The 144179-nt window shown below is 47.1% G+C and overlaps 1 long non-coding RNA gene across 1 annotated transcript; it reads left to right on the top strand.

Annotated features, from left to right (window-relative positions):
• The first annotated feature begins 34410 nt into the window (after nucleotides 1-34410).
• Nucleotides 34411-109581, top strand: LOC134965440 (uncharacterized). The gene is made up of 3 exons (XR_010188361.1): nucleotides 34411-35224; nucleotides 92452-92621; nucleotides 109044-109581. It is a non-coding gene; the product is annotated as an uncharacterized LOC134965440 (long non-coding RNA).
• The last annotated feature ends 34598 nt before the right edge of the window (nucleotides 109582-144179 follow it).

The raw sequence follows: 144179 nt of genomic DNA, 5'->3' as shown, positions 1-144179 counted from the left end.
TGCTCCAGTCTTCGGCACGCGGTGGCTGAATGCCGAAAGTGGCCCGCAATTCTTCGGGCCACCGACAGCATCTCTTGCACGCCCCTGTCGTTTTTTAAATAATTCTGCACCACCAAATTCAATGTATGTGCAAAACATGGGACGTGCTGGAATTTGCCCAGATGTAATGCACGCACAATATTGCTGGCGTTGTCCGATGTCACAAATCCCCAGGAGAGTCCAATTGGGGTAAGCCATTCTGCGATGATGTTCCTCAGTTTCCGTAAGAGGTTGTCAGCTGTGTGCCTCTTCTGGAAAGCGGTGATACAAAGCGTAGCCTGCCTAGGAACGATTTGGCGTTTGCGAGATGCTGCTACTGGTGCCGCCACTGCTGTTCTTGCTGCGGGAGGCAATACATCTACCCAGTGGGCTGTCACAGTCATATAGTCCTGAGTCTGCCCTGCTCCACTTGTCCACATGTCCGTGGTTAAGTGGACATTGGGTACAACTGCATTTTTTAGGACACTGGTGACTCTTTTTCTGACGTCTGTGTACATTTTCGGTATCGCCTGCCTAGAGAAATAGAACCTAGATGGTATTTGGTACCGGGGACACAGTACCTCAAACAAGTCTCTAGTTGCCTGTGAATTAACGGGGGATACCGAAACCACGTTTCTCACCACCCAGGCTGACAAGACCTGAGTTATCCGCTTTGCAGCAGGATGACTGCTGTGATATTTCATCTTCCTCGCAAAGGACTGTTGGACAGTCAATTGCTTACTGGAAGTAGTGCAAGTGGTCTTCCGACTTCCCCTCTGGGATGACGATCGACTCCCAGTAGCAACAACAGCAGCGCCAGCAGCAGTAGGCGTTACACTCAAGGATGCATCGGAGGAATCCCAGGCAGGAGAGGACTCGTCAGACTTGCCAGTGACATGGCCTGCAGGACTATTGGCTTTCCTGTGTGAGGTGGAAATTGACACTGAGGGAGTTGGTGGTGTGGTTTGCAGGAGCTTGGTTACAAGAGGAAGGGATTTAGTGGTCAGTGGACTGCTTCCGCTGTCATCCAAAGTTTTTGAACTTGTCACTGACTTCTGATGAATGCGGACCAGGTGACGTATAAGGGAGGATGTTCCTAGGTGGTTAACGTCCTTACCCCTACTTATTATAGCTTGACAAAGGCAACACACGGCTTGACACCTGTTGTCCGCATTTGTGTTGAAATAATTCCACACCGAAGAGGTGATTTTTTTTTGTATTTTGACCAGGCATGTCAATGGCCATATTCGTCCCACGGACAACAGGTGTCTCCCCGGGTGCCTGACTTAAACAAACCACCTCACCATCAGAATCCTCCTTGTCAATTTCCTCCCCAGCGCCAGCAACACCCATATCCTCATCCTTGTGTACTTCAACAGTGACATCTTCAATTTGACTATCAGGAACTGGACTGCGGGTGCTCCTTCCAGCACTTGTAGGGGGCGTGCAAATGGTGGAAGGCGCAAGCTCTTCCCGTCCAGTGTTGGGAAGGTCAGGCATCGCAACCGACACAATTGGACTCTCCTTGGGGATTTGTGATTTAGAAGAACGCACAGTTCTTTGCTGTGCTTTTGCCAGCTTAAGTCTTTTCATTTTTCTAGCGAGAGGATGAGTGCTTCCATCCTCATGTGAATCTGAACCACTAGCCATGAACATAGGCCATGGCCTCAGCCGTTCCTTGCCACTCCGTTTCGTAAATGGCATATTGGCAAGTTTACGCTTCTCATCAGACGCTTTCAATTTTGATTTTTGGGTCATTTTACTGAACTTTTATTTTTTGGATTTTACATGCTCTCTACTATGACATTGGGCATCGGCCTTGGCAGACGACGTTGATGGCATTTCATCGTCTCGGCCATGACTAGTGGCAGCAGCTTCAGCACGAGGTGGAAGTGGATCTTGATCTTTCCCTATTTTAACCTCCACATTTTTGTTCTCCATTTTTTAATGTGTGGAATTATATGCCAGTATCAAAAGCAATGGCCTACTACTATATATACTGCGCACAACTGAAATGAACCACAGGTATGGATGGACAGTATACTTGACGACACAGAGGTAGGTAGAGCAGTGGCCTTCCGTACCGTACTGCTATATATACTGGTGGTCACTGTCAGCAAACTGCAAAACTAAAATGCACCACAGGTATAGAATCTAGATGAATAGTATACTTGACGACACAGAGGTAGGTAGAGCAGTGGCCTTCCGTACCATACTGCTATATATACTGGTGGTCACTGTCAGCAAAACTCTGCACTGTACTCCTCCTATATAATACTGCTGGTCCCCAGTCCCCACAATAAAGCAGTGTGAGCACAGATATATGCAGCACACTGAGCACAGATATGGAGTGTTTTTCAGGCAGACAACGTATACTGGTGGTCACTGTCAGCAAAACTCTGCACTGTACTCCTCCTATATAATACTGCTGGTCCCCAGTCCCCACAATAAAGCAGTGTGAGCACAGATATATGCAGCACACTGAGCACAGATATGGAGTGTTTTTCAGGCAGACAACGTATACTGGTGGTCACTGTCAGCAAAACTCTGCACTGTACTCCTCCTATATAATATACTGGTGTTCCCCAGTCCCCACAATAAAGCAGTGTGAGCACAGATATATGCAGCACACTGAGCACAGATATGGAGTGTTTTTCAGGCAGACAACGTATACTGGTGGTCACTGTCAGCAAAACTCTGCACTGTACTCCTCCTATATAATATACTGGTGTTCCCCAGTCCCCACAATAAAGCAGTGTGAGCAGAGATATATGCAGCACACTGAGCACAGATATGGAGTGTTTTTCAGGCAGACAACGTATACTGGTGGTCACTGTCAGCAAAACTCTGCACTGTACTCCTCCTATATAATACAGCTGCTCCCCAGTCCCCACAATTAAGCAATAAGCACAAATATTTGCATCAACATTATTAAACGGAGAGGACGCCAGCCACGTCCTCTCCCTAACATTTCTTATGCATGAGTGAAAATGGCAGCGACGCGCGGCAGCTTATATAGAATCCGAATCTCGCGAGAATCCGACAGTGGGATGATGACGTTCGGGCGCGCTCGGGTTAACCGAGCCATACGGGAGAATCCAAATATGCCTCGGACCCGTGTAAAATGGGTGAAGTTCGGGGGGGTACGGTTTCCGAGGAACCGAACCCGCTCATCACTAGTTTAAAGTATTCCTTCTGTTATCAATGTTGCTGTTCCAAGGCTTTTAGGTACACAACATTTTTTTTGTCTTCCCACCTCCATTTCTGTCAGTTATTTCAGGTCATTGCCTTATTATTATTATTATTATTATTATTATTAATAATAATAATAATAATAATAATAATATCATTGTTTATTTGGCGCCACAAGGGTTCCGCAGCACCTAGCAAAGTAAATAAATAAAACAGGAAAGCAATACACAAGGTGGAAAGCTGCTCAATCAGATTGTAATGTCACTCAGGTGCTAAAAGGGGAGGGGTAATTCTGTGTAGGAAAAAAACTGTGTTCCCTAATGCACACCGAGTGAATAATATTACTATATAATAATAGTCAGATAATACGGAGATCTTAGTTGCGTATATCTGCAGATATAGGGTTAAGCCCCCAGGCCGATCGACAAGGCTTCTCCGTCACTGGGGGTCCCTAATACTAGGTATGGGCCTGGGGTGCAGGACCCCACAATGTCGGCACAGGCCGGCCACCCCAGGTCAGCACACAGGTGAAAATTAATAGGGGTTAATAAGAAGCACAGAAGTGCTATGTAAGTGGTGTGATTAAAATAATATATACAAAGTGATAGGAAAAATAATAAGTGTTAATAAAGTGTTAGGGTGTGCCGACCTGCAGCAGCCCACCCATACCGACACAGGGGCCACTGCACCCCACACCCACCCCATAAAATAATTACATATATATATCTGGGTTAAATTCCCAGTGTAAGGCCACATGGTAATGGCACCTACAGCATCTGAGAGCCAGCTTACCTGGGGATACCCCTGGCTTCCCCTATGGCACTACTAGAGTCAGCAATCCCTCCTAATGCTGACCCATTTGTGCCTCTCTATATACAATACACAAGGTGGAAAGCTGCTCAATCAGATTGTAATGTCACTCAGGTGCTAAAAGGGGAGGGGTAATTCTGTGTAGGAAAAAAACTGTGTTCCCTAATGCACACCGAGTGAATAATATTACTATATAATAATAGTCAGATAATACGGAGATCTTAGTTGCGTATATCTGCAGATATAGGGTTAAGCCCCCAGGCCGATCGACAAGGCTTCTCCGTCACTGGGGGTCCCTAATACTAGGTATGGGCCTGGGGTGCAGGACCCCACAATGTCGGCACAGGCCGGCCACCCCAGGTCAGCACACAGGTGAAAATTAATAGGGGTTAATAAGAAGCACAGAAGTGCTATGTAAGTGGTGTGATTAAAATAATATATACAAAGTGATAGGAAAAATAAGTGTTAATAAAGTGTTAGGGTGTGCCGACCTGCAGCAGCCCACCCATACCGACACAGGGGCCACTGTGGGTGTGGGGTGCAGTGGCCCCTGTGTCGGTATGGGTGGGCTGCTGCAGGTCGGCACACCCTAACACTTTATTAACACTTATTATTTTTCCTATCACTTTGTATATATTATTTTAATCACACCACTTACATAGCACTTCTGTGCTTCTTATTAACCCCTATTAATTTTCACCTGTGTGCTGACCTGGGGTGGCCGGCCTGTGCCGACATTGTGGGGTCCTGCACCCCAGGCCCATACCTAGTATTAGGGACCCCCAGTGACGGAGAAGCCTTGTCGATCGGCCTGGGGGCTTAACCCTATATCTGCAGATATACGCAACTAAGATCTCCGTATTATCTGACTATTATTATATAGTAATATTATTCACTCGGTGTGCATTAGGGAACACAGTTTTTTTCCTACACAGAATTACCCCTCCCCTTTTAGCACCTGAGTGACATTACAATCTGATTGAGCAGCTTTCCACCTTGTGTATTGTATATAGAGAGGCACAAATGGGTCAGCATTAGGAGGGATTGCTGACTCTAGTAGTGCCATAGGGGAAGCCAGGGGTATCCCCAGGTAAGCTGGCTCTCAGATGCTGTAGGTGCCATTACCATGTGGCCTTACACTGGGAATTTAACCCAGATATATATATGTAATTATTTATGGGGTGGGTGTGGGGTGCAGTGGCCCCTGTGTCGGTATGGGTGGGCTGCTGCAGGTCGGCACACCCTAACACTTTATTAACACTTATTATTTTTCCTATCACTTTGTATATATTATTTTAATCACACCACTTACATAGCACTTCTGTGCTTCTTATTAACCCCTATTAATTTTCACCTGTGTGCTGACCTGGGGTGGCCGGCCTGTGCCGACATTGTGGGGTCCTGCACCCCAGGCCCATACCTAGTATTAGGGACCCCCAGTGACGGAGAAGCCTTGTCGATCGGCCTGGGGGCTTAACCCTATATCTGCAGATATACGCAACTAAGATCTCCGTATTATCTGACTATTATTATATAGTAATATTATTCACTCGGTGTGCATTAGGGAACACAGTTTTTTTCCTACACAGAATTACCCCTCCCCTTTTAGCACCTGAGTGACATTACAATCTGATTGAGCAGCTTTCCACCTTGTGTATTGTATATAGAGAGGCACAAATGGGTCAGCATTAGGAGGGATTGCTGACTCTAGTAGTGCCATAGGGGAAGCCAGGGGTATCCCCAGGTAAGCTGGCTCTCAGATGCTGTAGGTGCCATTACCATGTGGCCTTACACTGGGAATTTAACCCAGATATATATATGTAATTATTTATGGGGTGGGTGTGGGGTGCAGTGGCCCCTGTGTCGGTATGGGTGGGCTGCTGCAGGTCGGCACACCCTAATACTTTATTAACACTTATTATTTTTCCTATCACTTTGTATATATTATTTTAATCACACCACTTACATAGCACTTCTGTGCTTCTTATTAACCCCTATTAATTTTCACCTGTGTGCTGACCTGGGGTGGCCGGCCTGTGCCGACATTGTGGGGTCCTGCACCCCAGGCCCATACCTAGTATTAGGGACCCCCAGTGACGGAGAAGCCTTGTCGATCGGCCTGGGGGCTTAACCCTATATCTGCAGATATACGCAACTAAGATCTCCGTATTATCTGACTATTATTATATAGTAATATTATTCACTCGGTGTGCATTAGGGAACACAGTTTTTTTCCTACACAAAACAGGAAAGCAATGACTTACAGTACAAGATAATCTAGGACAACTACATGGTATATAAACATTTCTGCACCGGGGACAGGACACTGAAATAATCCTCATGTTGGCAGAAACTGAGGGTTATGTGCCGTAGTAGGGAGTATGGAGTAGAAAATAGACTAAGGGGTCTATTTACTAAGCATTGGATGGAGATAAAGTGGATAGAGATAAAGTACCAGCCAATCAGCTCCTAACTGCCATGTCACAGGCTGTGTTTGAAAAGTGACAGTTATTAGCTGGATGGTTGGGACTTTATCTCCATCCGCTTTATCTCCACTCAGGGCTTAGTAAATAGATCCCTAAGAGAGGGAAAAGCATATGAGGGGAGAGGGCCCTACTTGTGAGAGCTTACATTCTGAAGGGAAGGGGCAGACAGACAGAGGTGACACATATGTGGTAGAAATGAGCATGGAACAGAAGGTTAGGATGAGAGATGGTTGGTTTTGATGAAGAACTGGTTCTTAAGAGGCCGTTTGGAGTTTTTTTGGAGGGGTGAAGAGTCTGGTAGGGAGAGGTAGAGAATTCCAGAGGCAGGGAGCAACACAAGCAAAATCTGGAGGCAGGTATGGGAGAACAGCATATATTTGAGGAGCGAAGAGGGCAGGTAGGAGCGTAAAGGAAGATAAGGTCAGATATGTAAATGATAGAGGGATGTGTGAGGTCTTTGTGAGTGTAAGAAGCTTGAATTAAGTTTCAGAAGATGACCCAGGCAGCTGCATTGATAGATTGAAGTGGAGGAAGGCCAGATAGGAGGAGATTACAGTAGTCCATTCTGGAGATGATCAGTGAGTGGATGAGGGTCTTAGTAGCATCTAGTGTGGGAAAGGGTCTGATCTTGGAAGTATTTTTGAGATGAAAATGGCAGAACTGCAAGAGGTACTGAATCTGTGGTTTGAAGGAGAGGGAGGAATCAAGGATAACTGCAAGACAGCGCACTTGGGAGATAGTTGCGCCATCAATAGATAAAGACATTGTGGGAATTGAGATTATGTGGCAGGGTGGAAAGATGATCAGCTCAGTCTTAGACATGTTAAGTTTAAGACATCCAAGAAGAGATAGTAAAGAGACAGGAGTGAGGAGAGAGGGGGAGAGGTTAGGAGAGGAAAGGTGGATATGAGTATCGTCAGCATAGAAATGATATTGGAAGTCAAAAGAGCGAATGAGCTTACCTAAAGAGGATGTATAGAGAGAGACTAGGATAGGTCCAAGAACAGAACCCAGGGGGGTCACCTACTGTTAGGGGAAGTGCGGGGGTAGAGTCATGAGAGGTAGTAGGTCAGTCAGGAGGGGATGCAGTCAGTTTACCTCCAATCAAAATCCCGACACCAATTGACCGATGGTCAAAATCCCGACAAGGTCAAAATCCCGACATGGACAAAATACCGACATTTAAAATACCGACAAGGTCAAAATACCGACATGTAAAATGCCGACAGGTCAAAATACTGACATGAGTTTTTCAAGATTTTTTTCATTGAAACCGACTTGTTCATACTTTACCATCCCAGTGGACCTGGAGGGGGAATATAATAGTGTGCCGAGCGCAGCGAGGCACCGTGCCCGAAGCATGGCGAGCGCAGCAAGCCATGCGAGGGGACGCGGTACACTTTATATGGTGTCCATGTTGACTTATGTCGACATACACACAAAAAACAACAAAAACGCATGTCTGTATTTTGACCTGTCGGCATTTTACATGTTGGTATTTTGACCTTGTCGGTATTTTAAATGTCGGTATTTTGTCCATGTCGGGATTTTGACCTTGTCGGGATTTTGACCATCGGTCAATTGGTGTCGGGATTTTGAACGTCTGGATTTTGATTGGAGGTATTTCATACCGATCCCGTCAGGAGAGGGCAGTATCATGGAGACCAATGGAGGAAAGGATTTGCAGTAGGAGAGGGTGGTCCACAGAGTCAAAAGCAGCAGAGAGGTCAAGTAGAAAAAGCAGAGAGTAGTGTCCCTTGGATCAGTGGCGTCACAGGGTGGGTACGGGGGGGTGTCCCGCACCCGGGTGTTCCCCTTTGAGGGGTGACACCAAAGTGCTGACTCCTGCTCAGTGGCAGGAGCTGGGTGCTGCACTATATCATAATGTGCTGCAACCTGGCTCCTGTCACAGTGCAGAAGCCAGCACTGCAGATGCACCAGTCTCCGGTAGAAGCCCGCATCCCCCAGAACCACGATGTGGCATGTGGCGAAAACAGGGGTCAGGGCGCTTAGCCATGCCCCCTGCTGCAAAGCCATGCCATGTTGTGAAGCCACACCCTTTTTTTTGCCCACGCCGGGTGTTTTTCAAGTAAGTGATGCCTCTGCCTTGGATTTGGCAGCATGGAGGCCATTGCAAACTTTCATGAGGGCAATTTCAGTGGAGTGGAGAGGGCGGAAGCCAGACTGAAATGGGTCAAGCAGGGAATGGGAGGAAAGAAAGGCAATTAGGCAGTTGTAAACAATAAGCTCATGGAGTTTTAGAGGCAAAAGGGAGGAGAGCGATGAGTCGATAGTTGGAGAGAGTGTTAGGATCAAGGGTAGGTTTTTTAAGAATAGGAGAGACAAGGGCATGCTTGATCTGTGAGGGGGAATATTAGTTGCTGGAGCAACAAAGTCAAGAGCAGAAATAAGGGATGCATTGTATAGGGAAGTAGCTTGTTCAGGAGAGAAAGAGAATAGGATAGAGAAGTGAGTCAAGCAATTTAGTTTGAAATGAAACAAAAGTGTAAATAATATCAGTGGTGCAGCTGTGTCTATGTCTATGCTAAATCCACAACTGTGATCGAGCTTGTGACTGTGGAGATGCTGCAACAACAGGGAGCTGTGTAGCTCTCTGTATACAGAAGGTCCGGGGAGAGCTGCTGACTGTGCATGCTCAGCCACAGCAGCTCCCTCCGTCCTCACAGTGACCGATCTGCTCTCAGCCCCTGGAGGTATATAAAGGGGATCCAATCAATTTGCCGGCTGTCGGGATTCTGGCGTCGGCACCCTGACCATCAATGCCGGCAGCCAGAATACCGGCGCACAGGGGCTATTTACACTCGTCGTATGTATGTGCATGTTTGTGTATGTATGTATCTACATAAGTAGATAGAGAATATCTACTTACATACATACACGCCCACAGAAACCCCCCCCCCCCCCTCATCCCAGCATTTGCTCCTGAATATGGGTGCAGAAAGTGTTTTTCTCATACGTCCTAGAGGATGCTGGGGACGCTTCAAGAACCATGGAGTATAGACGGGATCTGCAGGAGACATGGGCACTTCAAGACTTTTAAGGGGTGTGAACTGGCTCCTCCCTCTATGCCCCTCCTCCAGACCCCAGTTTAGAATATGTGCCCAGTGAGACTGGATGCACACTGAGGAGCTCTCCTGAGTTTCTCTGAAAAAAGACTTTTGTTAGGTTTATTATTTTCAGGGAGACCTGCTGGCAACAGGCTCCCTGCATCGTGGGACTGAGGGGAGAGAAGCAGACCTACTTCTGTGAGTTTCAAGGCTCTGCTTCTTAGGCTACAGGACACCATTAGCTCCTGAGGGTCTGAACGCTAGGTACGCCTAGATGCTCGTTCCCGGAGCCCGCCTTCACCTCCCTTACAGAGCCAGAAGTCAGAAGATGGGTGAGTAGAAGAAGATCAGAAGACTTCAGTGAAGGTTGACTGTGTTAGAAATGAGAGGATGTGAGTGTGTGCAATTAAGCAATGGGAATTCACACAGGACATTTAAGTATATAAAGGCAAAATTGCATTGGCATACCTCCCAACATGACCCTCTCCAGGAGGGACACAAGGCTCTGCTTCTGGATTTTTCTCTTAATTTAAGATTGCTGCCACCTGTGTTGAACAGGTTAGTGGATAACGAATATGTTTCAGCACAGGTGATGGCAATCATAAATTAAGAGGGAAGTCCAGAGGCAGAGCATTGTGTCCCTCCTGGAGAGGGTCATGTTGGGAGGTATGCATTGGTACAGCTGTGCATTCAAAAAACCGATGAACAAATAAAGGCAATTACAGGTGAAGTGGAAAGTTTTGCAATGTCCAAAACAGGGAGTTCAGCGCTTAATATTCAGGTAAAACAAGCAGGAGGTGAATGATGTGAAGAGTAAGTGAACTCACATGTGTTTTTTAAAAGCTGCTCTTCAGATTTCCTTGTTTTTTATAGAATGGCCTCCTTTGGTTTCCTTTTGTTTAAAGTGTATTTGTTGATCCTTATCGCTTATGCGATTCTTACTGCATTTCCCCGATGGCGGGTCCTGTGCACGCACAGGACACTTTCTTTGCAGGGATGCGAATGCCTCTGAGTGATTGACAGGCAGAGGCATTCACGGGGAAGGATGGTGGAAGAGGGGCTGGCACTGCCGGAAACAGGTTGTGCTGCCCCCCATTTTCTGGGACTGGCAAGGCCAAGGACTGCCTTGGAAGTCGCAGTTTCCTTGGCCTTGCATGCTGCTTTGTGATCGCAAGCCTGAGCTAGCTCAGGCTTACTCAGCCTGCCATCGCAGATGAACATCATGACCAATGGTTGCGATGTTCATCCCATATGCGATTGCATCGCAAATACACGAAGGAGGTGCTGTGCAATTACTCCTGCATTTGCATTGCTAAGGATCGCAAAACTGTTGCACATAGCTTTGCAATTGCAATCCTTAGTGAATTAGGCCCGCAAAGCAGACCTTATTTTATTGTGAATGTTGGGATTAGTTTGAAGTTCGATTGTTGTCCTTCTATTTCACTTCGGTTTAACGCTGCTAAACAATTTGTATCTGTGTTCTTAGTACTATCTGCAAGTTACAGCTGCTACAGCCTAGAAAATTACATTTATACAGAAATACAGGCATGTGTGCACACTAATTAATGACAACCCCACATTGGCTATCTTTGGCTTGGCTTAAGTAAACAGGCAGGACCCACCCTACATACAGGACTAGATATCAATCATGCCACAGACTGGAGAGAGTGTAGCAGTGTATATGGCAATTGACCTATAATCAAATATCATAGTGCACTTAGGATTGAAACCTATAAAATTCGAATTTATTTAGTCTGACAATGAAATCAATCCAAGAGACTGCGGGCAGACAGGGATGGACGGCGGGGGAACGGTTGCATGAGTGGCATGGGCCTTCCCCTCTATGGGAGTAATTCAGACCTGTTTGCTCGCTAGGGTTTTTTTGCAGTCCTGCGTTCGCATAGTTGCCACCTACAGGGGAGTGTATTTTTGCTTTGCAAATGTGCGAACGCATGTGTAGTAGAGCTGTACAAACAGATTTTGTGCAGTCTCTGAGTAGCCCAGGACTTACTCAGCCGCTGCGAACACTTCAGCCTGTCTGGGACCGGAATTGACGTCAGGACCCCTCCCTGCAAATGCATGGACACGTCTGCGTTTTTCCAAACATCCCCAGAAAACGGTCAGTTGCCACCCACAAATGCCTTCTTCCTGTCAATCTCCTTGCGATCGCCCGTGCAAATGGTTTCTTCACACAAACCCATCGCTGAGCGGCGATCTGCTTTGTACTCGTGCAACGCACCTGTGCATTGCGGTGCATACGCATGCGCAGTTTAGACCTGATCGCCCGCTGTACGAAAACGCAGCCTATCGATCAGGTCTGAATTACCCCCTATGTTAGAGAGGCTGGGCCCAGGACAGCTGTGCCCACAGTACCCCCTGATGGCGGGTCTGCGTGAATGTATAGCCGTACTCACTGTTACACTGCTTGGATATCAGATGGAGTGGAACTTGTAGCGGACTGGGTGTAGACAGCTCACTAGCCGGTGACTGTCTCCTTGGATCAAGGTAGGGGTGCAGGGTTCTGGAATAGCTGTTTTAGCAGGGTGAACTTGCGGACCTCAGGAACTAAGCGGAGGATGTCCATCCTCCACCATGTCGCTCATACACGGTGAACAAGATGGCGCTGTGCATGCGCAGATACACTATCAGCAGCCATCTTGGTAAGGGAATGAAGCATCCCTTGAGGAGCCATATTGTTGGAGACTGTTGGAGACATACTCCACTTAACAAATATATGACTGTATACAGTATATAATATAAACACTCATCACATTAGTATGAGCATAACCATAAGGCATTTGCATTTTATAGTACATAAATCATACTGCCAATAGTCAAGTTTATACCATGTGGCATGATCAATCGATTAGAGATTTACTTGAGCTAAATAGGGTATACTCAGGCATGTCAACCGAGAATGTTTGTGCGTGTACTGTTTGATCAACAGAATAAGAATAGATATTTATAACTGCATCCAGTATGCCAAACAAGAGTAATATAGTTCATTGACAATAAAAATTATCACAGACTTTGGGCGGGATGTAGTGAAATCAGAGTTCAGCTAAACCATGCCTTGTAAATGATTGCCCTTTTAATAAAATATCTGAGTTTGGCCGGCAGCCCACACGTACATTACCTCCCTGCCATGATCTGGAGATTCTCAAGTACACAGATAAACTATTTAGTCCTAGAAAACAAACTTGAATATAAAATTTGAACTGCATCTGCAAATTCAGTGCAATGCACTCAAAAAATGTTGGCATGGTTTGTAAAACATCTTTTATTTTTCAATAATTAATGGTAGATATTTTTTTTTACACATTGTCCATTTTAACACTGGTTGACTCTTTTATCAGTAATTAAACTTTTTTCTTGCATGGGAAAATGTCAGCTCTATTCAACCGAAAAGGTTCACAGTAAGGCAGATTTATAGAGCCTTGTCTAGGAGGTATTTGTGTGTATTGAATGCATGATACCGTAAGCTTAAAAGGTTCTGTGACCATTGTAACACAGACTAGTGATGGGGATAATACTTGGGAATGCAATTGAGCTAGGGATAAAGAGTAATTGTCTTTTGTCATTTTTACAAGGAGGATTTAATTGAGGCAAAGGTATCAGCTGTGAGGGAAATTCCAAAGATATTTCGCCAGCTATGTGATATTGCCCTAGAGAATTTCCAGACAAAGCATATCTGACAGATCCTCGGTGGTTCATGCTCCTCCACAGTCTTATGGAGTGGGATCTATGAAGTGCTTAGTGGAGTAAGGAATTCCTGGCATCTTTCAGAGATATTTAATGCACACCTAATAGCAGAGCTTATCACAGATCTTCACGTTGCACTGCACAGGCCTAATTATATTTCGAGGCATCATTCTTGCTCATAGAGGTCTGAAAGAGATCAAGATCAAAAAAAAAAAAAGAGTAACGTATAATGTGTAAAACAGACTAGTGCTTCCTTATTCCAAAATATATTAACACTATCAAAACAACAGAGGACATTTCCTTTTAATTTAGTTGTATCCAGTGGCGTCACAAGGGGGGTGCGGCCCGCTCCCGGGTGTCACCCGCCGAGGGGTGACACCAAAATGCCGGCTCCTGCAGAGTGACAGAAGCCGAGTGCTGCACTGTTATATTATGTGCAGCACTCGGCTCCTGTCACTTTGTAGGAGCCAGCACTGCAGGGACAGCACCTCCCGAGAGTCAGCCCTCACCTCCCACACCCCCCAGTGAAAAAAAAAACGGGTGTCGGGATGTGAAGCCCCGCCCCTCCGCAAAGCCCCACCCCCTTTGCGTGCCTGCAATGGTTTAAAAACGGGTTCCGCCCGAGAAGCCCCGCCCCTCTATTTAAGCCCCGCCCCCTTTATCCTCACTGCCGCACCGGGTGTCACAGAGGTGAGTGACGCCTCTGGTTGTATCAGTACCATATTAGGGATGTAATTCTGGCTACTATTGCAGCTGGTTCAACACTCATGCACAGTAAAAATATACACGGTCGGGTCACAGTATTATGACCACCTCCTACATTTGACGTTGGCAGCGTGTAGCCCATGAAGTATGTCATGTGTTCTGCACTGGCTTAGTGGGTATATAAGGTGTGCAATAGGCCTTCTGCACACATAGCACTCATTACTGTCATGGGTAAAGGGGGCGATTTACCAGAGTTGCAAAAAGGGATGATTATTGGCTTTTGAGACAAGGGTGGCGGCATTTCTAAAAACGTCAGTTTGTGAGCTGTTCACGTGCTGCTGTGGTGAAGGTGTATTGTGACTGGACAAATGGCACCATTGCGAATAACCGACGTGGAAACGTCGGAGCATCACGTGCCATTGATGTGAGAGGTGAACGTCGGCTACAAAGGTGCGTGAGGGCCGACCGACACGCTACAGTGGAGCAGCTCACCGTCAAAATGAAGCTGGGGGCTACCACATGTGTGTCTACAATTACAGTTCAGTATCTTGCTTATGGGGCGGTTACTTTGGCTATTAGCTGGTGGTCATAATAACGTGACTCAACCGTGTAATCCTGTATGTATACAGATACGTCCACAAAAACCTTTGCTAAAATCGTGCCATATAGCCATGTTGCCTTGCCACAGACTTTGCCGCTTAATGTATCTGCCAGAGAGTTTTTCATAAAATATGCGTCTTATTCGCATTGCTAAAGCGACAAAGGTGCAATGCAGGGGTGCACTAACTACTGGCACTTCATGTAATTCTGTCTGCGACTCAGGGCCTGATTGAGAGACGGACGCAGTGTTGATATTTATGTAGTTGATAATTTTTTTTATTGCTACTGTGCAAGAGCTAAAAGTCCTGGTGGAAACCCTTACTGTACACGTACAAACCCAAGTGTCTGATGGCATTACTGTACACGTACAAACCCAGGTGTCTGATGGCATTACTGTACACGTACAAACCCAAGTGTCTGATGGCATTACTGTACACGTACAAACCCAAGTGTCTGATGGCATTACTGTACACGTACAAACCCAGGTGTCTGATGGCATTACTGTACACGTACAAACCCAGGTGTCTGATGGCATTACTGTACACGTACAAACCCAAGTGTCTGATGGCATTACTGTACACGTACAAACCCAAGTGTCTGATGGCATTACTGTACACGTACAAACCCAAGTGTCTGATGGCATTACTGTACACGTACAAACCCAAGTGTCTGATGGCATTACTGTACACGTACAAACCCAGGTGTCTGATGGCATTACTGTACACGTACAAACCCAAGTGTCTGATGGCATTACTGTACACGTACAAACCCAAGTGTCTGATGGCATTACTGTACACGTACAAACCCAAGTGTCTGATGGCATTACTGTACACGTACAAACCCAAGTGTCTGATGGCATTACTGTACACGTACAAACCCAAGTGTCTGATGGCATTACTGTACACGTACAAACCCAAGTGTCTGATGGCATTACTGTACACGTACAAACCCAAGTGTCTGATGGCATTACTGTACACGTACAAACCCAAGTGTCTGATGGCATTACTGTACACGTACAAACCCAAGTGTCTGATGGCATTACTGTACACGTACAAACCCAAGTGTCTGATGGCATTACTGTACACGTACAAACCCAAGTGTCTGATGGCATTACTGTACACGTACAAACCCAAGTGTCTGATGGCATTACTGTACACGTACAAACCCAAGTGTCTGATGGCATTACTGTACACGTACAAACCCAAGTGTCTGATGGCATTACTGTACACGTACAAACCCAAGTGTCTGATGGCATTACTGTACACGTACAAACCCAAGTGTCTGATGGCATTACTGTACACGTACAAACCCAAGTGTCTGATGGCATTACTGTACACGTACAAACCCAAGTGTCTGATGGCATTACTGTACACGTACAAACCCAAGTGTCTGATGGCATTACTGTACACGTACAAACCCAAGTGTCTGATGGCATTTGTAATTGAGTATGGCATCACTAACATTTGAAAAGAGGTTTGCGATCCCTGGGCACCTCAGGGTGGAAACTGGGAGATGACTTGAAGTGAATGCAAAAAGGGGCGTTTCATGAGTGTGTTATATGCGTGTACTACACATGTGTCTGGGAATGCTACTGCGTTCCCAATCGCAAATCCACTGCTTCAGAGGCCATGTTTAGTAGGATTTGGGGAGAGTAGCTAGAGTAGATCCTAGGCTACCACAAATGTCAATGGTGCAACCGATGTTCATTGATGTTGGAATGTTTACAATTGCCATCGTAATTGCACAGACCACAGAGCCTGAAAGTGGCAGTTTCAGCACTTATATACTGCACATCACACAGTGGACCAGCGGCGGCTGATGCCCCTGGCTGCAGCGCCATCCAAAGTGTGCAGAGTGGAGCTGACCAGGACATATGAACATACATGTGAAGTTGTTTGTAACATATGTCCTGGCTTCCTTGCCCGGGGATCTACCGCCGCCGCAGAAGCACTGAACTCACTGCGCAGCCTGTCAATTGTCATTTAGCCCATAACCGAGACATCGCTGCAGTGGACTACAAAGTAAAGGCGGAGATTAGTATTTACATATCACGGCTGCATTAGCAACCATCTCTGAATCAGGATTCATCATCACTAATCTATGTATAAAGGCAAAAGACAGATGTTCGTTTGGAGCGTCAGCACCATGCCTCCTTTCCCATGTCATTATGCTTAATCTGCAACTTTATACCAATTCCTTTGTGACAAATGTAGTAATACAATGGGGTAAATTTAGACACTCAATCATGGGCAGCGATTTGTAACTTATTTGCACTGTAACCTCATATATATTCACTCATAGTGCACCAGACACACTGGGGTAAATTTACTAAGGTGGGAGTTTTTTTAGAACTAGTGATGTTTCCCATAGCAACCAATCAGATTCTGGGCCAGATGCATCATCGTTTGGAAAGTGATCAAAATTGCATAGTGAAAAAGTACCAGCCAATCACCTCCTAACTGTCATTTTTCAAACTCAGCCTGTGACATGGCAGTTAGGCCCTGATTGGCTGGCACTTTTTCTTTCTCCATTTTATCACTCTCCAAGCGATGATGCATCTAGCCCTCTATCTATTATCTTCTAGAAGCAGCTATATAAATGTTAAGTAGAATCTGATTGGTTGCTATGAGCAACATCACTAGTTCTAAAAAAAACTCCCACCTTAGTAAATTTACCCCAGTGTGTCTGGTGCACTATGAGTGAATATATATGAGGTTACAGTGCAAATAAGTTACAAAACGCTGCCCATGATTGAGTGTCTAAGTCGCACCAAGCACCCCACGCCATATGACTCGTTAAGTGAATAAGAACACATCTCTAGTAAAAACATAAACACTAAAAGCAGGCACTATTCATTCTCAGCTATTTTAATCTGCTATATTATTAAATGTTTGAAATATAGCAGATAATTCCACAGGACCAAAATTATTATGCATGAGACTATGTGAATGATTTCTGTATATTCCTAGTTGTATGTGTAATTAGTACATGTCTAGATTACCTGGATGATTTGGTAACTTTAAGTAGTGGAGCGTCTGGCTACTGACTCGCTTCAGAAAGCAAAGAGTTAAGCGCTTTTTCTTATGGGAACTCCACCCAGTCACTGCATTGGAAGTCCAACAGTAAGTACGGCTGCGCAGACTGGTCTTTAACTCTTTAATAAGCAGACACTCAGACCCAGACGCCGATATTTGTGCAAATGTATACCCTTCAACATCTCTGAGGTAAAATCCGGTACAGAAAATAAAAAGGGGCGTGGCCATGAGAAAAGTGGACGTGTCCCTGCACCATTGCCATAGAAACCAATAGTGGGGTGTGAATGGTACCGGTACAGACAATGAAAGGGGGCATGGCCATTAAGAAAATGGGGCGTGTCCCCGCAGCAGTGCCATAGAATACTATAGTGGGCTGTGAATGGTTGAGGTCCGGACAGATTCTAAACCTATTGGCCATACATGGTGATTGGTGAGTAGACACTGCAGACAGCCACAGAGTGGGGAGGAGCTGACTGTCAGTAACTGCACCGTTGTGGGAGTCCATGTTCCCGCAGCGCTTCTAAGTAATCCAGAAGCACGGCTCCGAGGCCCAGTACAAACACCAGAAACCGGTACCATCGGTACAGGGGTTTTTAGCCGGTACAGACCTTTAAAAAACTGTATTGTACCAGCTAAATCGGTACAGTTGGAGGCACTGCAAATGGTTGATGTTTTATGACTGCACAGCATCTAAGTAGCTAAGAAGTTGCACAGTGCATGTGTTCCACGGTCTACACACACATACCCACAGTGGTGATCAGTAGAGATGAGCGCCGGAAATTTTTCGGGTTTTGTGTTTTGGTTTTGGGTTCGGTTCCGCGGCCGTGTTTTGGGTTCGACCGCGTTTTGGCAAAACCTAACCGAATTTTTTTTGTCGGATTCGGGTGTGTTTTGGATTCGGGTGTTTTTTTCCAAAAAAACAGCTTAAATCATAGAATTTGGGGGTCATTTTGATCCCAAAGTATTATTAACCTCAAAAACCATCATTTCCACTCATTTTCAGTCTATTCTGAATACCTCACACCTCACAATATTATTTTTAGTCCTAAAATTTGCACCGAGGTCGCTGGATGACTAAGCTAAGCGACCCTAGTGGCCGACACAAACACCTGGCCCATCTAGGAGTGGCACTGCAGTGTCACGCAGGATGTCCCTTCCAAAAAACCCTCCCCAAACAGCACATGACGCAAAGAAAAAAAGAGGCGCAATGAGGTAGCTGTGTGAGTAAGATAAGCGACCCTAGTGGCCGACACAAACACCGGGCCCATCTAGGAGTGGCACTGCAGTGTCACGCAGGATGTCCCTTCCAAAAAACCCTCCCCAAACAGCACATGACGCAAAGAAAAAAAGAGGCGCAATGAGGTAGCTGTGTGAGTAAGATAAGCGACCCTAGTGGCCGACACAAACACCGGGCCCATCTAGGAGTGTCACTGCAGTGTCACGCAGGATGTCCCTTCCAAAAAACCCTCCCCAAACAGCACATGACGCAAAGAAAAAAAGAGGCGCAATGAGGTAGCTGTGTGAGTAAGATAAGCGACCCTAGTGGCCGACACAAACACCGGGCCCATCTAGGAGTGGCACTGCAGTGTCACGCAGGATGTCCCTTCCAAAAAACCCTCCCCAAACAGCACATGACGCAAAGAAAAAAAGAGGCGCAATGAGGTAGCTGTGTGAGTAAGATAAGCGACCCTAGTGGCCGACACAAACACCGGGCCCATCTAGGAGTGTCACTGCAGTGTCACGCAGGATGTCCCTTCCAAAAAACCCTCCCCAAACAGCACATGACGCAAAGAAAAAAAGAGGCGCAATGAGGTAGCTGTGTGAGTAAGATAAGCGACCCTAGTGGCCGACACAAACACCGGGCCCATCTAGGAGTGTCACTGCAGTGTCACGCAGGATGTCCCTTCCAAAAAACCCTCCCCAAACAGCACATGACGCAAAGAAAAAAAGAGGCGCAATGAGGTAGCTGTGTGAGTAAGATAAGCGACCCTAGTGGCCGACACAAACACCGGGCCCATCTAGGAGTGTCACTGCAGTGTCACGCAGGATGTCCCTTCCAAAAAACCCTCCCCAAACAGCACATGACGCAAAGAAAAAAAGAGGCGCAATGAGGTAGCTGTGTGAGTAAGATAAGCGACCCTAGTGGCCGACACAAACACCGGGCCCATCTAGGAGTGGCACTGCAGTGTCACGCAGGATGTCCCTTCCAAAAAACCCTCCCCAAACAGCACATGACGCAAAGAAAAAAAGAGGCGCAATGAGGTAGCTGTGTGAGTAAGATAAGCGACCCTAGTGGCCGACACAAACACCGGGCCCATCTAGGAGTGTCACTGCAGTGTCACGCAGGATGTCCCTTCCAAAAAACCCTCCCCAAACAGCACATGACGCAAAGAAAAAAAGAGGCGCAATGAGGTAGCTGTGTGAATAAGATAAGCGACCCTAGTGGCCGACACAAACACCGGGCCAATCTAGGAGTGTCACTGCAGTGTCACGCAGGATGTCCCTTCCAAAAAACCCTCCCCAAACAGCACATGACGCACAGAAAAAAAGAGGCGCAATGAGGTAGCTGTGTGAGTAAGATAAGCGACCCTAGTGGCCGACACAAACACCGGGTCCATCTAGGAGTGTCACTGCAGTGTCACGCAGGATGTCCCTTCCAAAAAACCCTCCCCAAACAGCACATGACGCAAAGAAAAAAAGAGGCGCAATGAGGTAGCTGTGTGAGTAAGATAAGCGACCCTAGTGGCCGACACAAACACCGGGCCCATCTAGGAGTGTCACTGCAGTGTCACGCAGGATGTCCCTTCCAAAAAACCCTCCCCAAACAGCACATGACGCAAAGAAAAAAAGAGGCGCAATGAGGTAGCTGTGTGAGTAAGATAAGCGACCCTAGTGGCCGACACAAACACCGGGCCCATCTAGGAGTGTCACTGCAGTGTCACGCAGGATGTCCCTTCCAAAAAACCCTCCCCAAACAGCACATGACGCAAAGAAAAATTAAAGAAAAAAGAGGTGCAAGATGGAATTGTCCTTGGGCCCTCCCACCCACCCTTATGTTGTATAAACAGGACATGCACACTTTAACCAACCCATCATTTCAGTGACAGGGTCTGCCACACGACTGTGACTGATATGACGGGTTGGTTTGGACCCCCACCAAAAAAGAAGCAATTAATCTCTCCTTGCACAAACTGGCTCTACAGAGGCAAGATGTCCACCTCATCATCATCCTCCGATATATCACCGTGTACATCCCCCTCCTCACAGATTATCAATTCGTCCCCACTGGAATCCACCATCTCAGCTCCCTGTGTACTTTGTGGAGGCAATTGCTGCTGGTCAATGTCTCCGCGGAGGAATTGATTATAATTCATTTTAATGAACATCATCTTCTCCACATTTTCTGGATGTAACCTCGTACGCCGATTGCTGACAAGGTGAGCGGCGGCACTAAACACTCTTTCGGAGTACACACTTGTGGGAGGGCAACTTAGGTAGAATAAAGCCAGTTTGTGCAAGGGCCTCCAAATTGCCTCTTTTTCCTGCCAGTATAAGTACGGACTGTGTGACGTGCCTACTTGGATGCGGTCACTCATATAATCCTCCACCATTCTTTCAATGTTGAGAGAATCATATGCAGTGACAGTAGACGACATGTCCGTAATCGTTGTCAGGTCCTTCAGTCCAGACCAGATGTCAGCATCAGCAGTCGCTCCAGACTGCCCTGCATCACCGCCAGCGGGTGGGCTCGGAATTCTGAGCCTTTTCCTCGCACCCCCAGTTGCGGGAGAATGTGAAGGAGGAGATGTTGACAGGTCGCGTTCCGCTTGACTTGACAATTTTCTCACCAGCAGGTCTTTCAACCCCAGCAGACTTGTATCTGCCGGAAAGAGAGATCCAAGGTAGGCTTTAAATCTAGGATCGAGCACGGTGGCCAAAATGTAGTGCTCTGATTTCAACAGATTGACCACCCGTGAATCCTTGTTAAGCGAATTAAGGGCTCCATCCACAAGTCCCACATGCCTAGCGGAATCGCTCCGTGTTAGCTCCTCCTTCAATGTCTCCAGCTTCTTCTGCAAAAGCCTGATGAGGGGAATGACCTGACTCAGGCTGGCAGTGTCTGAACTGACTTCACGTGTGGCAAGTTCAAAGGGCATCAGAACCTTGCACAACGTTGAAATCATTCTCCACTGCGCTTGAGACAGGTGCATTCCACCTCCTATATCGTGCTCAATTGTATAGGCTTGAATGGCCTTTTGCTGCTCCAACCTCTGAAGCATATAGAGGGTTGAATTCCACCTCGTTACCACTTCTTGCTTCAGATGATGGCAGGGCAGGTTCAGTAGTTTTTGGTGGTGCTCCAGTCTTCTGTACGTGGTGCCTGTACGCCGAAAGTGTCCCGCAATTCTTCTGGCCACCGACAGCATCTCTTGCACGCCCCTGTCGTTTTTTAAAAATTTCTGCACCACCAAATTCAAGGTATGTGCAAAACATGGGACGTGCTGGAATTTGCCCATATTTAATGCACACACAATATTGCTGGCGTTGTCCGATGCCACAAATCCACAGGAGAGTCCAATTGGGGTAAGCCATTCCGCGATGATCTTCCTCAGTTGCCGTAAGAGGTTTTCAGGTGTGTGCGTATTCTGGAAAGCGGTGATACAAAGCGTAGCCTGCCTAGGAAAGAGTTGGTGTTTGCGAGATGCTGCTACTGGTGCCGCCGCTGCTGTTCTTGCGGCGGGAGTCCATACATCTACCCAGTGGGCTGTCACAGTCATATAGTCCTGACCCTGCCCTGCTCCACTTGTCCACATGTCCGTGGTTAAGTGGACATTGGGTACAACTGCATTTTTTAGGACACTGGTGAGTCTTTTTCTGACGTCCGTGTACATTCTCGGTATCGCCTGCCTAGAGAAGTGGAACCTAGATGGTATTTGGTAACGGGGGCACACTGCCTCAATAAATTGGCTAGTTCCCTGTGAACTAACGGCGGATACCGGACGCACGTCTAACACCAACATAGTTGTCAAGGCCTCAGTTATCCGCTTTGCAGCAGGATGACTGCTGTGATATTTCATCTTCCTCGCAAAGGACTGTTGAACAGTCAATTGCTTACTGGAAGTAGTACAAGTGGGCTTACGACTTCCCCTCTGGGATGACCATCGACTCCCAGCAGCAACAACAGCAGCGCCAGCAGCAGTAGGCGTTACACGCAAGGATGCATCGGAGGAATCCCAGGCAGGAGAGGACTCGTCAGAATTGCCAGTGACATGGCCTGCAGGACTATTGGCATTCCTGGGGAAGGAGGAAATTGACACTGAGGGAGTTGTTGGGGTGGTTTGCGTGAGCTTGGTTACAAGAGGAAGGGATTTACTGGTCAGTGGACTGCTTCCACTGTCGCCCAAAGTTTTTGAACTTGTCACTGACTTATTATGAATGCGCTGCAGGTGACGTATAAGGGAGGATGTTCCGAGGTGGTTGACGTCCTTACCCCTACTTATTACAGCTTGACAAAGGCAACACACGGCTTGACACCTGTTGTCCGCTTTTCTGTTGAAATACCTCCACACTGAAGAGCTGATTTTTTTGGTATTTTCACCAGGCATGTCAACGGCCATATTCCTCCCACGGACAACAGGTGTCTCCCCGGGTGCCTGACTTAAACAAACCACCTCACCATCAGAATCCTCCTGGTCAATTTCCTCCCCAGCGCCAGGAACACCCATATCCTCCTCATCCTGGTGTACTTCAACACTGACATCTTCAATCTGACTATCAGGAACTGGACTGCGGGTGCTCCTTCCAGCACTTGCAGGGGGCGTGCAAATGGTGGAAGGCGCATGCTCTTCACGTCCAGTGTTGGGAAGGTCAGGCATCGCAACCGACACAATTGGACTCTCCTTGTGGATTTGGGATTTCGAAGAACGCACAGTTCTTTGCGGTGCTTTTGCCAGCTTGAGGCTTTTCAGTTTTCTAGCGAGAGGCTGAGTGCTTCCATCCTCATGTGAAGCTGAACCACTAGCCATGAACATAGGCCAGGGCCTCAGCCGTTCCTTGCCACTCCGTGTGGTAAATGGCATATTGGCAAGTTTACGCTTCTCCTCCGACAATTTTATTTTAGGTTTTGGAGTCCTTTTTTTACTGATATTTGGTGTTTTGGATTTGACATGCTCTGTACTATGACATTGGGCATCGGCCTTGGCAGACGACGTTGCTGGCATTTCATCGTCTCGGCCATGACTAGTGGCAGCAGCTTCAGCACGAGGTGGAAGTGGATCTTGATCTTTCCCTAATTTTGGAACCTCAACATTTTTGTTCTCCATATTTTAATAGGCACAACTAAAAGGCACCTCAGGTAAACAATGGAGATGGATGGATACTAGTATACAATTATGGATGGACTGCCGAGTGCCGACACAGAGGTAGCTACAGCCGTGGACTACCGTACTGTACTGTGTCTGCTGCTAATATAGACTGGTTGATAATGAGATGTAGTATGTATAAAGAAGAAAGAAAAAAAAAACACGGGTAGGTGGTATACAATTATGGATGGACTGCCGAGTGCCGACACAGAGGTAGCTACAGCCGTGGACTACCGTACTGTACTGTGTCTGCTGCTAATATAGACTGGATGATAATGAGATGTAGTATGTATAAAGAAGAAAGAAAAAAAAAACCACGGGTAGGTGGTATACAATTATGGATGGACTGCCGAGTGCCGACACAGAGGTAGCTACAGCCGTGGACTACTGTACTGTACTGTGTCTGCTGCTAATATAGACTGGTTGATAATGAGATGTAGTATGTATAAAGAAGAAAGAAAAAAAAAACCACGGGTAGGTGGTATACAATTATGGATGGACTGCCGAGTGCCGACACAGAGGTAGCTACAGCCGTGGACTACCGTACTGTACTGTGTCTGCTGCTAATATAGACTGGATGATAATGAGATGTAGTATGTATAAAGAAGAAAGAAAAAAAAAAACACGGGTAGGTGGTATACAATTATGGATGGACTGCCGAGTGCCGACACAGAGGTAGCTACAGCCGTGGACTACCGTACTGTACTGTGTCTGCTGCTAATATAGACTGGTTGATAATGAGATGTAGTATGTATAAAGAAGAAAGAAAAAAAAAACCACGGGTAGGTGGTATACAATTATGGATGGACTGCCGAGTGCCGACACAGAGGTAGCTACAGCCGTGGACTACCATACTGTACTGTGTCTGCTGCTAATATAGACTGGATGATAATGAGATGTAGTATGTATGTATAAAGAAGAAAGAAAAAAAAAACACGGGTAGGTGGTATACAATTATGGATGGACTGCCGAGTGCCGACACAGAGGTAGCTACAGCCGTGAACTACCGTACTGTGTCTGCTGCTAATATAGACTGGTTGATAATGAGATGTAGTATGTATAAAGAAGAAAGAAAAAAAAAACCACGGGTAGGTGGTATACAATTATGGATGGACTGCCGAGTGCCGACACAGAGGTAGCTACAGCCGTGGACTACCGTACTGTACTGTGTCTGCTGCTAATATAGACTGGATGATAATGAGATGTAGTATGTATAAAGAAGAAAGAAAAAAAAAACCACGGGTAGGTGGTATACAATTATGGATGGACTGCCGAGTGCCGACACAGAGGTAGCTACAGCCGTGGACTACCGTACTGTACTGTGTCTGCTGCTAATATAGACTGGATGATAATGAGATGTAGTATGTATAAAGAAGAAAGAAAAAAAAAACCACGGGTAGGTGGTATACAATTATGGATGGACTGCCGAGTGCCGACACAGAGGTAGCTACAGCCGTGGACTACCGTACTGTACTGTGTCTGCTGCTAATATAGACTGGATGATAATGAGATGTAGTATGTATAAAGAAGAAAGAAAAAAAAAACCACGGGTAGGTGGTATACAATTATGGATGGACTGCCGAGTGCCGACACAGAGGTAGCTACAGCCGTGAACTACCGTACTGTGTCTGCTGCTAGTATAGACTGGATGATAAATAATGATATAAAAAATATATATATTTCACTACTGCAGCCGGACAGGTATATATTATATAATGACGGACCTGCTGGACACTGTCTGTCAGCAGAATGAGTTTTTTAATTTTTATAGAATAAAAAAACACCACACAAGTCACACGACGAGTGTACTTTTTCAGGCAGACATTCAATCACAATATACTATACTGGTGGTCAGTGTGGTCAGGTCACTGGTCACAGTGGTCAGTGGTCAGTCACACTGGCAGTGGCACTCTGGCAGCAAAAGTGTGCACTGTTTAATATGTACTCCTGGCTCCTGCTATAACCTATAACTGCTCCCCAGTCTCCCCCACAATTAAGCTGTGTGAGCACAGTCAGATATTATACATAGATGATGCAGCACACTGGGCTGAGCACAGATATGGTATGTGAGTGTGACTGAGTCACTGTGTATCGTTTTTTTCAGGCAGAGAACAAGAACAGAACGGATTATTAAATAATAATAAATTATAAAACTGCACTGGTGGTCAGGTCACTGGTCAGTGGTCATCAGTCACTAGTATAACTCCTCCTAAGCTCCAGTAAGTAAATGAAGTGTCTCACTCTCACTCTCCTATCTATTTTAATTTCTAAACGGAGAGGACGCCAGCCACGTCCTCTCCCTATCAATCTCAATGCACGTGTGAAAATGGCCGCGACGCGCGGCTCCTTATATAGAATCCGAGTCTCGCGATAGAATCCGAGCCTCGCGAGAATCCGACAGCGTGATGATGACGTTCAGGCGCGCTCGGGTTAACCGAGCAAGGCGGGAAGATCCGAGTCGCTCGGACCCGTGTAAAAAAACATGAAGTTCGGGCGGGTTCGGATTCAGAGAAACCGAACCCGCTCATCTCTAGTGATCAGTGGCGGCTCCAGTGATGGGGTTGCATTGTAGTCCAGAATTCAATTGCCACCAACTACGAGTCCGTCCCGGCCAGCGATTGTTTTGTTCATATGTTTGTAAATCCAGTCATAAGGACACAGATACATGTGAGTTCACTGCTGTGCTGTTTTATTCCATCACCAACTCCAGGCACACTGCCACTGGACCACCCACTTCCCAGCATCCCCTTGGTCCCAGGGACCATCACTGAAGATTCAGGCTTACACATATTAGTAAGGGAGTGTCTACAAATATTAAGCATTCTAATACACTAACATCACATCCTCTTTTCTTTAAAGATAAGCCCTGTACGCTTCAATGCAACAATTAACAACGTCATATTAAGAACATCATCTAACACGTTTCAATGAATCTCTCAGGTCTGCGTATTTCCCTTTTGTTTCTTTCATACACAGTCTGTGTTTCATCGACCATGTTGGACCTTTCTAGAATCGTGGATTGTTCACCATTATCAGGATCATCATACATGTCAGATGAAGGGTATTCTTCAGTCATGTTGTCTTCATTATGGTTAGGTTGAGATCTTAAATCCACCCGATTTCTTCTTACTTCCGTTCCACGCTCTGTACGTATAGTATAAGACCTTGGTGCTACTTGTGCTTGCACAATACCTTTCTGCACCCAAATACCTTTCTTGTGATCTCTGAGATGGACTTGGTCACCCGATTTAAGATCAGATAAGCTTTTTGCTCGCCTGTCATGGAACAGTTTCTGTTTCGCCTGTTGACGTTCCTTAGTCTGACCAACGCTATGTTATGTGTATTTAGCAGTTCATCATGTATCGGGAGATTTGCTCTAATCCTCCTTCCCATCAGCATTTGTGCAGGAGAAAGTCCATTCTGTAAAGGTGTACTGCGGTAGATTAAAAGACTTTTGTAGAAATCTTCTTTACCTTCTTGAGCTTTTTTCATGAGACTCTTTACAGTTTTTACTGAACTTTCCACCAACCCAGTTGAGCGTGGATAGTGGGGACTTGACGTAGTATGGACAAATTCCCACTCATCAGCAAATTGTCGAAATTCAGCACTGGAAAACTGAGGACCATTGTCAGTGAACACTTCCATAGGAACACCATGCCTTGCAAAATTGACTTCATGCAATTGATTACGGCTTTACTAGTAGTTGTATGTAGTGTTTTCACCTCAGGGTAGTTAGAGTAATAATCAGTCACGACAGTGTACGTTTTCCCATTACAATCAAACAAATCTGCGCCAACTTTCTGGTACGGTCTCTCTGGCACTGCGTGAGAACTCAGTGGCTCGACTTGTTGTTTCGGTCTATACGTAAGACATAATTCACATGTAGCTGTAGTCTGTGCTATGTCTTGGTTCATTCTTGGCCAATACATAACTTCACGTGCTCTCCGCTTACATTTTTCTTCTCCTAAGTGGCCTTCATGTATCTTGCACAGCCTAGTTTTTCTTAGTCGTGCAGGTATGACAAACCTATTGCCTTTGTAAATAATACCATTGACAACTGTAAGGTCACTGCGGTACATCCAATAATCATGGATAGACAGCGGGCACGCATGTTTTTCTGCTGGCCAACCTTTCAGAATGATATCTTTCAACACTTTCATTGTGTCATCTGTCTCAGTTTCTTTCCTAATCTGTTCTTGTCTTGCAAGAGACACTGGTAGAGAAGCTACAATCAAATTAACATAGGCTTCTATCTCTTCATCCATCAGACTTTTGGAACCTTCACTTTTGTCCACAGCTTGAGAAAGTGTATCAGCAATGTACATGTATTTGCCGGGACAGTACAGCAAGTGTACATCATATTTCTGTAGTCTGATAAGCATTCGTTGAATTCTCATGGGACAGTCATGTAATGATTTAGTCATGATACCTACCAATGGCTTGTGGTCAGTTTCCACTGTAAATGTTTGACCATACACAAACTGATGAAATCGCTCACATGCATATGTGATCGCTAGAAGTTCTTTTTCTATCTGAGCATACCTTGTTTCAGCACTTGTCAGTGCTCTTGATGCATAGATTACTGGTTGCCATGTATTCTCATGTTCTTGTAACAGCACTGAGCCTAGGCCAAATTGCGAAGCATCTGCTGAAATTCTTATTCTTTTCGCAGGATCAAAGAATTTTAGCACTGGTTGCTCTGTAATGATCTGTTTCAAGTTTTGCCAACTTTCTTCTTGTTCATGTGACCACATCCACTTGTTATCTTTGTCCAACAACCATCTAAGAGAGGCTGTTCGTTCAGAGAGTTGAGAAATAAACTTTCCTAAGTAAGTAATCATTCCTAGGAATCTTCTGACGTCGTCTTTGTTGTTAGGACGTTCCATGTTCACTATGGCTGATATTTTCCTTGGGTCTGGTTTTACACCTTGATCCGAGACCACGTCGCCCATAAAGGTAAGTATATTCACGCCGAATTCACATTTGTCCTTGTTTAGCTTTAGATTCACTTTCTTGACAAGTTCCATTACTTGTCTCAATCTAGAATCGTGTTCTTCCTTTGTAGATCCCCAGACAATAATGTCATCCATCATTGTTTTAACACCTGGAATATGTTCAAAAGTCATGTGTATCTTTTTGTGATATACTTCTGGAGCAGACAATATTCCATATGGTAGTCGAAGAAATCTGTATCGACCTTCTGGTTTATTAAATGTACAAATCTTTGAGCTGCCCTCATCTAGCTTAATTTGCCAGAATCCTGAAGATGCGTCCAATTTACTGAACCATTTTGCTCCCGCAAATTGCGACATGATTTCATCTCTGGTTGGTAGTTTGAAATGTTCTCGTTTAATAGCTTTGTTTAAATCTTTGGGGTCTAGACATATTCTGAGTTGTCCATTTTTCTTTTCAACAATTACTAAGGAGCTTACCCATTCAGTAGGCTCATCAACTTTCTGTATCACACCCAAGGCTTCCATGCGATTTAACTCTTGTTTCAGTTTTTCTTTCAGCGCAAACGGCACTTTTCTACAGGGGTGTATCACTGAAGAAACTTGCGTGTCTATATTTATTTTATGCTCTCCAGGCAAACAACCTAGACCTTCAAACAAGTCTCTGTATTCTGTAAACATCGATGTGCAGTCATCTTTTACTTGTGATGTCACCATAAAAACTTTCTTTAGCAAGCTTAGTTTCTCACAGGAACTTAATCCTAGAATCGGTTGCACATTTTTATCCACAATCAGTAGAGATGTTTTAAACTGTTGTCCCTTATATTTCAGTGTCACTAAGCATGTACCTTTCACAGGAATTTCCTCCCCAGTGTACCCTGTAACTTTCACTTTGGCTGGATGAATTTTAGGTTTTACTCTAAAAGTCTTATAGTTTTGAAACAATATTAAATTCACCTGCTCGCTAGCATCAAGCTTAAAGGGAATGACAATCTCGTTCACAGTTAAAGGGACAATCCATTCTTTCTTATCTGCACTGCAAAGTTCAATGCAATCCACAAAGAATTCCTCTGTTTGTTTAACAGCATGCACTTTGGTTGTTTCACTTTTCATTTTACAGCATTTGGCAAAGTGATTAAGTCTCCCACATTTCATGCAGGTTTTACCATAAGCAGGGCACATTTTAGGATTGTGAGCATTTCCACATCTACTACACATTTCCTTATTGGACTGTGGCTTAGACTGCTTCATTCTTGAGAATGGAGGTTTGCTTGGCTCTGTTTTCTGCACTACATGGACAGCACCATCAGCGTCCTTGTGTAACTTTTTGGCTTGAAATCTAGTTATTTCTGGAGATCTACACATAGTCACTGCCTATTCTAATGTTAGGTCTTGCTCTCTCAGCAGTCTCTCTCTGAGTCCATTATCAGGTATTCCACAGACAATACGATCTCTAATCAGTGAATCATTTAAATCACCAAACTCACAGGTTTTACTGAGTGATTGCAGTTCTGTAAAGGGGGGTACACACGGAGCGATAATCTAAGCAATCTGACTAGATTGCTTAGATTTTCAGCAAGATCGCTCCGTGTGTAGCCCTAACAGCGATAGTGATGCGCAGCCCCGCGCATCGCTATCGCTGGTGTTAGATTCGCGCTGTGCTGAGCGGCGGGAGAGATGCGTGCTGAGCGGTACGCTCAGCACACATCTCTCCCGCATCGGCCCATCTATATGGGCCTTTACATACTGATCAAATTCATCTCCAGACTTCTGATCACATGTGAAAAACTTATATCTTTCATATGTCACATTTTTCCTTGGCACAAAGTAATCTTCAAACTTTTGCATTATAGAAGATAGCACCATATTCTGCCCCTCAGCTAACTGAAAACTATTATAAATGTCCAGCACATCCTCTCCTATCACATGGAGGAAAATGGATGCCTTAGTTTTGTCAGCCTCTGTATCAGCTCCACATGCAGCAAGATATATATTAAACCTTTGCTTAAATCTTTTCAATTTTCAGACAAGTTACCAGACATCAGCATGCCGGTTGGAGGAGCTAGTTTATCCATGGTTACTCACTGTTTGAAGAGAGGAGCACACGGCAGGCTTTGCAGACACTGAGTATCACAGCCTTACAGACTGCTGCAGGATTCTTCATACTCTGAGAGCACTAGCAGTCCAAGTTAAACTTCTTCTGACACCATGTTTTGTTCATATGTTTGTAAATCCAGTCATAAGGACACAGAGACATGTGAGTTCACTGCTGTGCTGTTTTATTCCATCACCAACTCCAGGCACACTGCCACTGGACCACCAACTTCCCAGCATCCCCCTGGTCCCAGGAACCATCCCTGAAGATTCAGGCTTACATATATTAGTAAGGGAGTGTCTACAAATATTAAGCATTCTAATACACTAACATCACAGCGATGTTTGGCAGAGTTTGAGAGGCTGGCTATTCAAATGCATGGGGATCTAGGGGTAACTGTACTAAAGTGGGAGTTTTTTTTAGAACTGGTAATGTTGCCCATAGCAACCAATCATATTCTATTATCTTCTAGAAACAGCTAGATAAATGTTAAGAATAATCTGATTGGTTGCTATGAGCAACATCACCAGTTCTAAAAAAAAAAATCCCACCTTAGTAAATTTACCCCGCAGTGTCTAATGGGTGTATTATGGGAGAAACACGGAGCAAAGCAAAAAAGAGCAAGTAACTCTTCACCTAGACAAAACCATGTTGCACTGCAGGTGGGGCAGATGTGAAATGTGCAGAGAGCTTTAGATGTGAGAGGGATGTGTCCAAACGCACAACTAAATTGCAGTGTAAAAATAAAGCAGTCTAGCATTTGTTGGCAACATGCAAAAGCAGCCTGTATTTACCCTGCATGCAGAAATAATAAATGTATTTACACTCCTTGCAGTACAACATGTGTGGTACCCCCAAAGTATTTGGTATCCCACTAAAAATAGGGATATATTACAATTACATACAGTGGCGTAAGCTCATCTCAGATGCCCAGGAGGCAATTTAAAGTTTGTTGCCCCCCCTTCCCTCCCCCCTGAAAAAAAACAACTAAAAGATAATATGCCTATACTGGGCCACTTTACGACACTCCCCCCAGCCCCCCCTCCCCCCTCTCTATACCACCACAGGACCCCATATTATTGTATATATAACCACATATAGGTCTCACCCCTAACTCAGATCCCTCCCTCATACACCCCTCCCTAATATAGTTTTTCATACAGACCCCCTACACACAGCTATCCCTTCCTCACACATTCGGCCTACACATACACAGCTCTCCCGATTCACTGAGTTTTCCTCAAACACATAAAGCGCACCACCATGAATCAGAAACTCCACCCCCCCCACACACACACACATTGCTGTCCCTAACTCACACAGAACCCCCTCGTACACACAGCTCTCCACCCTCACAGATCCCTGCACATGTTTGTCCCTTCCTCACACAGCCCCTCCCCCCACACAGCACACCATCTTCACACGGATGCCCCTCTCCCTCACACAGATCCCCCCCCCACACACACACAGCTCTCCTCCTCCCTCACACAGATCCTCCCCACACACACACACATAGCTCTCCACCCCCCCTCACACAGATCCCCCCACACTGACATACAACTCTCCCCCCTCCCTCACACAAATCCCTCCCACACTCACACACAGCTCCCTCCCTCACACAGATCCCCCCACACTCACACACAGCTCTCCTTCCACCCTCACACAGAACCCCCCCCCCCACACTCACACACAGCTCTCCCTCCACCCTCATACAGATCCCCCCAACACTCACACACAGGTCTCCCGCCTCCCTCACACAGATGCCCCCACAGACACAGCTCTCCCCCCACACTCTGCTCTCTTTCCTCACACAGATTCCCCCCACATAGCTGGTTTCCTCACACAAACACAGACACGGCCCCTCCTCCCTCCCTCAGTTCCCCTCCCTCCCTCAGTTCCCCTCCCCTCAAACACACGCAGTATACCACCCTCGCTCAGATCCCCCTCACACACATCCCCAGACACACTTCTTCCCCTCTACCCAACAGCTTCCCTCCCCTCCTTCTTGACACTGACCTCACTTCCACCGCTGGGAAGATCGGTTGCATACCCTCCAACATTTTACACACAAAAATCGGTACAAATTAGAAAAAGGGGCGTGGTCACGGGTAAAGGGGGCGTGGTCACGCCCCTTTTCCTATACTTTCAATGCAAGTTTGGAGAGCCAAAAATAGGTACAGACCATGAAAAAAAGGTACTGTACCTATTAAAAAGGTACAGTTGGAGGGTATGCGGTTGATGATCCTAAAGCACACAACTTGATCAGTGTCTCCATACTAGCAGCGTAGTGTGGGCATAGCGGGAGCTGTGAGTGCCGCTCTGCCTACACCATGCCCCCTGTATGGAGGTACTGACCACTCAAAAAGCTTCAGGCTACACAGGCGACCCGCCCCCTGCATCTTCCCCCTGGACATGGACAGCTGTACGGTATGGGTACTGTGGGCTTATGCTGCAGACTCATTCTGCAGATAATCTATCCCCGACACCAGAGCAATAATAATAATAATAATTTTATTTATATAGCGCTCCTTCTCCAAACAGGACTCAAGGCGCTTAGGAGGAGGTGCCCCTTTAGGGCTGGCGCAAAGCGGCAGCTGATTCCATTGTCTCCATGTCAGGCAGCCTACCGTACTCCTGCATTGTCCCCATTCATTCTGTTATTCCATATCTGCTGTATAGCAACTCTGTCATCCAGTGATGCTGCCATGGCTACATATTATATTATACCTCTTGGGCTGCCTATGGCGGGCCACTTCTACAAAATTTTACAGGGCCACTTTTAGTTCCCAATCCACCCCTGAATATATATTAAACCTATGCTGATAAAATGTAAAACCCCTCCCACAGGATAGAAGTGAGATGGCCCAGCCAGCAAAGACTCTAATAATGGACTGTGAGCTTGCGCAAGAGGCGCTCCCATGTAGATGGGGGTTTGCGGGGGCGTTTTAACAGAGGAGGGGGCCCGTGTGCAGGCTCCGGGTGGGCCCCTTCCTCTTAGCGACACAGTAGATGCTGGTATTATGCCAGAGTCTACTGCGCATGCATGGACTCCGGAAACATGGCGCCTTCCATGTTCTGGAGTCTAAATCTCTACTGCGCTTGCGCAGCAGACATTTTGGTGTCAATTTTTGCACCACGACTGCAGCTCCGATGCGGGACTCCGGAAAGGTAAGTAATAAAAACATGGGTGCAATGTGTGCAGTGTGGGCTCCCCTGGACCCACGGGCCCATGTGCACCCACACATTGCACCCATTATAGAAATGCCAATGGAGATTCTGCCTGTGCTGTGTGTGGAGAGGGGCAGCTGACAGTTACAGCAGCGCATGCAGTCAGTGGGTCATGTGACTGCAGTGTATAAATAGGAGCCCAGCACTGACAGTTGGAAGACTCCTGAGCTAACTGTCTGAGAGGGCAGAGCTGCACTAGTGGGAAGTCCAGAGGCAGCAGCCCCAGGGAGCATACCTGCTCAGTACAGATTACCTGAGCCCCTGTTGCTACCGACAGCCAGTCAAGGAAATAGAGTGCTGCCTCACAGGACCAGTAGGTGCGGCTTTACAGAGAAGCGACAGCCCCACACTCTGCTTCCCTGTGCATGACAGGTCATCAAAGTGGATCCAGGGAGGCGGCTATGCTAGTGAGCGAACCCTGAAGCTGAGACACACACTGATATAGGGTTCGGCTTCCACTCCTTACCTCTCTGGGGAAACAAGAGGAACAGATAACCCCAAGTCACACCAAACTGGGTATCCAGACCCGGTGACAGGGGGGTCAAAGGAGACAGCCATTCCGGGACCCAAGGTTTAGAGGGGCCCCAATGCTCAGAGGGGCACAAATACTGGGCAGCAACGCCTCAATCTGAGCTACATGCTGGCCATCCGGCATTACACAGCTAGCCCCAACAAAATAAACAATGAAGCCAGGTAATCCCTCCACAGTGACCTCCTCCTCATCGACCCCCAGCAACCTCATACCTGCGGAGTATGCGCCATGGTAGCGAATTACGGCACTATCATTGCTTCAGAAGATGCAACAATTTGCCAGCTCTGGCTCTTCAGTCCTACTCCGTGCCTGCTGCTGCAGCTATGGAAGAGCAAGAGGAGAGACCATGCTAGCAGCGTCACCTGGCTGGAAGCAGAATAATCTGCCTGCTCAGCTGATTGCAGACACCTTACCCACCCCTAAGGCAGCCGATTGTGTAGTAAGTGTACATTTACTTTCATTTTATTGTGATTTAATTATTTACACACACAAATATATATATATGTGTATTGACCACCCACTGCCTTTAAGTTAAGTTTTGAATTCCTATCCTTTTATTACTTTTGTATTGTTTTATATGGAACAATTTTCTTGTATTTTAAAACCCCCTTTTTTTGAAACTGTTTTTACTCTCATATATATTAAAAATTATTTTTAATCATTTTATAACATCTTTTGGCGTTTTTAAAACATGTAAAAACACTGTTTTTTTAAGCCGCACTTGTCGCCTCTATCCCTATCCCCCCATTTCATATATATATATATATATATATATATATAAATAACAGTCATAGAGGGAGCACTCTCAGGCTTTATAAACATGTAGACGTCATTTATTGTGATATACTCAACAGAGTCCAAGAATTGTTTTGAAGCATCTCTCACTTCTTGGATTCTGCTGAGTATATCACAATAAATGATGTCTTTATGTTTATAAAGCCTGGAGAGTGCCCCCTCTATGACTGTTTTCTATCATTTTAATACCATGGGGTATATTTACAAAGATTCGTGTTTTTGCCGTTTTGAAGGGTGTTACTTTGAACTGGAATCGTAACGGGTGCATTTTACTGCAACTTTTTGAATCCTGATACGATCATTCACTAAGCAGCCGACTTTTCCCAATTCGTATTTTCCGATGTCGATGTGATTCGTAATGTTAGGCAGTGTTTTACGGGAGTGATGAGTAAAACACTGCCTGACAAAACACAAGGAATCCCGGCCGGATCTGTGACTAGTTGGGTATGTAATGCCAGGGCCGCAGGGACCAGTATAAAAGTGTCCCCCGGCTGTGGCATTATGTACCTGGCTAGTGGAGCCTGGTGCTGGTTTCAAAAATATGGGGGACCCCTACGCTTTTTGTCCCCTGTATTTTTGGAACCAGGACCAGGCGCAGAGCCCGGTGCTGGGTGATGAAATATGGGGGAACCCCTGTCATTTTTTGCCCCATATTTTGACAACCAGGACCGGCTCAAAGAGCCCGAGGCTGGTTATGCTTAGGAGGGGGGACCCCACACAATTTTTTTTTATGTTTTAACACTAAACAGACCCTTTCCCAAAGATAACCATGCACAGATCTCACAGATCCGTGCATGGTTATCCAAACTCGACTGGAAAAAGCAGGTCTATTTTTCTTTGCTGCTTTTTTTTAACGAATCGAAAAAAATCGGAAAAAAACAGACCCGCACTTGAGCACTGTGGGGGGAAGATCTGGCACTTGGGGCATATACCTGGCACTGTGGGGGGCAGATCTGGCACTTGGGGCATATACCTGGCACTGTGGGGGGCAGATCTGGCACTGGGGGCATATACCTGGCACTGTGGGGGCAGATCTGGCACTGGGGGCATATACCTGGCACTGTGGGGGCAGATCTGGTACTGGGGGCATATACCTGGCACTGTGGGGGCAGATCTGGCACTGGGGGCATATACCTGGCACTGTGGGGGGAAGATCTGGCACTGGGGGCATATACCTGGCACTGTGGGGGCAGATCTGGCACTGGGGGCATATACCTGGCTCTGTGGGGGCAGATCTGGCACTGGGGGTATATACCTGGCACTGTGGGGGCAGATCTGGCACTGGGGGCATATACCTGGCACTGTGGGGGGAAGATCTGGCACTGGAGGCATATACCTGGCACTGTGGGGGCAGATCTGGCACTGGGGGCATATACCTGGCACTGTGGGGGCAGATCTGGCACTGGGGGCATATACCTGGCACTGTGGGGGCAGATCTGGCACTGGGGGCATATACATGGCACTGTGGGGGGAAGATCTGGCACTGGAGGCATATACCTGGCACTGTGGGGGAATATCTGGCACTGGGGGCATATACCTGGCACTGTGGGGGGAATATTTGGCACTGGGGTGAGCAGGCACTGAGAGGGCATATGTGGCACTGTGGGGGAATATTTGGCACTGGGGGGAGCAGGCACTGAGGGGGCATATGTGGCACTGGGGGGGGGGGGGTATATGTGGCACTGGGGGCATGTACCTGGCACTGTGGGGGAATATCTGGCACTAGGGGCATATACCTGGCACTGTGGGGGAATATCTGGCACTGGGGGCATATGTGGCACTGGGAGCATGGCCCTAGCAACAAGCACTACCCCCTAGCAACGAGCATGACACCCAGTGCATGAAACCCCTGGCAACGAGCATGACACCCTGAGCATGAAAACCCCTGGCACCGTGCATGGAACCAAGAGCATGAAACCCCTGGCAACGAGCAGGTAATTTAAAAGTAATTAGAAGCCTTACTGTAGAACTTAATGTGTAATGGGCATTACGGTGTGTGTCATAATGTATCAGGCATTACGGTGTGTTGTATACTATATCACGGGCATTGTGGTATGTGGTATAATGTCTCAGGATCATTGTGGTGTGTGTCATACTGTGTCACAGACATTGTATGTGCTATAATGTAACAGGGGCATTGCAGTGTGTAGCATAATGTATAACGGGCATTGCGATTCCTGTCATAATGTGTCACAGGCATTACGGTGTGTGGCATAATGTGTCTGGGGCATTACAGTGTGTGCATATTGTGTCATGTGCATTATTGTGTGTGGAATAATGTCTAAGGGCCATTGCAGTATGTGGAATAATGTATACTGGGCATTACTATAAGGAGGAAAAATGACAAATAATGTAAGGGGCATGAATCAGGATTATTTTTCTTTCCTGTGGTGGCCAACGTCTGGGCGTGCAGGTTGCAAAACTGGGGTATAAGGTAGTCTTTTCCTGCAATGCCACGCCCTCCACGCAAAGCCACGCCCATTTTGACAAAGCCACACCCCCTTTTTGCCGGCACGCGCCTGCGGCGCGCACATTTTCCTACCTTTGCTAGTGCCAATTACGGGGGGTATGGGGGGGGGGGGGGGGGGGGGCGCCAAAGGATTTTTTGGCTTTGGGGAGAAAAATTTCTAGTTACGCCACTGACCACAGCACATAGTATTTGTCATTGTGCGCCATCTACTGGATTGACGTGTAAACTGAATCTTCATGAGGCAATATAACCTGCCCGATTAGTGATTGATATATTGAATTTTCATGCAAAATAGAACTTGTATATCTATATATATATAGCTATGCCTTTTTATATGCATACATATATAACTCTGCGTTTGGGGTGTGCAATATATGTATATATTGTGTATAAATATATACATATTGGGGCCAATAATCGACCCAATCCACACTGCGATAATTGACTACATCACATGATGTATCAATTATCGCATGCAGGAACAGAGCTTGCGAGAAAGCTCTGTCCCTGCCAGGGGTTAAAGTGGGCTGGAACGGGACGAAACTGCTTTCCTGTAACTTGTATTTAGAGGCAGAACGTGTTTTGCCTCCTCCGGCCCACTTTGCCCGGCCACAGTCCGCAAATACAGGGAACCTGATTAATGAGAGACTTGTCAGGCTTCTGCTGCCCCACTTCCGCTGCCCGCCCATAACATCTTTCTACTCAGTTGCGGCGGTCACAATCTCATGCTAGTGAGCCTGTCACACTCAGCAGGCACTGCCCATCCACCTTGCCCTGCTCTGCTCATGATTGCCGGAATCAGATAATGAAGAGGAAGCTCAGGCTGGCTTCCAGGCTTCCCTATGACTGTGCTGCCCACCGGCGCCACAGGCTCCCATGATCAATAAGTGTGGTGGTGGGTGGGCAGAGATAAAGAGGAAATGATTGACTTGGCTGGCTGGCCCCGCTTCCTCCAGCAGTCCCTCTCCTCTGGCGGCTCGGGCGAGAAAGACGAAGTTATTGTGCGCCTGTGTCCGTGTGATGTCAGAAAAGGAGCCATCCTGAGAGAGTACCCGTGCGGATGCTTAGGTAAGGGACAGGAGAGATCATCACCAGAACCTAACTTCTGGTTACTGCAAGTGTTCTCATGCTGGTGTAAATTGCTTATGGAGTTACTTTTCAGGTTAGAGTTTTCTGGTTAAGCATGTTTGACATACTGTGACTGTCTGACTAACCGAACTATACACATAGGTGCTGCTGATATCCCGCTTCCACTGTACCCCACCCCCCTCTGTATGTAATTTCCCTACTCCATCTTTCCCTTATATGTGAACATCCAGTAACCACTGTATCCCTCATCCAGGTGTTCTGGAACAGTGCAGGACTGCGTTCTGTCACTGGACTACTTGTGTCTGCCCGCCTTGCCCAGGCACAGCAGCATCAATCAGTGGTTCCCAACTGCTGTGCCACCAGCATTTTTCTGATGTGGAGCCAGAAATGCACTGCCCACTGCTGGCATCACTGGGACTTGGCAGCATTGGTACTGGCATGACTCATACTGTAGGTCATGCATGCCATGTCACCCTCCCATCCTCCTGCCTGCATACGCCAGCCATGCGCTGCTCCCTGCTGCTCCTCACAGCTCCTTCCTTACTACTTGTTTATAGGTAGAGAAATAGAAAAGTCACTTTGAAATCTACTGATACTGGTAGGGGGGGCATTGTATTTTTATTTATTTGCTGTTGGGGGCATTATGTGTATAAGCGGCACTACTACTTTGGGCATTATGTGTATAAGCGGCACTACTACTTTGGGCATTATGTGTATAAGTGGCGCCACTGTGTGGCGTAATGTGTATAAGGGATACTAATGTGTATGGTAACGTGAATAAGAGGTACTACTTTGTGTCGTAACGTAACTAATTGGCAATACTATGAGGTATAATATGAATCGCGGCACTTTGTGCTGTGTAATGTGAATTAGTTGGGGTACCGTGTGGCATAATTTTAATTAGGGGAACTATTGTGTGGCCAAAACCCTTCTTTATGAGACCACACCCCTTTTTTGCGGTGCACGCCTTTGGCATGCCCAGTTTCTTTAGACAGTATGAGAAGTAGGGCACATAGTTATAGTTTGCAGGGGCACACCAAACACCATAGCACCAGCTCTGGCTTGGCCTCATGGGGGTGGGAGTAGGTGGTAGGGGAAATGAGATCCACCACCTCTCCAGGACCACTTTAAGCACTGGTCTCTGCGATGCCACTCCACAGCCAAATTGGGGTATTTTGGTATGTGCTGCGTCGACTCACACTCCTGGGTGCTGCACGGCGGCTGTGATAGACACAGTGCTGCCAATACCTGGGATAACCAGCCAGCACATATATTAATTAGAGATGAGCGCCTGAAATTTTTCGGGTTTTGTGTTTTGGTTTTGGGTTCGGTTCCGCGGCCGTGTTTTGGGTTCGAACGCGTTTTGGCAAAACCTCACCGAATTATTTTTGTCGGATTCGGGTGTGTTTTGGATTCGGGTGTTTTTTTCCAAAAACACTAAAAAACAGCTTAAATCATAGAATTTGGGGGTCATTTTGATCCCAAAGTATTATTAACCTCAAAAACCATAATTTACACTCATTTTCAGTCTATTCTGAATACCTCACACCTCACAATATTATTTTTAGTCCTAAAATTTGCACCGAGGTCGCTGTGTGAGTAAGATAAGCGACCCTAGTGGCCGACACAAACACCGGGCCCATCTAGGAGTGGCACTGCAGTGTCACGCAGGATGTCCCTTCCAAAAAACCCTCCCCAAACAGCACATGACGCAAAGAAAAAAAGAGGCGCAATGAGGTAGCTGTGTGAGTAAGATTAGCGACCCTAGTGGCCGACACAAACACCGGGCCCATCTAGGAGTGGCACTGCAGTGTCACGCAGGACGGCCCTTCCAAAAAACCCTCCCCAAACAGCACATGACGCAAAGAAAAAAAGAGGCGCAATGAGGTAGCTGTGTGAGTAAGATTAGCGACCCTAGTGGCCGACACAAACACCGGGCCCATCTAGGAGTGGCACTGCAGTGTCACGCAGGATGGCCCTTCCAAAAAACCCTCCCCAAACAGCACATGACGCAAAGAAAAAAAGAGGCGCAATGAGGTAGCTGACTGTGTGAGTAAGATTAGCGACCCTAGTGGCCGACACAAACATCGGGCCCATCTAGGAGTGGCACTGCAGTGTCACGCAGGATGTCCCTTCCAAAAAACCCTCCCCAAACAGCACATGACGCAAAGAAAAAAAGAGGCGCAATGAGGTAGCTGTGTGAGTAAGATTAGCGACCCTAGTGGCCGACACAAACACCGGGCACATCTAGGAGTGGCACTGCAGTGTCACGCAGGATGTCCCTTCCAAAAAACCCTCCCCAAACAGCACATGACGCAAAGAAAAAAAGAGGCGCAATGAGGTAGCTGTGTGAGTAAGATTAGCGACCCTAGTGGCCGACACAAACACCGGGCCCATCTAGGAGTGGCACTGCAGTGTCACGCAGGATGTCCCTTCCAAAAAACCCTCCCCAATCAGCACATGAAAAGAAAGAGATCACAAAACGGAGACCGTTTGTGATAACCCGGCGCTGTAATAGTGTAAATAGTTATATATTTGAGATGTTTCAGCAGCTAAGCATAAACAACTTGCCAGGTTGCAACGTTAAAATCTAGAGAGAAAAAAAGGAGGGGAGTATGCTTTGCGCTTGAAACAATATATCAAAAATTAGATGTGCAGTCGGACAAAGAAGATAGACTCAGTACAACTTCAAAATGATAATAAAAAAACACTTTTATGGTATCAATTAAAGCAGGGTATGCCACATATAGAATGAATTAAAATAATGACAGTTTTACAATTTGTTAGATAAACTAAACTGAAAATAAAAATAAACATAAGAATAAAAATAAAACAGTTAAATGATTATATTCAAATGGTGATAATAAAAAAATCACAACACTGGCGTCCCAGTGTATTATTTTGGGTTTGTAATTCCCGCAGGGATAATTGACAGTCTCACAGTCTCAGATATTAATATAGTTCTTTAAAGGAAAGGTGCAATCTGTAATTAATGCTCCCGTGCTGGTTCCTGCGTTAGTGTAGAAACAGGGTCCTCATTAGATGAAATACACGAGGAGTAATAATGTGTGCTTTATTTCCTGTTATAATTACAGCTGGTAGTTGCCGTCTTTCCCGGTAAGGTTTTGTTAATTATAAATATAGCAGCAATGTTCAATTTAGATGGATTTAGCCGCCGTGAACAAACTACTGGGAACAGGTGTTAGGCCCCACAGCGGGGGTCACACAGAACTCACCCGACCAGTGTTTGTACAGCCGTGCGTCTCCTAGCAACGGAGACTTCCTCAAGACGGATGAGGAAGTCTCCGTTGCTAGGAGACGAAACGCGTTGACGCCCACTCTCGATACACTTCTCACTTGGTGATACCCGCCGAAAGGACTCAGTCCGCAGCTCAGCATAACCGTGACAGCTTCGGTCACAGCTTTTTGCCGCACGCTGGATTCATCATTGCCGCACGGCTGTACAAACACTGGTCGGGTGAGTTCTGTGTGACCCCCGCTGTGGGGCCTAACACCTGTTCCCAGTAGTTTGTTCACGGCGGCTAAATCCATCTAAATTGAACATTGCTGCTATATTTATAATTAACAAAACCTTACCGGGAAAGACGGCAACTACCAGCTGTAATTATAACAGGAAATAAAGCACACATTATTACTCCTCGTGTATTTCATCTAATGAGGACCCTGTTTCTACACTAACGCAGGAACCAGCACGGGAGCATTAATTACAGATTGCACCTTTCCTTTAAAGAACTATATTAATATCTGAGACTGTGAGACTGTCAATTATCCCTGCGGGAATTACAAACCCAAAATAATACACTGGGACGCCAGTGTTGTGATTTTTTTATTATCACCATTTGAATATAATCATTTAACTGTTTTATTTTTATTCTTATGTTTATTTTTATTTTCAGTTTAGTTTATCTAACAAATTGTAAAACTGTCATTATTTTAATTCATTCTATATGTGGCATACCCTGCTTTAATTGATACCATAAAAGTGTTTTTTTATTATCATTTTGAAGTTGTACTGAGTCTATCTTCTTTGTCCGACTGCACATCTAATTTTTGATATATTGTTTCAAGCGCAAAGCATACTCCCCTCCAATCAGCACATGATGCAAAGAAAAAGAAAAGAAAAAAGAGGTGCAAGATGGAATTATCCTTGGGCCCTCCCACCCACCCTTATGTTGTATAAACAAAACAGGACATGCACACTTTAACCAACCCATCATTTCAGTGACAGGGTCTGCCACACGACTGTGACTGATATGACGGGTTGGTTTGGACCCCCCCCAAAAAAGAAGCAATTAATCTCTCCTTGCACAAACTGGCTCTACAGAGGCAAGATGTCCACCTCATCTTCACCCTCCGATATATCACCGTGTACATCCCCCTCCTCACAGATTATCAATTCGTCCCCACTGGAATCCACCATCTCAGCTCCCTGTGTACTTTGTGGAGGCAATTGCTGCTGGTCAATGTCTCCGCGGAGGAATTGATTATAATTCATTTTAATGAACATCATCTTCTCCACATTTTCTGGATGTAACCTCGTACGCCGATTGCTGACAAGGTGAGCGGCGGCACTAAACACTCTTTCGGAGTACACACTTGTGGGAGGGCAACTTAGGTAGAATAAAGCCAGTTTGTGCAAGGGCCTCCAAATTGCCTCTTTTTCCTGCCAGTATAAGTACGGACTGTGTGACGTGCCTACTTGGATGCGGTCACTCATATAATCCTCCACCATTCTATCAATGTTGAGAGAATCATATGCAGTGACAGTAGACGACATGTCCGTAATCGTTGTCAGGTCCTTCAGTCCGGACCAGATGTCAGCATCAGCAGTCGCTCCAGACTGCCCTGCATCACCGCCAGCGGGTGGGCTCGGAATTCTGAGCCTTTTCCTCGCACCCCCAGTTGCGGGAGAATGTGAAGGAGGAGATGTTGACAGGTCGCGTTCCGCTTGACTTGACAATTTTGTCACCAGCAGGTCTTTCAACCCCAGCAGACCTGTGTCTGCCGGAAAGAGAGATCCAAGGTAGGCTTTAAATCTAGGATCGAGCACGGTGGCCAAAATGTAGTGCTCTGATTTCAACAGATTGACCACCCGTGAATCCTTGTTAAGCGAATTAAGGGCTGCATCCACAAGTCCCACATGCCTAGCGGAATCGCTCCGTGTTAGCTCCTCCTTCAATGCCTCCAGCTTCTTCTGCAAAAGCCTGATGAGGGGAATGACCTGACTCAGGCTGGCAGTGTCTGAACTGACTTCACGTGTGGCAAGTTCAAAGGGCATCAGAACCTTGCACAACGTTGAAATCATTCTCCACTGCACTTGAGACAGGTGCATTCCACCTACTATATCGTGCTCAATTGTATAGGCTTGAATGGCCTTTTGCTGCTCCTCCAACCTCTGAAGCATATAGAGGGTTGAATTCCACCTCGTTACCACTTCTTGCTTCAGATGATGGCAGGGCAGGTTCAGTAGTTTTTGGTGGTGCTCCAGTTTTCTGTACGTGGTGCCTGTACGCCGAAAGTGTCCCGCAATTCTTCTGGCCACCGACAGCATCTCTTGCACGCCCCTGTCGTTTTTAAAAAAATTCTGCACCACCAAATTCAAGGTATGTGCAAAACATGGGACGTGCTGGAATTGGCCCAGATTTAATGCACACACAATATTGCTGGCGTTGTCCGATGCCACAAATCCACAGGAGAGTCCAATTGGGGTAAGCCATTCCGCGATGATCTTCCTCAGTTGCCGTAAGAGGTTTTCAGCTGTGTGCGTATTCTGGAAAGCGGTGATACAAAGCGTAGCCTGCCTAGGAAAGAGTTGGCGTTTGCGAGATGCTGCTACTGGTGCCGCCGCTGCTGTTCTTGCGGCGGGAGTCCATACATCTACCCAGTGGGCTGTCACAGTCATATAGTCCTGACCCTGCCCTGCTCCACTTGTCCACATGTCCGTGGTTAAGTGGACATTGGGTACAGCTGCATTTTTTAGGACACTGGTGACTCTTTTTCTGAGGTCTGTGTACATTTTCGGTATCGCCTGCCTAGAGAAATGGAACCTAGATGGTATTTGGTACCGGGGACACAGTACCTCCAACAAGTCTCTAGTTGGCTCTGCAGTAATGATGGATACCGGAACCACGTTTCTCACCACCCAGGATGCCAAGGCCTCAGTTATCCGCTTTGCAGTAGGATGACTGCTGTGATATTTCATCTTCCTCGCAAAGGACTGTTGAACAGTCAATTGCTTACTGGAAGTAGTACAAGTGGGCTTACGACTTCCCCTCTGGGATGACCATCGACTCCCAGCGGCAACAACAGCAGCGCCAGCAGCAGTAGGCGTTACACGCAAGGATGCATCGGAGGAATCCCAGGCAGGAGAGGACTCGTCAGAATTGCCAGTGACATGGCCTGCAGGACTATTGGCATTCCTGGGGAAGGAGGAAATTGACACTGAGGGAGTTGGTGGGGTGGTTTGCGTGAGCTTGGTTACAAGAGGAAGGGATTTACTGGTCAGTGGACTGCTTCCGCTGTCACCCAAAGTTTTTGAACTTGTCACTGACTTATTATGAATGCGCTGCAGGTGACGTATAAGGGAGGATGTTCCGAGGTGGTTAACGTCCTTACCCCTACTTATTACAGCTTGACAAAGGGAACACACGGCTTGACACCTGTTGTCTGCATTTCTGGTGAAATACCTCCACACCGAACTGACCGAAGAGCTGATTTTTTTGGTATTTTCACCTGGCATGTCAACGGCCATATTCCTCCCACGGACAACAGGGGTCTCCCCGGGTGCCTGACTTAAACAAACCACCTCACCATCAGAATCCTCCTGGTCAATTTCCTCCCCAGCGCCAGCAACACCCATATCCTCCTCATCCTGGTGTACTTCAACACTGACATCTTCAATCTGACTATCAGGAACTGGACTGCGGGTGCTCCTTCCAGCACTTGCAGGGGGCGTGCAAATGGTGGAAGGCGCATGCTCTTCACGTCCAGTGTTGGGAAGGTCAGGCATCGCAACCGACACAATTGGACTCTCCTTGTGGATTTGGGATTTCGAAGAATGCACAGTTCTTTGCTGTGCTGCTTTTGCCAGCTTGAGTCTTTTCATTTTTCTAGCGAGAGGCTGAGTGCTTCCATCCTCATGTGAAGCTGAACCACTAGCCATGAACATAGGCCAGGGCCTCAGCCGTTCCTTGCCACTCCGTGTGGTAAATGGCATATTGGCAAGTTTACGCTTCTCCTCCGACAATTTTATTTTAGGTTTTGGAGTCCTTTTTTTACTGATATTTGGTGTTTTGGATTTGACATGCTCTGTACTATGACATTGGGCATCGGCCTTGGCAGACGACGTTGCTGGCATTTCATCGTCTCGGCCATGACTAGTGGCAGCAGCTTCAGCACGAGGTGGAAGTGGATCTTGATCTTTCCCTAATTTTGGAACCTCAACATTTTTGTTCTCCATATTTTAATAGGCACAACTAAAAGGCACCTCAGGTAAACAATGGAGATGGATGGATTGGATACTAGTATACAATTATGGACGGGCTGCCGAGTGCCGACACAGAGGTAGCCACAGCCGTGAACTACCGCACTGTACTGTGTCTGCTGCTAATATATAGACTGGTTGATAAAGAGATAGTATACTCGTAACTAGTATGTATGTATAAAGAAAGAAAAAAAAACCACGGTTAGGTGGTATATACAATTATGGACGGGCTGCCGAGTGCCGACACAGAGGTAGCCACAGCCGTGAACTACCGCACTGTACTGTGTCTGCTGCTAATATAGACTGGTTGATAAAGAGATAGTATACTCGTAACTAGTATGTATGTATAAAGAAAGAAAAAAAAACCACGGTTAGGTGGTATATACAATTATGGACGGGCTGCCGAGTGCCGACACAGAGGTAGCCACAGCCGTGAACTACCGCACTGTACTGTGTCTGCTGCTAATATATAGACTGGTTGATAAAGAGATAGTATACTCGTAACTAGTATGTATGTATAAAGAAAGAAAAAAAAACCACGGTTAGGTGGTATATACAATTATGGACGGGCTGCCGAGTGCCGACACAGAGGTAGCCACAGCCGTGAACTACCGCACTGTACTGTGTCTGCTGCTAATATATAGACTGGTTGATAAAGAGATAGTATACTCGTAACTAGTATGTATGTATAAAGAAAGAAAAAAAAAACACGGTTAGGTCACTGGTATATACAATTATGGACGGGCTGCCGAGTGCCGACACAGAGGTAGCCACAGCCGTGAACTACCGCACTGTACTGTGTCTGCTGCTAATATATAGACTGGTTGATAAAGAGATAGTATACTCGTAACTAGTATGTATGTATAAAGAAAGAAAAAAAAACCACGGTTAGGTCACTGGTATATACAATTATGGACGGGCTGCCGAGTGCCGACACAGAGGTAGCCACAGCCGTGAACTACCGCACTGTACTGTGTCTGCTGCTAATATATAGACTGGTTGATAAAGAGATAGTATACTCGTAACTAGTATGTATGTATAAAGAAAGAAAAAAAAACCACGGTTAGGTCACTGGTATATACAATTATGGACGGGCTGCCGAGTGCCGACACAGAGGTAGCCACAACCGTGAACTACCGCACTGTACTGTGTCTGCTGCTAATATATAGACTGGTTGATAAAGAGATAGTATACTCGTAACTAGTATGTATGTATAAAGAAAGAAAAAAAAACCACGGTTAGGTCACTGGTATATACAATTATGGACGGGCTGCCGAGTGCCGACACAGAGGTAGCCACAGCCGTGAACTACCGCACTGTACTGTGTCTGCTGCTAATATATAGACTGGTTGATAAAGAGATAGTATACTCGTAACTAGTATGTATGTATAAAGAAAGAAAAAAAAACCACGGTTAGGTCACTGGTATATACAATTATGGACGGGCTGCCGAGTGCCGACACAGAGGTAGCCACAGCCGTGAACTACCGCACTGTACTGTGTCTGCTGCTAATATATAGACTGGTTGATAAAGAGATAGTATACTCGTAACTAGTATGTATGTATAAAGAAAGAAAAAAAAAACACGGTTAGGTCACTGGTATATACAATTATGGACGGGCTGCCGAGTGCCGACACAGAGGTAGCCACAGCCGTGAACTACCGCACTGTACTGTGTCTGCTGCTAATATATAGACTGGTTGATAAAGAGATAGTATACTCGTAACTAGTATGTATGTATAAAGAAAGAAAAAAAAACCACGGTTAGGTCACTGGTATATACAATTATGGACGGGCTGCCGAGTGCCGACACAGAGGTAGCCACAGCCGTGAACTACCGCACTGTACTGTGTCTGCTGCTAATATATAGACTGGTTGATAAAGAGATAGTATACTCGTAACTAGTATGTATGTATAAAGAAAGAAAAAAAAACCACGGTTAGGTCACTGGTATATACAATTATGGACGGGCTGCCGAGTGCCGACACAGAGGTAGCCACAGCCGTGAACTACCGCACTGTACTGTGTCTGCTGCTAATATAGACTGGTTGATAAAGAGATAGTATACTACTAATATTATATACTGGTGGTCAGGTCACTGGTCACTAGTCACACTGGCAGTGGCACTCCTGCAGCAAAAGTGTGCACTGTTTAATTTTAATATAATATTATGTACTCCTGGCTCCTGCTATAACCTATAACTGGCACTGCAGTAGTGCTCCCCAGTCTCCCCCACAATTATAAGCTGTGTGAGCTGAGCAGTCAGACAGATATATAATATATATAGATGATGCAGCACACTGGCCTGAGCCTGAGCAGTGCACACAGATATGGTATGTATGTGACTGAGTCACTGTGTGCTGTGTATCGCTTTTTTCAGGCAGAGAACGGATTATAAATAAAAGTGGTGGTCACTGGTCACTATCAGCAAAACTCTGCACTGTACACTACTGAGTACTCCTAATGCTCCCCAAAATTAGTAAATCAAGTGTCTAAACGGAGAGGACGCCAGCCACGTCCTCTCCCTATCAATCTCAATGCACGTGTGAAAATGGCGGCGACGCGCGGCTCCTTATATAGAATCCGAGTCTCGCGATAGAATCCGAGCCTCGCGAGAATCCGACAGCGTCATGATGACGTTCGGGCGCGCTCGGGTTAACCGAGCAAGGCGGGAAGATCCGAGTCGCTCGGACTCGTGAAAAAAAACATGAAGTTCTGGCGGGTTCGGATTCAGAGAAACCGAACCCGCTCATCTCTAATATCAATACATCATAACATGTATTTTTATATGTGCTTAGCATCCCCCCCTTCACTCTGTTGTTAACGCTGCAGTCCCAGGGGCAGCAGACAGCCTTGTCCCTGGCTGCGGCAGGTGCCGGCTCCGGGCTGCATGTCAGATTTTTTGAGAGTGTATTATAGGAAGAAGGGATTTGCCTGAGGTGACTGACAATGTTCTGCTAGCCTGCTGCCTATTAACTAAGATCCAAATGGTCAAAGAGAAATCAGCAATCATCCTCCCAGAGCTGTGGTACGCTCCTAATTCTTTACCTAATCGCCCTAGACTTCAGTTCACTAATAGCGCTTTTATACTGACTATAGCGTGTCGCACCTGGGAGCCTGACACGGGAGCTTTCCAGGCGCAAGCCACCTCAGGCCCCTTTCCCACCGCTGAATCCAACCGGCATATTGCCAGGTTTGTGACATCAGTGGTGACGCGGCAGGGGCGGTGCTTGGAGATCATATGATATCCAGGCGCCACCAGTACATTCACTGTGAATGGGAGATGGGTCGATGCGACCTGGCTCCCTGTTTACACAACACAGCTTGCCAGGTTAAACCCATGTTCAACCCTGCAATCTAGCCGAGTTGGAATACAGAGTCACTTGATCCGGATTATTCCAACTGGGCCCATTTACACTGTGCAGCAACACGGGTTATGCGCGCTCATGTGCAATAACCCGTGTTACTAGCTAGGAGTGTAAAAGGGGTATAATACTGTTGGCATTTCTCACTTGGAGTGTATTAAAAAGGAACAGCCTGCGACCACAACAGATTATCCTTGGAAATCATATGAGCAATATATTTTTCTACCATATCTCCTCAGAAGCAGTGAGAATAATAAAGCATCTTAGCAGCAGCAGATTAAACAGCAAGAGCACTGACAAGCAGAGCATGGCAACTACAGTCAACGTGTCTGCAGCCTGCACTCACTTGGGCTCACAGTGACCATGAAGCACAGTACTGTCAACAAACTCCAATTATACACACACACACACACACACACACACACACACACACACACACACACACACACACAGGGGCAGATCCAGAAGAAAATGATAGGGGGAGCACCATGGAAGGGGAGGTACATTTGCGTGCGGCTTCGGTGCATGTGAGGTGGCGCTTCTTATACAATGCCCACAGTTGTAGCGCTCATTATGCAATGTCCACTGTACTGGTAGTGCCCCTTATATAGACCCCATAGTAGTGGTGCCCCTTATGCAATGCCCGTATTGCCCCCAGTAGTAATGTTGCCTGTAGTAATGCCCGCAGTCATTTAGTGAGTGTGGCCAATTAAAATGAGACGTGATACACAGACATATGCCCCCAATAGTGCAGTGCCAAATCCACAATTGCACCCACAGTGCCAGATCCACAAATGCCCCACAGTGCCAGATCCAAAAATGCCCCCACAGTGCCAGATCCACAAATGCCCCCACAGTGCCAGATCCAAAAATGCCCCCACGGTGCCAGATCCAAAAATGCCCCTACAGTGCCAGATCCAAAAATGCCCCTACAGTGCCAGATCCAAAAATGCCCCCACAGTGTCAGGTATACAAATGCCCCCACAGTGCCAGGTAAACAAATGCCCCCACAGTGCCAGGTAAACAATTGCCCTCACAGTGCCAGGTATACAAATGCCCCCACAGCAGGTATACTATACAAATGCCCCCACAGCAGTTCTGCAGCTGCTTACCGCTGCTGCTGCTTCTCTGCCGGCTCTGAGGCTGTCAGGAGGAGAGCGCGGCTATGTCTGGCGGCGTGTAGGACTTCAAACTAGCCGCCAGTTCGTGAGCCAATCAGAGCTCGTGGACCGGCGGCTCCTGATTGGCTGCCGGTCCGCAAACTCTGATTGGCTCACGAACCGGCGGCTGGTTTGAAGTCTGCAACACGCCGCCAGATAGCCGCACTCTCCTCCTGACAGCTGAGACACGCTGCCGCTGGACTGAGCGGCAGCGTGTCTCAGTGACACAAGCGGAGGGGGGAGACAGATGGGGCCACAAATGACAGGGGGGGCACGGGCCCGAGTGCCCCCCCCTGGATCCGCCACTACACACACACACACACACACACACACACACATATATATTTATAGGCACTCCAAGCGGCTAAAACAAACTGGCAGTCAAGTCCTCTGCGCAGACAACGTTTCAATGCAGTTTATTGATGCATTTTCGTCAGGTCAATAAACTGCATTGAAATGTTGTCTGCACAGAGGACTTAACTGCCAGTTTGTTTTAGCTGCTTGGAGTGCCGCACCGCCCGCTGTTTGTAAACTATCCTTGTGAAGTCACCCAGCGCATTGGTTTCTATTACTGGGAGAGCCGGACTCACCTGCTGCTTATATATAAATATATATATATATATATACCAGCAAATAGAAAACCACAGCACTCGCCACCCCAGAAGCGGGGTCCAGTATCCGCACTCGCCACTAATTATGTGATACAGTTGCCAGGTTTTAATTTTTATGATTTTGTGATAGTGTAGGACCTGCATGAAGGTGGGGTACCTTGGCGAGCGGTATGCAGGCTTCCGTGCATTGGCCAATTCACTAACTAAACCCCCATCATTTATTCATTGATGTTGTGAGGATAAGTGAGCTCATTTTGGTGAGTGCTGAACTTTTTGTTTCTATATTTTTGAGTAGGTGGCCATGGGCTACATGCACCCCACCCTATTAGTGGAGAGTGCAGATACTGCACCCCGCTTCTGAGGTGGCGAGTGCTGTGGTTTTCTATTTGCTGGTATATTTCAGGGTTAATCCTTGGTTAACTCATTAACTGTGGCCACAAACTTTGTTCATGCACCCCAATTATCTTAAACCTGTGTCAGCTGCCCTTTAGTAATTTATCAGCCAGTGTCAGGTGACTAGTGTACCTTTTAAAAGCCATGCAGTTCATGGCAGGTACACCTTACACCAACTGGGCATATTTGCAGTTATATTATGTGATACAGTTGCCAGGTTTTAATTTTTATGATTTTGTGATAGTGTAGGACCTGCATGAAGGTGGGGTACCTTGGCGAGCGGTATGCAGGCTTCCGTGCATTGGCCAATTCACTAACTAAACCCCCATCATTTATTCATTTATTCATTGATGTTGTGAGGATAAGTGAGCTCATTTTGGTGAGTGCTGAACTTTTTGTTTCTATATATATATATATATATATATATAATTGGGCACTCCTCATAGGCAAACACGGGGGGAGGGGGGGGGGGGGGAATATGGCTGCCCAGAAACCCCCCTCCCATTTGGCAAGTGGCTCAAGTTATGACAACAGTAGCTATAGTATATAATACAATTACTACAGCTGCCGCCACATCATGCAGTTTAAGGGATAGAGTGGAGCTGCTGCACATGACCAGTGGTAGCAGCTTCTTCTTACAAGTTTGCTGTATGTGGATCTGAGTCCTCAATCAGCATACTGGACCATAGAGTAACTACCAGGAAGAAGAGACAGGAGCCTTACCATCAGGTGGGAGAATGTGTACTTAGAAAGTGCAGTACTGGTTCTATTATTTTTGTGTATTTATTTAGTATGGTATGTTTAACCTTTTCCTGACCATTTCTTTATATTATTTAAATGTTTGATACAGCCTATACCAGGGGTGGCCAAACAGTCGATCGCGATCGACTGGTCGATCGCGGACATGCGACCAGTCGATCGCGATCCTCCGCCCAGCCACCCGAAGCCGCGCCTCTCCTGCCTGCCGCCCTGCCCCTCTGTCTGGTCTCCGGCAGTGACGGCGGAGCGTATGGCTCAAATCAGGTGCCGGTTCGTTAGACAATGAGAGCTCGCGGACCAGCGCCTGATTTGAGACATACACGCTGGCTGCCGTCACTGCCGGAGATCAGACTGAAAAGCAGGGCGGCAGGCAGGAGAAGCGCGCGCTGCGCTCACCACACAGTAACAGTGAGCTCTACTATGGGGGCATATCTGGCATTGTGGGCACGTGGCTCAGTGGGGGCATATCTGGCAATGTGGGTCATATGTGGCACTGTGGGGGCATATCTGGCTCTGCGGGCACATGGCACTGTGGGGGCATATCTGGCACTGTGGGCACATGGCACTGTGGGGGCATATCTATAATCTGGCACTGTGGGGGCATATCTATAATCTGGCACTGTGGGGTCATATCTGGCACTGTGGGGTCATATCTGGCACTGTGGGCACATGGCACTGTGGGGGCATATCTGGTACTGTGGGGGCATATCTATAATCTGGCACTGTGGGGGCATATCTAGCACTGTGGGCACATGGCACTGTGGGGGCATATCTGTATCTGGCACTGTGGGGTCATATCTGGTACTGTGGGGGCATATCTGTATCTGGCACTGTGGGGTCATATCTGGTACTGTGGGGGCATATCTGTATCTGGCACTGTGGGGTCATATCTGGCACTGTGGGGGCATATCTGTAATCTGGCACTGTGGGGTCATATCTGGCACTGTGGGCACATAGCACTGTGGGGGCATATCTATAAACTGGCATTGTTGGGGCATATCTAGCACTGTGGGCACATGGGACTGTGGGGGCATATCTGTATCTGGCACTGTGGGGTCATATCTGGTACTGTGAGCTCTACTATGGGGGCATATCTGGCATTGTGGGCACGTGGCTCAGTGGGGGCATATCTGGCAATGTGGGTCATATGTGGCACTGTGGGGGCATATCTGGCACTGTGGGGGCATATCTATAATCTGGCACTGTTAGGGCATATCTATAATCTGGCACTGTGGGGTCATATCTGGCACTGTGGGGTCATATCTGGCACTGTGGGCACATGACACTGTGGGGGCATATCTGGTACTGTGGGGGCATATCTATAATCTGGCACTGTGGGGGCATATCTAGCACTGTGGGCACATGGCACTGTGGGGGCATATCTGTATCTGGCACTGTGGGGTCATATCTGGTACTGTGGGGGCATATCTGTATCTGGCACTGTGGGGTCATATCTGGCACTGTGGGGGCATATCTGTAATCTGGCACTGTGGGGGCATATCTGGCACTGTGGGGGCATATCTGGCAATGTGGGCACATGGCACTGTGGGGGCATATCTATAATCTGGCACTGTTGGGGTATATCTAGCACTGTGGGCACATGGCACTGTGGGGGCATATCTGTATCTGGCACTGTGGGGTCATATCTGGTACTGTGGGGGCATATCTGGCACTGTGGGGGCATATCTATAATCTGGCACTGTGGGGGCATATCTAGGACTGTGGGCACATGGCACTGTGGGGGCATATCTGTAATCTGGCACTGTGGAGTCATATCTGGCACTGTGGGGGCATATCTGGCACTGTGGGCACATGGCACTGTGGGGGCATATCTATAAACTGGCATTGTTGGGGCATATCTAGCACTGTGGGCACATGGCACTGTGGGGGCATATCTGTATCTGGCACTGTGGGGTCATATCTGGTACTGTGAGCTCTACTATGGGGGCATATCTGGCATTGTGGGCACGTGGCTCAGTGGGGGCATATCTGGCAATGTGGGTCATATGTGGCACTGTGGGGGCATATCTGGCTCTGCGGGCACATGGCACTATGGGGGCATATCTGGCACTGTGGGCACATGGCACTGTGGGGGCATATCTATAATCTGACACTGTGGGGGCATATCTATAATCTGGCACTGTGGGGTCATATCTGGCACTGTGGGGTCATATCTGGCACTGTGGGCACATGGCACTGTGGGGGCATATCTGGTACTGTGGGGGCATATCTATAATCTGGCACTGTGGGGGCATATCTAGCACTGTGGGCACATGGCACTGTGGGGGCATATCTGTATCTGGCACTGTGGGGTCATATCTGGTACTGTGGGGGCATATCTGTATCTGGCACTGTGGGGTCATATCTGGTACTGTGGGGGCATATCTGTATCTGGCACTGTGGGGTCATATCTGGCACTGTGGGCACATGGCTCTGTGGGGGCATATCTGTAATCTGGCACTGTGGGGTCATATCTGGCACTGTGGGGGCATATCTGGCACTGTGGGCACATGGCACTGTGGGGGCATATCTATAATCTGGCACTGTTGAGGCATATCTAGCACTGTGGGCACATGGCACTGTGGGGGCATATCTGTATCTGGTACTGTGGGGGCATATCTGGCACTGTGGGGGCATATCTATAATCTGGCACTGTGGGGGCATATCTAGCACTGTGGGCACATGGCACTGTGGGGGCATATCTGTATCTGGTACTGTGGGGTCATATCTGGTACTGTGGGGGCATATCTGGCACTGTGGGCACATGGCACTGTGGGGGCATGTGTGTATCTGGCACTGTGGGGGCATATGTGTTTGAGGTTTTTACCTGTGGGGGCCAATGTGTTATTTTGTGTGAGGCAGTCATTACACTCTGTGCAGCAAGGCTACGTCCCTTTTTTTTGTTATACCACGCCCACTTTTTGTTATACCACGCCCACTTTTTGTTATGCCACACCCCTTTTTTGCGCGCGCCGTGGGCGCGCGATATTATTCCTCCTAGGTATATCACAAAAGCTTTTTAGCTTTCAAAGTAGATCGCCGACTCCAAAAGTCTGGCCATCCCTGGCCTATACTATAGACCATCTATAGTGTTAAATAGTACTACTGTATTCCATACAGCATCCATTGTATACAAATATTTACATTATTCTCCAGGGTTGTTTCTAGGTTCTTCTACCACTCCCCCACACTCCCGCACTTGCTCCAATGTTCCGTTGAGTGGGTGATTCTGGAATGCATTTGGTAATGTCAGTGCATCTCCTCTGTCCTGATGATTGGGTCCTGTGAAGCCTGGAAACATAATGTAGACTATATTGGAGGATTTTGATATACAGTGGATCTTTAGCATGTATGCCTACCATTTAAAAAGTACCTTTTGTATGGAAATCCTAAACATATGTCTGACTGACGTCTGTCTCGTAGGTGGCAGCTTATCATTTTCCATAGTAGCCTATCCATAGACAGAACCTAAAGTCACCACACACTATGCAGGGTTGCTGCTTTGCACATGCTTTGTAGCCACTAGGAATAAAAACATGGACAACAGTGCTGTTGTTTAAAAAGGTTTTGTCAAATTTATTCTTGACAAATAATACTTTTAAATTTACATTTCTAAAATGGTGGCAGCACTAAAGAACAGACAGGGCAACTAAACACACCCCCACAGAAACCAATCATTGGTGTTCATCTCCCCATTCCACAACCCATCCGTTCAGGTGGTGTAACCATTTCCCGTTCAGGACAATTGGTTTACTCCATACCCCACTGCAAGGAGAGCGCACCCACTAAGCTTAAAACTTATCAAACTACCGTTCTTTGGGGGTCATTCCGAGTTGTTCGCTCGTTGACGATTTTCGCTATACTGCGATTAGTCGCTTACTGCGCATGCGCAAGGTTCGCAGAGCACATGCCCTTAGTTATTTTACACAAAAGTTAGGTATTTTACTCACGGCATAACAAAGCTTTTTCATCACTGTGCTGATCGTAGTGTGATTGACAGGAAGTGGGTGTTTCTGGGCGGAAACTGGCCGTTTTATGGGAGTGTGCGGAAAAATGCAGGCGTTCGAGTTGCAAAACGCAGGAGTGGCTGGAGAAACGGGGGAGTGGTTGGGCAAACGCTGGGTGTGTTTGTGACGTCAAACCAGGAACGAAAAGGACTGAGCTGGTCGCAATGGCTGAGTAAGTCTGGAGCTACTCAGAAACTGCTAAGAAATTTCTATTCGCAATTCTGCTAATCTTTCGTTCGCTCTTCTGCTAAGCTAAGATACACTCCCAGAGGGCGGCGGCTTAGCGTGTGCAATGCTGCTAAAAGCAGCTAGCGAGCGAACAACTCGGAATCACCCCCGTTACCCACACACACACGCACGCACACACGGTAGGAGGGTGGAAAAACTGGAACAAAGAGGCAGATCCTCGTTAAAGACAAACCTCCTCCCCAATTAACTACTATTGGCTGTTAACATTAATCTGACTACTTTAAAGGGGAAACTACCAGCACATTATCATTAAAGGGGCAACACTCAAACTCATTATGGTTTAATGTCCCTCAGGGCTTATACAGCCTTTGTTAAAATGTAATAGGCTAAGTCTAGGAAAGGCACTGGCGTATCTATAATGTGTGCATTTTTTTAATACTCACTTCTCTTGAGTCCCTCGCCGACATCACCGGCGCTATTAAAACTAGAGATGTGCACTTGAAATTTTTCGGGTTTTCTGTTTTGGTTTTGGGTTCGGTTCCGCGGCCGTGTTTTGGGTTCGACCGCGTTTTGGCAAAACCTCACCGAATTTTTTTTGTCGGATTCGGGTGTGTTTTGGATTCGGGTGTTTTTTTCAAAAAACACTAAAAAACAGCTTAAATCATAGAATTTGGGGGTCATTTTGATCCCAAAGTATTATTAACCTCAAAAACCATAATTTCCACTCATTTTCAGTCTATTCTGAATACCTCACACCTCACAATATTATTTTTAGTCCTAAAATTTGCACCGAGGTCGCTGGATGACTAAGCTAAGCGACCCTAGTGGCCGACACAAACACCGGGCCCATCTAGGAGTGGCACTGCAGTGTCACGCAGGATGGCCCTTCCAAAAAACACTCCCCAAACAGCACATGACGCAAAGAAAAAAAGAGGCGCAATGAGGTAGCTGTGTGAGTAAGCTAAGCGACCCTAGTGGCCGACACAAACACCTGGCCCATCTAGGAGTGGCACTGCAGTGTCACGCAGGATGGCCCTTCCAAAAAACACTCCCCAAACAGCACATGACGCAAAGAAAAAAAGAGGCGCAATGAGGTAGCTGTGTGAGTAAGATAAGCGACCCTAGTGGCCGACACAAACACCGGGCCCATCTAGGAGTGGCACTGCAGTGTCACGCAGGATGGCCCTTCCAAAAAACACTCCCCAAACAGCACATGACGCAAAGAAAAAAAGAGGCGCAATGAGGTAGCTGTGTGAGTAAGATAAGCGACCCTAGTGGCCGACACAAACACCGGGCCCATCTAGGAGTGGCACTGCAGTGTCACGCAGGATGGCCCTTCCAAAAAACACTCCCCAAACAGCACATGACGCAAAGAAAAAAAGAGGCGCAATGAGGTAGCTGTGTGAGTAAGCTAAGCGACCCTAGTGGCCGACACAAACACCTGGCCCATCTAGGAGTGGCACTGCAGTGTCACGCAGGATGGCCCTTCCAAAAAACACTCCCCAAACAGCACATGACGCGAAGAAAAAAAGAGGCGCAATGAGGTAGCTGTGTGAGTAAGATAAGCGACCCTAGTGGCCGACACAAACACCGGGCCCATCTAGGAGTGGCACTGCAGTGTCACGCAGGATGGCCCTTCCAAAAAACACTCCCCAAACAGCACATGACGCAAAGAAAAAAAGAGGAGCAATGAGGTAGCTGTGTGAGTAAGATAAGCGACCCTAGTGGCCGACACAAACACCGGGCCCATCTAGGAGTGGCACTGCAGTGTCACGCAGGATGGCCCTTCCAAAAAACACTCCCCAAACAGCACATGACGCAAAGAAAAAAAGAGGCGCGATGAGGTAGCTGTGTGAGTAAGATAAGCGACCCTAGTGGCCGACACAAACACCGGGCCCATCTAGGAGTGGCACTGCAGTGTCACGCAGGATGGCCCTTCCAAAAAACACTCCCCAAACAGCACATGACGCAAAGAAAAAAAGAGGCGCAATGAGGTAGCTGTGTGAGTAAGCTAAGCGACCCTAGTGGCCGACACAAACACCTGGCCCATCTAGGAGTGGCACTGCAGTGTCACGCAGGATGGCCCTTCCAAAAAACACTCCCCAAACAGCACATGACGCAAAGAAAAAAAGAGGCGCAATGAGGTAGCTGTGTGAGTAAGATAAGCGACCCTAGTGGCCGACACAAACACCGGGCCCATCTAGGAGTGGCACTGCAGTGTCACGCAGGATGGCCCTTCCAAAAAACACTCCCCAAACAGCACATGACGCAAAGAAAAAAAGAGGCGCAATGAGGTAGCTGTGTGAGTAAGATAAGCGACCCTAGTGGCCGACACAAACACCTGGCCCATCTAGGAGTGGCACTGCAGTGTCACGCAGGATGGCCCTTCCAAAAAACACTCCCCAAACAGCACATGACGCAAAGAAAAATTAAAGAAAAAAGAGGTGCAAGATGGAATTGTCCTTGGGCCCTCCCACCCACCCTTATGTTGTATAAACAGGACATGCACACTTTAACCAACCCATCATTTCAGTGACAGGGTCTGCCACACGACTGTGACTGAAATGACGGGTTGGTTTGGACCCCCACCAAAAAAGAAGCAATTAATCTCTCCTTGCACAAACTGGCTCTACAGAGGCAAGATGTCCACCTCATCATCATCCTCCGATATATCACCGTGTACATCCCCCTCCTCACAGATTATCAATTCGTCCCCACTGGAATCCACCATCTCAGCTCCCTGTGTACTTTGTGGAGGCAATTGCTGCTGGTCAATGTCTCCACGGAGGAATTGATTATAATTCATTTTAATGAACATCATCTTCCCCACATTTTCTGGAAGTAACCTCGTACGCCGATTGCTGACAAGGTGAGCGGCGGCACTAAACATTCTTTCGGAGTACACACTTGTGGGAGGGCAACTTAGGTAGAATAAAGCCAGTTTCTGCAAGGGCCTCCAAATTGCCTCTTTTTCCTGCCAGTATAAGTACGGACTGTGTGACGTGCCTACTTGGATGCGGTCACTCATATAATCCTCCACCATTCTTTCAATGGGGAGAAAATCATATGCAGTGACAGTAGACGACATGTCCGTAATCGTTGACAGGTCCTTCAGTCCGGACCAGATGTCAGCATCAGCAGTCGCTCCAGACTGCCCTGCATCACCGCCAGCGGGTGGGCTCGGAATTCTGAGCCTTTTCCTCGCACCCCCAGTTGCTGGAGAATGTGAAGGAGGAGATGTTGACAGGTCGCGTTCCGCTTGACTTGACAATTTTCTCACCAGCAGGTCTTTGAACCCCAGCCTGCCGGAAAGAGAGATCCAAGGTAGGTTTTAAATCTAGGATCGAGCACGGTGGCCAAAATGTAGTGCTCTGATTTCAACAGATTGACCATTCGTGAATCCTTGTTAAGCGAATTAAGGGCTCCATCCACAAGTCCCACATGCCTAGCGGAATCGCTCCGTGTTAGCTCCTCCTTCAATGTCTCCAGCTTCTTCTGCAAAAGCCTGATGAGGGGAATGACCTGACTCAGGCAGGCAGTGTCTGAACTGACTTCACGTGTGGCAAGTTCAAAGGGCAGCAGAACCTTGCACAACGTTGAAATCATTCTCCACTGCGCTTGAGACAGGTGCATTCTACCTCCTATATCGTGCTGAATTGTATAGGCTTGAATGGCCTTTTGCTGCTCCTCCAACCTCTGAAGCATATATAGGGTTGAATTCCACCTCGTTACCACTTCTTGCTTCAGATGATGGCAGGGCAGGTTCAGGCATTTTTGGTGTTGCTCCAGTCTTCTGTACGTGGTGCCTGTACGCCGAAAGTGTCCCGCAATTCTTCTGGCCACCGACAGCATCTCTTGCACGCCCCTGTCATTTTTTAAAAAATTCTGCACCACCAAATTCAAGGTATGTGCAAAACATGGGACATGCTGGAATTTGCCCAGATTTAATGCACACACAATATTGCTGGCGTTGTCCGATGCCACAAATCCACAGGAGAGTCCAATTGGGGTAAGCCATTCCGCGATGATCTTCCTCAGTTGCCGTAAGAGGTTTTCAGCTGTGTGCGTATTCTGGAAAGCGGTGATACAAAGCGTAGCCTGCCTAGGAAAGAGTTGGCGTTTGCGAGATGCTGCTACTGGTGCCGCCGCTGCTGTTCTTGCGGCGGGAGTCCATACATCTACCCAGTGGGCTGTCACAGTCATATAGTCCTGACCCTGCCCTGCTCCACTTGTCCACATGTCCGTGGTTAAGTGGACATTGGGTACAGCTGCATTTTTTAGGACACTGGTGATTCTTTTTCTGAGGTCTGTGTACATTTTCGGTATCGCCTGCCTAGAGAAATGGAACCTAGATGGTATTTGGTACCGGGGACACAGTACCTCCAACAAGTCTCTAGTTGGCTCTGCAGTAATGATGGATACCGGAACCACGTTTCTCACCACCCTGGAGGCCAAGGCCTCAGTTATCCGCTTTGCAGCAGGATGACTGCTGTGATATTTCATCTTCCTCGCAAAGGACTGTTGGACAGTCAATTGCTTGGTGGAAGTAGTAAAAGTGGGCTTACGAGTACGACTTCCCCTCTGGGATGACCATCGACTCCCAGCAGCAACAACAGCAGCGCCAGCAGCAGTAGGCGTTACACGCAAGGATGCATCGGAGGAATCCCAGGCAGGAGAGGACTCGTCAGAATTGCCAGTGACATGGCCTGCAGGACTATTGGCATTCCTGGGGAAGGAGGAAATTGACACTGAGGGAGTTGTTGGGGTGGTTTGCGTGAGCTTGGTTACAAGAGGAAGGGATTTACTGGTCAGTGGACTGCTTCCGCTGTCGCCCAAAGTTTTTGAACTTGTCACTGACTTATTATGAATGCGCTGCAGGTGACGTATAAGGGAGGATGTTCCGAGGTGGTTAACGTCCTTACCCCTACTTATTACAGCTTGACAAAGGCAACACACGGCTTGACAAATGTTGTCCGCATTTCTGTTGAAATACTTCCACACCGAAGAGCTGATTTTTTTGGTATTTTCACCAGGCATGTCAACGGCCATATTCCTCCCACGGACAACAGGTGTCTCCCCGGGTGCCTGACTTAAACAAACCACCTCACCATCAGAATCCTCCTTGTCAATTTCCTCCCCAGCGCCAGCAACACCCATATCCTCCTCATCCTGGTGTACTTCAACACTGACATCTTCAATCTGACTATCAGGAACTGGACTGCGGGTGCTCCTTCCAGCACTTGCAGGGGGCGTGCAAATGGTGGAAGGCGCATGCTCTTCACGTCCAGTGTTGGGAAGGTCAGGCATCGCAACCGACACAATTGGACTCTCCTTGTGGATTTGGGATTTCGAAGAACGCACAGTTCTTTGCGGTGCTTTTGCCAGCTTGAGTCTTTTCATTTTTCTAGCGAGAGGCTGAGTGCTTCCATCCTCATGTGAAGCTGAACCACTAGCCATGAACATAGGCCAGGGCCTCAGCCGTTCCTTGCCACTCCGTGTGGTAAATGGCATATTGGCAAGTTTACGCTTCTCCTCCGACAATTTTATTTTAGATTTTGGAGTCCTTTTTTTACTGATATTTGGTGTTTTGGATTTTACATGCTCTGTACTATGACATTGGGCATCGGCCTTGGCAGACGACGTTGCTGGCATTTCATCGTCTCGGCCATGACTAGTGGCAGCAGCTTCAGCACGAGGTGGAAGTGGATCTTGATCTTTCCCTAATTTTGGAACCTCAACATTTTTGTTCTCCATATTTTAATAGGCACAACTAAAAGGCACCTCAGGTAAACAATGGAGATGGATGGATACTAGTATACTTATGGATGGACGAGCGACTGCCGACACAGAGGTAGCTACAGCCGTGGACTACCGTACTGTGTCTGCTGCTAATATAGACTGGATGATAATGAGATGAAATCAATATATATATATATATAATATCACTAGTACTGCAGCCGGACAGGTAGATATATTTATTATGTAATGACTGATGACGGACCTGCTGGACACTGTCAGCTCAGCAGCACCGCAGACTGCTACAGTAAGCTACTATAGTAGTATGTATAAAGAAGAAAAAAAAAAAAAAAAACACGGGTAGGTGGTATACAATTATGGATGGACGAGCGACTGCCGACACAGAGGTAGCTACAGCCGTGGACTACCGTACTGTGTCTGCTGCTAATATAGACTGGATGATAATGAGATGAAATCAATATATATATATATAATATCACTAGTACTGCAGCCGGACAGGTAGATATATTTATTATGTAATGACTGATGACGGACCTGCAGGACACTGTCAGCTCAGCAGCACCGCAGACTGCTACAGTAAGCTACTATAGTAGTATGTATAAAGAAGAAAAAAAAACCATGGGTAGGTGGTATACAATTATGGATGGACGAGCGACTGCCGACACAGAGGTAGCTACAGCCGTGGACTACCGTACTGTGTCTGCTGCTAATATAGACTGGATGATAATGAGATGAAATCAATATATATATATATATATAATATCACTAGTACTGCAGCCGGACAGGTATATATATTTATTATGTAATGACTGAAGACGGACCTGCTGGACACTGTCAGCTCAGCAGCACCGCAGACTGCTACAGTAAGCTACTATAGTAGTATGTATAAAAAGAAAGAAAAAAAAAACCACGGGTAGGTGGTATACAATTATGGATGGACGAGCGACTGCCGACACAGAGGTAGCTACAGCCGTGGACTACCGTACTGTGTCTGCTGCTAATATAGACTGGATGATAATGAGATGAAATCAATATATATATATATAATATCACACTAGTACTGCAGCCGGACAGGTAGATATATTTATTATGTAATGACTGATGACGGACCTGCTGGACACTGTCAGCTCAGCAGCACCGCAGACTGCTACAGTAAGCTACTATAGTAGTATGTATAAAGAAGAAAGAAAAAAAAAACCACGGGTAGGTGGTATACAATTATGGATGGACGAGCGACTGCCGACACAGAGGTAGCTACAGCCGTGGACTACCGTACTGTGTCTGCTGCTAATATAGACTGGATGATAATGAGATGAAATCAATATATATATATATATAATATCACTAGTACTGCAGCCGGACAGGTATATATATTTATTATGTAATGACTGATGACGGACCTGCTGGACACTGTCAGCTCAGCAGCACCGCAGACTGCTACAGTAAGCTACTATAGTAGTATGTATAAAGAAGAAAGAAAAAAAAAACCACGGGTAGGTGGTATACAATTATGGATGGACGAGCGACTGCCGACACAGAGGTAGCTACAGCCGTGGAATACCGTACTGTGTCTGCTGCTAATATAGACTGGATGATAATGAGATGAAATCAATATATATATATATATAATATCACACTAGTACTGCAGCCGGACAGGTAGATATATTTATTATGTAATGACTGATGACGGACCTGCTGGACACTGTCAGCTCAGCAGCACCGCAGACTGCTACAGTAAGCTACTATAGTAGTATGTATAAAGAAGGAAGAAAAAAAAAAAACCACGGGTAGGTGGTATGCAATTATGGATGGACGAGCGACTGCCGACACAGAGGTAGCTACAGCCGTGGACTACCGTACTGTGTCTGCTGCTAATATAGACTGGATGATAATGAGATGAAATCAATATATATATATATATATATATAATATCACTAGTACTGCAGCCGGACAGGTATATATATTTATTATGTAATGACTGATGATGGACCTGCTGGACACTGTCAGCTCAGCAGCACCGCAGACTGCTACAGTAAGCTACTATAGTAGTATGTATAAAGAAGAAAGAAAAAAACCACGGGTAGGTGGTATACAATTATGGATGGACGAGCGACTGCCGACACAGAGGTAGCTACAGCCGTGGACTACCGTACTGTGTCTGCTGCTAATATAGACTGGATGATAATGAGATGAAATCAATATATATATATATAATATCACTAGTACTGCAGCCGGACAGGTATATATATTTATTATGTAATGACCGATGACGGACCTGCTGGACACTGTCAGCTCAGCAGCACCGCAGACTGCTACAGTAAGCTACTATAGTAGTATGTATAAAGAAGAAGAAAGAAAAAAAAAACGGGTAGGTGGTATACAATATTATATATATATTATATACAATTATATATATATATTATATATATTAAACTGGTGGTGATTATTAAACTGGTGGTCAGGTCACTGGTCACACTATCAGCAACTTGCAAGTAGTACTCCTAAGCAGACAATCACAATATATATTATACTGGTGGTCAGTGTGGTCACAATGGCAGTGTGGCACTCTGGCAGCAAAAGTGTGCACTGTACGTTATATGTACTCCTGAGTCCTGCTCTCAGACTCTAACTGCTCCCCACTGTCAGTGTCTCCCCCACAAGTCAGATATACATTATACAGTCACACTATCTATCTATCTATCACTTCAGCAAGTAGTAGTACTCCTCCTAAAGTACTCCTCCTAATGCTCCCCAAAATTACTACTGTGTCTCTCTCTACTCTAGTCTCACTCTCTTCTCAATAAACGGAGAGGACGCCAGCCACGTCCTCTCCCTATGAATCTCAATGCACGTGTGAAAATGGCGGCGATGCGCGGCTCCTTATATAGAATCCGAGTCTCGCGATAGAATCCGAGCCTCGCGAGAATCCGACAGCGGGATGATGACATTCGGGCGCGCTCGGGTTAACCGAGCAAGGCGGGAAGATCCGAGTCGCTCGGCCCCGTGTAAAAAAAAATGAAGTTCGGGCGGGTTCGGATTCCGAGGAACCGAACCCGCTCATCTCTAATTAAAACCCTATGAAAATAGTGTAGTGGCCATTTTCACAGAGTTCTGCGCATGCGCAGTAGAGAAATTACTGGGAAAATGGCCCCCGCACCATTTTTCCGGAGATCTGCACATGCGCAGTAGATTCTGAGCCCTCTAGTGCTCAGACTCTACAGTTCTCCCTGCAGAGAGGAGGGGGCTCAAACGGAGAAGGCTGTACACGGGACTCCTCCTCTCTTAAAGCACCCCAGAGGAAAGGTGTATCATGGGCATGTAATGACAACTGTGGGCTATGCAGAGTTGCTGTGCCGACTGATTTCAGATTCATCTCACACCAGGTGCAGGACTGCTGCAAGTGCTTGCTGATAGTAATGGCATACCTCCCAACTGTCCCGAATCCAGCAGGACAGTCCTGCTATTTGGACACTGTCCCGCTGTCCCTCCCGCTGGCAGCAGTGTACAGCATCTATTCAGTGCTGGGAGGTGAGCACATCCCCCAAATGCTGCACCACGGGTCAGTGCCACAAGACCACGCCCCCTTGGGTGAGGCCATGCCCACTCCACCCAAGGCCATGCCCCCACGCGTGGCATAGCCGTGTGAACGTCCCTACCCCCGAAGCCTATAAAGTTTGGAAGTATGGTAATGGTGGATATTTGGACAAGTGAATGGATAGTTGTGTTGCAGTCTCCTGTGTGAGTAAGTACACCCTGACCAGGGTTCAATCGTTGTGTTCTTTCTCTTCTGTTTAATAAAACCATGATTAAACAGGCCACACCCATTTAGCAGACCACACCCCAAGATAAGTAATCTTTTTGATCGCCAAAAATTATCACTTTAAAATGATATGTTGTTTGCCAGATCACCTTTAAAGTACCTTATTCTCAGTATACTACATATTCAAATCTTACTATATTTTTTATTCATATGTTTTTTACATGGCACAAGGCAACCCTGTATTATTGACCTTTCTCAATTCCGTTTTCATTGTACTTGGCTTTATGATAAACCCCACCAATGAGGTCAGTGAGAGGACTATATGTCTGCATGACTTGTTACAAACATAATATTTTAAAGGAAACATAGGCCATAAATTACTTTTCTATCTACTGGCAGTGATCTTTAAAAACAATGGAAAAATATGTTATTTTAATATTCCCGCTAGACTATTACTTGTGTTCATGACAGTATGGATACACCCAGATACGTCAATAAGGGTTTTGGTGGGCCAGTCATTGATTGGCACTACTGCTGTTTAATGACTCAACCCTAGGGCTATATATATATTCCCTTAAATACAAGGACAGCCTATATTCTAATGGTGTCTGTATTGAACCAGCAATAAGCTCAGTGCAATGGCCACATCCCATCTGTCAGTTCTAGCTGTGTGTGAAAGCTAGCCGCATTACAGCGTGACTGTTTTATAGCCCGCTGCATAATACACATGCCTGAAATTTCAAACACTCTCTTCCTTAAGCAAAAGTATGACATAAACTTGCTCAAGATCAACAGAAACCTTTTTAAGTCTTTTTTTAGATCGTTAAAAAGCAAGTTACATAAAGATAAAATACTATTTATATGCATTGTTCACTTAGGGCATGGGTCTTCAACCTGTGGCCCTCCAAATGCTGTGGAACTACACATCCCAGCATGCCCTGCCACAGTTTTGCTATTAAGGTATGCTAAAACTGAGTCAGGGCATGCTAGGATGTGTAGTTCCACAGCAGCCGGAGGGCTGCAGGTTGAAGACCCATTACTTAGGGTTGTTCGCAAAATAACATTTTTCCCTAATGGGCAAAACCATGTGCACTGCAGGGGGGACAGATATAACATGTGCAGAGAAAGTTACATACCTCCCAACTGTCCCGATTTTGGCGGGACAGTCCTGTTTTTAACGGTCTGTCCGGCTGTCCCACTCGCTGGTCGCAGTGTCCTCGGTGGGGGGGAGGGGGGAGTTGGGAGATCCCCCCCTGTCACTTGCTGCTCTGACTAGAGCAGTGGTGAGAAGATGCTGTGCGTCTGTTGCTCAGCATCTATTCCCGGCAGAGAGGGACAGGGGGCATGGCCAGCCGCTCTCTCAGCGCTGTTCCTGCCTCTATAACGAAAACGGGGACGTGGCTTGCGATCGCGGCACTTGCCACGAGGCCACGCCCCCTTTCCTATAGGCCACGCATCTTCGGTGCACAATGATGTCCCTACCTGGTTCAGAGCAAAGTTGGGAGGTATGGAGTTAGATTTGGATTGGTTGTATTGTTTCTGTGCAGAGTAAATACTGGCTGCTTTATTTTCTCTTATGTCCTAGAGGATACTGGGGTACACATTAGTACCATGGAGTATAGACGGGTCCACCAGGAGCCATTGGCACTTTAACAGTTTGAGAGTGTGGGCTGGCTCCTCCCTCTATGCCCCTCCTACCAGACTTAGTTTAGGAGCCGGTCACAGCTAGAAGAGCTCTACAGAGCTTCTTTAGAATTTTTTTTTTTAGAGTTTATTATTTTACAGTGAGGCTGCTGGCAGCAGCCTCCCTGCTTCGTGGGATGAAGGGGGGGAGTAGTGTCCAGCCTGCGGGGTCTGAGCCACTATCTCTGCTGACAGGACACTGAGCTCCGGAGGGGATCGATCGTTCCCCGCCACAGGGGATCGCTCACCCCAGCAGCATGCCGCCACCCCCTTACAGATCCAGAAGATTGGTGGCGAGTGAGTCACCGACCCCCCTAGCAAGCGGGGCGCCGGTGTGAAGATGGCAGCAACAGGCTAACTGCGCTCCGGGGCTCAGCGGTACATAGTGCGGCGCTGTGAGGGGTGCCCTGAGCCAGCGCCTACACCCTACACTGGTCACACAGCCTGTAGGGGTCCCGGGATCTCTGCCAGCATAATGCCTCAGGCCAGTATAATCCTATGAAGAGCGGGAAGATAGCGCCATTTTGGGGGCGGAGCTTCTCCTCAGAGCGAACCAAGCAGCGTTCAGTGCCATTTTCCTGCCTGCACAACACTGTCAGTGAAGATCAAGTCCCTCCAGAACAACTCCAGCTATCTCTCACGGTACCAGGGGGTTGTAGAAGGGGGTGGGGGGGGGGGGGGGGCTGTATACAGGCTGTGTAACCTATTAAGGTGCACAGTCAGTGCTGGTTGAGGGTCTCCCTTTACCTAAAAAGCTCTGTGTGTGGGTTGGCTCCAATCTCTGTGTCTCTCTTGCCATTCTTGGGGGTGAAACTCTGTCTGCTCTCCTGTGTGTGCGTGCGTGCGTGCGTGCGTGCGCGCGCGTGCGTGTGTGTGTGTGTGTGTGTGTGTGTGTGTGTGTGGAGTGTCTGTGGTCTCCATTAAGTTATGTCCAGGGACTCTGTGTCATATGCTGCAGAGGATATGTCCTCTCAGGATGATCCCATTCCATGTAATCAGGATTGCACTGTTTTAGCACAGATACCAGCAAGGGAGCCTGAGTGGTTATCCTCTATCAAATCTATGATTTCCCAGATTTCTACTAGGGTTGCACAGAATGAGTCTGCAACTCAGGCTTTACAGAACTCTATGGCAGTCTGGCCCAGTTCTGTTACCTCAGGGCCACCCGCTCTATGGGGGTAATTCCAAGTTGATCGCAGCAGAAAAGTTTTTAGCAGTTGGGCAAAACCATGTGCAGTTGTGCACTGCAGGGGAGGCAGATATAACATGAGCAGAGAGAGTTAGATTTGGGTGGGGTGTGTTCAAACTGAAATCTAAATTGCAGTGTAAAAACAAGCAGCCAGTATTTACCCTGCACAGAAACGAAATAACCCACCCAAATCTAACTCTCTCTGCAAATGTTATATCTGCCCCCCCCCCTGCAGTGCACATGGGCCCTCATTCCGAGTTGTTCGCTCGTAGCAGATTTTCACTATTTTGCGATTAGTCGCTTACTGCGCATGCGCAATGTTCGCAGAGCGCATGCGCTTAGTTATTTTACTCAACAGTTAGGTATTTTACTCACGGCATTACGAGGAATTTTCTTCGTTCTGGTGATCAGAGTGTGATTGACAGGAAGTGGGTGTTTCTGGGCGGAAACTGGCCGTTTTATGGGTGTGTGTGAAAAAACGCTGCCGTTCTGGGAAAAATGCGGGAGTGGCTGGAGAAACGGGGGAGTGTCTGGGCGAACGCTGGGTGTGTTTGTGATGTCAAACCAGGAACGAAACTGACTGAACTGATCGCAGTGGCAGAGTAAGTCTCGAGCTACTCAGGAGCTGCTAAGAAATTTCTATTCGCAATTTTGAGAATCTTTCAGTCGCAATTCTGCTAAGCTAAGATTCACTCCCAGTAGGCGGCGGCTTAGCGTGTGCAATGCTGCTAAAAGCAGCTTGCGAGCGAACAACTCGGAATGAGGGCCATGGTTTTGCCCAATTGCTAACAAACTTGCTGCTGCGATCAACTCGGAATTACCCCCTATATTCCCAAAAACGTGCTCTTGCACAGATTATGCAAGATGACACAGATACCGATTCTGACACTGAGGACGGTGATGGGGATGTGTTGAGGCGGGCAGCATCTCTTGCAAAAGGGGTTCAGTTAATGATAGAGGCCATTAGGGATGTGTTGAATATTACTGATACGGGTGGTCTTCAGTATGCCGACTGGCGGGATCCCGGCGCACAGTATACCGGCGCTGGGATCCCGGCGCACAGTATACCGGCGCCAGGATCCCGACAGCCGGCATACTGACACTTATTCTCCCTCGTGGGGGTCCACGACCCCCCTGGAGGGAGAATAAAACACCGAGCCCGCAAGGGGCTCATTTGCGCTCGCCACACTGTCGGTAAGTCGGCGGTCGGGCTCCCGGCGCCGGTATGCTGGTCGCCGGGAGCCCGACCGCCGGCATATCATAGTGAACCCACTGATACAACACCTGTGCAGTTTGAGGAGGCTTACTTCACTGAAAATAAGAAAGCCTCGCTAACCTTCCCTGCGTCAAAAGAATTAAATGCTATTTTTTTTAAAAGCTTGGTAAAACCATGAGAAAAAATTCCGGATCCCTAAAAGGGTCCAGGTGGCGTTTCCTTTCCCTGTGGAGGATAGGAAAAAATTGTGAAAACCCGCCCATTGTTGACGCATCTGTATCCAGACTCTCAAATAAGATGGTTTTACCTGTTCCAGGATCCACCGCCTTGAAAGAGCCGGCTTATCGTAAAATTGCTAATACGCCCAAATCCATGTAAACGGCTTCAGGGGCTATACTACGTCCCACTTTTGCCAGTGCTTGGATTGCCAAAGCTATAGTAAAGTGGTCAGGCACTCTACTTGAAGATTTGGATACTATGGATAAATCTGATGTTGAATTGTTTTTGCGTAACATTCAGGATTCGGCAGGATTTCTGGTAGAATCCATGAAAGATCTGGGTTCCATGGCTGCAGGAATTTCTTCCATGTCTGTCTCAGCTCGTCGAGGACTGTGGCTGTGACAGTGGTCTGCCGACACGGAATCCAGGAGAAGTGTGGAGACCCTACCCTACACAGGTCAGGCTCTCTTTGGGGAAGCATTAGATGCGTGGATCTCCACAGCTACAGCGGGTATGTCACCTTTTATTCCCTCAGCTGCACCTGCTACGAAGAAACCCTTTTCTCCAACTGCATCACATCACATCCCTTTCGGGCTGCCAAGCCACGAAAGGCCAGACCGTCCAACACCTTCTTTAGGGGAGGTCGGCCCAAATCCAAGAAACCTGCTGCTGCAGGACAGAAACATGCTTCAGGTACGCCGAAGTCCTCCGCATGACGGTGGACGGCACGCCCCGGAGGTGGGGCCGGTGGGAGCGAGACTCAGGCATTTCTGTCACATCTGGGTGTCATCCGGCCTGGATCCCTGGATGCAAGATATCGTGTCCCAGGGTTACAGGCTGGAATTTCAAGATCTCCCTCCTCACCGATTCTTCAAATCAGGCTTGCCAGCTTTGTTGGCAGACAGGCCGTCCAGAAGTTGGTGGAGGCACAGGTTATTGTACCGGTCCCTTCTCATATGCAAAACAAAGGTTACTATTCAAACCTTTTCTTGGTACCGAAACTGGATGGTTCGGTCAGACCCATTCTGAAGCTAAAATTGCTAAATCCCTTTCTGAAGGAGTTCAACTTCAAAATGGAGTCTCTAAGGGTGGTGGTATCAGGTCTGGAAGAGGGGGAATTCCTGGTATCCGTGGATATCAAGGATGCATACCTCCACATTGGCCGCCGCATCAGTCTTATCTCCGATTCGCACTGTTGGACTGTCACTATCCGTTCCAGGCTCTGCCATTTGGCCTCTCCACAGCACCAAGGGTATTCACCAAATTTGGAACCAACCAGGAGGTTGTCCTTTCTGGGAATGATACTCGACACGGAAGTGTCGGTTCATCAGTGCATTCGCCTTCTGGAAAAGATGATGGCCTCTTACAAGGCTCTACAGTACGGGAGGTTTCATGCTCGGTCCTTCCAACTGGATCTCCTGGACAAGTGGTCGGGATCCCATCTACATATGCACCAGAGGATACGTTTGTCACCAAAGGCCAGGATTTCACTCCTCTGGTGGTTGCAACTACCTCACCTTCTGGAGGGCCACAGGTTCGGGATTCAAGACTGGATCCTTCTAACCATGGAAGCAAGTCTCCGGGGCTGGGGCACAGTCACTCAAGGGGAAACCTACCAAGGAAGGTGGTCAAGTCTGGAAACCGGCCTGCCGATAAACATTCTGGAACTAAGAGACGTCTACAACGGTCTTCTCCAAGCGGCCCATCTTCTGAGAAATCGGGCCATTCAAGTGCATTCGGACAATGTAACGACAGTGGCTTACATAAACCGACAGGGCAGAATGAAAAGCAGAGCTGCAAAGTCAGAGGTGACAAGAATCATCCTCTGGGCAGAAAAACATGCGTTGGCGCTGTCAGCAATCTTCATTTCCGGGCTCTCTGTCCAAGGGAGTGGGGTCTCCATCTGGAGGTGTTCAAGGAGGTAACAGATCTTTGGGGTGTACCCCAAATCGACATGATGACCTCTTGTCTCCACAAGAAGCTTCGGTGGTATTGTTCCAGGTCGAGGGACCCACAAGCAGTGCAGGTGGAAGCCCTAGTGACTCCGTGGGTGTTCCAGTCGGTGTACGTGTTTCCTCCACTTCCACTCATTCCAAGAGTTCTCAAACTCATAGGGAGAACAAGAGTTCAGGCAATCCTCATTGCTCCGGACTGGCCAAGAAGGGCTTGGTACGCGGATCTTCTGGATCTGCTGCTAGAAGAGCCAAGGTCTCTTCCTCTTCAGGAGGACCTGCTGCAGCAGGGGCCATTCGCCTATCAAGACTTACCACAGCTATGTTTGACAGCATGGAGGTTGAACGCCAAATACTAGCTCGGAAGGGCATTCCGCACAAGGTTATTCCTACCCTGATACAGGCTAGGAAAGGAGTAATGTCAAAACATTACCATCATATTTGGAAAAAATATGTATCTTGGTGTGAGTCCAAGAAGTTTCCTGCGATGGAGTTTCAACTGGGACGTTTTCTCCTCTGCCTGCAAACAGATGTGGATATGGGCCTGAGGTTAGGATCCATTAAGGTCCAAATTTCGGCCCTATCCATTTTCTTCCAGAAACAGTTGGCTGCCCTCCCTGAGGTTCAGACTTTTATGAAGGGAGTTCTGCACATACAACCTCTCTTTGTAGCGCCTACGGAACCTTGGGATCTTAACGTGTTGCAGTTCCTCCAGTCGGACTGGCGTGAGCCTCTACAGGAGGTTGAGGTCAAGTTTCTCACGGGGAAGGCTGTCACTTTGTTGGCCTTAGCTTCTGCTAGACGTGTGTCAGAGTTGGAAGCTTTGTCATGTAAAAGCCCATATTTGGTCTTCCATGAAGCCAGAGCTGAGCTTCGGACACGTCAGCAGTTTCTTCGGAAGGTTGTGTCGGCATTACATATCAACCAACCGATTGTGGTGCCAGTTGCGACTGACTCCTCAATTTCATCAAAGTCCTAAGATGTTGTAAGGGCTCTAAAAAATCTATTTGAGGAGGACTGCTCATCACAGAAAATCGGACTCGCTGTTTGTCCTGTATGATCCCAAGAAGATGGGGTATCCTGCTTCTAAGCAGACGATCTCTCGCTGGATCAGGATCGCTATCCAGCATGCGTATTCTACGGCGGGATTGCCTTGTCCTACGTCTGTTAAGGCCCACTATACTCGTAAGGTGGGGTCTTCCTGGGCGGCTGCCCGGGGTGTCTCGGCGTTACAACTTTGCCGAGCAGCAACTTGGTCTGGGTCGAACACATTTGCAGAGTTCTACAACTTCGATACTTTGGCCTCTGAGGACCTGAAGTTTGGTCTATCTGTTCTGCAGGAGCCTCCACGCTCTCCCTCCCGTTCTGGGAGCTTTGGTACATCCCCATGGTACTAATGTGGACCCCAGCATCCTCTAGGACGTAAGAGAAAATAGGATTTTGGTTACCTACCGCTAAATCCTTTTCTCGCAGTCCGTAGAGGATGCTGGGCGCCTGCCCATCGCTTCGTTTTCCTACTATCTTTATTTGGTTCAGTACAACTTTGTGTTAGTTGAGTTCTGCATTGTTACTTGGTAAGTAATGTTTCAGCGGTTGCTGAGTTTCAAGCTAGTTAGCTTGATGTGCCTTGTATGTGTGAGCTGGTGTGAATCTCGCCACTATCTGTGTAAAATCCTTCTCTCGAAGATGTCTGTCTCCTCGGGCACAGTTTCTAGACTGAGTCTGGTAGGAGGGGCATAGAGGGAGGAGCTAGCTCACACTCTCAAACTCTTAAAGTGCCAATGGCTCCCGGTGGACCCGTCTATACCCCATGGTACTAATGTGGACCCCAGCATCCTCTACGGACTACGAGAAAAGGGTTCATCGGTAGGTAACCAAAATCCTATTTTTACACTGCAATGTAGATTTCAGTTTCAGCACACCCCACCCAAATCTAACGCTCTCTGCACATGTTATATCTGCCCCACTTGCAGTGCAGTATGGTTTTGCCCATTAGGGGAAAATTTTATTTTGCAATCAACCTTGAATTAGGCCCTTAATTCATTAAATTGCATTTCTCAATAGGGTAAAAAGAAAAAAAGAAAGCTAACCACGGCTGCCCTCACCGAGTTCCGGGGGCTGTTCCATGCAGTCATCTTTCCTCACTTTCTTCTTTTGTTCCTCTCACAACCCTCATAGATATTAGAGGAGTGTGTATGAGCACTCTGACACCCATTACATACTGTAATGGTGGTATGGAACTAAATGGAGGAAGAATTCTGGAAGTGTACAGTTTCCAGGACCATGGCAGCCATCAGGAGGGGACTGTGGAGACTGGTGTCCCAGGCCCTTACAGAGAGGGGGGGCCCACCCCTGGTGTCCCAGGCCCTTACAGAGAGGGGGGGCCACCCCTGGCTCCTACCGCCAATACCTGTAGAGCTGCACCATTCTATGAATCAACAGCACTGTGAAGCGCAAGGAGGACTTCCTAAAACTAGAGATGAGTGGGTTTGGTTCTCAGAGAACCGAACCCTACCGGACCTCATGCTCCGAGCCCGGATCCGAGTTAGGCCCGGGTTTTCCCGCCTGACTCGGAAACCAGAACGAGGCAAAACGTCATCATCCCGCTGACAGATTCTCACAGGGTTTGGATCCCATATAAGGACCCGCGCGTCACCACCATTTTCACTCCGGCATTGGAGAGTGTAGAGAGAGGACGTGTCTCCGTTCTCTCAGTGTCCTCAGTGTCCGTGTCTTGTGCTGCATCTGTCCAGTCACAGTGGTTGTGTCCTCTGCTGCCATATGTCCAGTGCTGTCCAGTGGTGCTGTGTTGTGCTGCATCAGTCCAGTCACAGTGGTGGTGTCCTCTGCTGCCATATGTCCAGTGCTGCTGTATAATAAGTTCCTTACAGTGTTGCTGTGTTGTCCTGCATCAGACCAGTGGTATTGTCCTGTGCATCAGTCAGTCCAGTGACCAGTCATAGTGGTGTCCTCTGCTGCCATGTGTCCAGTGCTGCTGTATAAATCCAGTCCATTGAAATGATGTTATGTTGTCCTGCATCAGTCCAGTAGTGAGGTCCCTGTGCTGCCGTATATGTCCAGTGGTACTGCCGTATATGTCCAGTGGTACTGCCGTATATGTCCAGTGATCCTGCCATGTAATTCCAGTAATCCTGACATATAATTCCAGTAATCCTGCCGTATAATTCCAGTAATTCTGCCGAATAATTCCAGTAATCCTACCGTATAATTCCAGTGATCCTGCTGTATAATTACATTGATCCTGCCGTATAATTACAGTGATCCTGCCATATAATTACAGTAATCCTGCAGTGTAATTACAGTGGTACTGGCGTATAATTCCAGTGATCCTGCCGTCTCATTCCAGTAATCCTGCTGTATAATTCCAGTGATCCTGCCGTATAATTCCAGTGATCCTGTCTTATAATTACAGTAATCCTGCCGTATAATTCCAGTGGTACGGGCGTATAATTCCAGTAATCCTGCTGTATAATTCCAGTAATCCTGCCATATAAATCCAGCAATCCTGCTGTATAATTCTATATAAATCCATATAATTCCGTATACCTCCAGTCCAGTGGTGCTGCCATATAAATTCAGTGGTGCTGTCCTGTGCTGTATATTATTTACTCCAAATAAAGGGGTTATTAATATTTAATCCAAATAATTTTTACAGGGTTTGCCCTGTGTGGTGTAGGGATACGCTGTCCTGTGCCGCATATTGGGGGTCATTCCGAGTTGTTCGCTCATTGACGATTTTCGCAACGGAGCGATTAAGGCGAAAATGCGCATGCGCATGGTACGCAGTGCGCATGTGCTAAGCATTTTAGCTCAAAATTTAGTAGATTTACTCACGTCCAAACGAAGAATTTCCATCGTTGAAGTGATCGGAGTGTCATTGACAGGAAGTGGGTGTTTCTGGGCGGAAACTGGCCGTTTTCTGGGAGTGTGCGGAAAAACGCAGGCGTGCCAGGATAAAACGCGGGAGTGTCTGGAGAAACATGGGAGTGGCTGGCCGAACGCAGGGCGTGTTTGTGACGTCAAACCAAGAACGAAACGGGCTGAGCTGATCGCAGTGTAGGAGTAAGTCTTGAGCTACTCAGAAACTGCTAAGAATTTTCTATTCGCTATTCTACTAATCTTTCGTTCGCAATTCTGCTAAGCTAAGATACACTCCCAGAAGGCGGCGGCCTAGCGTGTGCAATGCTGCTAAAATCTGCTAGCGAGCGAATAACTCGGAATGACCCCCCAATGTGTTATATAAATGCAGAAAAATAATGGAGAACAAACATTTGGAGGATAAAAAAGAGAAAGATCAAGAACCACTTCTTCCTAGTGCTGAAGCTGCTGCCACTAGTCATGACATAGATGATGAAATGCCATCAACGTCGTCTGCTAAGGCCGATGCCCAATGTAATAATAGAGGGCATGTAAAATCCAAAAAGCCAAAGTTCAGTAAAAAATAAAAAATAAATTTAAATGGTCTGAAGAGAAACGTAAACTTGCCAATATGCTATTTACCACACAGATTGGCACGGAACGGCTAAGGCCCTGGCCTATGTTCATGACTAGTGGTTCAGCTTCACATGACGATGGAAGCCCTCATCTTCCCACTAGAAAAATTATAAGAGTTAAGATGGCAAAAGCACAGCAAAGAACGGTGCGTTCTAAGATAGTATCACAGATCCACAAGGAGAGTCCAGGTGTGTCGGCGGTTGCGATGCCTGGCCTTCCCAACACTAGATGGGAAGAGGTGGCTCCTTCCACCATCTGCACACCCTCTGCATGTGCTGGAAGTAGCACCCATAGTCCAATTTCTGATATTCAAATTGAAGATGTCACTGTCAAAGTACACCAGGATGAGGATATGGGTGTTGCTAGCGCTGAGGTGGAAGTTGATGAGGAGGATTCTGATGGTGATGTGGTTTGTTTAAATCAGGCACCGGGGGAGACAGTTGTCGTCCGTGGGATGAATAAGCCCATTGTGATGCCTGGGCAAACTACCAAAAAAGCCACCTCTTCGGTATGGAATTATTTCTCCTCAAATCCGGACAACAGGTGTCAAGCCGTGTGTTGCTTCTGTCAATCCGTAATAAGTAGGGGTAAGGACGTAAACCACCTAGGAACATCCTCCCTTATAAGTCACCTGCTGTGCATTCATCAGAAGTCATTGTTAAGTTCTGAAACTTTGGGTAAGAGCATAAGCAGTCCACTGACACCTAAATCCCTTCTTCCTCTTGTACCCAAGCTCCTGCAAGCCACACCACCAACACCCTCAATGTCAACTTCCTCCTCAGTCAGGAACATCAGTAGTACTGCAGGCCATGTCACTGGCAAGACTGAGCAGTCCTCTCCTAACCGGGATTCCTCCAGGGGATCCTTGAGTGGTATGCCTACTGCTGCCGCTGCTGTTGTTGCTGCTGGGAGTCGATCGTCACCCCAGAGGGGAAGTCGGAAGACCACTTCTACTTCAAGTAAGCAATTTACTGTCCAACAGTCCTTTGCGAGGAAGATTAAATATGATAGCAGTCATCCTGTTGCAAAGCGGATAACTGAGGCCTTGATAGATATGTTGGTGTTAGATGTGAATCCGGTATCCGCCATTAGTTCAGTGGGACTTAGAGAATTGATGGAGGTAGTGTGTCCCCGGTACTAAATTCCATCTAGATTCTACTTCACTAGGCAGGCAATACAGAGAATGTACAGAGACGTCAGAAAAAGTGTCCTCTGTGTCCTAAAAAATGCAGTTGTATCCCAGTGTCCACTTAACCACGGACATGTGGACAAGTGGAATAGGGCAGACTAAGGACTATATGACTGTGAGGACTATATGACTGTGACAGGCCACTGGGTAGATGTATTGCCTCCCGCAGCAACAACAACAGCAGTGGCACCACCAGTAGCAGCATCTCGCAAACGCCAACTCATTCATAGGCAGGCTATGCTATGTATCACCACTTTCCATAAGATGCACACTGCTGACAACCTCTTACGGAAACTGAGGGACATCATTGCACAATGGCTTACCCCACTTAGACTCTCCTGGGGATTTGTGATATCAGACAAATCCACCAATATTGTGCGTACATTACAACTGTGCATATTCCAGCACGTCCCATGTTTTGCACATACAATTAATTTGGTGGTGCAGAATTTTAAAAAAAATGACAGGGGTGTACAGGAGATGCTGTTGGTGGCCTGAAAAATTGCGGGCCACTTTCGACATTCTGCCACTGCGTGCCAAAGACTGGAGCGCCAGCAAACACTTCTGAACCTGCACTGCCATCACCTGAAGCAAGAGGTGGTAACGAGGTGGAATTCAACACTCTATATGCTTCAGAGGATGGAGGAGCAGCAAAAGGCTATTAAAGCCTATACATCCACCTATGATATAGGCAAAGGGAGGGGGAATGCACCTGACTCAAGCACAGTGGAGAATGATTTCCGTCTTGTGCAAGCTTCTCCAACCCTTTGAACTTGCCACACGTGAAGTCAGTTCAGACACTGCCAGCTTGAGTCAGGTCATTCCCCTCATCAGGCTTTTGCAGAAGCAGCTGGAGAAATTGAAGGAGGAGCTAAGACGGAGCGATTTCGCTAAGTATGTGGGACTTGTGGATGGATCCCTTCATTTGCTTTGCCAGGATTCAAGGGTGGTCAATCTGTTGAAATCAGAGCACTACATTTTGGCCACCATGCTCGATCCTAGGTTTAAAGCCTACGTTGTATCTCTCTTTCCGGCAGACACAAGTGTGCAGAGGTGCAAAGACCTGTTGGTGAGTAAATTGTCAACTCAAGCGGAACGTGACCTATCAACAGCTCCTTCACTTTCTCCCACCACTGGGGCTGCGAGGAAAAGGATAAGATTTCCTAGCCCACCCGCTGGCGGTGATGCAGGGCAGTCAGGAGCGAGTGCTGACATCTGGTCCAGATTGAAGGACCTGCCAACGATTACTGACATGTCTACTGTCACTACATATGATTCTCTCACCATTGAAAGAATGTTGGAGGATTATATGAGTGACAGCATCCAAGTAAGCATGTCAGACAGTCCGTATGTATACTGGCAGGAAAAAGAGGCAATTTGGATGCCCGTGCACAAACTGGCTTTATATTACCCAAGTTGCCCCCACTCCAGTGTGTACTCCGAAAGAGTGTTTAGTGCAGTCGGTAACCTTGTCAGCGATCAGCGTAGGAGGTTACTTCCACTAAATGTGGAGAAGATGATGTTCATCAAAATGAATTATAAATTCCTCCAGTTAGACCTTGACCAGCAATTGCCTCCAGAAAGTACACAGGGACCTGTGATGGTGGATTCCAGTGGGGACAAATTAATACTCTGTGAGGAGGAGGAGGATGTATGTACTAGTGATGAGCGGGTTCGGTTTCTCGGAAACCGAACCCCCCCGAACTGAACCTTTTTTACACGGGTCCGAGGCAGGTTAGAACCTTCCCGCCTTGCTCGGCTAACCCGAGCGCGCCCGAACGTCATCATCCCGCTGTCGGATTCTCGCGAGATTCGGATTCTATATAAGCAGCCGCGCGTCGCCACCATTTTCACTCGTGCATTGGAGATGATAGGGAGAGGACGTGGCTGGCGTCCTCTCCGTTTATTGTAGAAGTTGATTGGTTTATTGCTTAATTGTGGGGAGGATTGGGGAGCAGCTGTTAGGAGGAGTACAGTGCAGAGTTTTGCTGATAAGTGACCACCAGTTTTTATCCGTTCTCTGCCTGAAAAAAACGCTCCATACCATATCTGTGCTCAGTGTGCTGCATAATATATCTGTGCTGAGTGCTCACACTGCTTAATTGTGGGGACTGGGGAGCAGCTATAGCAGGAGTACAGTGCAGAGTTTTGCTGACAGTGACCACCAGTATACGTTGTCTGCCTGAAAAACACTCCATATCTGTGCTCAGTGTGCTGCTTTATTGTGGGGACTGGGGACCACCAGTATAATTAATATTATATAGGAGGAGTACAGTGCAGAGTGCACTGCTGTACCTACCTATGTGTCATCACTCGTCATCCATTAAGTATACTATCCATCTACATTCTATACCTGTGGTGCATTTTAGTTTTGCAGTTTGCTGACAGTGTCCACCAGTATACTATATATACTTATAGCAGTACGGTAGGCCACTGCTGTACCTACCTCTGTGTCGTCATCCATTAAGTATACTATCCATCTACATTCTATACCTGTGGTGCATTTTAGTTTTGCAGTTTGCTGACAGTGTCCACCAGTATACTATATATAGCAGTACGGTAGGCCACTGCTGTACCTACCTCTGTGTCATCACTCGTCATCCATTAAGTATACTATCTATCTACATTCTATACCTGTGGTGCATTTTAGTTTTGCAGTTTGCTGACACAGTGTCCACCAGTATACTATATATAGCAGTACGGTAGGCCACTGCTGTACCTACCTCTGTGTCGTCACTCGTCATCCATTAAGTATACTATCCATCTACATTCTATACCTGTGGTGCATTTTAGTTTTGCAGTTTGCTGACAGTGTTCACCAGTATACTATATATAGCAGTACGGTAGGCCACTGCTGTACCTACCTCTGTGTCGTCACTCGTCATCCATTAAGTATACTATCTATCTACATTCTATACCTGTGGTGCATTTTAGTTTTGCAGTTTGCTGACAGTGTCCACCAGTATACTATATATACTTATAGCAGTACGGTAGGCCACTGCTGTACCTACCTCTGTGTCGTCATCCATTAAGTATACTATCCATCTACATTCTATACCTGTGGTGCATTTTAGTTTTGCAGTTTGCTGACAGTGTCCACCAGTATACTATATATAGCAGTACGGTAGGCCACTGCTGTACCTACCTCTGTGTCATCACTCGTCATCCATTAAGTATACTATCTATCTACATTCTATACCTGTGGTGCATTTTAGTTTTGCAGTTTGCTGACACAGTGTCCACCAGTATACTATATATACTTATAGCAGTACGGTAGGCCACTGCTGTACCTACCTCTGTGTCATCATCCATTAAGTATACTATCCATCTACATTCTATACCTGTGGTGCATTTTAGTTTTGCAGTTTGCTGACAGTGTCCACCAGTATACTATATATACTTATAGCAGTACGGTAGGCCACTGCTGTACCTACCTCTGTGTCATCATCCATTAAGTATACTATCCATCTACATTCTATACCTGTGGTGCATTTTAGTTTTGCAGTTTGCTGACAGTGTCCACCAGTATACTATATATACTTATAGCAGTACGGTAGGCCACTGCTGTACCTACCTCTGTGTCGTCATCCATTAAGTATACTATCCATCTATATTCTATACCTGTGGTGCATTTTAGTTTTGCAGTTTGCTGACAGTGTCCACCAGTATACTATATATAGCAGTACGGTAGGCCACTGCTGTACCTACCTCTGTGTCGTCACTCGTCATCCATTAAGTATACTATCTATCTACATTCTATACCTGTGGTGCATTTTAGTTTTGCAGTTTGCTGACACAGTGTCCACCAGTATACTATATATAGCAGTACGGTAGGCCACTGCTGTACCTACCTCTGTGTCGTCACTCGTCATCCATTAAGTATACTATCCATCTACATTCTATACCTGTGGTGCATTTTAGTTTTGCAGTTTGCTGACAGTGTTCACCAGTATACTATATATAGCAGTACGGTAGGCCACTGCTGTACCTACCTCTGTGTCGTCACTCGTCATCCATTAAGTATACTATCTATCTACATTCTATACCTGTGGTGCATTTTAGTTTTGCAGTTTGCTGACAGTGTCCACCAGTATACTATATATACTTATAGCAGTAGGGTAGGCCACTGCTGTACCTACCTCTGTGTCGTCATCCATTAAGTATACTATCCATCTACATTCTATACCTGTGGTGCATTTTAGTTTTGCAGTTTGCTGACAGTGTCCACCAGTATACTATATATAGCAGTACGGTAGGCCACTGCTGTACCTACCTCTGTGTCGTCACTCGTCATCCATTAAGTATACTATCCATCTACATTCTCTACCTGTGGTGCATTTTAGTTTTGTAGTTTGCTGACACAGTGTCCACCAGTATACTATATATAGCAGTACGGTAGGCCACTGCTGTACCTACCTCTGTGTCGTCACTCGTCATCCATTAAGTATACTATCCATCTACATTCTATACCTGTGGTGCATTTTAGTTTTGCGCAGTAAATATAGTAGTAGGCCATTGCTATTGATACTGGCATATAATTCCACACATTAAAAAATGGAGAACAAAAATGTGGAGGTTAAAGGGAAAGATCAAGATCCACTTCCACCTCGTGCTGAAGCTGCTGCCACTAGTCATGGCCGAGACGATGAAATGCCATCAACGTCGTCTGCCAAGGCCGATGCCCAATGTCATAGTAGAGAGCATGTAAAATCCAAAACACAAAAGTTCAGTAAAATGACCCAAAAATCAAAATTAAAATCGTCTGAGGAGAAGCGTAAACTTGCCAATATGCCATTTACGACACGGAGTGGCAAGGAACGTCTGAGGCCCTGGCCTATGTTCATGGCTAGTGGTTCAGCTTCACATGAGGATTGTAGCACTCATCCTTTCGCTAGAAAAAAGAAAAGACTTAAGCTGGCAAAAGCACAGCAAAGAACTGTGCGTTCTTCAAAATCACAAATCCCCAAGGAGAGTCCAATTGTGTCGGTTGCGATGCCTGACCTTCCCAACACTGGACGGGAAGAGCTTGCGCCTTCCACCATTTGCACGCCCCCTGCAAGTGCTGGAAGGAGCACCCGCAGTCCAGTTCCTGATAGTCAAATTGAAGATGTCACTGTTGAAGTACACCAGGATGAGGATATGGGTGTTGCTGGCGCTGGGGAGGAAATTGACAAGGAGGATTCTAATGGTGAGGTGGTTTGTTTAAGTCAGGCACCCGGGGAGACACCTGTTGTCCGTGGGAGGAATATGGCCATTGACATGCCTGGTCAAAATACAAAAAAAATCAGCTCTTCGGTGTGGAATTATTTCAACACAAATGCGGACAACAGGTGTCAAGCCGTGTGTTGCCTTTGTCAAGCTGTAATAAGTAGGGGTAAGGACGTTAACCACCTCGGAACATCCTCCCTTATACGTCACCTGCAGCGCATTCATCATAAGTCAGTGACAAGTTCAAAAACTTTGGGTGACAGCGGAAGCAGTCCACTGACCACTAAATCCCTTCCTCTTGTAACCTAGCTCCTGCAAACCACACCACCAACTCCCTCAGTGTCAATGTCCTCCTTAGACAGGAAAACCAATAGTCCTGCAGGCAATGTCACTGTCAAGTCTGACGAGTCCTCTCCTGCCTGGGATTCCTCCGATGCATCCTTGAGTGTAACGCCTACTGCTGCTGGCGCTGCTGTTGTTGCTGCTGGGAGTCGATCGTCATCCAAGAGGGGAAGTTGGAAGACCACTTGTACTACTTCCAGTAAGCAACTGACTGTCCAACAGTCCTTTGCGAGGAAGATGAAATATCACAGCAGTCATCCTGCTGCAAAGCAGATAACTCAGGCCTTGGCAGCCTGGGCGGTGAGAAACGTGGTTCCGGTATCCATCATTAATTCAGAGGCAACTATAGACTTGATTGAGGTACTGTGTCCCCGGTACCAAATACCATCTAGGTTCCATTTCTCTAGGCAGGCGATACCAAAAATGTACACAGACCTCAGAAAAAGACTCACCAGTGTCCTAAAAAATGCAGTTGTACCCAATGTCCACTTAACCACGGACATGTGGACAAGTGGAGCAGGGCAGACTCAGGACTATATGACTATGACAGCCCACTGGGTAGATGTATTGCCTCCCGCAGCAAGAACAGCAGCGGCGGCACCAGTAGCAGCATCTCGCAAACGCCAACTCGTTCCTAGGCAGACTACGCTTTGTATCACCGCTTTCCAGAATAGGCACACAGCTGACAACCTCTTACGGCAACTGAGGAAGATCATCGCAGAATGGCTTACCCCAATTGGACTCTCCTGGGGATTTGTGACATCGGACAACGCCAGCAATATTGTGCGTGCATTACATCTGGGCAAATTCCAGCACGTCCCATGTTTTGCACATACATTGAATTTGGTGGTGCAGAATTATTTAAAAAATGACAGGGGCGTGCAAGAGATGCTGTTGGTGGCCCGAAGAATTGCGGGCCACTTTCGGCATTCAGGCACCGCGTACAGAAGACTGGAGCACCACCAAACATTCCTGAACCTGCCCTGCCATCATCTGAAGCAAGAGGTGGTAACGAGGTGGAATTCAACCCTCTATATGCTTCAGAGGATGGAGGAGCAGCAAAAGGCCATTCAAGCCTATACATCTGCCCACGATATAGGCAAAGGAGGGGGAATGCACCTGACTCAAGCGCAGTGGAGAATGATTTCAACGTTGTGCAAGGTTCTGCAACCCTTTGAACTTGCCACACGTGAAGTCAGTTCAGACACTGCCAGCCTGAGTCAGGTCATTCCCCTCATCAGGCTTTTGCAGAAGAAGCTGGAGACATTGAAGGAGGAGCTAAAACAGAGCGATTCTGCTAGGCATGTGGGACTTGTGGATGGAGCCCTTAATTCGCTTAACCAGGATTCACGGGTGGTCAATCTGTTGAAATCAGAGCACTACATTTTGGCCACCGTGCTCGATCCTAGATTTAAAACCTACGTTGTATCTCTCTTTCCGGCAGACACAAGTCTGCAGAGGTTCAAAGACCTGCTGGTGAGAAAATTGTCAAGTCAAGCGGAACGTGACCCGTCAACATCTCCTCCTTCACATTCTCCCGCAACTGGGGGTGCGAGGAAAAGGCTAAGAATTCCTAGCCCACCCACTGGCGGTGATGCAGGGCAGTCTAGAGCGAGTGCTGACATCTGGTCCGGACTGAAGGACCTGCCAATGATTACTGACATGTCGTCTACTGTCACTGCATATGATTCTCTCACCATGGAAAGAATGGTGGAGGATTATATGAGTGACCGCATCCAAGTAGGCACGTCAGACAGTACGTACGTATACTGGCAGGAAAAAGAGGCAATTTGGAGGCCCTTGCACAAACTGGCTTTATTCTACCTAAGTTGCCCTCCCTCCAGTGTGTACTCCGAAAGAGTGTTTAGTGCAGCCGCTCACCTTGTCAGCAATCGGCGTACGAGGTTACTTCTAGAAAATGTGGAGAAGATGATGTTCATCAAAATGAATTATAATCAATTCCTCCGTGGAGACATTCACCAGCAGCAATAGCCTCCAGAATGTACACGCGGACCTGAGATGGTGGATTCCAGTGGGGACTAATTAATAATCTGTGAGGAGGGGGATGTACACAGTGAAAGGGGTGAGGAATCGGAGGATGATGATGAGGTGGACATCTTGCCTCTGTAGAGTCAGTTTGTGCAAGGAGAAATTGATTGCTTCTTTTTTGGTGGGGGCACAAACCAACCAGTCATTTCAGTCACAGTCGTGTGGCAGACCCTGTCGCTGAAATGATGGGTTCGTTAAAGTGTGCATGTCCTGTTTATACAACATAAGGGTGGGTGGGAGGGTCCAAGGACAATTCCATCTTACACCTCTTTTTTCTTTCATTTTTCTTTGCATCATGTGCTGTTTGGGGACAATTTTTTGGAAGTGCCATCCTGTCTTGATTGACACTGCAGTGCTACTCCTAGATGGGCTAGGTGTTTGTGTCGGCCACTTATGTCGCTTAGCTTAGTCACACAGCGACCTTGGTGCGCCTCTTTTTTTCTTTGCATCATGTGCTGTTTGGGGACAATTTTTTTGAAGTGCCATCCTGTCTTGATTGACACTGCAGTGCCACTCCTAGATGGGCCAGGTGTTTGTGTCGGCCACTTGTGTCGCTTAGCTTAGTCACACAGCCACCTTGGTGCGCCTCTTTTTTTCTTTGCATCATGTGCTGTTTGGGGACAATTTTTTGGAAGTGCCATCCTGTCTTGATTGACACTGCAGTGCCACTCCTAGATGGGCCAGGTGTTTGTGTCGGCCACTTGTGTCGCTTAGCTTAGTCAAACAGCCACCTTGGTGCGCCTCTTTTTTTCTTTGCATCATGTGCTGTTTGGGGACAATTTTTTGGAAGTGCCATCCTGTCTTGATTGACACTGCAGTGCCACTCTTAGATGGGCCAGGTGTTTGTGTCGGCCACTTGTGTCGCTTAGCTTAGTCAAACAGCCACCTTGGTGCACCTCTTTTTTTCTTTGCATCATGTACTGTTTGGGGACAATTTTTTGGAAGTGCCATCCTGTCTTGATTGACACTGCAGTGCCACTCCTAGATGGGCCAGGTGTTTGTGTCGGCCACTTGTGTCGCTTAGCTTAGTCACACAGCCACCTTGGTGCGCCTCTTTTTTTCTTTGCATCGTGTGCTGTTTGGGGACAATTTTTTGGAAGTGCCATCCTGTCTTGATTGACACTGCAGTGCCACTCCTAGATGGGCCAGGTGTTTGTGTCGGCCACTTGTGTCGCTTAGCTTAGTCAAACAGCCACCTTGGTGCGCCTCTTTTTTTCTTTGCATCATGTGCTGTTTGGGGACAATTTTTTGGAAGTGCCATCCTGTCTTGATTGACACTGCAGTGCCACTCCTAGATGGGCCAGGTGTTTGTGTCGGCCACTTGTGTCGCTTAGCTTAGTCAAACAGCCACCTTGGTGCGCCTCTTCTTTTCTTTGCATCATGTGCTGTTTGGGGACTATTTTTTAAATCGGCCATCCTGTCTGACACTGCAGTGCCACTCCTAGATGGGCCAGGTGTTTGTGTCGGCCACTTGGGTCGCTTAGCTTAGTCATCCAGCGACCTTGGTGCAAATTGTAGGACTAAAAATAATATTGTGAGGTGTGAGGTGTTCAGAATAGACTGAAAATGAGTGGAAATTATGGTAATTGAGGTTAATAATACTATGGGATCAAAATGACCCCCGAATTCTATGATTTAAGCTGTTTTTTAGGGTTTTTTTTTAAAAAAAACACCCGAATCCAAAACACACCCGAATCCGACAAAAAAATTTCGGTGAGGTTTTGCCAAAACGCGTCCGAATCCAAAACACGGCCGCGGAACCAAATCCAAAACCAAAACACAAAACCCGAAAAATGTCTGGTGCACATCACTAGTATGTACACACTGAAAGGAGTGAGGAATCGGAGGATGAGGATGGGCTCGACATCTTGCCTCTGTAGAGCCAGTTTGTGCAAGGAGAGATTGATTGCTTCTTTTTTTGGTGGCGGCCCAAACAAACTACTCATTTCAGCCACAGTTGTGTGGCAGACCCTGTCGCTGAAATGATTGGTTTGTTAAAGTGTGCATGTCCTGTTTATACAACATAAGGGTGGGTGGGAGGGCCCAAGGACATTTCCATCTTGCACCTTTTTCTTCTTATCATCATGTGTTGTTTGGGGACTATTTTTTTAAAGTGCCATCCTGTCTGACACTTCCGTATAAGTCCAGTGGTACTGACATTTAATTCCAGTGATTTGGATGTATAATTCTGGTGATTTGGACGTATAATTCCAGTGATTTTGCAGTATAATTCCAGTGATTTGGATGTATAATTCCAGTGATTTGGACGTATAATTCCAGTGTCGCTTGGCTTAGTCATACAGCTACCTCTTAGCACCTCTTCGACATCTTTGCATGAGGTGCTGTTTGGGGCCTAGATTTTGAAAAGTGCCGTCCTGTCTGACACTGCCGTATGAGTCCAGGGGTACTGCTGTATTAGTCCTGGGGTACTGCCGTATAAGTCAACCAATTGCAGAATTTTTTAAAAATGACAGGGGCGTGCAGGAGATGCTGTCAGTGGACCGAACAATTGCGGCCCACTTTCTTCATTCAGCCACTGTGTGGTGACACTACTAGATGGGCCATGTGGTCGTGTCGCTTAGCTTAGTCATACAGCAACCTTGGTGCACCTCTTTTTCTTCTTTGCATCATGTGCTGTTTGGGGCCTTTTTTTTGGATATCTGCCCTCCTGTCTGCCACTGCAGTGCCACTCCTAGATGGGCCAGGTGTTCGTATTGCTTGGCTTAGTCATACAGCTACCTCATTGCACCTCTTCTACATCTTTGCAAGAGGTGCTGTTTGGGGCCTAGTTTTTGAAAAGTGCCATCATGTCTGACACTGCAGTGCCACTCCTAGATGGGCCAGGTGTTTGTGCCGCACACTTGTGTCGCTTGGCTTAGTCAAACAGCAACCTCGGTGCACCTCTTTTTCTTCTTTGCATCATGTGCTGTTTGGGGTCTTTTTTCATATCTGCCCTCCTGTCTGACACTGCAGTACCACTCCTAGATGGGCCAGGTGTTTGTGCCGCACACTTGTGTTGTTTAGCTTAGTCATACAGCCACCTTGGTGCAACCTTTTGACCTAAAAACAATATTGTGAGGTGTTCAGAATAGACTGGAAATGAGTGGAAATGAATGTTATTGAGGTTAGTAATACCGTAGGATCAAAGTTACCCCCAAATTTTGTGATATTCCATGTTTTTATGTTTTTTTTTTCAAAAATCATCCAGATCTAAAAACCAAAACCCGAAAGGGTGGTTTTGGCAAGACCAAGCCAAAACCAAAACACGAAAGTGGAATTAGAACCAAAACACAAAACACAAAAAGTGCCAGCCGCACATCTCTAATATATATATATATATATATATATATATATATATATATGCATATAATATATATATATATATATATATATATATATACACTGCTCAAAAAATAAAGGGAACACTAAAATAACACATCCTAGATCTGAATGAATGAAATATTCTTATTAAATACTTTGTTCTTTACATAGTTGAATGTGCTGACAACAAAATCACACAGAAATTATCAATGGAAATCAAATTTATTAACCCATGGAGGTCTGGATTTGGAGTCACCCTCAAAATTAAAGTGGAAAAACACACTACAGGCTGATCCAACTTTGATGTAATGTCCTTAAAACAAGTCAAAATGAGGCTCAGTAGTGTCTGTGGCCTCCACGTGCCTGTATGACCTCTCTACAACCCACACAAGTGGCCCAGGTAGTGCAGCTCATCCAGGATGGCACATCAATGCGAGCTGTGGCAAGAAGGTTTGCTGTGTCTGTCAGCGTAGTGTCCAGAGCATGGAGGCGCTACCAGGAGACAGCCAGTACATCAGGAGACGTGGAGGAGGCCGTAGGAGGGCAACAACCCAGCAGCAAGTCCGCTACCTCCGCCTTTGTGCAAGGAGGAGCAGGAGGAGCACTGCCAGAGCCCTGCAAAATGACCTCCAGCAAGATACAAATGTGCATGTGTCTACTCAAACGATCAGAAACAGACTCCATGAGGTTGGTATGAGGGCCCGACGTCCACAGGTGGGTGTTGTGCTTACAGCCCAACACCGTGCAGGACGTTTAGCATTTGCCAGAGAACACCAAGATTGGCAAATTTGCCACTGGCGCCCTGTGCTCTTCACAGATGAAAGCAGGTTCTCACTGAGCACATGTGACAGACGTGACAGAGTCTGGAGACGCCAAGGAGAATGTTCTGCTGCCTGCAACATCCTCCAGCATGACCGGTTTGGCAGTGGGTCAGTAATGGTGTGGGGTGGCATTTCTTTGGGGGGCCGCACAGCCCTCCATGTGCTCGCCAGAGGTAGCCTGACTGCCATTAGGTACCGAGATGAGATCCTCAGACCCCTTGTGAGACCATATGCTGGTGCGGTTGGCCCTGGGTTCCTCCTAATGCAAGACAATGCTAGACCTCATGTGGCTGGAGTGTGTCAACAGTTCCTGCAAGACGAAGGCATTGATGCTATGGACTGGCCCGCCCGTTCCCCAGACCTGAATCCAATTGAGCTTCGGTGGAAACTTTCCCACCGAAGGGACTTAACGACAAGATCCAGTGGAATAGTCTTTAACATAGTGAACGTTCTTATGTTTAACCGAGCATTGGTTAAGGTCTGATTAGTAGTTGTGCCTTTAAGCTTCCACTGTTCACAGCCTGTCAACCTCTCCTCACTGCCCTTTAGGTCTTATCCTGTTCCCCCTTCCCTCTTTGGTAGGTCGCATCTCTCATTCCTGCCTTTTTCTGCACGTTCTTCACTCCTATTCAGCACACTGTCCATCTTGGCACCCCACGTTTTTGGCTTCACTCATAAGTTTTACACACAGCACGTTTATCACGTTTTTCACACTCAGTGTCATATTACACACAATCCTTTCTCTTTCACCTTCCTGGTTTTTCCCAGGTCCTTCCCCCCTTCTTTCTACATCCTACAGTCTCAATCTTTTACATTCCAGTTCCTAACACACACACCACACAGCCTTCCTCCTCTGTTATCTTTCTTTCATCACCCTTCCTCACAATTCATCCCTCTTCTTTCCAGCCTCAACACTCCAAATTCCTGCTCCAACCCATAAACATTTGTCTAATTTTTCCTTTCCTCCTCACTTCTTCATTTCCAAATTTCTCATTACAGCTTTCCCCTGTCAGACTCTCCAGGATGTGCCCTCTGTACACTTTTGTTGTCTCCACAACATGCCACCTCACATACATCATTCAAGCGATTCTCCATATATTCCAGTTTTTCATGCATTGCGCTTCAGCAATTTACACACTGTCCGGTCCCCACTGTGCCTCTATAGCAGTGATTTTCGACCTTTTTCAGTTCGCGGCACACCAAAAAGATTGAAAAATTGCCAAGGCACACCATCGGTACCCCACGAAAAAATAAAACACACACAGGGAAATAAAACAAACATATTTGTCCCCAAGGGGAAAAACACAGGCACATTGTCCCCAACAGTTATTAAAATAATGCGCAGTACTTGAACACACTGCCACAGTAATTCCACACATTGACCCTCATAGTATTGCCATCACACTGTCCCCCATTGTAATTGCACACATTGCCCCCCCATAGTAATGCCACCACACACACCGACCCCCACAGTAATGCCACCAGACACACTGACCCCCACAGTAATGCCACCAGACACACTGACCCCCACAGTAATGCCACCACATACACTGACCCCCACAGTAATGCCACCAGAGACACTGACCCCCACAGTAACGCCACCATACACATAGTAATGGCACTGCACACACAGCATAAAGCACTTGCCCAAACCTTTTTTGTTTTCCCCCTTAGCGGCAGGAGCAGTGAGGAGCAGCACGGGCCACGAAGGTACACTAGACAATACCCGGGCTGGATGGTGATGTGTACGTGACCTATGAGTCACGCCACGTCGTAGGGGTCACGGGCGGGCCCGCAGGAGAGCTGCTGTCTTCACTATACAGTGACCGCAGAAGAACTGCCTGCGCTGCCCGATAGTGATGCTGTAAATCAGTATTACTGTCGGGCATCGCAGGCAGCTCTTACGCGGTCATTGTATAGTGAAGACGGCTGCGCAGCAGACGGGGACTGGCAGCAGGGATCTCCGGCGGCGGCGGCACACTTGACAACCGCTGGCGGCACACCAGTGTGCCGCGGCACAGCGGTTGAAAAACACTGCTCTATAGTATAGCGTGCTCCTTTTAACAGTCACCACTATCTTATTCTTTGTCACTTCGTCTTACAGGGCCGGCGTAGGTGTTCCGGGAAGCAACGCTGGTTGCCATGGCAGCCGCGTCACACACCCGACATCACGTCACTTCCTGGAGACGCCGGAAGTCTTCCGGCGGTTCCCGATGCTGATGGCGTCCGGCCCTGCTCACCTCCACGTGTGGGATGCACCTGGGTGCTATAAAGGTAAGTGGGTTCTCTATACACACTGTTCACGCCTTGACAAAGGGGTTTCAGGACCCCGAAACGTTGGTTCTTTATGTGACCATTGTGATGTTGATGTGATTTGAAATACACGTCTGTTTATTTACTTCAACGGAGTGCCGCTGCCATTTTTTTTCCTTACTGTGGATTACCGTTAGCTGCGGAGGGCACCCAGATCTACAACATTATATTGTGAGTGCCGGGCATTACCATATCTGATATATATATATATATATATGTATATATATCTCTTGAAGATGGAAATGGATAAACATATCATGTGTGGGATCATATTGTTCAGGGTCACATAAGCAGTAATCAGGTGGGCATGAGGATATTGTCGCATATTGCTAGTGATGAGCGGGTTCGGTTCCTCGGAAGCCGAACCCCCCCGAACTTCACCCATTTTACACGGGTCGAGGCATACTCGGATTCTCCCGTATGGCTCGGTTAATCCGAGCGCGCCCGAACGTCATCATCCCGCTGTCGGATTCTTGCGAGATTCGGATTCTATATAAGGAGCCGCGCGTCGCCGCCATTTTCACTCGTGCATTGGAAATGTTAGGGAGAGGACGTGGCTGGCATCCTCTCCGTTTGTGCTTATTGCTTAATTGTGGGGACTGGGGAGCAGCTGTATTATATAGGAGGAGTACTGTGCAGAGTTTTGCTGATCAGTGACCACCAGTTTTATCCGTTCTCTGCCTGAAAAACGCTCCATATCTGTGCTCAGTGTGCTGCATATATCTGTGCTCACACTGCTTTATTGTGGAGACTGGGGACCAGCAGTATTATATAGGAGGAGTACAGTGCAGAATTTTGCTGACCAGTGACCACCAGTATACGTTGTCTGCCTGAAAAACGCTCCATATCTGTGCTCAGTGTGCTGCATATATCTGTGCTCACACTGTGGGTACTGGGGACCACCAGTATATTATATAGGAGGAGTACAGTGCCGAGTTTTGCTGACCAGTGACCACCAGTATACGTTGTCTGCCTGAAAAACGCTCCATATCTGTGCTCAGTGTGCTGCATATATCTGTGCTCACACTGCTTTATTGTGGGTAGTGGGGACCACCAGTATATTATATAGGAGAAGTACAGTGCAGAGTTTTGCTGACCAGTGACCACCAGTATATATAGCAGTACGGTACGGAAGGCCACTGCTCTACCTACCTCTGTGTCGTCAAGTATACTATCCATCTAGATTCTATACCTGTGGTGCATTTTAGTTTTGCAGTTTGCTGACAGTGACCACCAGTATATATAGCAGTACGGTACGGAAGGCCACTGCTCTACCTACCTCTGTGTCGTCAAGTATACTATCTATCTAGATTCTATACCTGTGGTGCATTTTAGTTTTGCAGTTTGCTGACAGTGACCACCAGTATATATAGCAGTACGGTACGGAAGGCCACTGCTCTACCTACCTCTGTGTCGTCAAGTATACTATCCATCTAGATTCTATACCTGTGGTGCATTTTAGTTTTGCCGTTTGCTGACAGTGACCACCAGTATATATAGCAGTACGGTACGGAAGGCCACTGCTGTACCTACCTCTGTGTCGTCAAGTATACTATCCATCTAGATTCTATACCTGTGGTGCATTTTAGTTTTGCAGTTTGCTGACAGTGACCACCAGTATATATAGCAGTACGGTACGGAAGGCCACTGCTCTACCTACCTCTGTGTCGTCAAGTATACTATCCATCTAGATTCTATACCTGTGGTGCATTTTAGTTTTGCAGTTTGCTGACAGTGACCACCAGTATATATAGCAGTATGGTACGGAAGGCCACTGCTGTACCTACCTCTGTGTCATCAAGTATACTATCCATCTAGATTCTATACCTGTGGTGCATTTTAGTTTTGCAGTTTGCTGACAGTGACCACCAGTATATATAGCAGTACGGTACGGAAGGCCACTGCTCTATCTACCTCTGTGTCGTCAAGTATACTATCCATCTAGATTCTATACCTGTGGTGCATTTTAGTTTTGCAGTTTGCTGACAGTGACCACCAGTATATATAGCAGTACGGTACGGAAGGCCACTGCTCTACCTACCTCTGTGTCGTCAAGTATACTATCCATCTAGATTCTATACCTGTGGTGCATTTTAGTTTTGCAGTTTGCTGACAGTGACCACCAGTATATATAGCAGTACGGTAGAGAAGGCCACTGCTGTACCTACCTCTGTGTCGTCAAGTATACTATCCATCTAGATTCTATACCTGTGGTGCATTTTAGTTTTGCAGTTTGCTGACAGTGACCACCAGTATATATAGCAGTACGGTACGGAAGGCCACTGCTCTACCTACCTCTGTGTCGTCAAGTATACTATCCATCTAGATTCTATACCGGTGGTGCATTTTAGTTTTGCAGTTTGCTGACAGTGACCACCAGTATATATAGCAGTACGGTACGGAAGGCCACTGCTCTACCTACCTCTGTGTCGTCAAGTATACTATACATCTAGATTCTATACCTGTGGTGCATTTTAGTTTTGCAGTTTGCTGACAGTGACCACCAGTATATATAGCAGTACGGTACGGAAGGCCACTGCTCTACCTACCTCTGTGTCGTCAAGTATGGTATCCATCTAGATTCTATACCTGTGGTGCATTTTAGTTTTGCAGTTTGCTGACAGTGACCACCAGTATATATAGCAGTACGGTACGGAAGGCCACTGCTCTACCTACCTCTGTGTCGTCAAGTATACTATCCATCTAGATTCTATACCTGTGGTGCATTTTAGTTTTGCAGTTTGCTGACAGTGACCACCAGTATATATAGCAGTACGGTACGGAAGGCCACTGCTCTACCTACCTCTGTGTCATCAAGTATACTATCCATCTAGATTCTATACCTGTGGTGCATTTTAGTTTTGCAGTTAGCTGATAGTGACCACCAGTATATATAGCAGTACGGTATGGAAGGCCACTGCTCTACCTACCTCTGTGTCGTCAAGTATACTATCCATCTAGATTCTATACCTGTGGTGCATTTTAGTTTTGCAGTTTGCTGACAGTGACCACCAGTATATATAGAAGTACGGTACGGAAGGCCACTGCTCTACCTACCTCTGTGTCGTCAAGTATACTATCCATCCATACCTGTGGTGCATTTCAGTTGTGCGCAGTATATATAGTAGTAGGCCATTGCTATTGATACTGGCATATAATTCCACTCATTAAAAAATGGAGAACAAAAATGTGGAGGTTAAAATAGGGAAAGATCAAGATCCACTTCCACCTCGTGCTGAAGCTGCTGCCACTAGTCATGGCCGAGACGATGAAATGCCATCAACGTCGTCTGCCAAGGCCGATGCCCAATGTCATAGTAGAGAGCATGTAAAATCCAAAAAACAAAAGTTCAGTAAAATGACCCCAAAATCAAAATTGAAAGCGTCTGATGAGAAGCGTAAACTTGCCAATATGCCATTTACGACACGGAGTGGCAAGGAACGGCTGAGGCCCTGGCCTATGTTCATGGCTAGTGGTTCAGCTTCACATGAGGATGGAAGCACTCATCCTCTCGCTAGAAAACTGCAGTGCCACTCCTAGATGGGCCAGGTGTTTGTGTCGGCCACTTGGGTCGCTTAGCTTAGTCACACAGCTACCTCATTGCGCCTCTTTTTTTCTTTGCATCATGTGCTGTTTGGGGACTATTTTTTTGAAGTGCCATCCTGTCTGACACTGCAGTGCCACTCCTATATGGGCCAGGTGTTTGTGTCAGCCACTTGGGTCGCTTAGCTTAGTCACACAGCTACCTCATTGCGCCTCTTTTTTTCTCTGCATCATGTGCTGTTTGGGGACTATTTTTTTGAAGTGCCATCCTGCCTGACACTGCAGTGCCACTCCTAGATGGGCCAGGTGTTTGTGTCGGCCACTTGTGTCGCTTAGCTTAGTCACACAGCGACCTTGGTGCGCCTCTTTTATTCTTTGCATCATGTGCTGTTTGGGGACTATTTTTTTGAAGTGCCATCTTGTCTGACACTGCAGTGTCACTCCTAGATGGGCCAGGTGTTTGTGTCGGCCACTTGGGTCGCTTAGCTTAGTCACACAGCTACCTCATTGCGCCTCTTTTTTTCTCTGCATCATGTGCTGTTTGGGGACTATTTTTTTGAAGTGCCATCCTGTCTGACACTGCAGTGCCACTCCTAGATGGGCCAGGTGTTTGTGTCGGCCACTTGTGTCGCTTAGCTTAGTCACACAGCGACCTTGGTGCACCTCTTTTTTTCTTTGCATCATGTGCTGTTTGGGGACTATTTTTTTGAAGTGCCATCCTGCCTGACACTGCAGTGCCACTCCTAGATGGGCCAGGTGTTTGTGTCGGCCACTTGGGTCGCTTAGCTTAGTCACACAGCTACCTCATTGCGCCTCTTTTTTTCTCTGCATCATGTGCTGTTTGGGGACTATTTTTTTGAAGTGCCATCCTGCCTGACACTGCAGTGCCACTCCTAGATGGGCCAGGTGTTTGTGTCGGCCACTTGGGTCGCTTAGCTTAGTCACACAGCTACCTCATTGCGTCTCTTTTTTTCTCTGCATCATGTGCTGTTTGGGGACTATTTTTTTGAAGTGCCATTCTGTATGACACTGCAGTGCCACTCCTAGATGGGCCAGGTGTTTGTGTCGGCCACTTGGGTCGCTTAGCTTAGTCACACAGCTACCTCATTGCGCCTCTTTTTTTCTCTGCATCATGTGCTGTTTGGGGACTATTTTTTTTGAAGTGCCATTCTGTCTGACACTGCAGTGCCACTCCTAGATGGGCCTGGTCAGACGTGTGTGTTGTGAGCTCCTGAGTTCCACTCGAGTGTCGGATTACACCCAAGATCCCTGGAGCCCTTCCCAGCTGGGATGGAGCCTCCCAGGGGTAAGGAGAAGCAGTTTCCCCCGGTTATGGAGCCTGACCCAGGGGAACCTATACTGTGCAAAGGCTCTGGTGCTGGGGATTTAAGTCCAGTGTCCCTGTCTGCTGTAAAATCATCCTGCATGCAGTCTGCTATGGAGGTCACTGTGGAAATCCCCAGCAGTGTGTCTAAAGCCTGTGGTTTAACTGCAATTACTGACCTATCTACAACAGCTGGTTTATCTACACCAGTGTTCCCTGATCCTGCAAAGACTTCTGTAAAATCATCCTGCATGCAGTCTGCTATGGAGGTCACTGTGGAAATCCCCAGCAGTGTGTCTAAAGCCTGTGGTTTAACTGCAATTACTGACCTATCTACAACAGCTGGTTTATCTACACCAGTGTTCCCTGATCCTGCAAAGACTGCTTCTAGTTTGCCTACTAGTGGATCCCCTGCTGCATCTGTTAATGGCCAGAGCATGGAATCTTATGTGGAGCCGCTGCATAGTACCGGGGGCTGTGCTCCCTTTTCAGCGGGTGCTAGCGGCAGAGTCCGGTGGTCAGGAGAGCCGGTAAAGACCTTAATAGGCAGCCCTGAGCTCCCCCCTGCAAGTGCTGTGAATGGCGTTGAGACCCGGCGTCTGGAAGTGAAGCAGCTGGAAGGAGAGTTTTCTGCCGCTGGAGCCCCTGCTGACGCGACGGTGAAGAGGTTAGTAAGTCCGGCCGTCGGCGGGTTCCCTGCATGTTATCGTCGCTCTGTAGATGCAGGGGCTGGTATAGTGGCCTCTGGGTCTGCTGCACCAGTGTGCACTGCTGCCAGCCTTAATGTAAAAAATCAAAAGGAGGTGGAGGAGGTTTTGGATGGTGATAAGGACAATCAGGGAATAAAGCTCTATGCTAGTAATGTTCCATCCATGCCAACAGGTGTTACTAAGGTGGTTCCCCCCATGTTAAGTTTGGCTGCCAATAAATCAGTGACAATGATTAAGGAAGGTGACGTTCAAGTGGCGCCTATATCTACATCTGCTGTGCTTAAAAAAAATCCTGTGTGCCCAACTGGTGATGAGACATCTATGATTAAGGAAAAAGTGACTGGGGGTTCGGTTGCTGTGAAAATTGAGGGGTGTCTAGTGAAGATGACCCCCTGTACAGTGAATTTAAGTCCCCCCGTTTCCGTGCCATCTGGATCTGCTTTGTTGGTGTGTGAGGGAAAGTCAGTGGCTGCTACCGATGCTACCGTGGGACCGGTGACCAGGTCCAGAGCTGTTAAACCTGTGGTAGCCCCTGCAAAGTTTATTGTTGGTAGCTCAGGGATCGGTGATGTCAAGAAATTAGCCACTGTGGCGTCTGTGTCAAAAACAAAGAAGCCGGGGCTGAAGTGTGATGTCTTGGTGGAGTCTGGATCGTTGCTTGATGTGGTATCCTCTGACACCGAACAAACGCAAGCACAACTCTCATCCGCTGCAATTGGGGGTAATCTCCCTGCGACAATTAAGTTGGAGTGTAGGGGGGCTGGTGCCCGGAGTGTATCCTCTGACCTGCCTGTGGAGGTCCAGGACAAAGTGACAGAGCAGTCTGTCTGTGAGACGGGTTTGTCGTCTGGCGACTCCCAATCTTCTTGTGGGACTAGCATGGCAATTATCGATGAGGATACTAAGGAGATGGAGATGCAGGACTTTGCTAGCACTGGTGAATCAAGTATTGACATTGCTGAGTTGAAAATGTTAGTTGTTAAGAAGGGGATTTTGATTGCGGAGAAGAAGAGGAGGAGGAACACTTGTCCAAAATGGGAAAGGGAGAGGATGGAGGGGGACATACGCAGGTTGGAGCTTGAATGTATATGTTTGGAGGCCAGGATGCTAGCACTTCAGAAAGAGCTGGAGGAAGAGGAGAAAATTGAGTGTGAGCCAAGTGGATCGACCGTGTCTGAGGAAGAGGATCCAAGGTGTGATGGTGGTGCTTCTGCTGGTGAAGATGCTGTGGATTCTGCGATGGATCAGGGCCTGGAGTGTAATGTTGCTATGGTGGAGGAGGCGTCTCCTCTTTTGATTGTGGAACAGCGGTTGGATGGTGGTCTGGGAGGTGTCGCTGTTCAGGCTGGTGTTGCTTGCTCGGGGTCAACCTCCCAAGATCTGGCCTCCTCTGCTGGGAAGCAGGTTGCGTCCATGGTGGGTCCGGCGCGTGCCGGTGAGATGGCTGAGGCGAGTCTCCCCAATCTGCCTACGGGTGGTGGCGTTAGCAAGCCAAGCATGGTGGCAGGGGTGAGTGGTGCCAAAGACGCCACTGGCACTAATGTTGATGGTGTCACTTGCTCTAAGGCTAGGGCTAAAACAAAACATGTTGCCGAGACTGGTGTTAAGAGTGTGTCGGTGGGTCCAGTGTCATCGTGTGGACTTGCCCAAGGTCTTCCGGCGTTAAGGAAAGAAGATTTATCTGCAGAGGAGCGGGCTATTGTTGATGGTCTATATGGTAGCTTGGGCGTACCTGTGAGATCCTTGCCAGCTATATCCGTTATTAGAACCTCTTTGGCCAATAAAAATGCTAGTTCTGTATCTGTTGGGCAGGGTGCGGGGCGGGCTAATGTTGTGGGCTCTGTTGGGCAGGCCTCGCCTCAGGTAGTTCCTAAGCCGGGCTTGTCCTCTTATGCGGGTGCTGTCTCAAGTGGCAATAGGATTGTTGCTCCAAAGGTGTTTTCGGCTTCTGATCAGGCTGGTAAGCGTCGCAACGTGGTTTCACTTAAGTGGATAGGGGTTGAGGAACCCCCTTCTAAAGGGGATTTCCTGGAAATGGTGTTCTCATTGGGTTTCCATGCCCCTGATCTTTTTGCTTGCATCCACCCTGTAAAGACCCCTGACTACGACCTTAGTTTCATATCTTATCAAGGGCTGCGGGTGTTCTGGGAACAGTGGGAGCTAAAGAAGGGGTGTGAACCGTATTGTCGCTATAAAGCGGCGGCTGTTACTCGCCAGGATAGAGTCCGTGCAACTGTATTGGTCAGGAATGAATCCCTCCCTGCTGCAGATATTGGCTATTGGTTAAGTCGATATTGCGACATCTTGTCTCCTCTGGTGAAGATTGATTTCACGAAAGGTGTGTGGGGTGGAGCCTGGTCGGCTGTGATCAGGCTTAGGCATAATGGTCAGGTGCCTTGCCATGTTCCCTCTGCTGCTTTCATTGGGAGAGACAAAATCCAATGTTTTTATCCTGGTCAACCTAGACAGTGTCACCGCTGCGGAGACTTTCGTCACCTAAGCAGTGACTGTACTGTCCTGAAATGTGCCCTCTGTGGTAAAACTGGGCACATGGCGAGGGATTGTGGCAACGTAACCTGCAACCTTTGTGGGTGCGAAGGACATCCTTATAGTAGGTGCCCCAAGGCCTCCCATAACCTTGAGGTTATGGGGGAAGAGCTAGAGAGGGAAATGGGTCGTCTTTTTGAGGAGGAGCGACGGGAGGTTGTAGAAAAGCAAGTGGTGAGGGCGGTGGTAGAGAAGAACAGTGTGGTGAGGAAGGTGCCTGCTGAGGTGGATAAAGATGGCTTTCAGGTGGTTGAATCTAAGTCAAGGAAAAGGTTGGCCAAAAGAAGGGATTCAGACCCTGGTATTTTTTGTGTTAATAGATTTCAGTTTAACTCTGAGGAAGAGTCTGAGGTGGAGGACAGTGATATCGTCTTATCTGAAGGGCAGCTTGTCCAGGTCCCAAAAGATAAACCCAAGAAACAAAGAAGGAGGTCCTCTGTTAAGAGTTCTTTTGGGGAAGTAGCGTCCGTGGTGGAGGGGAAGGGGTGTAGGAGGAGTGAAAGGAGGAGACGAAGTAATGAGGTTGATAGTTCTGGTCATGTGTCTTCAAAAGTTAGATCGGTGGTAACATCAGACACTGATGGGAAACCTCAGAGTTCAGTCAGGGAAGATGTGGGGGACTTTTCCTTCGTGCCTTCCTGTACCCCTCAAATCCTTTCCTCATTGCCCCAGGATCTCGTGGATCCTCCCCCTGTCCCTGTGGACCCTAGGCCCTTTCCCGCTTCTCCAGGAGCGGAGCCTCCTGATCCGGGTCCTCCTCATGATGGTTTGGGCCAAGATATTTCTGCTGCTTTGGGGGAGGCTCGGGACATGGACCTCTCTGTCTCTCCCACTGCAGGTGAGAGTGATACTGAGGAGGTGTTTGTTAGGGAGGATGATCCTCTTCCCTTGGGGACTAGTTTTAAAAGGTATGGCTCCGATGAGGAGTCAAGTAGGCAAGCAAAGAGAAAGTGATTGGGTCCTACCTTACAATCCAATGAAACATGGATCCCCAGCCTATACGATGTGCCACAATTAATGTGGCTTCCGTTTTGTCCGAACGTGCTCGTTTTATGGCCTTTGATTTTTTCAGCACAATTGAGGCTGATTTTTTATTTTTGCAGGAGACCAGGATTGGTGATCTGGCGGTTCTTCATAGAGCAAAGCGTGAATGGAGGCGTGGACCGTCTTTCTGGTCTCTTGCGGCCGAGCCGTACGGTGGGGTGGCGGTGCTTTTTACCGGTATGGTAACCGTGCACAGGATTGTAGAGTTACAGGTAGGTAGGTGTATGGTTTTGGATATCAACTTGAAGGGACAGAACCTACGGCTAATTAACATCTATGGGCCCCAGTCCCCAAGGGACAGGAGATGTCTCTTCACGGAGATAAAACCGTTTCTTTTTTCAGCCCGGCAGATTGTCTTTGGTGGCGATTTTAACGCTATCACTAGGCCAAAAGACAGGGGGGGCACAAAGACAACCCTGGGTCATGATTCCAATTTTTTAGCTAGCATGACTAGGGAGGCTGGTCTGGTGGATGTGCATGTTCGCCATTTTCCAGACCTCACGGGTTACACCTTCTATTGTGGTAGTCGTAGGTCTAGGATAGATAGGTTTTTTGTTAAGGAGTCCGCGAAAACTTTGCCTCCTGTGGTGAAGCTAGTAGAGTTCTCCGATCACTGTATTCTGAGTTTTGCTTTGAATGCTTCGGAAACCCCTCAGAAAGGGCGGGGTCTATGGCGGCTGAATTCGGGGCTCTTGAAGGAGGAGACGGTGAGACAGTCCTTTAGAGATTTCTTTCAACTACAAGAGACTCTTTTGGAGGCAGGTTGGAGTAGATCTGAGTGGTGGGAGGAGTGTAAAAAGCGCACTCGGGGGTTTTTCCGTAGGCTGGTAGCTCGGAAAAACTTGATAAAACAAAATGCCTACTATGACTTGCGAAGGAAACTTGATTTCTTGATCTCTGAGCGTGGAGATAGTGGGGAGATCTCTCGGGTGAAGGCTCGGTTGAGGGAATATCAATACAGTCGCATGGCTTCCTTGATTTTGGAGAGGGATTATGGAGCTTACCACTCACCTGATCCCTATCAGAATTGTAGAAAGTCGGTTGATCTGAAGGAGGTGCGGGGTTTGGTTGATTCTCTGGGTGTCCTTCGTGAGGATTGGGAGGGCATTCTGGGGGTCATCAGATCCTACTACTCCGATCTTTTGTCCGAGCAGCCACTCATCAGAGAGAGGATGGAAAGGTTTCTTAGGGAGACACCAGGGCTCGGGGGCCTTGATGCCTCTTTTGACTCTTTGGGAAGTGATGTGACGGCGGAGGAGATCAGGAAGGCCATAGACGGTTTGTCTATAAAAAAATCTCCGGGCCCGGATGGCTTAACATCTGAATTTTTTAAAGCATTTTCGGACCTCTTGGTTCCTCATCTTGTGGAGGTTTTTAATGAGAGCCTGGCTGAGGGTTTGCTCCCTCCCTCCATGAGGTTGTCCGCCCTCATATTATTGTCCAAAGGTAAGGATCCATCTCGTGTTGAGAACTGGCGCCCCATCGCTCTTCTCAATACAGACAGGAAGATTTTGGCAAAGGTGCTCTTCAATAGGCTGATGGAAGTTTCCGGGCTGTTGCTTTCTTCTTCTCAGCATGGTACCGTGAAAGGCCGTAGCACCTTTAGTGCTGTCCTTGGCGTCCGGGAGGCTGTGGAGCGGTGTCGTGCTGAGAAGTGGGGAAAGTACTTGCTGGCATTGGATCAGTCTAAGGCTTTCGATAGAGTCAATCATGAGTACCTGTGGGCCTTGCTTGAAAGGTATGGACTTCCAGTGAGGGTGGTGGATTGGCTTTGCGTTACTTATAATCAGGCCGAGAGTTTCCCGCTTGTCAATGGTTGGGTAGGTCCTGCCTTCGCGGTCAACTCCGGTGTCCGTCAGGGTTGTCCCTTGAGCTCCCTTCTGTATGTGTTCGCAATCGACCCTTTCGTCAGGAGGGTTGAAAGTGGTGCACTCGAGGGGGTGCAATTGGGGCCGGAGTGTCTGCTGAAGGTGGTGGCCTATGCAGATGACGTCACGATTGTCGTATCGTCTACGACTGAGGCACGTGATGTGGAACACCTTATCTGCGAGTACTCTGGGGCCTCGTGCTCCATGATAAACCAAGACAAATGTGAAGCTTTCTGGATGGGGGAGGAAGGTGAGGAGTTCAGCCTTCCGGACAGCCTTCCCCGGGCCAATTCGTCAATCAAAATCTTAGGGATTTGGTTTAGTCGTGGTGATTATACCACTCTAAATTGGGTGAGTAAGCTGGAAGTTGCTGCCCGTAAAGTAGAGAGCTGGAGAAAATGGAAATTTTCTCTCAGGGAAAGGGTTGACCTGTGTAAGACTCACCTGATCCCGGTGTTTCTTTATGTCAGTTATGTGTGCTGTTTGCCTCAATCTTTGTGGTCCAGGATTTATTCTTTGTTCTTCCTGTTGTTGTGGGGGAACAGGATGAATCTCGTTAAGAGAGGCATCACCTACAGACCGAGGGCAGAGGGTGGACTTGGTATGGTCAACCCTGTGGTGTTTTTCACATCCACTTTTGTAAAGTTACATCTTGGGAGTCTGTTTTTGGAGGCCCCCCCTCAGTGGGTAGAAGGCTTTAGGGTTTGGGTGCACCCCTTCCTCAGGTCATGGATAGATGGCGGTCAGGTGAGAAACCTCCGAGTTGATAAATGCGGATACCTCCCGATCTACGTCATCTTGTGCTTGAAGGTGACAAGGCTATGGGGAATTTTGATGAGTGAAGTCAAAGGCTTCTCTAGAAGGGAGTTGGAGAGGAGCATTTTGCGATCTCATTTTTATGACCAGCCATCGCTAAGGGACTGCCCGGGCAATGTGTACTCAGCTGGGTTGAATCTGATTAATTCTCGGAGGATCCCACTGAAGTTCAGGGACATTGCCTGGCTTCTTTTTCAAGGGAAGCTTTATGTTAGGGGGAAGATCGGGTTTCGAGGTGCCAGTGATCGTGTTTGCCCACGTGAGGAGTGTCCTGGGGTGGTGGAGACTGTGGACCACTTCTTGCTCGAGTGTCCCTTTAATGTAAAAATTTACAAAGCCGTTTCAGCCGCCTTACGCCTTCCGTGCCTTTCGGGGCTTAGTTACCCTGAGTGGGCGTATGGGGCGTTCAAAAAGAGGTTTGGGAGATTTGATTTAGTCACCATTTACCTAGTTAGTTTAGCGGTCAGGTACCACACTTGGAGTGCACGGTGTCTAGTTTCCCTTAGAAGGTTAGTCCTTCCCTGTACTGAGGTGGTTAGTACCATTCTTCACGAGGTAAAGAGGATGATGGATATGGATCGAGGGAGGATGGATGCCGTCAGTTGGTCCAGGCTTTGGCGCCATCTGAGACCCCCTTGAGTGGGTTGCTGAAGTCTTTCCTTCCTTCCATCCTTCTGGCTTTCTTTTCTTTCACCCCCCGTAGATTTTGTGTTATAGTTTTTTTATGCTATGGTTTTAACATACGACTAAAAGCTCACCTCACTTTCTCTATGTTTGGATTTTGTTGTGTGTTAAGGCTTGATTTTGTACATATTGGTCTGTATATTGCTATTGACTGTCTATTTGACAAACTATTATTAATCTTGCCAGTGCTATGGACTTTTGAGTTTATTTGACATTGCCTCTTCATACACTAATCTGATATATTATGCCATCGTAGTCGGACTATAGACTTTGGACAATATTATTTAAATATGGCTTTTGGCTGGTATCACCTTGTTTATGTAAATTATTTTTTTTTCTCGTGTTTGTTGATTGCTTTGTTTTGTTGTTGCAATTTTTCTAATAAAAAAACATAGCCACTCCTAGATGGGCCAGGTGTTTGTGTCGGCCACTTGTGTCGCTTAGCTTAGTCACACAGCGACCTTGATGCGCCTCTTTTTCCTTTGCATCATGTGCTGTTTGGGGACTATTTTTTTGAAGTGCCATCTTGTCTGACACTGCAGTGCCACTCCTAGATGGGTCAGGTGTTTGTGTCGGCCACTTGGGTTGCTTAGCTTAGCCATCCAGCGACCTTGGTGCACCACTTTTTTTCTTCGCATCATGTGCTGTTTGGGGACTATTTTTTAAATCTGCCATCCTGTCTGACACTGCAGTGCCACTCCTAGATGGGCCAGGTGTTTGTGTCGGCCACTTGTGTCGCTTAGCTTAGTCACACAGCGACCTTGGTGCACCTCTTTTTTTCTTTGCATCATGTGCTGTTTGGGGACTATTTTTTTGAAGTGCCATCCTTCCTGACACTGCAGTGCCACTCCTAGATGGGCCAGGTGTTTGTGTCGGCCACTTGTGTCGCTTAGCTTAGCCATCCAGCGACCTCGGTGCAAATTTTAGGACTAAAAATAATATTGTGAGGTGTGAGGTGTTCAGAATAGACTGAACTGAGTGTAAATTATGGTTATTGAGGTTAATAATGCTATGGGATCAAAATGACCCCCAAATTCTATGATTTAAGCTGTTTTTGAGGGTTTTTTGTAAAAAACACCCGAATCCAAAACACACCCGAATCCGACAAAAAATTTTCAGGGAGGTTTTGGCAAAACGCGTCCGAATCCAAAACACGGTCGCGGAACCGAATCCAAAACCAAAACACAAAACCCGAAAAATTTCCGGTGCACATCTCTACATATTGCAGCAATAAGTTATTAGTAATACTGGATTTATGTATGATTAATGTGGTGGGTTTAACTGGTCTTGGGGTGGGAACTCAGATGTAAACAACAGTAATCACATCTCAAGACTTAGCCATCGCCCACCGCTTGAGCTGACCAATGATCCCCAGTGCACAGGATATGTCCCTCCCACGAACCAATGGAAGAAGGGCATACAATTTCTATTGTTTCATGCTTTGGAATATTGTATAAAAGCCAAGCCACCTGGCCAGTCAGTCACATTCTCTGAAGGTCATCTTTCCAGATTGACTAAGGACCGACCGGGTGGCGCTGGCGAACAAACGTATGTATCCATTGATTGTAGCCTGTATCTCTTATGTAATTGTATTATTGTTGTAACCCCCTTTTTAGTAAATAACTGTTGGGTCGGATCCCAACATTTTAAATACAATTGGTATTTCCTGCTAGGGATTATAAAGTGTACTTTGCCTCACGTGTAGCTACACCGTGCTTACAGTGTGACGGCGTGCTTATGCAACATGTATGTATCTGTTAGGGGTTTCACACACACGCTTAGCGGTCGCAGCGGCCTGAACAGATATATATTTAAGGTATTGCTTTTCTTCCTAAAAGTTAATCAGCTTTAACAATTGGGGGCTCCTCCGGTTCATCACACACTCACAGACTTACAGGCCATAACAGACTTTGATCTATCAGCAAAGGGTGGAGACGCATGCTACTTAACCTTACATTGTGTGCTGTTAGATCACGTCTGTTCTGTCTAGTCTAAAGAGGTGCTGGTGTAACCCGAAGGACACAGGAAAAAAGCTATTTAAAATTTGTGTGTAATTTTGGTGCGAAAGCGTACAGAAAGCATACCAATACTTTGCATGCTTTCTCACATATTGTTGCCATAGGTTAACAGTCATTATAGATCTGTGTGAAATTGGATACATTTGTTTGCTATATACTGTATATATATATTTTTGATAGTTTGTAAAGGGCATATTTGTAAAACACAAAACGCAGTTTCCGGCCTAAAACGTTTAGGTTTACACTCAAAAGAAGATTCTCCATGTGGGTGACTTCCGGCGAGCGTACGGAACAAGTGTGTGTTGTGTTAGTGAGTAATAGTAGTTTTATTGCTCACATTTATTGAGATTGTGTGGTTTATTGAATTGCGAATGCGTGGTTGTTGCGTAGAATTGCGGGCGCAAAGTATAACCACACGATAGTTCAATTTAAGGTGGGATAGTAGACATTTAATACTGTAGCACATAACTATCTGATTCCAAAAGCAGATTACCGTGATATTTTGTTTAAACTGTACTACCTCTGGGGTAAAGTAGCCAATCAAAGGGAGTGATATTTTCTGTACAGAAAAGAAAAAAACACTGTGTATTTGTGTGAGCTGAAAGTAAAAGTGACTGGAGTTGAACCCCGGAAATTCGGGTTCCGTGGAAACACTGAGTTAGTAGAGGCTCGGTGGCGTAAGGCCTGCTACCTTATGTGAACATAAATAGAGAAATACGCAAGTCGTGAGGAGACTTGCACAGGAGCATGATAGGGAATTGTGATAGAATTGTGAATTGAAGTAAAAGGTTTTTTGTTACGCTCCGGCTGAGGAGCGCAGCTTGTGAATTCGACTCCTGCGATCGTACGGCATATAGATAACAAGTATCTATAGGCTGTGCGATTGAATCACACGTCCGTGTGTTCTACACAGCACAACGTGATACTGATGTGTCATATGCGCTGTGGAAAGCTTACGCAGACGTGATTGTGTAAACAAGGGGTTTTTCGCTGATTATGTCAGGAAATCTCCCTGGTGGAAGTCCATTGGAAAGGGTGAGCAATAGTTATTGAAGTTTTCTATTTTTCACCCTACAAAAATTCCAGTGGAAAGATACCGAAAAGGAATTTTTTTGCTGCCTCTCTCAGGAAAATATTCCAACATAACCTCCACCGAAAGAAATTACGGAGCCCTAAGTTGGGTACATTGCGATCCACTATTGACAGTGTATCGTTGCACTGGCCAGCGTGGGCGAGAGCGGGTGAAGAGCGCTCGGAGAACTTTCACTGTCTGCTTGCATTGTGTAGTTTGGTATTATGGGAGCCAGGTGCTCAAGTGAGAGACGTACAGCAGTCAGGGTTCAGGCTGGAGAGCTACGGCCCAGTGGGGTCAGCTCGGTTTATAATGTGTGGGAAATATGGTCCACGCGCAGAGGCTTTTTGCAATGAATGGGTGCGTATGACTGCTGAAGATAGGGCATAATTCCCTAGGGTAGGTAGCTTTGAACCAGAGGTACTGCAGAATGTAGGTATTATAATATGTCTGATCAAATCTAGAAAACAGAGGATCAGACATAACGACTGTTTAAATTGGTGGCAGCAAGAAGGGGAGGTGCAAAGGGAACTGGCTCGCACAGCAGGTTCCAAACCTAGCAGGAATGTGAGTACGAGCACACCATCACAGACACAGGTCGAAGTGGAGAAAATGGCTACAATCAATGGTGCATTGAAAGACGATAGGGACATTCATGTAAAATGTATTAACCCTAACCCATGTATATTGTACCCTGTCCAAAGTTCTCTCCAAGGTCATAGGTCAGAGGAAAATTATGCATCCATCTCACTCTCAGCCCTCATCCAGGCAGCCACCTTGAAGGAAACGTCTCTGAGGAAGCCGCTGACTTGATTAGAGGCGGAGAAATGCGTAAGACGTCATCTACTGTGTCCGGTACCGGCACTCTCCACACGGTTTCTTCACCCTTTACAAGCCCCAATTTGGACACTTCGGATATGGCACCATTAATGTGCTGAAGGCACCAGGGAGATCTCATTTCTGCCCATTTGGGAGCCGGTCTAACGAACTAGGTGATACCTAAATACCGATGTGTTTTATTGCTTCAAACACCTTTGATTTCAAACTCTGTCTTCATTCATTTTTAACTAACATTGTTTGAATACAAACATTGGACTAAGAAACTGATTAATCTCAGTGCACTGAAAAAGCTTCTAAACAGCTGACTATAATTGCATGAAGTCCATAATCATTAGGACTAACGAACCATATGTGCATGACTACTAACCAGCTATCATAATTAACAGTTTTAATTTGTTATGCTTATACATTACTCTATATGCGCATATACTGTAGCTTGTTTATTTAAAACTGGCCGGTACCTGTACCTGTACATTTAGCTTTAATTGTTTTCATTAAAATGTACACACTCTTTTATTAGCACTGTTGGGTGTCCGTTTACCTTGAAGGAAACTCAGGTGGGCTCGGCCCAACTAATAAGAGCAGTGACGGTGTCTCCCACTGAAAGGACTGGTGAGATCACAGCCACCGGTAAGTGTGAGACTGTTCATTACACAGAGACCTTAACACCTCACAGTGAGCAAATTAGGAATGGAATGGTTGGGTTACATCCTGTCTTGGAAATAGCAACTCCCAATGCGAGAACCAATAGTCAGGGAGTAACCCTCACCAGGAAGAATGCAATGTATTGCCCGTGGACCAGATCAGAGCTGCGGTCAATCATTTCAGAATTCCCCCGATCCCTGGAAGCATTTAGCCAGATGTCAGAAGTATATCAAGGATCTGGGTAATGCCCATGAACCTGCAAACAAAGATTGGCGGACACTTTTGAAAGCGTGCCTACCCCCTAATATTGACACCCAAAAATGTATTACTGATTGTAAATTAGAGTCAGACGATCCTCTGACTGACAAACACAATCAGGAGAACGTGGAACGAATTAACATACAACTATGATTGTATTTCCCTACTGCTGTTAAGTGGAGCAAAAAAATTTCCATAAAACAGAAAATGAAATGACATCTGAATATTTCCATAGGGCCTTACAAATAATGGCTAGATACACTGGGGTATCGGATATAGGGAACGATACGAATTACAGGGACTTGGCTGTCTCTGTGCAAATGGATGGGCTCAATAAGGCATAGAGGGTCAGGGTGCAGACTTCTTTGCCTAATTGGAGAGGGGTCATAGTAGATAATCTCAGAGAGTGCGTTATTGAACATCACAAGAATATCTCCAGATGCAGAGAACAACAGGAGGAGAGATTGAGGATGGTAAGTATACAGGTAAGTCCCATCAGCCTAAACCCCAGACCCCTGATGGTACATCACGATTAAAACTATGTTACATTTGTAGAAAGAAAGGGCATTTTGCCAGGGATTGTAGGAGTAATGGGACACATAGTAAATATAGACCCCCTAGACCAGAACACGAGCCACATTATTAAACACATAGACGGGACCAAGGGACATATAGTAAGGATTCAAAAGCCATATAGAAAACAGATTCGGCTAAAGGGAAGAACAAAATAAATGCAACGTTACCCTTTGACAAAAACTTGCTGAGGTTAAGATGGGGCCTCTATGATGCTAAACCTTTACTTCTTTCCCTATCAGAAATGGCCCCTGACTAACGTAACAGAAACTTTGTTAAATATGATATACATATAGGGGGTAAAATGAGTTGATCGCAGCAGCAAGTTTGTTAGCAATTGGGCAAAACCATGTGCACTGGAGGGGGGGCAGATATAGCATTTGCAGAGAGAGTTAGATTTGGGTGGATTATATTGTTTCTGTGCAGGGTAAATACTAGCTGCTTTATTTTTACACTGCAATTTAGATTTCAGTTTAAATACACCCCACCCAAATTTAACTCTCTCTGCACATGTTATATCTGCCCTTCCTGTAGTGCACATGGGCCCTCATTCCGAGTTGTTCGCTCACTAGCTGCTTTTAGCAGCATTGCACACGCTAAGCCGCCGCCTACTGGGAGTGAATCTTAGCTTAGCAGAATTGCGAACGAAAGATTCTCAAAATTGCGAATAGAAATTTCTTAGCAGTTTTTGAGTAGCTCCAGACTTACTCCTACACTGCGATCAGTTCAGTCAGTTTCGTTCCTGGTTTGACGTCACAAACACACCCAGCGTTCACCCAGACACTCCCCTGTTTCTCCAGCCACTCCCGCGTTTTTCCCAGAAACGGCAGCGTTTTTCACACACACCCATAAAACGTTGAGTTTCCGCCCAGAAACACCCACTTCCTGTCAATCACACTCCGATCACCAGAACGAAGAAAATTCCTCGTAATGCCGTGAGTAAAATACCTAACTGTTGAGTAAAATAACTAAGCGCATGCGCTCTGCGAACATTGCGCATGCCCAGTAAGCGACTAATCACAATATAGAGAAAATCGGCAACGAGCGAACAACTCGGAATGAGGGCCATGGTTTTGCCCAATTGCTAACAAAATTGCTGCTGCGATCAACTCAGAATTAGGCCCATAGTGTGCTCCCGCTCAGGAGGTATAAAGTATGTTAGACACCTACAAAGACTAACGTTGCATTTCACTGTTCTAGATTCATGTCCGTCACAGGTAGAGGAAATTATCTCACAGATACCGGGTTCCCTATGAACTTAGGATGGACAGGACACTGGATTGATGGCTGGGATAGTCACAGTAGTGATATAACAAACACAGATTTTTAAGGGGAGTAGACCAAGTAGAGAGTCATTCCCCTTAGTGCCCAATCCAGTTGTCAAATTTTATAAAATTCTCTTTACCTCTGAAAACTTACCAAATACCAACCTATATGTGGTTTTCCTCCAAAGTCTTTTTTTTTCATCGCTTGCATTCACCTACAGGAGAGTACAATACATGGACCCAATTATAAGTCATACTCCATATGCCTTATCGGAGATTCAGAGTGCTGCCTGAATCCAGTATATCGCACCAGCATATTGGCACCAGTATGACTGCAGTGTGCCTTGTCATGCACAAAGGGTGGAGAATGGGAATACTGGTGAAGGGAGATTGTGTACGGACACTGATATGCATGATGGTGTGACAGCCTGTTGGTGAACGCAAACCTGACATTTTTCTTTTTTCTTATTCTCTCTTCTAGAGATGGTTTTACTCCACACAACAAATACACAACATTCAAAAATTGAAATGCAAAATTTGTGTTCCCTACAGGATAAGGCAGTCTGGAAGGTGAAGGGATATGGTCAGGAGTCCTCGGGACTTTGGACAGATGGACACGGTAAGCCAGTGGCCCCCAGAGCATAACTCCCAAGTCTAGCTGAGGCGGCACACGGTCTGACTCATCTGGGTAAGGAAGGTATGTGCAGACTGGTAAAAGCCTACTGGAGTGCACCAGGATTCTCTTCTCATGCAGGTAAGAAAGCAATGACATGTCTTACTTGCTTGAGGAAGAATATTGGTAAAGCAATACCAACAGAGCCATCCCATATCCCTCCTACAGACGGACCTTTTCAGGTAATACAAATCGAATTTATACAGTTACCACCCTGTAGGAATTTGAAATATGTGTTAGTTTGTACCAATGTCTTTTCAAACTGGGTAGAAGCATTCCCTGCTGCCACAAATACTGCTGTGTTCACTGCAAAGAAAATCGTGCAGGAATTTGTGTGCAGATATGGTATCCCTAGAATGATTGAAAGTGATAGGGGTACCCATTTTACAGGTGAAGTCTTTCAGGTCATGTGCAAACTGATGGGTATTAATAGCAAGCTGCATACTCCATACCGGCCACAGGCAAGTGCGAAGGTGGAGAGGATGAACAGCACTATTGAGAATAAGCTGAGCAAAGTGATGGCTGAAACTGGATTGTTGTGGCCAGAGGTCTTACCATTAGTGTTGTACAGCATCAGAACCACTCCCAGGTCACCGCTTAACTTATCACTATTCGAAGTTCTTTTTGGTCGACAACCACATGTAATGATAGACCCCCAGGATGATTTGAAATGCAATAACGAAATAACTGTGCAATATTTGGTTAGGATGAGCCAGCAATTGAGAAATCAACAAAGGAATCTAAAACTGGCGATTCCTGACCTACCAAGCAGTAATTGTCATGACATTGAGCCTGGGGATTATGTGATGATTCAAAAATTTTTACGCTCATGTTGCCTCGTAGACAGGTGGGAAGGACCATATCAAGTCTTGTTGACCAGCACGACAGCACTAAAGGTTGCCGAGAGAGAGACTTGGGTCCACTCGTCCCACTGCAAGAAGGTTGCTGACCCGGAGAAAACTCGGGACAAAGAGCAAGGTGAAGAGAACCTCGTATCACTGGAGAATTTGTTCCAGGAAAGCTGAGAGGCAGGACTGTTGAACGGTACCTGAGCACGGAGAACAACGAAATCAAGGACGGTTGTCGTACCATATTTCTTTTTTTTTTCACCCCCCCACTGCATTTTTTTTCTTTTATTTTTCCCTCCTTATTTTTCCTTTTGCTCCTTAACGAAATGGATCTACCTCAAGAGACTGTGTTTCGGGTTTTTCTGGTGATTCTGTTTTTGATCAGGACAATCTGTTTCTGTGAGGGCCCCAGAGACGTTGAGCAAGGATCTGGAATGGGTTCTGATGGCGAGTACGGATTTGTAGGATCTCAGGAGCAGCACATCACTCTAGTAATGGCTGGTATCAGTAAGCGATCTGGTAGTCATGGAGTTCGGAGGCAATGTGAAGGTTTATTGTCTGATGAATATTGTATATGTAGAAATTGCAAAAACATAGTCGAAGATGGGTGCATCCACAGATGTCAGTCAAACAATAATATTGACATTGGCCGACATCCTTTGAGTGATTACCACTCATTAGTGGGTACGGTCTTAAACCAAACGGAATGCTGGGTGTGCTCTCAAGTACCTCAAGGACAGAGTAAGTTGGGATTAGTGCCATATCCTTTAACGATAGATGAGGTACTCGAATTACGGGGTGGGAGACCGGTGGACAAGAAATTCAATATATCTAGGCCCCCTAGCCTGAAGCTCCACCAGTACTACGTAGATAGGTCACTGTTATGTTTTAATGTGTCCAATCTCCAGAAACCAGGAAATTGGGAAGTAATATGGAATAACCAGACAATGACCTTTTCACACAGAGCTGATAGAATACCTATCGACTCTGAACTTGTACGCAAGATAGCCACCAGTGGGAAGTACTTTCGGTATAGGTATACACTTGGGATTAAAACCATGGCCCTCATTCCGAGTTGTTCGCTCGCAAGGCGAATGTAGCAGAGTTACACACGCTAAGCCGCCGCCTACTGGGAGTGAATCTTAGCTTCTTAAAATTGCGACCGACGTAGGCGCAATATTGCGATTACAAACGAGTTAGCAGTTTCAGAGTAGCTTCAGACTTACTCTGCCTGTGCGATCAGTTCAGTGCTTTTCGTTCCTGGTTGACGTCACAAACACACCCAGCGTTCGCCCAGGCACTCCCACCGTTTCTCCGGCCACTCCTGCGTTTTCTCCGGAAACGGTAGCGTTTTCAGCCACACGCCCCTGAAACGCCGTGTTTCCGCCCAGTAACACCCATTTCCTGTCAATCACATTACGTTCGCCGGAGCGAAGAAAAAGCCGTGAGTAAAAATACTTTCTTCATAGTAAAGTTACTTGGCGCAGTCGCAGTGCGAATATTGCGCATGCGTACTAAGCGGATTTTCACTGCGATGCGATGAAAAATACCGAGCGAACAACTCGGAATGAGGGCCCATGTGGGCTGTAAAAGTGTTGCAGGGGTATTGTGCCCACATCATCCAGCCCAATACTTGTACTGAGCAAATGAGAGAACTGGGGATTGGTTTCTTCATAAGGAAGATATGTGATATGGTGTTGTTGCATTTTGTCCCCTGTGTTCTCCCAGATGATGCATATTTCATATGTTGGAGGAAAGCGTACAAGTGGCTTACTCCGAGCTCTGAAGGGTTATGTTGTATTGGGAGAGTACTACCAGAGGTCATGACCATAGCACACGACAAAATGAAAGACATTCACCGCAACGCTCAGACTCCTTATACTCATACCCACTATGAACACATCATCAAGAGACACCTCATAAATAGGGCAGAGCACGCAGCCTTTGATTTGATCCATGAATCCACCGGGATTCAAGTTCTTCTCGCATTAGACATCACCCGTACTGCCAGAGGAACTATAAATTATGGGTATATCCATGCGCTAGCGAACTTGATAGACAATATCACTGAGATGTATGATGACACCTTCAGGTATATGGGCAGGGAATTGCAAGCCTACAAGAAGGAGCTGGTCCAGCACAGAATGGTCCTTAATTATGTTACGGCTGTGACAGGTGGGTACTGTGTTACTCTAGCAACTCAATATGGTGTGAAGTGCTGTATGTATATTACGAATAGCACTGACGACCCCACAGAGATCATCGATCAGAAGATGGACAAGATCTTGCAGTTGAAGTGGGAGGAAACACAACCTAACCTTGACGGCTGTGGGTAATGAATTAACCGGCTGGGACTCATGGTTGACCCACTCAAATGGTTTTCTGGATTAGGAGAGTGGGCGCAGAACGTAATTGCAAGTATAGGAAAGTTTCTCCTTTGTATCCTGGGTGTCGTCATAATTATTGGTCTGATATTCAGGTGTGTTTGAATTCTGACGCGGCGCAAGCACAGCACAAATTTAATGAGTCTAAGGACAGAGGGCGTTGTTAAAGCAGCAGATTTGATTTATGTCACATCTGTAGAAACAGTGTTATGATAAGGATTGCAAATGAATTTCATGGCCTGTTTCTTTCACCATTTTCTCTCTGTTTCCCCCTCTACCCAGAAACATCCAACCGGAAAAGACGTCAACCATACCCAAACTTTATGTGAATGTATATTTTTATGTGTCTTACCTTCATCTCTGCAACCCTCAGTTATTGGCACACATAGTTGATAAACATTATCTACACATAGTAGCACACACATACGTTTCCCCGCCATGTATCATCAGATAAATGTGCTCCCCATTTGTTGGTATAAGAAGCCAGAAAGGTGAGGGCTACTGGCTTTGCCTAAAAAAAGCTCGGTAGTGTTTGTTTGCCCATTTACAGACACTTAATACGGGATTGGAAGGAGTTAATGTATACTTCGCAATACCTCGAAGCTTACTTAGAACATATACGGCAGGATGATACAGGCTCCACTAGACTATACATTTCCCACCTACAACTCTACCCCGGTCATCAGTACTTTGTATATAATGTATAGGTAATATTTTCAGTTTTATTAGTAATGTGTGGCAGTTATTGTTGACTGCCAAAGGGTGGACTGTCGAAGTCGAAAATATTATAGCCACACACATCAAATACAAACACCATTCAGAGTGGCCTCTGTGCGGTTGCGTACCAGCCGTACGTGCGCAAACCCGGATGCTGCGTACATTGGCTCGTGAAGCCCTGCGTATTAGCATGTGGTATGAGTAAATATGGTAACAAATGCATTCACATAGAAAAGCCACAAAAGCCATATTCAATATTTTATCCGTATAGTGCATAACTCACACACTGTCTGTATATTCTTCAATAGCAAGTTACTGTGCACACACAAATGAATCAAACCACTCATACACACAGAAAGCTGATTCTTCCAGAAACTCAATCACAAACAGTGCCTTGAATGTATCAGACTGTCTTGTTTACGCAAAGCTTTGTAATCATGGAACATGGACCCTGACTCTATGAGGAAGGTAAATACCTTTGGTTGCCCCCATTGTTTTAAAGTGTACATAGAGACAACAGATACTGGACTGTCATTGTTTTACTAGAAGCCAGGACAAACAAGAAGACAATATCCTACACAAAACACAAGCTAGAACCTTGCTTGTACAATAACTTGCAAAACCACTAAAATAGTTGACAAATTACAGACCAGGCATTTAATGTATGATATACTGTATAACAATAATATTCTCATACACATAAATTCATCCAACCCATGGTAATATATGTATATTTCATAACTAATTGTAATAGCAGGAATGTATATATATTAGTGATGTGCACCAGAAATTTTTCGGGTTTTGTGTTTTGGTTTTGGATTCGGTTCCGCGGCCGTGTTTTGGATTCGGACGCGTTTTGGCAAAACCTCCAAGAAATTTTTTTTGTCGGATTCAAGTGTGTTTTGGATTTGGGTGTTTTTTTACCAAAAACCCTCAAAAACAGCTTAAATCATAGAATTTGGGGGTCATTTTGATCCCATAGTATTATTAACCTCAATAACCATAATTTCCACTCATTTTCAGTCTATTCTGAACACCTCACACCTCACAATATTATTTTTAGTCCTAAAATTTGCACCGAGGTCGCTGGATGACTAAGCTAAGCGACCCAAGTGGCCGACACAAACACCTGGCCCGTCTAGGAGTGGCACTGCAGTGTCAGACAGGATGGCACTTCAAAAAAATAGTCCCCAAACAGCACATGATGCAAATAAAAAAAGAGGCGCAATGAGGTAGCTGTGTGACTAAGCTAAGCGACCCAAGTGGCCGACACAAACACCTGGCCCATCTAGGCGTGGCACTGCAGTGTCAGACAGGATGGCAGATTTAAAAAATAGTCCCCAAACAGCACATGATGCAAAGAAAAAAAGAGGCGCAATGAGGTAGCTGTGTGACTAAGCTAAGCGACCCAAGTGGCCGACACAAACACCTGGCCCATCTAGGAGTGGCACTGCAGTGTCAAACAGGATGGCAGATTTAAAAAATAGTCCCCAAACAGCACATGATGCGAAGAAAAAAAGTGGTGCACCAAGGTCGCTGGATGGCTAAGCTAAGCAACCCAAGTGGCCGACACAAACACCTGACCCATCTAGGAGTGGCACTGCAGTGTCAGACAGGATGGCACTTCCAAAAATAGTCCCCAAACAGCACATGATGCAAAGAAAAGTGAAAGAAAAAAGAGGTGCAGGCATCGCAACCGACACAATTGGACTCTCCTTGGGGATTTGTGATTTAGAAGAACGCACAGTTCTTTGCTGTGCTTTTGCCATCTTAACTCTTTTAAGTTTTCTAGCAGGAGGATGAGTGCTTCCATCCTCATGTGAAGCTGAACCACTAGCCTTGAACATAGGCCAGGCCTTCAGCCGTTCCTTGCCACTCCGTGTCGTAAATGGCACATTGGCAAGTTTACGCTTTTCCTCAGACGATTTTGATCTAGATTTTTGGGTCATTTTACTGAGCTTTATTTTTTTGGATTTTACATGCTCTCTACTATGACATTGGGCATCGGCCTTGGCAGACGACGTTGATGGCATTTCATCGTCTCGGCCATGACTAGTGGCAGCAGCTTCAGCACAAGGTGGAAGTGGATCTTGATCTTTCCCTATTTTACCCTCCACATTTTTGTTCTCCATTTTTTAATGTGTGGAATTATATGACAGTAATATATAAATAACAATGGCCTACTACTATATATACTGCGCACAACTGAAATGCACCACAGGTATAGATGGATAGTATACTTGACGACACAGAGGTAGTTAGAGCAGTGGCCTACTGTACCGTACTGCTATATATTATATACTGGTGGTCAGCAAACTGTGCAAAACTGAAATGCACCACAGGTATGGATGGATAGTATACTTGACGACACAGAGGTAGGTAGAGCAGTGGCCTACTGTACCGTACTGCTATATATTATATACTGGTGGTCAGTAAACTGTGCAAAACTGAAATGCACCACAGGTATGGATGGATAGTATACTTGACGACACAGAGGTAGGTAGAACAGTGGCCTACTGTACCGTACTGCTATATAGTATATACTGGTGGTCAGCAAACTGTGCAAAACTGAAATGCACCACAGGTATGGATGGATAGTATACTTGACGACACAGAGGTAGGTAGAGCAGTGGCCTACTGTACCGTACTGCTATATAGTATATACTGGTGGTCAGCAAACTGTGCAAAACTGAAATGCACCACAGGTATGAATGGATAGGGTTCACTACGGCTGGCCGGCGGTCGGGCTCCCGGCGACCAGCATCCCGGCGCCGGGAGCCCGACCGCCAGCTTACCGACAGCTTGGCGAGCGCAAATGAGCCCCTTGCGGGCTCGCTGCGCTCGCCACGCAACGGGCACGGTGGCGCGCTACGCGCGCCACACTATTTTATTCTCCCTCTATGGGGGTCGTGGACCCCCACGAGGGAAAATAAGTGTCGGTATGCCGGCGGTCGGGCTCCCGGCGCCGGTATACTGAGCGCCGGGAGCCCGACCACCGGCAAACAGAAGACCACCCGAATGGATAGTATACTTTACGACACAGAGGTAGGTAGAGCAGTGGCCTACTGTACCGTACTGCTATATATTATATACTGGTGGTCAGCAAACTGTGCAAAACTGAAATGCACCACAGGTATGGATGGATAGTATACTTGACGACACAGTGGTAGGTAGAGCAGTGGCCTACTATATCGTACTGCTGTATATTATATACTGGTGGTCAGCAAATTGTGCAAAAATGAAATGCACCACAGGTATGGATGGATAGTATACTTGACGACACAGAGGTAGGTAGAGCAGTGGCCTACTGTACCGTACTGCTATATAGTATATACTGGTGGTCAGCAAACTGTGCAAAACTGAAATGCACCACAGGTATGGATAGATAGTATACTTGACGACACAGAGGTAGGTAGAGCAGTGGACTATTGTACCGTACTGCTATATATATAGTTATACTGGTGGTCAGCAAAATTCTGCACTGTCCTCCTACTATATACTACAATGCAGCACAGATATGGAGCGTTTTTCAGGCAGAGAACGTATAATACTGGTGGTCACTGGTCACTGGTCAGCAAAACTCTGCACTGTCCTCCTACTATATAATACTGCTGGTCCCCAGTCCCCACAATAAAGCAATTAGCACAATGAGCACAGATATTTGCAGCACACTGAGCGCAGTCAGATATGGAGCGTTTTTCAGGCAGACAACGTATAATACTGGTGGTCACTGGTCACTGGTCAGCAAAACTCTGCACTGTCCTCCTACTATATAATACTGCTGGTCCCCAGTCCCCACAATAAAGCAATTAGCACACTGAGCACAGATATTTGCAGCACACTGAGCATAGTCAGATATGTAGCGTTTTTCAGGCAGAGAACGTAGATATTTGCACTTGCAGCACACTGAGCACAGATATTTGCCGCACACTGAGCCCAGATATTTGCAGCCCACTGAACATAGAAACTGAGAGGACGCCAGCCACGTCCTCTCACGATCATCTCCAATGCACGAGTGAAAAATGGTGGCGACGCGCGGCTCCTTATATAGAATACGAATCTCGCGAGAATCCGACCGCGGGATGATGACGTTCGGGCGTGCTCGGGTTAACCGAGCAAGACGGGAGGATCCGAGTCTGCCTCGGACCCGTGTAAAATGGGTGAAGTTCGGGGGGGTTCGGATCCTGAGGATCGGAACCCGCTCATCACTAATATATATATATATGTGTGTGTGTGTGTGTGTGTGTGTGTGTGTGTGTGTGTGTGTGTGTGTGTGTGTGTGTGTGTGTATATATATATATATATATATATATCTCTTGAGGATGGAAATGAATAAATATATCATGTGTGGGATCATATTGTTCAGGGTCACATAAGCAGTAATCCGGTGGGTGTGAGGATATTGTCGCATATTGCAGCAATAAGTTATTAGTAATACCGGATTTATGTATGATTAATGTGGTGGGTTTAACTGGTCTTGGGGCGGGAACACAGATGTAAACAACAGTAATCGCATCTCAAGACTTAGCCATCGCCCACCGCTTGAGCTGACCAATGATCCCCAGTGCACAGGATATGTCCCACCCACGAACCAATGGAAGAAGAGCATACAGTTTCTAATGTTTCATGCTTTGGAATATTGTATAAAAGCCAAGCCACCTGGCCGGTCAGTCACATTCTCTGAAGGTCATCTTTCCAGATTGACTGAGGACCAGGAACCGGGTGGCGCTGGCGAACAAACGTATGTATCCATTGATTGTAGCCTGTATCTCTTATGTAATTGTATTATTGTTGTAACCCCTTTTTTAGTAAATAACTGTTGGTGGGTCGGAACCCAACATTTTAAATACAATTGGTGTGGTGTTCCTTTCCTGCTAGGAGTTATAAAGTGTACTCCGCCTCACGTGTAGCTACTCCGTCATTACAGCACGACGGCGTGCTTACGCAACGTGTACGCATCTGTTAGGGGTTTCACACACACACGCTAAGCGGTCGCAGCGGCCTGAACAGATATATATTTAAAGTATTGCTTTTCTTCCTAAAAGTTAATCAGCTTTAACAATAGATAGATAGATAGATAGATAGATAGATAGATAGATAAATACTATTGTGAAGTGGGTTATGGAAAATTTAAAGGGATCAACGGTTCACCATTGCACAAGCCAAAGGCACACGCTGGTCAGAAAAGGGCGCACGTACTTAAGACACCCCCCTTTTCATTGGTTTAAGGGCATGCCCAGCACTCATGGAGCGTCTGACTGCGAGTGTGTGCAGCCCGTACAGTGCAGGGCAGGGGACCCCTGCTCAACCTCTGGGTCAGTGCCAAAGTGCTGGTATGCCTTTAACCACTGTATTTACATATAGATGGATAGCTAGAGAGACAAATGTATTTATCTGGAACTCTTTAATCAGCCGATAAATGTCCTGTTGCCCTCTGCATCATACCAACCCTGGCAGAGGAGCCAGGGCCGGATCAAGGGCTGTGGGGGCCCAGGGGCCCAGGGGCAACTAAATTTTTCCCCCCCTGTGAGCCTCCAATAGCAGCGGCTCACACACACAGACATATATCACATCAGTGATTCACCTGTCTGGTCTGGACACTTTGAGCAGCAGCACCCTAAGCGGGGGAATGGGAGATCAGGGAGCCGAGACAGCACGCTGTGTGCCGACATCTTTGCAGCTCCTCCGTCATGCAGCAGCTGGGGGCAGCTCCAGTACAGTGTCTCGCGGGATGTAACGTCACTATCCCGCAAGACTTTGTACTGAAGCTCCTCGGCGGCCATTGTTAATAAACAGTTGAGCCGCCGAGGATGTGGGGGAACGGAGACACAGCTAAATGCTGTGCTCCTGAGTGAAAAGCTGCGGTCAGTTCTGAGTGGAACAGTGTGTGTGGGCCCCTAATCTGTGGGGGCCCCGGGACAACCGCCACTGTTGCCCCTCCTATAATCCAGCTCTGAGAGGAGAAGTCACTCATTCAAGTTAGTCAGCGGCACAATATACAGAAATAAATCCGAATGTGCCCAAACTGCCAAGATCTGAGTTAATTCAAGATGCCAGGCTCTTTTTCCAAATTGAGGCACAATGTCATCATCCTCCCAGCTTCATATTCCCACAGATATTGGCTTCTATATAAGGGCACCACCGCCGGGACTCAGCACCGTTTGACTCCAGACACACTGCTGTGCTGCACTGTACTCTGCTGGTTAAATGGTTAAATTGGCTGTGTGGTCCAGACTCATAGGGGTAAATTTACTAAGATGGGAGTTTTATTTAAGATGGGATGTTGCCCATAGCAACCAATCAGATTCTATTTCTCATTTATCTAGCACCTTCCAGAAAATAATACCTGGAATCTGATTGGTTGCTATGAGCAACATCCCATCTTAAATAGAACTCCCATCTTAGTAAAGTTACCCCATAGTGGCTTTGCTGTGTATTCAAGTAACTGTGCTGTGTCCATCTAAGTGGCTGTCCGTTCACACATAAGCAGCACTACAGTGTGTATTGTTTTCTAAAAGTTTAAAAAATGATTATTTTGAGTTTGTACAACCTGGGTGCACTGTACCCCTGTGCGTTTATTATTCACATACATATAAAAAGAATGTCCTTTGAATTGCCGCAGTTTGAGTTGAGCTCCAAAGTGAAATATAAATATATTTTCTATTGTTTGTACTGTTCTGGCACACTGTACCCCTGTGCGTTTATTATTAATAAGTAACCACATGTGGTACATCCCAGTCATTTGAACATTACAAATGTAAGGATTTGGAAATTGCTAAAGCTAAGGCTTTAAGTTTGTCACGTTATACGCACACATAGTTCCTCCAATTATGCTATTGTATGGGTTAATCACTTTAATTCTAAAACTCCAGCTTTGGTTCACAATACTCGAAAGTTGTGGACAATAGTTAATAGTGAAAATGATTTGCCGTTATTGAAGGACGGTCATCTTCCCCCTAATTACCAACGAGAAAAAAATATAGGCGACGCTGTCATTAAGTTGGACATCTCTAATCTTAGTGCTAATCCACCCAATCATTTTCATAGTCAAAAAACAGGCTGCTTCAAACGTCTGGGTTGTACCACATGTTGTTACTAATTAACTGAGGACACATTTTGTCACCCGCATTCAGGGCCGTAACTACGTGTGTGCAAGGTGGGCCTGGCACACAGCGCAGTTGCCCTGAGGGCGCACGGCCAGCGGCATGTAATGAGTCAAATTGACTCATTACATGCCGCCTCTGCTGTGTGCCGTGCGCCGCCGCTGCGCTGTGTAGGAGAGAGCAGCGTCGGGCAGTGGAGAAGGAGGGAGGGGGACTGGAGCCGCAGGAGTGCTATTTCATTGGTAGTAAGTGCCGCTGCAGCTGTCCCCTCTCCTTCCGTATTGGCTGCCCGGTGCTGGTGTGGATGCTGGGATGCGGTTCCTCCATCCCAGCATCCACAGCAGCGCTGGGCAGCCAATACGGAAGGAGAGGGGACAGCTGCAGTGGCGCTTACTACCAATGAAATAGCGCTGCTGCGGCTCCAGTCCCCCTCCCTCCTCCTACTTGTCCGATGCCTGCACCGAGGGAGCTGCCAGCACGAGGAGCCTGTCAGCGGGGAGATGGTAAGTATATATCTCTCTCTCTCTCTCAGGGGGACACCATCTGCTGTAATGTGTAAAAAGGGGGACTGGCTGCCACAATGTGTAAAAAGGGGGGGACTGGCTGCCGCAATGTGTAAAAAGCGGGACACCGTCTGCCGTAATATGTAAAAAGGGGGACTGGCTGCTGCGATGTGTAAAAAGGGGGACTGGCTGCAGCTATGTGTAAAAAGGGGGACACCGTCTGCTGTAATATGTAAAAAGGGGGCCTGGCTGCCGCAATGTGTAAAAAGGTGGACTGGCTGCCGCAATGTGTAAAAAGACGGACACCGTCTGCCGTAATATGTAAAAAGGGGGCCTGGCTGCCGCAATGTGTAAAAAGTGGGACTGGCTGCTGCAATGTGTAAAAAGGGGGACGCTGGCTGCTGCAATATGTATAAAGGGGGACACCGTCTGCCGTAATGTGTAAAAACGGGGACGCTGTCTGCCGTAATGTGTAAAAAGGGGGCGCTGTCTGCCGTAATGTGTAAAAAGGGGGACTGTCTGCTGTAATGTATAAAAGGGGCTCTACCGGGTGTAGTGGCCCTACTGTGCAGCATAATTTGAATAATGGAGACTACTGTGCACCGTAGTATGAATTGCTATTATTTCTCTAACGTCCTAGTGGATGCTGGGAACTCCGTAAGGACCATGGGGAATAGCGGGCTCCGAAGGAGGCTGGGCACTCTAGAAAGATCTTAGACTACCTGGTGTGCACTGGCTCCTCCCACTATGACCCTCCTCCAAGCCTCAGTTAGATTTCGTGCCCGGCCGAGGTTGGATGCACACTAGGGGCTCTCCTGAGCTCTTAGAAAGTTATAGTCTTAGAATTTGTTATTTTCAGTGAGACCTGCTGGCAACAGGCTCACTGCAGCGAGGGACTAAGGGGAGAAGAAGCGAACTCGCCTGCTTGCAGCCGGATTGGGCTTCTTAGGCTACTGGACACCATTAGCTCCAGAGGGATCGACCGCAGGCCCAGCCTTGATGTTCGGTCCCGGAGCCGCGCCGCCGTCCCCCTTACAGAGCCAGAAGCAAGAAGATGGTCCGGAAAATCGGCGGCATGAAGACTCAGTCTTCACCAAGGTAGCGCACAGCACTGCAGCTGTGCGCCATTGCTCCTCTCACACACTTCATACTTCGGTCACTGAGGGTGCAGGGCGCTGGGGGGGGGCGCCCTGAGGCAGCAATAAAAACACCTTGGCTGGCAAAAATACCTCAATATATAGCCCCAGGGGCTATATATGAGGTAAATACCCCTGCCAGAAGTTCATAAAAAACGGGAGAATAGTCCGCGAAAAAGGGGCGGAGCCTATCTCCTCAGCACACTGGCGCCATTTTCCCTCACAGCTCCGTTGGAGGGAAGCTCCCTGGCTCTCCCCTGCAGTCTACAAGGGTTAAAAAAAAGAGAGGGGGGGCACTAAATTTAGGCGCAGTATACATTATATATATATAAAGCTATAGGGGACATAACTCAGTTAGTCCCTGCAGTATATAGCGCTCTGGTGTGTGCTGGCATACTCTCACTCTGTCCCCCCAAAGGGCTTTTGTGGGTCCTGTCCTCGTTTAGAGCATTCCCTGTGTGTCTGCGGTGTGTAGGTACGGCTGTGTCGACATGTTGAATGAGGAGGCTTATATGGTGACGGAACAGAGGCCGATATATGTGATGTCGCCCCCTGTGGGGCCGACACCAGAGTGGATGGATAGGTAAAAGGTATTAACCGACAGTGTCAACTCCTTACATAAAAGGGTGGATGACGTAACAGCTGTGGGACAGCCGGCTTCTCAGCCCGCGCCTGCCCAGGCGTCTCAAAGGCCATCAGGGGCTCAAACACGCCCGCTCTCTCAGATGGCAGACACAGATGTCGACATGGAGTTTGACTCCAGTGTCGACAAGGTTGAGACATATACAAAATCCACTAGGAACAGCCGTGACTTGGTCCCGGCAATAAAAAATGTGTTATATATTTTTGACATTAACCCAAGCACCTCTGAAAATGGGTTTTTAGGTTTGGGGAGAAAAAACAGGCAGTGTTTTGTTCCCCCATCAGATGAATAAATGAAGTGTGTGAAAAGCGTGGGTTCCCCCGTTAAGAAACTGGTAATTTATAAAAAGTTACTGATGGCGTACCCTTTCCCGCCAGGAGGATAAGTTACGCTGGGAGGTATCCCCTAGGGTGGATAAGGCGCTCACACGGTTGTCAAAAAAAAAAAGGGTGGCACTGCCATTTTAGGAACGGCCACTTTGAAGGTACCTGTTGATAAAAAGCAGGAGGCTATCCTGAAGTCTGTATTTACACACTCAGGTACTAGACTGAAAACTGCAGATCGTGCTGCTGCAGCGTGGTCGGTGACCCTGTTAAGCATACTAGTTTGCTAATATGAGAACATATTAAAGACGTCGTCTTATATATGAGGGATGCACAGAGGGATATTTTGCCGGCTGGCATCCAAAATGAATGTAATGTCCATTCTGTCAGGAGGGTATTAGAGACCTGTCACTGGACAGGTGATGCTGACTTAAAAAGCGCATACAGATTCTGCCTTATAAGGGTGAGGAATTATTTGGGGGTGGTCTCTGGGACCTCGTATCCACAGCAATGTGCTGGGAAGAAATATTTTTACCTCAGGTTTCCTCACAGAAAAAGGTACAGTCCTGTCGGCTTCAGAAAAGCAAGCGGGTCAAATGGCGCTTCCTTTCTGTACAGAGACAAGGGAAGAGGGAAAAAGCTGCACCAGCAGCCTGTTCCCAGAATCAAAATTCTTCCCCCGCTTCCTGTGAGTCCACAGCATGACGCGGGTGCTCCACAGGTGTAGCCAGGTATGGTGGGGGGCCGTCTCAAAAAATTTCAGCAATTAGTGGGCTCGCTCACAGGTGATCCCTGTTTCTTTCAAGTAGTATTTCAGGGGTATAAGCTGGAATTAGAGATGTCTCCCCCCAGCCGTTTCCTTAAATATGCCTTGCTGACAACTCCCTCAGGCAGGGAGGCTGTGCTAGAGGCAATTAATAGGCGGTATTCCCAGCAGGTAATACTCAAGGTGCCCCTACTTCAACAAGGACGGGGTTACTATTCCACACGGTTTGGGGTACCGAAACCGCATAGTTCGGTGTGACCCTTCTTATATTTAAAATCCTTGAACACATACATAAAAAAATTCAAGTTCAAGATGGAATCGCTCAGGGCGGTTATTGCAAGCCTGGACGAGGGGGATTACATGGTATCCCGGGGCATCAAGGATGCTTACCTGCATGTCCCCATTTACTATCCTCGCCAGGAGTACCTCAGATTTGTGGTACAGGATTACCATTACCAAATCCAGACACTGCCGTTTAGACTGTACATGACACCGAGGGTGTTTTATCAAGGTAATGGCCGAAATGATGATACTCCTTCGAAAAAAGGGAGTTTTAATTATCCCGCACTTGGACAATCTCTTTATAAGGGCGAGGTCCAAGGAGCAGTTGGTAGTAGGGGTAGCACTATTTTGGAAAGTGCTACAACAGCACGGTTGGATTCTAAACAGTCCAAAGTCACAGCTGGTTCCTATGACACGTCTACTGTTCCTGGGGATGGTTCTGGACATAAACCAGAAATAGTTTTCTCCGGGAGGAGAAAGCCAAGGAGTTGTCATCTCGAGTCAGAGACCTCCTGAAGCCATAACAGGTAGCGGTGCATCATGGCACGCGAGTCCTGGGAAAAATGGTAGCTTCCTACGAAGCAATCTCATTAGGCAGGTTCCATACAAGAACTTTTCAGAGGGACCTGTTGGACAAGTGGTCCGGACCGCATCTTCCGATGCATAGGCTGATAACCCTGTCTCCAAGGACCAGGGTATCTCTACTGTGGTGGCTGCAGAGTGCTCATCTTCAAGAGGGCCGCAGGTTCGGCATACAGGACTAGGTCCTAGTGACCATGAATGCCAGCCTTTGAGGCTGGGGGGGCAGTCACACAGGGAAGAAACTTCCAGGGACTTTGGTCAAGTCAGGTGGATTTTCCCTACACATAAACATTCTGGACCTGAGGGCTATTTACAATGCCCTGAGGCCGGCAAGGCCTCTGCTTCAAAACCAGCCGGTACTGATCCAATCAGACAACATCACGGCAGTCACCCATGTAAACCAACAGGGCGGCACAAGAAGCAGGATGGCGATGGCAGAAGCCACAAGGATTCTCCGATAGGCGGAAAATCATGTGTTAGCACTGTCAGCAGTGTTCATTCCCGGAGTGGACAACTGGGAAGCAGATCTTCTCAACAGACACGACCTCCACCCGGGAGAGTGGGGACTTCCTCCAGAAGTCTTCCAAAGGATTGTACACCATTGGGAAAGGCCACAGGTGGACATGATGGCGTCCCGCCTCAACAAAAGCTATAAAAGATATTGCGCCAGGTCAAGGGACCCTCAGGCGATAGCTGTGGACGCTCTGGTAACACCGTGGGTGTACCAGTCGGTTTATGTGTTCTCCCCTCTGCCTCTCATACCAAAGGTACTGAGAATAATAAGAAGGCGAGGAGTAAGAACGATACTCGTGGTTCCGGGCTGGCCAAGAAGAGATTGGTACCCAGAACTTAAAGAAATTATATCAGAGGACCCATGGCCTCTGCCACTCAGACAGGACCTGCGGCAGCAGGGGCCCTGTCTGTTCCAAGACTTACCGCGGCTGCGTTGGACGGCATAGCGGTTGAACGCCGGATCCTGAAGGAAAAGGGCATTCCGGAGGAAGTCATTCCTACGCTTACTAAAGCCAGGAAAGAGGTTACAGCAAATCATTATCACCGCATATGGCGGAAATATGTTGCATGGTGTGAGGCCGAAAGGGCCCCAACAGAGGAATTTCAACTAGGTCGATTTCTGCATTTCCTGCAAGCAGGAGTGACTATGGGCCTTAAATTAGGTTCCATTAAGGTACAGATCTCGGCTCTGTCGATTTTTCTTTCAAAAAGAACTAGCTTCAGTACATGAAGTTCAGACATGTATAAAAGGAGTGCTGCATATTCAGCCCCCGTTTGTGCCTCCTGTGGCACCTTGGGACCACTAAAGACCGTGGATCTGTAATATCTCACTTGGAAAGTGGTCATGTTATTGGCCTTGGTTTCGGCCAGGTGAGTATCAGAATTGGCGGCTTTATCATGTAAAAGCCCTTATCTGATTTTCCATATGGATAGGGCAGAATTGAGGACTCGTCCCCAGTTTCTCCCTAAGGTGGTGTCAGCGTTTCACCTGAACCAGCCTATTGTGGTGCCTGCGGCTACTAGGGACTTGGAGGACTCCAAGTTGTTAGACGTGGTCAGGGCCCTGAAAATATATGTTTCCAGAACGGCTGGAGTCAGAAAATCTGACTCGCTGTTTATCATATATGCACCCAACAAGCTGGGTGCTCCTGCTTCTGCGCAGACTATTGCTCGTTGGATTTGTAGTACAATTCAGCTTGCACATTCTGTGGCAGGCCTGCCACAGCCAAAATCTGTCAATGCCCATTCCACAAGGAAGGTGGGCTCATCTTGGGCGGCTGCCCGAGGGGTCTCGGCTTCACAACTTGCCGAGCTGCTACTTGGTCAGGGGCAAACACGTTTGCAAAATTCTATAAATTTGATACCCTGGCTAAGGAGGACCTGGAGTTCTCTCATTCGGTGTTGCAGAGTCATCCGCACTCTCCCGCCCGTTTGGGAGCTTTGGTATAATCCCCATGGTCCTTACGGAGTTCCCAGCATCCACTAGGACGTTAGAGAAAATAAGAATTTACTCACCGGTAATTCTATTTCTCGTAGTCCGTAGTGGATGCTGGGCGCCCATCCCAAGTGCGGTTTATCTGCAATACTTGTACATAGTTATTGTTAACTAAATCGGGTTGTTGTTGAGCCATCTGTTGAGAGGCTCTATTGTTTCATACTGTTAACTGTGTTTCATATCACGAGTTGTACGGTGTGATTGGTGTGGCTGGTATGAGTCTTACCCGGGATTCAAAATCCTTCCTTATTGTGTACGCTCGTCCGGGCACAGTACCTAACTGAGGCTTGGAGGAGGGTCATAGTGGGAGGAGCCAGTGCACACCAGGTAGTCTAAGATCTTTCTAGAGTGCCCAGCCTCCTTCGGAGCCCGCTATTCCCCATGGTCCTTACGGAGTTCCCAGCATCCACTACGGACTACGAGAAATAGAATTACCGGTGAGTAAATTCTTATTTTTGTGGCCACGCCCCTTCCCCATGAAGCCATGCCCCTATATATTTTTTGCGCGCCTACGGCACGCACTGCCCCTATCTTGCATGGGGGGCGCCAATGTCGTTTCTTGCACACAGCGCTAAAATGCCTAGTTACGGCACTGCCCGCATTCATGTAAACAGTTTAGACTTCGCCATAGGTTAACGTGCACAACCACTCTCATGTTATATACATGATTATATGCCCATGTGGCCTTAATTACATTGGCAAAACAAGCCGCAAATTCAAGGAGCGAATCACTTTACAGTGTTCTGCTATAAGTGCTGCTTTACAATCCGGTTCTAGTGAACAGGCTAATGTAGCTCATCACTTTGCTCAGGCTAGACACAATCTGTCATCCGTCCGTTACAGGATGATTGATTGTGTTCCAGCCTCTGTGTGAGACGGTGATCGCAATAAACGTTTGTTACAATGCGAATCCAAATGGATTTCTCTAACGTCCTAAGTGGATGCTGGGGACTCCGTCAGGACCATGGGGTTTAGCGGCTCCGCAGGAGACAGGGCACAATAATAAAAGCTTTAGGATCAGGTGGTGTGCACTGGCTCCTCCCCCTATGACCCTCCTCCAAGCCTCAGTTAGATTTTTGTGCCCGGCCGAGAAGGGTGCAATCTAGGTGGCTCTCCTGAGCTGCTTAGAATAAAAGTTTAAGTTAGGTTTTTTATTTTCAGTGAGTCCTGCTGGCAACAGGCTCACTGCTACGAGGGACTTAGGGGAGAGAAGTAAACTCACCTGCGTGCAGGATGGATTTGCTTCTTAGGCTACTGGACACCATTAGCTCCAGAGGGAGTCGGAACACAGGTCTCACCCTGGGGTTCGCCCCGGAGCCGTGCCGCCGACCCCCCTTGCAGATGCCGAAGTTGAAGAGGTCCAGAGGTCCAGAAACAGGCGGCAGAAGACTTTCAGTCTTCATAAGGTAGCGCACAGCACTGCAGCTGTGCGCCATTGTTGTCAGCACACTTCATACCAGCGGTCACTGAGGGTGCAGGGCGCTGGGGGGGGCGCCCTGGGCAGCAATGTATTATACCTTTTTTATGGCTAAAATACATCACATATAGCCCTTGAGGCTATATGGATGTATTTAACCCCTGCCAGATCTCACAAACTCCGGGAGAAGAGCCCGCCGTTTTAGGGAGCGGGGCCTATTCTCCTCAGCACACGGCGCCATTTTCCTGCTCAGCTCTGCTGTGAGGAAGGCTCCCAGGCTCTCCCCTGCACTGCACTACAGAAACAGGGTTAAAACAGAGAGGGGGGGCACTTATTTTGGCGATATGATTACATATGTGAAAATGCTATAAGGGAAAACACTTGTATAAGGGGTTGTCCCTGTATAATTATAGCGTTTTTGGTGTGTGCTGGCAAACTCTCCCTCTGTCTCCCCAAAGGGCTAGTGGGGTCCTGTCCTCTATCAGAGCATTCCCTGTGTGTGTGCTGTGTGTCGGTACGTTTGTGTCGACATGTAGAAGGACGATGTTGGTGAGGAGGCGGAGCAAATTGCCTGTATTGGTGATGTCACTCTCTAGGGAGTAGACACCGGAATGGATGGCTTATTTAGGAATTACGTGATAATGTCAACACGATGCAAGGTCGGTTGACGACATGAGACGGCCGGCAAACAAATTAGTACCTGTCCAGGCGTCTCAGACACCGTCAGGGGCTTGTAAAAACGCCCATTTACCTCAGTTGGTCGACACAGACACAGACACAGACACGGACACTGACTTCAGTGTCGACGGTGAAGAAACAATCGTATTTTCCTTTAGGGCCACACGTTACATGTTAAGGGCAATGAAGGAGGTGTTACATATTTCTGATACTACAAGTACCACAAATAAGGGTATTATGTAGGGTGGGAATAATCTACTTGTAGTTTTTCCTGAATCAGATAAATTAAAGGGTGTGATGATACGTGGGTTTCCTCCGATAGAAAATTATTGGAGGTATACCTTTTCCCGCCAGAAGTGAGGGCGAGTTGGGAAACACACCTTAGGGTGGATAAGGCGCTCACACGCTTATAAAAACAAGTGGCGTTACCGTCTCCAGATACGGCCGCCCTCAAGGAGCCAGCTGATAGGAAGCTGAAAAATATCCTAAAAAGTATATACACACATACTGGTGTTATACTACGACCAGCAATCGCCTCAGCCTGGATGTGCAGCGCTGGGGGGGCTTGGTCGGATTTCCTGACTGAAAATATTGATACCCTTGACAGGAACAATATTTTATTGACTATAGAGCATTTTAAGGATGCATTTCTATATATGCGAGATGCGCAGAGGGATATTTGCATTCTGACATCAAGAGTAGATGTGATGTCCATATCTGCCAGACGATGTTTATAGACACGACAGTGGTCAGGTGATGCAGATTCCAGACGGCACATGGAAGTATTGCCGTATAAAGGGGCGGTCCATCGGACCTGGTGGCCATGGCAACAGCTGGAAAATCCACTTTTGTTACCCCAAGTCACATCTCAGCAAAAAAGGACACAGTCTTTTCAGTCTCAGTCCTTTCGTACCCATAAACTGGGCCGGATTAACAATGGGGCGGATGGAGCTGCAGCTCCAGGCCCCCCATTGGAAATAGGCCCACAGGCTTCCCTGCAAAGCAGCCAGTGTTTACAGGAAAGAAACACTGTCTGCATTGCTTTGTCCCCACAGTGGCCTGCACTCACCTCTTCACTGGATTGCTGCCGCGATCGGAGCTTAGCTCCGATCAGGCAGCGTTTGGTAACAGCACCCAGCACAGCCTGTACCACTGATGCTGCAGCCCGTGCTGGTTCTCCGTTCTCCCAGTGGCTGGGCTTAGGGCTATGCACGCAGCACTTCCTCCTCGTACTGCAAGTCCCGCCCACTTCATGACATCGTGAAAGGGGTGGGGCCAGCACTGCTGCAGTCTTGTCACATGCAATACTGAGGCAGGAAAAGGTAAGGAGAGAGAAGTAGCAAGGGAGGGAGAATAAAGGAATGTAGGTAAGACATGAGTACAGGTAAAGAAGAGTAATGTACAGACAGACAGACAGACAGACAGTAAAGTAAGTGATTAAGGTTTGTTAGAAAAGAAGTAAGTAAATAAAGATAAATACTCTATGTAAGAGATTAGAAAGGAAGGCAAGCATGTGATGTGAGAGATTCAGTAATCACAAAACATGCACTACAGTCATTTTGTGACCCTGTTTTTAAAAATGTGCAGGTGCTGCAGGATATGCTGTGCAGCCAGTAACATTTCTCGGTGTCTGTCACCGCTAGCAGAGATCTCATCCAATCGCCGCCTGAGACCTACGGCCTCCCTTCTCTGCTCACCATCGCACACTGCGCCGCTTTACAATTTATATCAGGTGTTACTATGTGCACGTTCGGGGAGAGCTTGTCAATGTGACCCGGGCTGCGGTGTCAGCAGAGCTGTGCTGGTGCTGACAAGGTTCGTGAAGCTGAGCCGGCAGATCACGGTGCTCGGCAGTGCTTTCTGCGTGGCGATCTTCTTCCTCTACCTAATGCTGGACTAGGCCATTTAGGCTATGGGAGGGGAAATTAGGCTGCAGGGAAAGAGGTTAGGGACAAGCACTTGGGGAGGTTAGGGTTAGGCTGCAGGGAGGGGACGTTAGGGTTAGGTTGCGGGGAGGGGAGGTTAGGGTTAGGCTGCGGTGAGGGGTGGTTAGGGTTAGAATGCGGGGGGGGAGGTTAGGGTTAGGCTGCGGTGAGGTTAGGGTTAGGCTGCAGGAAGGGGAGGTTATGGTTAGGCTGCAGGGAGGGGAGATTAGGGTTAGGCTGCGGGGAGGGGAGGTTAGGCTGCAGGGAGGGGAGGTTAGGGTTAGGCTATGGGATGAGAGGTTAGGCTGCAGGGAGGGGAGATTAGGGTTAGGCTATGGGAGGGGAGATAAGGGTTAGGCTGCAGGGAGGGGAGGTTAGGGTTAGGCTGCGGGGAGGGGAGGTTAGGCTGCACGGAGGGGAGGTTAGGGTTAGGCTGCGGGGAGGGGAGGTTAGGGTTTGGCTGCGGGGAGGGGAGGTTAGGTTTAGGCTGCGGGGAGGGAAGGGTTAGGGATAGGCTGCGGGAGGGGAGGTTAGGGTTAGGCTGCAGGGAGGGGAGGTTAGGGTTAGGCTGCGGGGAGGGAAGGGTTAGGGATAGGCTGCAGGGAGGGGAGGTTAGGGTTAGGCTGCGGGGAGGGAAGGGTTAGGGTTAGGCTGCGGGAGGGGAGGTTAGGGTAGGCAATGGGGGGAGGTTGGAGAAAGGCTGTAGAAGTGGAGGAGAGGGTTAGGCTGGCGGTACCTATAATTATGGGACACACAGTGACTTGGGACGTCGATGGACACCTTGCACAGGGCAGCACAAAGTCACTGGGTGCAATCCGCACTCCACAGTTTTAACGCACAGGGTTAGGAGCCAGTGTCAGGCGTATCAGCGGTGATAGCAAACTGGGGATCTCTAAAACGTGGGCCTCTGTCAGGACAGAGAGAGGTAGGAGCCGGACACAGGGGAAGCCTCCTAGTGGAACAGCCTGCCTCCTCCTCTCTCCCCTTCTGCTCTCTGCTCTCCCGTCTCCCGCTCACTCACCTTGGTCTGTTTCCTGGTGCCGGCGTCAGGGCTTGGTAGAGCAGGTAGAGGTGCTCTTGTTCGGGCAACATGTCCGCAGTGCCTCTGCTACAAGCACCGTGCAGGGAGACAGCAGCGTGCAGATCCACAGGATAATCAGCCCACATCACCGCCGCCAGTCAGGATGTGCTGGGGATGGGTCGCCAGTGTTGGGGGAAGCCACTTCTGCCCTGAGTGAAGGTGCCACCCCTGTTCATGGGGAAGGGGGGCGAGCGTCGCAGAAGGGGGAGAAGGGAACAGCTCCTGCAAGTGACTAGAGAGCGGGTGCCTCACTACTTTTATTTTGGTGCACGCAGAGCCGTCCTTCATGTGCTGACGCCAATAGGCAGCTGCCTAATGGAAGCGCCGGCTCTGCTTACTGCAATGTATCCGACCCGCTCTTTAACCTGCACTGTATCCGTCCTGCACTGTACCTGACTCACACTGTGTGACCCACACTAACTGACTCAATATTTAACTGTGTGTCCCAATATATTCCGCACTGTACCCAACACAGTATCCAGCAGGTACAGAGCACTGTTTTTATTGTTGTGTAAATTTTGGGAGCTGCTCAACAAAAAGGCTGATTGATCAGTCACTTTACATGGGCACAGAGTGACAGTCATCAGTGGCCCGGGGCCCCCAGGAGGCTGGTATAGATTGGGAATTGAGAATAGGCATGTGCACATGCCTAAAGGCCCATACACACTAGAAGATATTGTGAACTATATCAGTCCTTGTGAGCTTTATGAGCGATATCGTTCACAATGTAGTCCAGTGTGTATCCAATGAACGATGCGCGCCCCCGCCCTTCATCAGCTAGGGTTTCAGTCTTCTGAACTTGCAGCTCAATTTTGCCTATATCTTGCACGTAAAAGTGTATATCGTTCAGTGTGTACGCGGTGAACGATGAGCGATGGACAATATGAACGATATTCATCATAATAGCCACTCTGTAATGCCAGCCCATTATTTAAATTAGCCACCATTAGTGTCCCAGACGATGCTAGCAATATCGTTCATCGTTCATATCGTTTCAAAAATCATTCAGTGTGTATGCATAATGTCTTTTATCAAGTATGTTTGGAAGCTGAAGGGAAATCATTCACCAATATCGTTCATTGGTCATATTGTTTAGTGTGTATGGGGCTTAAAAGTCAGCCACCCATGGGCTGATGCACTGTAGTGAGTAAGCAGACACCCAAAGTAGTCCCTCCCATCCTCAGGGGCCCACCCCTTCTTACCCCTTATGCTACCTGGACTGCGTCACTGTAAATTTCTCCTCCAGAGCTGCTCTGCACGCAAAGACCAGAGCAAAGATTAAAAAAAAAATTTTGTGGGGAGGCAGTGGAGTGTTGTGTATAGTGATGTATTGTGGTGAAGTAGTGCAATTATGCAGTGTGAGGGAGAGAGTGTAGTGATGTAGTGTGGAGAGTTAGTGCTGAGATATAGGGGTCTATTTACTAAGCCTTGGATGGAGATAAAGTACCAGCCAATCAGCTACTAACTGTCATTTTTCAAACCCAGCCTGTGAAATGACAGTTAGGAGCCGATTAGCTGAGACGTTATCTCCGTCGACTTTATCTCCATCCCAGGCTTAGTAAATAGACCCCATAGTGCTGAGATGTAGTGTGGGAAGGTAGCATAGTGATGTAGTGCGGGGAGGTAGTGTAGTATAGTGTTGAGGTGTAGTGTGGGGTAGTAAGTGCAGTGATATAGTGCGGAGGTGTAGTATGGGTAAGTAGTGCAGTGATATACTGTAGTGCGGAGATGTAGTGTGAGGAGGTAGCGTAGTGATGTAGTGTGGGTTGGTAGTGCAGTGATATGGTGCAGAGATGTAATGTGAGGATGTAGCAGAGTGATGTAGTGTGGGGTGGTATTGCAGTGATATGGTGCAGAGATGTAGTGTGGGGAGGTAGCGTAGTGGTATAGTGATGAGATGTAGTATAGGAAGGTGGTTCAGGGATATAGTATAGGGGTGTAGTGTTGGGAGGTAGTTTGGGTATGTATAGTGCTGGGATGTAGGGTGGGGGGGTAGCGAAGTGATATAATGCAGGCATGTTGTGCAGAGATGTAGGAGTGATATAGTGCAGAGATGTAGTATAGTGAAGATATGTAATGTGGGGAGGTACTGTAGTGCAGTGATGTAGTATGCCACCACACCACCCTGGACACATAGGGAGAACTTCTGTGCGGCGATCACACGCCCGGTGGCGGCACACAATAGGCCCTTTATAAATTTCAGCTCCAGGCCTATGTGGACCTTAATCTGGCACTGCCCATAAAGGCAGGCGGGCAAAAGGCCAGTCATATCTGCCCAGGGTTAGAGGAAAGGGAAGAAGACTGCAGCAGGCAGCCCATTCCCAGGAACAGAAGTCCTCCACAGCTTCTGCCAAGTCCGCAGCATGACGCTGGGGCCATACAAGCGGACTCAGGTGCGGTGGGGGGTCATCTCACGCAGTGGGCTCACTCGCAAGTGGACTCCTGGATCCTACACGTAGTATCCCAGGTGTACATTGGAAATTCGAGACGTCTTCCCCTCACAAGTTCCTGAAGTCTGCTTTACCAACGTCTCCCTCCGACAGGGAGGCAGTATTGGGAAAAAATTCACAGGCTGTATTCCCAGCAGGTGATAATCAAAGTACCCCTCCTACAACAAGGGAAGGGGTATTATTCCACACTATATTGTGGTACTGAAGCCAAACGGCTCGGTGAGATCTAAAAGATTTGAACAATTACATACAAGGGTTCAAATCAAGATGGAGTCACTCAGAGCAGTGATAGCGAACCAGGACGATATGGTGTCACTGGATATCAGGGACGCTTACCTACATGTCCAAATTTTGCCCTTCTCACCAAGGGTATCTCAGGTTCGTGGTACAGAACTGTCACTATCAGTTCAGACGCTGCCGTTTGGATTGTCCACGGCACCCCGGGTCTTTACCATGGTAATGGCCGAAATGATGATTCTTCCTAAAAGAAATATGGACGCTTTCCTGATAAGGGCAAGGTCCAGAGAACAGTTGGCGGTCGGAGTAGCACTATCTCAAGTAGTTCTACGACAGCACGAGTGGATTCTAAATATTCCAAAATCGCAGCTTTTTCCGACGACACGTCTAATGTTCCTAGGAATGATTCTGGACACAGTCCAGAAAAGGATGTTTTCTCCCGGAGAAGAAGGCTAGGGAGTTATCCAAGCTAGTCAGGAACCTCCTAAAACCAGGAAAAGTATCAGTGCATCATTGCACAAGGGTCCTGTGAAAAATGGTGGTTTCTTACAAAGCGATCCCATTCGGTAGATTTCACGCAAGAACCTTTCAGTGGAATCTGCTGGGAAAATGGTCCGGATCGCATCTTCAGATGCATCAGCGGATAACCCTGTCTCCAAGGACAAGGGTGTTTTCTTCTGCGGTGGCTGCAGAGTGCTCATCTATGAAAGGGCCGCAGATTCGACATTCAGGACTGGGTCCTGGTGACCACGGATGCCAGCCTGAGTGGCTGGGGAGCAGTCACACAAGGAAAAAATTTCCAGGGAGTGTGATCAAGTCTGGAGACTTCTCTCCACATAAATATACTGGAGCTAAGGGCAATTTACAAGGCTCTAAGCTTAGCAAGACCTCTGCTTCAAGGTCAGCCGGTATTGATCCAGTGGGACAACATCACGGCAGTCGCCCACGTAAACAGACAGGGCGGCACATGAAGCAGGAGGGAAATGGCAGAAACTGCAAGGATTCTTCGCTGGGCGAAAAATCATGTGATAACACTCTCAGCAGTGTTAATTCCGGGAGTGGAAAACTGGGAAGCAGACTTCCTCAGCAGGCATAACCTCCACCCGGGAGAGTGGGGACTTCAGCGGGAAGTCTTCCACATGATTGTAAACCGTTGGGAAAAACCAAAGGTGGACATGATGGCGTCCCGCCTGAACAAAAAACTAGACAGATATTGCGCCAGGTCAAGGGACCCTCAGGCAATAGCGGTGGACGCTCTGGTAACACTGTGGGTGTACCAGTCAGGGTATGTGTTCCCTCCTATGCATCTCATACCAAAAGTACTGAGAATCATAAGAAGGAGATGAGTAAGAACGATACTCGTGGTTCCGGATGGGTCAAGAAGGACTTGGTACCCGGAACTTCAAGAGATGCTCACGGAAGAACTGTGGCCTCTACCTTTAAGAGAGGACCTGCTCCAGCAGGGGCCTTGTCTTTTCCAAGACTTACCGCGGCTGCGTTTGACGGCATGGCAGTTGAACGCCGGATCCTGAAAGGGCATTCCAGATGAAGTCATCCCTACCCTGGTCGAAGCCAGGAAGGATGTAACCGCAAAACATTTTCACCGCATTTGGCGAAAATATGTTGCGTGGTGTGAGGCCAAGAAGGTCCCTACAGAGGAATTCCAACTGGGTCGTTTCCTACATTTCCTGAAAACAGGACTGTCTATGGGCCTAAAATTAGGGTCCATTAAGGTTCAAATTTCGACCCTGTCGAATTTCTTCCAGAAAGAACTGGCTTCAGTGCCTGAAGTTCAGACGTTTGTAAAAGGGGTACTGCATATACAGCCTCCTTTTGTGCCCCCAGTGGCACCTTGGGATCTCAATGTTGTTTTGAGTTTCCTAAAGTCACATTGGTTTGATCCACTCACCACTGTGGAATTAAAATATTTCACATGGAAGGTGAAGATTCTATTAGCCCTGGCTTCAGCCAGGCGTGTGTCAGAATGGGCGGCTTTATCATATAAAAGCCCTTACTTAATTTTTCATTCTGACAGGGCAGAATTGAGGACTCGTCCTCAATTTCTCCTTAAGGTGTTTTCTGTTTTTCACATGAACCAACCTATTGTGGTACCTGCGGCTACTAGGGACTTGGAGGACTCCAAGTTACTTGACGTTGTCAGGGCCCTGAAAATATATGTTTCCAGGACGACTGGAGTCAGAAAATTTGACTCGCTGTTTAGCCTGTATGCACCCAACAAGATGGGTGTTCCTGCTTCTAAGCAGACGATTGCTCGCTGGATTTGTAGTACAATTCAGCTTGCACATTCTGTGGCAGGCTTGCCACAGCCAAAATCAGTAAAAGCCCATTCCACAAGGAAGTGGGCTCATCTTGGGCGGCTGCCCGAGGGGTCTCGGCTTTACAACTTTGCCGAGCTGCTACTTGGTCAGGGGCACCCCTGACTGAGGAGGACCTGGAGTTCTCTCATTCGGTGCTGCAGAGTCATCCGCACTCTCCCGCCCGTTTGGGAGCTTTGGTATAATCCCCATGGTCCTGACGGAGTCCCCAGCATCCACTTAGGACGTTAGAGAAAATAAGAATTTACTTACCGATAATTCTATTTCTCGTAGTCCGTAGTGGATGCTGGGCGCCCATCCCAAGTGCGGATTGTCTGCAATACTTGTACATAGTTATTGTTACAAAAATCGGGTTATTCTTGTTGTGAGCCATCTTTTCAGAGGCTCCTTCGTTGTTATCATACTGTTAACTGGGTTCAGATCACAGGTTGTACGGTGTGATTGGTGTGGCTGGTATGAGTCTTACCCGGGATTCAATATCCTTCCTTATTATGCACGCTCGTCCGGGCACAGTATCCTAACTGAGGCTTGGAGGAGGGTCATAGGGGGAGGAGCCAGTGCACACCACCTGATCCTAAAGCTTTTATTATTGTGCCCTGTCTCCTGCGGAGCCGCTAAACCCCATGGTCCTGACGGAGTCCCCAGCATCCACTACGGACTACGAGAAATAGAATTATCGGTAAGTAAATTCTTATTATTTCTACTTAACACAGTCTCCCCAAAAGGACTCAACGAAAGTCTGGGTTTACACTGTTTCTTGTAAGCCTTTTTCTGTATACAAATTTGTACTTTTTCTATTATATGTAACAATGTATCTTTAAACTATGTGTTGTAGCAGTGTTGTAGTCTGCCCCATGTTTTTCGTATGTACCTAATAAGCTACCTAGGTGCAAGTGTGTTCCCTACACGGTAAGCTTTTTAAGCTTGCTCTGTTACATTTTCCTGTTATGTCCTGACGAAAAGAGGTTCATCCCCTGAAACGTAAAGAAAAATAAATGCTGAACTTCTGAAGACTTTGAGTGCCGACTGTTCTTTTTTAATATATATGTGTATATATATATATATATATATATATATAAAACATTCATTTCTCCAGCGATGCAGAAAAAGTAGACAAGCCAGCACTCACGTGTAGATGAAAGAAAAGCAGGATTTATTCCTTAACCAAATGGCATGGTGAAGTACAGCAAATACAGTAAACACAGCCCGACAGCTGTTTCAACAGACAACAGCTGTTTCAACCGACTGGTCTTCCTCAGGGGCTAACCGCACTGTTGTCCGAACACGAAATATAAGCCTCAAATGGCTTAAAAACACATCACTTCATTTCATTCACTTCTGTTTTGATATACAGCGTCCTTGCAATTCCCCTCACTATCAGCATGCCATTCACTAGTCAGGCTGCTGAGACCACCCGCCGCACGTTTTGCCGCGCTCCCGAGCCGTTGCTATGCATGACACCGGGTTTGTTTAGCTTAGTTACCAGTGTCGTGGAGTGGGAGGAGACAGCAGGGGATGCATTAAACATGCCCAGACTTGTCTCAGCCCACGTTCTGATGCTGCTGGGTTGATTGTGGTGCCATTTGAGGCTTATATTTCGTGTTCGGACAACAGTGCGGTTAGCCCCTGAGGAAGACCAGTCGGTTGAAACAGCTGTCATCGGTTGAAACAGCTGTCGGGCTGTGTTTGCTGTATTTGCTGTACATCACCATGCCGTTTGGTTAAGGAATAAATCCTGCTTTTCTTTCATCTACACGTGAGTGCTGGCTTGTCTACTTTTTCTGCATCGCTGGAGAAGTGAGTGTGTATTATATTTATTGCTGCCTTGCACCACCATTTTTTGCTTTATATACATAGGCTTTGAGTGCTGTCGTGATTTCCTATATATATATATATATATATATATATAGTCCAGCATGTCAGGCGGCACTCCATTTACAGATGAAATAACCATTAATGCCGGTGCCCTCCAGGGGGAAGCAGGACGGAGCCCCTTCCAAATGTATAACAACAGTCAGGCGGCACTCACGGTGGAAAAAATGAAACAGACAGCTTTGCAAGGCGTCTGTTTGATTTTTTCCGCCGTGAGTGCCGCCTGACTGTTGTTTTATATATATATATATATATATATATATACACACATTTTATTTTTTTTATTTTTTCCTTCGCCCGGTACCCTCACAAACCAAAAGCTGGCACTGGCAGCATACACGTTCCTAAGTGCGGCACTCATAGGCTTGAGCAATAATAACGCTGGACACAATAGTGTATCAAACACAACGTTTCAATGATTTAACATTGTCATCAGCTGTTACAAGCTTATTCAGCATCTTACCTTAAATAATGCTACACCCAAGGTTGATGTCCTGTTTCACCAGATGACGAAATATCAAAGATTATCTGGTTAAAACTGACATCACTGACTTAGTTGCTACTAAACTCAAACACTCTGTTGTACCGAAAAATGGTTGCTTTGGATGTGGCTGTGCCACGTGCAGTTATCTTATTAAGGGCATAGGTGTGCGCAGGGGGGGTGCCTGGTGCGCACAGGCACCCCTAATGTCTGGCACCCCGATCTCACATGCCTGATGCAGCAATCGCCGAGCAGGCTGATTACTGTCCCCTCTGAGCTGCACCCTGTCAGGACTGCATTACTGACCGGACACCTGGGTTAATCAAGGGTGCCACTGACACCGACTTTCAAACTTCCGGATCCACCTCCATGTACAAAAACAGTGTGATCATGATATGACGTGATTACGTCATGCTGCTCGCATGCCCACCCATCACACCCACCACATACACACCTCTCTCTTTCTATGCTATGCCAACGCCAGCCACTGATGAGGAGCAGCATGCAGTCAGCATTCCTCTTAGGAAGACAAATTCAATACTGGCAGGCGGTCCGCAGCAGCATTGACACGTCACTCATTTTTTCCAGCAGCAGCGGTACTAGTCTGCTACTGTCAGTGTCAGTATAGTTACTGACTTGTAAGTAAGCTGCTGCAGCTTGCAGGGGAAAGAGGGGGAGCCAGACCAGGCTGAGGAGGAGCAGTGTAATTACAGTGAGTGACAGCAGGGGAGTTTGTTTGGTGCACACCACAACATCTGACAATGCATCTGCTTTAGTAGGATTGGTACAAGGGTGGATATTTTATATGCGTTGACCATCAATAGATGGTGCTAGACACGCCCAAAAGGTGGTGCTAGACACACCTCTCCGACGGTGCACCCCCTAATAAAATGTGCTGCGCACGCCAGTGATTAAGGGTAATACTTTTCAGCATCCCTGTTCTGGAAAAACCTTTTTAATACAACATCATTTAACTTGCACTTCTAAATATGTGGTATATCAAATTGTGTGCTCCTGTGGTCTCTCAAACGTAGGGAAGACGTGATAATGTCAATTATTATCTTTAAGCATAAAGCTATACACTATTACCGTGGAGCCGCTATGGCCGCTAGACCACGTGCACGTGCTACGCACTTTGTACGCTATTTGCGTACAGAGTCCCGCACGTGGTACGCACTTGGCGTACACACGCTGCGCTGGGTGTACGGAATACACACAGCGGGCGCACACACAGTCGATAACCTTTAAACTTTATTAATAAAACACAGTAAGAATATACTTATACTCTAAACCTTAATAACCAAGTACTGTTTGATGTAACGTTAAAAACCCTTAACAATGTGTATGCTGTTTGAGCGATTAAGACGCTAAGAGAGCCCTTTGCAGGAAAGTGAAAACACAACACCGGGTTTGGTTATAACCGCAGCAGCTCTAACACTGCCGTGGATTATTCAGAGTAAAAGGGGAAAAACAGTACAAATCGTACACTACAAACTAACATATAAATCTAACATAATAACAGAGAATAACATGAACAATGGCGAACAATGGCTACAGAGAATATACATACGTGGGGAATCTTTCGCATGCGCGACCTGGAATCCAGTCCTCAGCTATCAGGTAGAAAGCCTTCAGAGACATGAGGCTGGCCAGGCAACAGTGGTCTTTATATACACAACATACATTCACAATACAATGGTACCTGTATCTCATTGTTCATTGGACACAGGGATGTGTCTCTACATTACAGCAAAGGTCATAGGTGGATTTGAACAGGTGGGCTGTGTCTTTCCCCAACTGCTCTGGTGGGAGGTATCCTCAGGATTCCCGCCGCATGTGTAATTTACAGCAAATACAGTTAATGTTC

Source organism: Pseudophryne corroboree, chromosome 10, assembly GCF_028390025.1.
Source record: "Pseudophryne corroboree isolate aPseCor3 chromosome 10, aPseCor3.hap2, whole genome shotgun sequence".
In the NCBI taxonomy this organism is placed as follows: Eukaryota; Metazoa; Chordata; class Amphibia; order Anura; family Myobatrachidae; genus Pseudophryne; species Pseudophryne corroboree.
The sequence above is the reverse complement of the archived record's forward strand: the minus strand, read 5'-3'. Positions and strand labels throughout refer to the sequence as shown.